The sequence below is a fragment of the Colossoma macropomum genome, unplaced genomic scaffold, assembly GCF_904425465.1.
Source record: "Colossoma macropomum unplaced genomic scaffold, Colossoma_macropomum, whole genome shotgun sequence".
Lineage (NCBI taxonomy): Eukaryota > Metazoa > Chordata > Actinopteri > Characiformes > Serrasalmidae > Colossoma > Colossoma macropomum.
In genome coordinates, this window is record NW_023494788.1 from 5,625,171 (window position 1) to 5,758,547 (window position 133,377).

Here is a 133,377-nt window from a genome sequence, read left to right on the forward strand (position 1 = left end):
TCAGAGCTGATGATCTTGTAAGAGAACTTTCTTTGAGTATTTCTCCACGTCAGTAACATTCTGAGATCAGCGTTATTTTACCTGATCAGATACTTGCCATAGATGATCATGTGTTGAATTGGCTGTTTTTGTTTATTGCACGTGTATTAGAGTCGTCACAAGGAAAGAGGCGGACATGTTTAGATGAAAGATGTTAAGAATGTAGAGTGTGCTATTAAAAATATGTATTAATTTGTGAAAAACAATCAAAGAGTCTATTGTATCAAACCCTGTATGGCTGGGAAGTTGTTTGTCATAGTGACTACTAAGCTTGTTCTCTGTAGACCTCAGCACTGCATAGTTGGTTGTTTTTGCTGTTTCGGCACAGCTTTCTCCGGTTGATGAGGTGCAGCAGGTGTGTTGGAGCAGGGGATGCACTAAGCTGTGCAGTGCTGGAAGTTTAAAGAATTGGCTTTGAAGGACAATGAGCCTCATTCACCAACAATACTTAAGAAGAAATTTCTTCTTAAAACCAACTCAAACAGTTTTCACTGAGATTCTGACTTTGAGCAGTGTTTTCTTATTTGGGGTTTGTTCTTGGGTAAGAACAGAATCTACACACACACTTAAGAGCACAAAGGTGCGAACAATTCTGCAGTTTAAGAAAACGTCATGAATCTGACGGAGACTTTTTCTTAGGGCCTTTCTCAAGAACTAATCTAAGAAAAAGCTGAGGAAGATATTGGTAAATGAGGCCCATTGCTCTTGTGTATTTGCCTGCTGTCGTGTTGGAGGGTGTACGGCTCTGGTGTGACGTTGTGTTTGTGGTGCAGTGCTCAGGAGCTGGAGCTGGAGGACAGGCAGAGCCAGCTACAGCAGGAGCTCAGATGCAGGATGGCCATTGAAGGTGAGAACATAGAAATGATTCATCACTCACTCTCATTTTTACAGTAACTCTCTCTCTTTTCTCTCCATCTCACTTCTTTTTAGATTCACACAATAGCTGTTGTAAGAACCTGTACAATTGCATTTCGTTTTGGCTGTATTATGAATTATTTTCATTTATTTAATCAATATTATGATTGTAATTACTGATTATTCTAATTATGTAGCATTATGCCTGGGATAGCAAAAAAATGATATTTTTACTTTGACAGGCCACAAAAAACAGCATCCCATTCTAACCGTTTTTGACAGTAAAATTAATTATATTTTACCTCATTTAAACCCTTGAAACCCCAGCCTTATTAGATGCTAAGGCTTATTATTCAGTAACTTTGGACCCGTGGGTGGTTCCTGGTCATTTAGGGCATAAAGCATTGAAAGTGATTAGATGGTGTGCCTGAGTTCATACCAAATAAGCTGGATAGTAGGTTCAGGATTTGGCTGACAAAGAGTTTAACAGCTTATTACAACATCATGGAAAGAGGGATTGAGGGATTTTCAGCGTCTAAAATAAATATACAACCTTGAAAATCAGGACTTTATCTTCAATCTACATTATTTTGATAAAACATGATGAAATATTGAATTTGTTTTTCAGTCTCAGCTCCACAAAGGAATCATATCCAAAATGTACAAATGCTTAATGGTAAAGAAAGGAAGCATGACAGAATACATGAAATAAAAATGGAGAAAAAGAGAGTAGTGTTACCATTTCAAGTGGAATATGGCTCGAGATATATTTTTTTTTTATTACTCCAAAGCAGAAAAAACAAGGATGTTGGAGGATGTGTAGGGAGCAGGAGGCTGGCCACTGTCAAATATTTTGGGAAAGCTCAATATTAAGACGTTTTTGGACATTGCAGGAGTTGCATAAATTACTGAAAAATATATTTAGTTTAGAATTTCCCTGTGAATTTGAAATACTTTTACTAGGGGTGCTAAATTTTGATGTAACAAGATCGGACAAATATTTATGGGACATTCTATTAATTGCAAGTAAATAAGTTGTAACAAGGAAGTGGCTGTCCCCTGACCCCCCCCACGGTGGATGACTGGATAAACCTGGTTAATGAAATATATGTAATGGGAGAAAAACTTTCTGTTAGACTGAAATTTGTAAAATTATGGTTAAAATGGATCAACTATATAAAGTCTATAAGGCCAGAGTTCATTGAGACACAAAGTGAGTGAGTACGTCCCTTTTTCCCTGACAAGTTTTATTTATTTATTTATTTATTTATTTATTTATTTATTTATTTTTACCCCCAGGCATCTTCTGAAGTTTTAATGTGTATAGTTTTATATAAACAATCTTGAAAAGAGCACTTTTAAAGTATAAAATAGGGGAGATGTAAGACGTATAAAAGAAAACACATTATAATTGGAAATTAACACATGCATGGAATTGTGTGTTGTCATTACATGCTTTTTAATGTCTCCCCATGAAAAATACAATAAAAAAGGGTTGAATCAGAGGCTCCATTTTGTAGGTAACATATGATGACATGATGACTGGATAAACAGTGTAACTCAGTTCTTCTACACAGCTGCTATCTCAGAGATACAGGGTTTTTCACATGCACGTCCGAATATCAGCCCATCTCACGCTTATTAAAACTAACATACCTAATATAATATGGCACATTAACATAGTGGTAGAAATCTTTTCTCTTTTCTAAGTCTGAAAATCCTCATTTTGTTCAGAAAACATTTTAAAAATGATAAATATCTCAGCTCTCCAAAATGAAGTGTCTAATGAAATGTCTTGGCGGTGCTTTTGCATGTCAACAGCAGCTGAGGAAGGTGATAGAGTCTTCATTTGCAAGTCAATGGTTGGTCCATTGCCTTCAGGAAACAAGTATATTTCTGTTCTAAACATGGGAATTTGATTTGTGTCTATTAGAATAATGTAACCTGTTGAAATGATGCGTCCAACACTGATAGGACTGATGCCGTTTAGTTTTACTCACCCATACAGTGAAGGAATAGTAAGCACCTGTTATCAGATGCATGATCATGATCATGGTTTTCTCTTAGCATAAAATGTGCAGATGGGAACCCTCAGGGCCTTCTGGGCCATCAGAGCAGACATAATGATTTATGGGAAATAAAAATTACATGTCTGGAATTTTTAGTTCATTTTTTTTTGTTATATTTAAGCTCTGCAGTTTAAGCAATAATTGCAATAATCATTTCTTTTTTAGGTTTTGGTTGAAAAAAGTTAAATTCTTGAGAAAAAGAATCCAATCAAGATTTTTTCCTCTGTGGTCTTAGGTAGATACAGCCAAGCTACATCTTCCATTGGTTAGGCTTTCAGTTCAGCTTCTCCTTATACATCTAATTAACCCCTTGCATAATAAGGAAGTTCCAGTGGAATCAAACAGTCGTGTTTTGATTTCCAAGAGTTGGGACCAATTTTGTGAGACCACAAGTCACTGAAAAAGACATAGGTAAAATATATATGTTAAGGCTTCCAATAAAACAAGGATTGTCTTTTAGAAGCTCCAAAGGATTTAATCTAGAACAGCCAAAAATTGCTCACGTGAATTGCCGTTAGCTTAGCGCTAACATACTATTAGAAACCCATAGGGGCACTAGCAGAAATTAGCATCGCCATAGGTGTTTTTTTTTCCCCTTTGTTTTTGGTCGGGTTTTAACATTTATGGCCTGAACTGAAGGCCTAGCACTAATAATTACAGTTTGCCACTGAAAAATTTGCTGCTTTAATCTGCTTTAAGTTTGTAAATAACTGCAGTTTTAAAGCTGTTTTCATTGCCATGGACACGGACTGGAATTTTTCATTGTTTTCCCCCACAGTGAATCGGCTACATAACCACAGTACAACTTTTATGAAAGACAGCAAACACTAAGACCCTCATGGGCACAAAAGCATTTCCTGATATTTCTACTATGCTGGGACTCCTGAATATGCTTGTGGCTTCACATACACCTCATAAACAGCAGAACTGTGAATGCACCTAATGTCCTTTAGATGCACAATACCCACACACTGACAGCTATAATGAGGAATTAACAGGATGCCAATAGAATTCCCCAAGTCTCTGTGAGCCCCCGTTCCAATTAAGGACATGGGAACGGGGGCTCACAAAGTCGTCCAGTATTTTTTATCGTGTATTTCTTATGGATGCAAAACTCAATCTCAGCCTGTTTATATTCTCATCATAACTTAATGAGTTTACTACGCATAGTTAAAAAAAATGTAACTGCCCACCGAAGCAAACTCTAGTCTAGACCCCTTTGGGTAGTCAGTTCCCAGCTGTAATCTCTGTACAAGACATTTGTGAAGGCTGATTTCACACCCTGGTTCAGGATATTATTGATAGAACTCCTCTTCAGTATATACAAAAAACTTAAAATACTCTGATTACATGATGACTGTATATTTAACACATACTTGTGCTTCCATTATTACTGTGAGTTTATAAGTATATAATAATAGTGATTATTAAATGCACACAAAATATAATAGATTGTAATATTTGTACTATATATTTTCTACAGTTACCTTTTTATGTAAGTTAATGTAAAGAGGATTTATTCCAAGTGATTTTGGGGCATTTCTATTTATTCAATCATCATGAAATTTTCACACACCATAAAGGAGAGCTGGTGTCATGAAATTCTGTAGAAAAATAAAAAATCTCCAAAAATGGAGATACACGGTTTTCTTTGGACAACGACAATAAATATATATATATATATATATATATATATATATATATATATATATATATATATATATATATATATATATATATAGGAAAAAACACTCTTAACTTATAATAGAAGTATACGGTATACAATGTGAAGGGTAACTAGTTTACAAGGTATGTAAAAAAAGTAAAAAAATGACAAATATCTAGAGAGTGGTTGTGTACTGTATGCTTTCTTCTTAATAAAAAAATTCAATCACAAAATGCTGCTGTTTTTAAGAATAAGAAAAACCTCTTTTGGTTTGAAAAACGTGTTAGAAATGATAAACATCTCATCTCTTCCAGTTGAAATGTCTAATAAAAAGCTTTTGCATATCAACAGAAGAAATTTGTTGATGATTGCAATAATTAGAAATAGTCACTGCTTATTGTCCTGAGTCTGTCCATGGTCCAGAGCTGTGTCTGTGTCCCTGTTTCTCCTGCAGACTGTGAGAAGAGTGCAGGGGAGCTGGCAGAGGAGCAGGCCCTGCTGGTGGAGGTGATGAAGGTGGTGGAGGAGAGGGATCGACTCGTCAGCCTGCTGGAGGAGCAGCGGCTGCAGGAAAAGGCAGAGGACCGCGACCTTGAGGGCCTCATCCTGTCCAAGGGCTACCAGTTCCACTGGGCATGAGGGAGCTGCAGGACAAACAGCAGCTCCGAGAATCAGTACTGGTCTGGGATCAGCTCTGGACCTATTTGTATGGATTTATTCATGAGGGCGATGGTTTCCAACATTGCCCTGCACATTTTAGTCTCTGACTTGCTGTAAAACACCTGATTCAACTCATCAGCTAACTGACCTGTCCATGCTGTGCTTTCATTTGTGGGCAGAGCGTGGCTGTTGCCAAACTGTTGCCTGGTTGGACAAGCTATGTAGAATGTTGGCAAAACTAACTTTCATCCTAATGAGAAATCGTATCACTCAGTTTTTGCCTGAGTCTATCTGGACAGTGTCTTTCACATGTATACAAAATAAATACCTTTTGAAATTATTAACAATGCATTCTAGAGGCATAGATAAATTTCACAATACAATATTTTTGAGATTTTTCAGTTCGATTTTGGATTTTGAGGTCATGATTCAATTCAGTTTTTCATTTTTATGTGTTAAAAACATTAAAAATGATTTACAGAGTTCCAAGACTAGACTAAATCAATCTGTGGGAAACTCCCTGATAATCACCAAATCACCAAAACAGACTGCACTTCTATCCTAAAGTGCTGTGTGGACAGCATCAGGGTCAGCTTCTAGCTCTATTACATCTACCAGCTGTACAAACCTACAGGAAGTCCTGTCATGCATATTGTGTAAAGCACTGAACCTGACTGAAACTCTTTTTATGCTGACCTGCAAAAGAATGTTATTCGAGTGCTGTCGCTGGACCTGACTGGACAAAATGTACCAAAACCCTAAAGAAACTCACTACTGCCTCACTGCTGCTTCTGCTGTATAGTGAATTAAACCAAAACTAACAAGTGCCTCATTCCAGACCGTACACTATATTCATATGTTATGGATTATATTTATTTAAAAGATGTTCAGACAGAAGGGTTCAGCTGTGGTGAGCGATGTAGAATCACCTTAACACTAAAAAAAAAAACACTTAACACTGTACGAGCACAAAGCATAACACTAAAACTGCCTGAGGGAATAAATGTAGTTGATCTCCACACGGGTGCAATAATAACACTGTATGTAATGTTCATGCTCTGAATGTTCTTGACTGACTGATCTGTATGTGCCGTTTTACTGACTCTTTTGAATGTAAAGCTTTATGATTGTACCTGTTTGTTTGCTCAGTTGTAAAGCTGACATTATCAACCAAAGTTTAATGTGAGTCTTCAGTCTTTCTCTACTTTCTTTTCTTTTTTTAATGATGATGACTGTCTTCTCATCTCATCGCTGTAAAAGAGAATCAGTTCACTCTCTTAAAGCAATGTTCAGACTGTGTTGTCTTTATGTAATTTATGATTTAAATGCAGCCAAATGTTGCATGGTTTAATAAAACATTGCTTTCTAAAGTTTTAACAGAGTTTGTTTCTCTTGTTTACACTTTTTAATTGGATATAAAGTCATTTATGCAATCTGATTACATGTATTTATTAAAAAGATGGGATTCTTAGGAATAATGTAGCTCGGAAGCTAGACTCTAGCTGTACACTACTTAAAGAGGAAATCCACCAATTTGCCGCTTAATCTGCTTAATTTAATGGTTAAGATGTAAACAGAGTCCATCAGAGTGGTCTGGTGTGAAATGCTCTGTTCTAGAAAAACTTAGAGTCAGGATTGTTCTCAGTGGTGGTGATAGAAACCAGACAGCTGAAGAGTTTAATGTGTCTAAAAGCTCCCTCACAAAAACGTTGTTACATGAAATGGTTCCAAATGTTACCTTATGACTGAGATATTGTTTTACAGTAGTTCTAAAACAAGATTTGGGCCTTATTTATTTTTTTATATGTTCATATGTTTATGGTGGAGAGGTGCATGCAGGGTGTTCTAAGGCAAAAATAGTCCCTGAAGACTTTTTTTTTTTAGTTTTACCACAATTTTACCATGATTTTACCATCAGCATCACGTATAAAAACTCAGAACACACGTAGGTTCATTGTTGGTTTATAAAATGTCTATATTTGTGTCATAGACATTACGGCTCCTGGTTCCATTGTAAAGAAAACTGAGTCTAAGTTTCTCTTTAGCGAACCATTTCACTTCAGACCACTCTGAATGACCCAGTTTACATCTCAACAGCTTAATTATACATACCTTTTAAAATTCGGCAGAATTCCCCTTTAAAGGATCAGTTCAGCATTTTTGATTATCTGTTTGTTTTGATAATAATTTTGGAGTTTTTGAAAGAGTTCCCCATAGAACTGCAGTGGAACTTAATACATCCAGCGTCTATCAGCACAGGAAACTGAAATTTGTCAGGCTCTGTTTCCCTTTTTCTTATGGCCTAGATTCCTTTATTCACAAAGGTCCCTGAGAAGAAGTAAAAGCGTTATTTCAAGATACTCTGAAATGCACAAACCCATCAAAATGTTAAGTATGTGTAAGTGAGCACACAGCCATGTAGAGAGATTAGAGATCTACATGGCTTGGAGTTTTTTTGTTTTGCTTTGTTTTGCTTTCTTTTTTATTTTACACAAAGAATTTTACAAATGTACACCCAACGTCAGAGCGATATGTTATCAGATCTCACAAAACCAGCATATTCTCAGCAATGTCATCATACCATTCAAGCACACCATGACATTAAAAGAGTAAAGATATAAACTAACAATTTGCATAAAAAACTTAATACCTACAGGAGGATGTATACATGCACATATATACACACACCTACACATACAAGAGGAAAGGCCAGTTAATCGAGTTTCTCTCCATAGTAACTCAAAAATCTATTACTTTTCTTAGTAAGAATTGGAGAATAATGTGTATAATAATGTGTAAACTAAACTTAGAACCACTTTCCCAGACTCAGACAGGTCTACGCCTGGACTAAAGAACATTTTCAGTGAAGAATCACCGCTGCCGTTGATATTTAGTCCAAGACTAGACTAAATCAATCTGTGGGAAACTGCCTGATAATCACCAAAACAGACTGCACTTCTATCCTAAAGTGCTGTGTGGACAGCATCAGGGTCAGCTTCTAGCTCTATTACATCTACCAGCTGTACAAACCTACAGGAAGTCCTGTCATGCATACTGTGTAAAGCACTGAACCTGACTGAAACAAACTCTTTTCATGCTGACCTGCAAAAGAATGTTATTCGAGCAGATGGAGGAAAAGTTATTGATGTCAACAAACTTGGAAATAACAGGTCTGAGTGAGCGCTGTGATGAGACTACTGTTATGTCTGGTATGGATCCTACCAGCCAATCGCAGCGCAGGGGGCGGAGTTTGTCGGAATACGGGTGGGAGAAAAAAAAAACCCAAACTAACGGCAACTTCACGCGCAGGGCGGGACTAGCAGGAATTCCGTTTCCGTTCCTGGGATTTTTTCTGTCGCTCAGAGAGGAAAAGAGAAGAAATCCTCACTTCCTCCTGTTTTTGTGTTTTTTTTAAAGGTATATCCTTAAAAAATGGCGTCTTCCCCACAGAAGTCTCCTTCCTCCCCCAAGTCTCCGACTCCAATCTCGCCGTCCTTCAGAAAGAAAGATGACTCGTTCCTCGGGAAACTTGGTGGGACTCTGGCCAGAAGGAAAAAAGCAAAAGAAGGTGAGGAAAGTGGGGAAAACTGGCTCTGGGCTCTCGGAGGGGTGTGAGGAGTGAGAGAGTCTCACAGTAGAGAAGGAGAGAAGAAATAAAGAGGCTGAAGTTGGCTTCTTCTTCGACTTTACCGCTCCACCTTAAATGGCGCCGCAGTTCCGCTCTGGTACCTGTGCACAGCGGAGTGACTGCTGCACCATTTAAGGTGGAACGGAAAAGTCTAATGTAAGTTGACGAGTAAGAAGCTCATTTTCGTCAACACGAGTCGAGAGTGAAGTTGGGGAAAGTTTGTGCGGTTGTTGAGGGTTTCAGCACAACTGACACGGAGTTTTCTACAGTTTTTACAGTCTTATTTACAGACTAGACAACAGAAGAGAGTGATGTGGAGGAATGTGTAGAGACGAGCACTGTGTGTTTGTGATTGTTTATAGATATTAGACTCTCTTAAAAATCAATAAACTAAGATTTCTATAGTCATATATATATATATATATATGTATGTATATGTATGTATATAAAATGACAAAACAGTACTATATACATGTAGTACTTCTATAAGACAGCACTATGTACAACCCCATTTCCAAAAAAAGTTGGGACACTGTGCAGAATGTAAATAAAAAGGCAATGCAATGATGTGCAAATCATGTAAACCAAGGAAAATACTTGAAGACAACATATCAAATTTTGAAATGGAGAAATTTTATTGTTATTGAATTTGATGCCAACAACATGTTCCAAAAAAGTTGGGACGGGGGCCTGTTTACCACTGTGTTTCATCACCTCTTATTTTACCAATACTCTGTAAGCGTTTGGGAACTGAGGAGACACTGCTGTAGTTTGGAAAGTGAAATGTTTTCCCGTTCTTACTTACTTAAATACAGGATTTCAGCTGCTCGTCAGTTCGGGATCTCCTTTGTCGTATTTTTCATTTCATAATGCGCCAAATGATTTCAGTAGTGACAGATCTGGACTCCGGGCAGGCAAGTTTAGCACTCAGATTCTTTTAATAAGAAGCAACGCTGTTGTAATACATGCAGAATGTAGTTTTACATTGTTTTGCTGAAATAAGCAAATCCTTCCCTGAAAAAGACGTCGTCTGGATGGCAGCAGATGTTGCCAGAACATATATATCGTTCAGCATTAATGGTGCCTTCACAGATGTGCACGTCACCCATACCATGTGCACTAATGCACCCCCATATCATCAAGGATGCTGGCTTTTGAACTGGGCACTGATAACAAGCTCAGTGGTCTTTAGCCCAGAGGACACAGTGTCCATGATTTCTAAAAAGAATTTCAGATGTTGATTCATCGGACAACAGGACACTTTTCCACTTCGCCTCAGTCCATGTACAGTTTCTTCTTTGCGTTTTAGAGTTTTAACTTGCATTTGTGGATGCAGTGATGAACTGTTTTCATAGACAGTGTTTTTCAGAAGTGTTTCTGAGCCGATGCAGTGATTTCCACTACAGAATCATGTCTGTTTTTAATGCAGTGCTGCCTGAGGGCCCAAAGTTCATGGCCAGCAAATACTATTTTTTGGCCTTGTCCATTGCATACAGAGATTTCTCCAGATTCTCTGAATCTTTTAATGTTATTCTGTACCGTAGGTGATGAAAAGCAAAACGTCTTTGCTATTTTGCGTTCAGAAACGTTATTCTTGAATTGTTGCACTATTTGCTCATGCAGTCTTTCACAGAGTGGTGAACCCCTCCTCATCTTTACTTCTGAAAGACTCTCTGAGATGCCTTTTTATACCTAATTATGTGACTGACCTGTTGCCAATTAACCACCAGGTGTTTTGGCATTGCGCCACTTTACCAGTCCTTTGTTGCCTCCGTCCCAACTTTTTTGGAATGTGTTGTTGGCATCAAATTCAAAATGGGCAGATATTTTTCAAAAAACAATGAAATTTCTCAGTTTAAACATTTGATATGTTGTCTTTGTACTATTTTCAATAAAATATAGGGTTTAAATGATTTGCACATCATTGCATTTTATTTTTATTTACATTTCGCACAGCATCCCAATGTTTTTGGAAATGGGGTTTTGTATATATAGTACTTTTATAAGACAGTACTGTATATATACTGTATATAGTGCTGTCTTATAAAAGTCAATTCTGACTCAGTAAGGAAGGATTTCACATCAAACCACTCTGACTTTGTCATATCTTAATGAATTAATTAAGTAAATTTTGAAAAATTGGTGGATTTCCCCTTAAACCGTTAAAACACTTTGTGGAAGTTTGACATTGCAGGGTGAGGTTGTCTTCAGAACTAGAGGAGATACAAAATGCTGTATGAAGAGTGTAAACTGTTAAGATATATTTGTTTTGCCTTAATTTTTTGGTGTGTCAGTGATCATTGCAGAAAATCCTTTCTGACAGTGTTCATCAGCATTTCGTCACCCCTCTAGTCCTGAAAACACCCTTGAACTGCTTTGTTATACTTTCCTAAAGTTTGTAAACGGCCCATATACTGTATTCTTCTTTCATTTTATTTCTTCTCGTGAGGTACACTTATAACACTTGGGTGTTTTTTTGTTTTTTTGTTTTTTTTTCCCTTTTGCACCAAAAGTGTCACGTCATGTTTCCATGACTGCTTTCCAACCTCTCTTAATCCCTTACAATTAAACAGGCTGTTTTTGTTGCTGTGCCTTTAAGACTGATATATGTAACTGAGCTGTTCTGATTGGCTCCCCTTTACTGGACCTCATTCAAAAAAGCTGAAGCACTTATTGTAACTTCAGTATGAATGGGTGGAGCTAAATTGCTTTATGCTGAATAGGAGGATACATGTACATATGCCGGTTTATGTCACATCACAAAACAGTGAATTTGACACAGGCAGTTTTTTCAGCTTAGTTTCTGTATATGAACTGTCTGGGTCGAGGAGTGAATGCTACACTTGGAAATACAGCAAGTGCACATCAAACTCTTTCAGTTAAAAAAACTAAGAGGAATATTTACTTTCTTGCTTTCCACACATTCTTCTCCGCTGTCCACAGACTATCCAGAGTGGTTGGATTTCCCAGCGTAGCCCCAAGATCTCATTGGATTTTAAATCGTGCCAGAATTTCTCTTTTAAGTGAACAGACAGTATAAACCAGGGGTCGGCAACACGCGGCTCTTTTACTGCCCTGTTGCAGCTCCACAGCAGAGTTAGATTTTTAGGTAAAAATAAAATAATCCTCCTTTACAGTAAAATAAAGCTCTGTTCATCGTTCAACACAGTTGAACAATAAATGGTCTTAAAAGCTGTAGTTATTGTAGCCTGTAACTGCTAATTCACCCTTTAACCCTGAAGATTGGCGTGCTGACTGCTGGTCACCATAGCAATGCAGATAACTGTCTCGCCTAGCTAGTGGCTAACGAAACAGCAAAGAGAAAGATTTAAGACAAACAGCGATAATTTGGAGATGAATGGGCTTATTTGAATTTATAATCACTCCAGCTGGTTTCCTGATACGTTTAATCTGCAACAAGAAACTGTCAAACATTAAAATTAGTCGTGAGGCTGAAGTCGCTTCTCATTCGTCAGCTTCTTATTTGAATTTTCCCGTTCCACCTCAAATGGTGCAGCAATTTCATTCTGGCACCTCAGGCACCATTTAAGGTGGAACAGCAAAATTCGAACAAGAAGTTGGAGAATGAGAAGCGACTTCAGTCTCATAAATAAATCCACCGTTGAGAGACATTTTACAAAAAAAAATCTATTTTTGAGGAAAAATTTCCTGCCAGAGATGCGAGAAAAGCGGCTATAGATGAGCTAAAGCTTAAAACAGAGCAAAGTAAGTCTGTGTTTTCAGTTTATATTATATTTTTAGCCTAAACTGGGACATTAGGACATACTGAGACATATTTATAGCCAAGATGGTAAAATGGAGATACAATATTGTGGCTCCCAAGGTGGTTTGATTTTTGTTAAAGGACCAAGTGGCTCTTCTTAACGTTCGGGTTGCCGTATCAACTCATGTACAACAGCTGCTAAACTTCAGTTTATGACATACAATCAGTTTTAAATTTACTTGTTTTGTTGATTTTCTTAAGACAAGTTAACACGTTCTCTGCAGAGAGCAAACTTAAATGTGGCATTTTTTAGTGTGCGGTGTTTATTTCTTTTTCACATATTGGGAAATATATATATATTTTTTTTTCAGTATGTTAAATTCAGTAAATAAACATTACAATATGCATTAAAATGTATAGAAGTTTGTTCTCTGTAGAGGATGTGTTCACTTATTTTCTACTTAGAAGCTCAATAGAACATGTCATTTGACCTGGCGTGCCCACAGTTTTGCATACGACTGTAGTATCCTGTATTGTTTATAGTAAGTGTCCCACATTACTGTATGATTCTTATAGAGGAAGAAGTTCCTGTAGTATTATTATATCTCTCTTTCATAAGGAGAGTTTTGTGTGGAGAACGTCTTGTTGTTTGTTCGAGTGATGTGAAAAAAATGAAAACGTAGCGAAGAAGTTTTGTTGTTGGCCGTCCAGTTCTGCTCCTGTACTGCGCTCTAAAACGTGTCCTGCAGGCATTATTATTTCAGTGATGTTAGTTATGGTGCCACGCCTGAAATGACTCCGCTGACTCGAAGCGGTTGGCACACTCTGTTTTAAATCTGTTGAGCCAGAACACTGAGCAGGTTTCAACAGCTTTTCTTCTGTAGGGCTGTATTGTTTATAACCCTGTCTGAGAGAAGTCTTCCTTCAGGTCCTGTACAGTGAGCTGCAGGCCCAGGCCGAGTGTGAGACCATGTATCGTAACCATGTAGGGTAGACTGACCGTACGAGTCAGAGATGAATCTGCACTGAGCTCAGCACACCCAGTCAGCTCAACCCATATTAATCACAGCATTTATGAAATATGACTGCTACAATAATTAACGCAAATGTGCTCATAATTTCCACATGAATAAAATACATCGCATCAACACATTTGTTTTTCTTTTGAACTTTTAGCAGTAACTGTGTTGATGTAATATATTTTATAGTACCTTAAATCTACTTATTTCAAATGTGTACATAATTTCCATATAAATAAAATTTACTACATGGACAAAAGTATTGGAAGCTTTTGTAACATCCCATTCCAAATCCATAGGCATTAATATGGAGTTGGTCCGCCTTTGCAGCTCTAACAGCTTCTACTGTTCTGGGAAGCTTTCTACAAGATGTTGGAGAGTGTCTGTGGGAATTTCTGTCCATTCATCCAGAAGAGCATTTGTGAGGTCAGGCACTGATGTTGGACGAGAGGGTCTGGCTCACAATCTCCATTCTAGTTCATCCTAAAGGTGTTGAATGGGGTTCAGGTCAGGGCTCTATGAGGGCCAGTCAAGTTCTTCCATACCAAACTCACCCAGCCAGGCCTTTATGGACCTTGCTCTGTGCACTGGGGCTCAGTCATGCTGGAACAGAAAAGGTTCTTCCCCAAACTGTTCCCACAAAGTTGGAAGCATAAAATTGTCCAAAATGTCTTGGTACTGAAGCATTAAGATTTATCTTCATTGGAACTAAGGGTTCTAGGCCAACCCCTGAAAAACAAACCCATAGCATCATCTCTCCTCCACCAAACTTTACAGTTGGCACAATGCAGTCAGGCAGGTAACGTTCTCCTGGAATTAGTCAAACCCAGACTCGTCTATCAGACTGACAGATAGAGAAGCGTGATTTGTTATTCCACAGAATACGTTTCCACTGCTCCAAAGTCCAGTAGCGCCATGATTTACACCACACCATCCGACGCTTGGGCATTGTGCTTGGTGATGTAAGGCTTGCATGCAGCTGCTCGGCCATGGAAACCCTGCCATGAAGCTCCCACAGTTTTTGTGCTGATGTTGATGCCAGAGGAGGTTTAGCGCTCTGCAGTTATTGAGTCAGTAGAGAGTTGGCGACTTTTTGCACTATGCTCCTCAGCACTTGGCGACCCGCTCTGTAACTTTACATGGTCTTTACATGGCCTGAGTTGCTGTGGTTCCTGAACTGATGTTGGACAGAAGGGCCTGGCTCCCAGTCTCCATTCTAGTTCATTCTCAATGTGTTTGGTGGGGTTTGATGTCAAGGCTCCATGTGGGCCAGTGAAGTTCTTCCACCCCAAACTCACCCAGCCATGCCTTTATGTGCCCCAGTGCTTCCACTTTTCAATAATACCACTCGCAATTGAAGTGGAATATCCTAGGAGGGAAAAAATTGTGTGAACTGGCTTGGTGGCATCCTATTACAGAACCACGCACGAATTCAGTGAGCTCTTTAGAACGGCTCATTCTTTCACAAATGTTTGTAAAGGCTGACTGCATGGCTAAGTACTTGATTTTATACACCTGCAGCAATGGGGCTGAATGAAACACTTGAATTCAATGATTACGATGTGTGTCCCAATACTTTTGTCCATATTGTGTATATCAGATCAGCACAGTTTTGTCTTTCAGTTTCTTTACTCTTGGTAACAATTGCGTTGCTGTAATGTATATTATTCATGTGGATATAAACATATCGTCAATCCTGGGACAAAACATTGGATCTCCATTTTTGTCTTTTTTTTTAGGCAGAATTTGGAAACATCAGTTGCCCTTTACATTATTTGGTCACAGTACAATACAATGTGTTTTCTGAACATGTACAGCACTGACCAGCTGAATCTCTCATTATAAAGAGAGCAAAATTAGTCCAGTTTAACTGGACTTGGTGTAACACAGTATGCTGAATACTGGATAAAAATCGGCGTTCACATTTTTGATAGTATTTTTTTAAAATGTAGCACTACTTGTTCTTTTTTCTCTGTTCCAGCTGATTAGATGTCTGAAAAAATAATTATCGTGACATATCGTGATATATACTCAATGTTTTGGAGAACAGCGACCCGACAACAACGACGTGTATACATTAATGATCATGTATACATTTTAATCAATTACGAGTTCACATTTGCATTGTGGTTTCCTTGGCCTGGACTATTAATATTAGCCCGTTTCACAATGTGCTGCACTACAGTCCCCAACATGCACTGTAATGTAATGTGCTCCGACTCCCCTACCCCAACAACAATCTATGGGACAGTGATTATATCTCAATTCTACACAATTCTATACAATTCCACACCAGTCATATCACCAAATGCACTAGCTGCGCTTTAGCTGCAGTTCCACCAATATAAACACTTAATGTCAGCTCAGCAGCTCAGAAACCGAGCCCAAGTATCAATGAACTTGCAGTAAAGTGAGGATGCCAGGTGACTTGTTCAAGGAAATAGGTAGGTTTAAAAGACTGAGCACCTGGGGACATTTAAACTTTGATTATTTCAAGGTCTGTTACAAGTGTCTGTATTTTACTGTTGAAGTTTCTGCATCTTTTGAATAAACAATGGCCAGTTTGGGTTACAGCACAACGTTAAAACTGAAATAAAAACGTAGTGTTCTCTGGCCCACGGATCTGTTGAGATTTTTTAATATGGCCCTTTTAGTGGTTGAGTTTAACACCCCGATCTAGACTTTTTCAGCCTAAATCTGTTGCATCTGTCGTATACAGTGAGGTGCTATGGACAGGTTTTTTTGGCAGTTTTTGTACTTAGAAAAGAACAGAAAATATGTTGACTCAGAGGCACTTATAATGGAAGCCGATAGGCAGTTGTTGCAGCGTAGTGATCATTTCTGTTTCTCTCATTTCTTTTAGTAAGCACAGGGAAACTGTTGTCTGTTGTGACTGCAGGTTCAGTACAGGTATGTAGCAGTTGGTGGGTTGAAAAATGCTGGAGTATTATTTTAAATTAAAAATCAGCTATTGAGTTTACACAGCACCCAGAGTGCTCTGCTTCCTCAGTCACAAGACTAGAGACCATAGATGAGTACAGCAGAGCCTCTCTCTCTCTTTCTCTTTCTCTCTCTCTCTCTCTCTCTCCCTCCCCCCCCCTCTCTCCCCCCCCCCTCTCTCTCTCTCTCCCTCTTCTACCTCCACATGAGCGTGTGTAAAGAATAGTGATCAGAGGACGTTGGTTGTGCTCCAGTGTTCATTTACGTGTGATTCATTGCGATGGTTCTGTGTCTCCATTAGCCTGTCACAGCTAACTGACACACGGCCGTTTTATTAGAGCCTGACCAGAGAGAGAGAGAGACACAGAGAGAGAGGAGGGTCTGAGACAGAGAGAGAGAGGAGGGAGAAAGACAGGGGAATGAGGGCGAGAGAGACATGATGATAAGAGAGAGAGATATTAGAATGAAAGCAAGAAGGTAGAGAGACATGGGGTGAGAGGGAGAGAGAAAGATGAGGGTGAACTAGAGAAGGGTGAGAGAGAGAAAGATGAGGGTGAGAGAGAGAGAAAGATGAAGATGAGAGAAAGTTAGAGAGAAAGATGAAGGTAAGAACGAAAGTGAGGGAGAGAGAAAGATGAGGATGAGAGAGAAAGTGAAAGAGAGACATGAGGATGAGAGAGACAGAGAGATGCAAGTGAGAGAGAGAAGCAGGAGAGACCTGAGGATGAAAGAGAGAGGTGTCTGGGAGTGAGAGAAAGCGAGAGAGAGAGATGAGCATGAGAGAGTTAATGTAAGGGGATCGAGAGAGAGGAGGATGAGAGGGAGACAAAGGTAAGAGGAGGGTCAGAGAGATGAATGAGAGTGGGAGAAAGAAAGAGAGATGAGAGTGAGACAGTGAAGATAAGACGAGAGAGAGAGAGATGAGGGTGAATGTGGGAGAGAGAGTGAGAGAGAGGAAGAGTGTAAATGTAAGAGATGTAAGAGGGAGAGAGAGAGGCTGTTCTTTGGGGGAGGGTCTGTGTGAAGGACAGTGAGCAGAGGGTGTGTCTGCAGAAAGGGAGGATGCTGAGAGAGGGAGAGGGAGAGGAGGGATGGGGTGTGGTGCTCTCTGTCCAGGTAGGAGCTCTTTTTACCTCATCATTCACTTCAGCTCCATCATCACTCACACACACACAGACAGACCACTGATCAGATTACCGTATTGGGACTGACCTCTTCATGCTCCGCCCACATATACATTCCTTTACAGCCGTTGTTATGAGGTTTCACAACCTCTACAGAATGTAGACAGTTATTCTGATCAGCCTGAGAAACTGGGAGCTGAGCAAATTCAGAGCGTGTTATGGATGCAGGATCATCGCAGAATCTTATCCGTATCAGCAGAGAATTCCTTTAAAAATATTGGACATATAATGATTGGACAGGAGTTTAGATTTGATCGATATTTTGATGTATTTATTGCACTCTGGAAGAGCCGAATGCGATGCTGGGTTTAATGACAGCTTTTTATTCACTTTTACTGCATTTATAATCCTACAGAAGTGAATGTCGTTCCTCTGTAATGCTAATCCAAGCACATTCAGTCATGCATGTTTATGTATATCATAAACGTTGAAGCATCAGCATCAGCAGATATGTACATGAAAAATATCGATCAACATCGGCCCACAATTCCCATATCAGTGCATCTTTGTGTTATCAGTTTCAGATGACATTTTATTTGTGTACGTAAGAAATGTCACTCTGTTAAGCTACATATCGCTGCTGTGGGAAGAAAACCTTGTATCTCCATTTTTGATGGCCTAATTTGAAAACGCCTGCTGCCTTTTACACTGTGTGTAAATTTAATGAAGAATAGACCAAAATTTATTGCATTATTTTTGTTATGTAACTGTCATCTAAATCCACACCACCTGTTGCTTGCTTTATTTCAGTTCCATCAACTGGCACGCATGTAGGCGTCACTCAGTATTGCACGTGCACATCAGAAATTGCTTCGTAGTATCGATATTCTGTTGCCAAAACTGATACTGGTATTGGTATCGTACGTTATCGATATCAGTGCAGCCCTACTTGCCACAAACATTTTCATTGCACAGATAATTAAACTTTTATGTATATCACACCATCATCTAAATGCTGAACTCACTCCATTCCTTCATAATTCAACAGAAAGTGGAATTTTTTTATACGTATGACTGAATAGTTGCAGTAGGTAACGGTGCATCAGTGAGCTGGAGGTGTGCGTTAAGCCTTTGTATGAATTTGCAGCGTCTTTTTAATGAGGCGGCGGGTGAGCAGCTGCGTGTGAGGAGCTGAGAGGGTGTTGATTGCTCGGATGTCGTCCGCAGCAGGAGGGGTTTGAAATCCAGCACAGGAAGTTCCGCTCTCTACAGGCATGGCTGGAGATGTCAGCGCGTGCAGTGGTGCATGCTGGGTAGTGGCGGGGGTGAAAGGCTCTCAGCATTTGCTTATGTTATTGGCTGATGGGGTTTAGGAGTTATGAATAATATGCCTTGGTGATTTTTTTTTTTATTGTGAAAGTTACTGATCTGAAGGTGAGTGAAAAGCGTGTATCATTTTACATTACATCCCTAGCATGAATATATATTAATTTTGTGAATGTATCACCTAATAATCGATTAATCAGCTTAAATGCAGCCTGTAAATGTGAAGAGCTGTAGCAGTAAAATGTTTGGCAGTGATCTGACTTGGGATGCATCGATACACTCTCAGAAAAAAAGGTACTAAACTGTCACTGGGGTGGTTCCCTCTAGGGTACATCTCAATACCTTTAGTCAGGGAACATAACTGTACCATAATCCATTGAAATTGAAATTAGATTTTCTAAGTTGTACTGACTCCACACACCCCGTCTCGTCTCCAGGACTTTTTATTTTATTGATCTGTTTTAAAATATTAGATTGTTAAAAGGTACAAATATGTACTTTTCACCTGGGAAAATGTATTTAGGGTTCACCATTGGACCTTAAAACCACTGTTGTACCTTTGAGGGAACATTTACAGGGTTTGTAACTTGATGAATGAAAAATGTACCTGCATAGTGCCGTTATTTCTAGCAGCATACTGGTATCAGGTATCGACCCAATACCGTGATCATGTACTCGTACTCAACTTCGTAAAAGTGCACCGATACCAACATCCGATACCACATAGTACCGTGTGACGTAAGCCGAGTGTACAACAAGGGTCTGCTTGTTCAGAGAAGTGTTTCTGACGCTGTGGAGGATCTACTGGTACTGATGTACTGTTGTACAGTACTGTGTGTATAACTTTCTTTGCAAACATGCCGTGATTCTCTGCTGAGCACTGCAGCATGTCAAAATAAAGGCCTCTCTTAACAATGCATGACAGCATGCCAGAATAAAGGCCTGTTCATGAGGACTTTTTTAATTCTGTCGTGGTTCACACCAGCTTCATCAACAAAACTACAACCCCATTTCCAAAAAAAGCAACATGTAAATAAAAACAAAATGCAGTGATTTGCAAATCATTGAAACCCTTTATTTAGTTAAATGTTGAAACTGAGAGATTTTATTGTTTTTGAATTTGGTACCAGCAAAATTTCAGAAAAGTTGGAACAGGGCAACAAAAGACTGGTAAAGTTTTGTAGTGTTAAAAAAACACTTGGTGGAAGATCTCTGGCCGTGATCTTTTGGCCCTCAGGTGCCATTGCATTTGTCGCTGCATCCACAAATGCATATTAAAACTCTACCATGCAGTTAAGAAACCATATATAAACAGGATCCAGAAACGCTGCTGCCTTCTCTGGGCCCGAGCTCATTTAAGACTAACTGGGGCAAAGTGGAAAAGTGTTCTGTGGTCCGACTAATCAAAATTTGAAATTCTTTTTGAAAAAACATGGTCGCCATGTTCTCCGGACTTATCATTCAGCTTGTTATCAGCACACAGTATAGGGGTGCATTGGTGCACATGACGTGTGATCTGTGAAGGCACCTTTAATGCTGAATGATATTTACAGGTTTTGGAGCAACATATGCTGCCATCCAGATGACATCTTTTTCAGGGAAGGCATTGCTTATTTAAGCAAGACAGTGTCAAACCACATTCTGCGTGTATTACAGCAGTATGACTCCATTGTCAAAGAGTCTGGGTGCTAAAGTGGCCTTCCCGCAGTCCAGACCTTTCACCCATTGAAAACATCTGGCGCATTATAAAACCGAAAGACCCCGAACTGTTGAGCAGCTGAAATCCTATATCGAGCAAGAATAGGAAAACATTTCACTTTCAAAACTACAGTAATTGGTCTTGTTGGTGTATTGTTAAAAGAAGAAGTGATGCAACACAGTGGTAAACATCCTGCTGTTCCAACTTTTTTGGAACGTGTTGCTGGCATCAAATTCAAAATGGTCATATGTTTTCAATCATCAATCATCAATTCAGTGTAGATTAAAGAATGTAAAAATATATTTTTAGAAAATTAAATGGTTTTTAAGATGTCTGTAGTAACTAGTTAGGCTTTGCAGCTCTAAAATAAAAGAACGCGGTTGAATATGAAATACTAGTCCAGTGTACCTTGTTTTAAGTCCCTTATCACTGGAATTTTTTAACCACTTCTCACGGTAGCATAAAACACCATTTCAGCCTGTTTTGATTGTCCTTTAGTTTAGCCTTGAATCTATTGAATTAGAAAATTTTTAAATGATTTAATTAAATTTTTATTATTTTGAATTAAACAATTTTATTTTATTATATTATTATAAATTTCCAACAAGTTGATTACCCTTTCGCTGGCAGGATGACCAATATGAAGCCAGCAGAAAGAGATCATACAACATTATCACATGATACGGTATGATGTGCTGTACTGTTACACTCCTGATTTTTGACAGTTCAAATAAATAATATTAATTTCTTGGTCATGTTCTGTCTTGTGTGCTGTAGTGTCGGAGCTGCAGGAGGAGGGGATGAATGCCATAAACCTACCACTGAGCCCCACTCAATATGAGCTGCATCCAGAGGACACCATGCTGGGTACTGAACACTCACACTCATACACACTTCTCAGTCTCACATGCGTGTGATTTTCCTTCTCCAACCTTTTCACAAGCCTCTAATTATCAGATTTAAAACCAGCGCATCCACTGATTATAAAGCCAATGCTAAGGTCTGCTGGGTTGGAGAATACTTGAAACTGGGAATAATGGTAAGACTGGGTTTCATTGGAAATTTGATACAGTTACAGTTGGTACAGATGACTTTAATCTGATAATTTCTGACCAGTACTTTTTCGATACATTTTCAAACGCAAGCATGCATATATATATATATATATATATATATATATGTATATATATATATATATATATATAGGTATATAGATATATATATAAGGTATATAGATATTTGTAACTTACTGTTAATAATATGCGTATGACTTTAAATTTGATAGCTGATCAATTTTGGAATAAATGTGCTGATTGGCTCTGATGCTGATGAGACTGAATACTCCGTTATTGAAATTTGGTGCTGAAAGACAGAATTTTTCATTTCTCTATAGTACTGAAGTGCTTTATTCAATCTGATGAAAGTAAAATCTGAATACACAGACATTAAGTTGGATGACTTGGAGGACCTGACAGCCTTTGCTTTATGATATCAGTGTCTTTTAATGACCAGTGTCTTCATCTTTCTCTTCTAACAGAGGAGAACGAAGTTCGCACCATGGTTGACCCAAACTCCAAAAAAGACAGTAAACTGCAGGAACTCATCAAGGTTAGAATAAGGAGCTCCATCATACGGCCTTTTAGCCACAATATGCAGATATCACTGTTTGGTTAATGTTTAATACCTCAATCAGGTGCTGATTGACTGGATCAATGATGTGCTGGTGGGAGAGAGGATCATTGTGAAGGACCTGGCAGAAGACTTGTATGATGGACAGGTTCTGCAGAAGCTCTTTGGTGAGTGTAATCTTCTTGTTCTCTTCAAAAGAAGCTAGTATTCATTTGTGTGCTTAGTACTTGTAAACTTTTTTTATTTGAATTGTTTAAGGCTGGGACTGCAGCTGAAAAGTTCCTGGTTGACTAACATTATATTTTACATATAAATAGTTGATAAATAGTTGATAAATCTACATTTTATACACATGTATGGGCTGTTAATAGTCATACATTATTAACAGCACAATATTTTTTTTGGTGGACATCGATAATTTGGAGACTAATGGACATTTTATAAGATCTCCAGCTGGTTTCCTGATAAGTTTAATCTGCAACAAGAAACTGTCAAACACTAAAAGACGCAAAGCTGTAGTCAGCTTCTCATTCTCCAACTTCTTGTACGAATTTTCAAATGGTGCAGCAGTAACATTCTGGCGCCTCAGGCATCATTTAAGGTGGAACGGGAAAATTTGAACAAGAAGCTGGTGAATGAAAAGCATTGAGACATTTTACAAGACACTATTCCACTTTTGCGGAAAAGTTTCCTGCCGGAGATGCGAGAAAAGCAGCTATAGCTGAGCTAAAGCTTAAAGCAGAGCAAAGTAAGCCTGCGATTTCGTTTATATTATATTTTTTTCATCTTATACTAGTACATTAACACACACTGAGACATATTTACAGCCAATATGGTAAAATGGACACAAAATGTTGTGGCTCCCAAGGTAGTTTGATTTTTGTTGAAAGGACAAAATGGCTCTTTTTGGGTTGCCAAACCCTTGGGTTACACCCTAAAAACGTGATCTTGTAAACCATCTGTAGTAGTGCAGGCTGAAGCCCAGCTGTAGCGTGCTGTATGTTGCTACTATAGAATCTATGATTGTAGCACTCTCATTCAAATACAGCTTTTAAATGGCTTTTAAATCAGTAACTTGGGCAGACTATGCTTGACAGTGCTTAGGGGAGAACTATGGATAAATCAACCAGCAGCAAACTAGCAAAAGCAACAGCAAAGTGGAGCTCCAGTTCCCGTCACGAGATCCACTGTAACAAGAATCCGTGAGCTCTATAAACAAGAGTGTGATGCTACCATCACAGACGAGTTTAACAATTGACTGTGTATATGACCAGTCGTACGCAAAAGTTTGAAGTTATTATCCCAAATTATGTTATATTGATCTGAGTGATTTTGTTTTCTGCACAATTTCTACTGATTTTCTACTTATTTATACTCATTCTACTTATTGAGTTAAAATAAAAACATAAAATGAAACAAAAAATGTGCCATAACTTTTGCACAGGCCACATTTTATTTATTTTTTTCCCAATATGTTAAATTCAGAAGATAAACAGTAACTGTACAGTAAAGTGTGCAGAAGTGTGTTCTCTGTAGAGTGTTATGTGTTCACTTATTTTCACTTAAAAAAACTACAAAACATGTCATTAGACCAGGGGTGCCCACACTTTTGCATATGACTGTATGATATATACAATCTCTGGTTGAAACCTGCAGCCACTGCTGCTCTCACTGGACACTGGTGATGAAAACTAGAGTCTTCACTCGGTGGAAATCATATGATTTTCATGTTTATTTCATGTTTATTTCATGTGAACTCTGCAATCACGCAATAAAAATAATGTTATTAAATGATTGAAGGTAATAAATACATTATGATTGAACTTATTTACGTGCTCCAAACATACTGCCTAAAATGGAAAAAATTGTTTCTTTGTGGTCAAATTTGAGCAAATAAGACAAACATGGTTAATCACGATTAACTACACAAAATAATGCAAATAAATAACTCATGCAGTTCTTTACTACAGTGCAGGAACACTAGGCGCTTATCATCCTATCAGTTTGTAGACTCAAAAAACCTAACTGAGCACAAACGCATAAATGATATGTCTGCATAATCACTCATCTCTTTCATCTCCTGTTTTCTTTTTGTCACCCTCCGTATTCTTCCCCATCTTTATCGGCCCCTTCAGAGAAGCTTGAGGGTGAGAAGCTGAACGTTGCGGAGGTGACACAGTCTGAGATCGCTCAGAAGCAGAAGCTTCAGACGGTTCTGGAGCGCATCAACGATGCTCTGAAAGTCCCCACCAGGAACACCAAGTGGAACGTCGACTGTAAGCCTCTGGAATTCTCTGTAAAAGTGGGGGGAAGTGGTTGGCGATGGAATCTGCCATTAACAACGTGAAGATCTGTGTTTTCTGACCTTGCAGCAACAAACAAAACGGACAAAGGAATGTGTAACAGGTTTAACACTCTGATTGACAAATGCTAGCTTTGCTGTTCAAAGCCTATAACACTTAAAGGCGCTGTCTCAGGCAGGTCTATTGAGTTTGTGTGCTTCCAGTTAGCTGAAGCAGAGAGTGCAAGGCTTTTGTGTTGATCAACTGCCGTTTGAATTTTATGGGTCAGGGCATTTTAACAAGCCTATTGATTTTGCATTACATGGAAGTGATTTGTCGATCCTCTAATACCGAGTTTAAAGCCTTTATTAGAGATCCCAGCAGGTGCCCAGCTGTTTTAAGTTCTGCGAGTGAAGAGGCTTTTGAATAAGTGTCTTCACTACAGCACCTAGCATGAGTTTTTTATGATGATTAAATTAGCTACAGTTTAGGGCCGCAACAAATACAAATTAGATAATAAAAATATTTGAATATGATACAGCCGGTTATGTGGCTAACCGATACTTTTACCTCTGTTATGAAAAACACAGTTTGGTGCACCAGTTTATTTTAGGCAACATTTTAGCATCAAGCTAGCATTTGGCTAGATTTGTTTTTCAAGCTAATTGCTAACTTAGAAACCAGGAGAGTGCGGTAGTACTTTGTCTACAGAAAACAAGAGATCTGCCTGCACCCCACACAAAAATACACTGTTTGTGATTGGGCAGTGGCTGTTGCCAGTGTTGAGGGACGAAAACCCACCAGAATCTCCACTATACTCCGATCAGGCAAAACATTATGACCACCTCCTTGTTTCTAAGCTCATTGTCCATTTTATCAGCTCCACTTACTATATAGGTGCACTTTGTAGTTCTACAGTTACAGACTGTAGTCCATCTGTTTCTCTGCATACTTTGTTAGCCCCCTTTTACCCTGTTCTTCAGTGGTCAGGACCCCCATAGACCCTCACAGAGCAGGTACTATTTGAGTGTTGGATCATTCTCAGCACTGCAGTAACACTGACGTGGTGGTGGGGTGTTAGTGTGTGTTGCGCTGGTCTGAGTGGATCAGACACAGCAGTGCTGCTGGAGTTTTTAAACACCTCAGTGTCACTGCTGGACTGAGAATAGTCCACCAACCAAAAATATCCAGCCAACAGCGTCCTGTGGGCAGCATCCTGTGAGCACTGATGAAGGACTAGAGGATGACCAACACAAACTGTGCAGCAGCAGATGAGCTACCGTCTCTGACTTTACATCTACAAGGTGGACTGACAAGGTAGGATTGTCTAATAGAGTGGACAGTGAGTGTTACTGCGGTGCTGAAAATGATCCACCACCCAAATAGTACCTGCTCTGTGAGGGTCTATGGGGGTCCTGACCACTGAAGAACAGGGTAAAAGGGGGCTAACAAAGTATGCAGAGAAACAAATGGACTACAGTCTGTAACTGTAGAACTACAAAGTGCACCTATATAGTAAGTGGAGCTGATAAAATGGACAATGAGAATAGAAACAAGGACATAATGTTATGCCTGATCGGTGTTGTTGAGATGGCCGTCAAGACTCTATTCCAAATGCTTTTAGAGCTCTAACATGAGTTGATAATGTCTGTTTTAATTGCTCAGCGCAGTCCAAATAAGTTACCTACTGTTCTGGATTGCTAGCGTACTCTCTCCTACATTTATTCCTAAGAGTAAATAAGGGGAAACTGGCTAGCTAGTTATACAGAGCAATCAAAGACTTACAGTGCTGTGCAAAAGTCATCCTTTGTTTAATTCTCATTCAGAAGGCCATTAAGTTTTTTCAAGCAGAAAACGTATTAAACAGTAAATTACACAAATATAATATAATAACATTTTCAGTATTTAAAGTATCCACTCTTTGCCTTTATAACAGCTTCTGTTTTTTTCAGGAGACTCACTTTCAGTTTTTCAGAGAAATCTGCAGGAGTTTTTCACACCTCCAAAGTCTTAGAAGTTGGTTGTTTTTTCGCTTCTCATGATCCAAGCTGTCCTAAACTCTGGGGTGGTCAGTCCATCGTTCTGATCCATCGTTCACATCCTTTCAGACCCATAGTGCTAAGTTGTCTCACAGTGGAAGGATGGACAGAAACACCTGGATGTTTTCAGATCTGAAGCAGCTTGATTTTCTCCTCTCTCTCAAAGATGAAAGCTTTCAGTGCTGTCTTCCAGGTGGTTGTTAGGAGACTCATTTTCTCTGTAGCTTTTCATCATTTTTTGAGCTCCAGTTTTAGAAACTCCTTTTCCTGTTGGTTTTCCTCAGAAATATGTCCTCAAAAATGAATAACTTGTACATTTTTGACTGGAAATGAAACAATGAAGGGTGGTATGTTTTGCACAGGACTGTATACAGACTGCACCGGCATTAAGACGAACCCAGTTTAGGGTGTGTGATGATATACAGTGCTTTTAAGCAGCTTAAATTTTTATTGTATTGTAATTGTGCAAAGAAAATATACTATTATTATTATTATTATTATTATTATTACACAGTATATTATCAAGGATAATTCATTTTAAATTCCCATTTGAGTCTGGGAGGATAATAAACAGCATATTTTATTTCTATCCTTCATATTTTTTACTAAATTGTTAAATACATTTAATAATTTGTTCAGTTAGTTGGTCACTAAACCAGACTGTCTCTCTTTTTCTCTGCTACTTTGTTAGCGGTTCATGCTAAAAGCATCGTGGCCATCCTTCATTTGCTGGTGGCGCTTTCTCAGCACTTCAGAGCTCCAATCCGCCTCCCTGACCATGTGTCCATTCAGGTGGTGGTGGTTCAGGTAAGAGAACTCGAATGGTCATGACTGAAGAGAGGGAGTGTAAACGATGCCTTAGCATTAAACTTGCCAAACGCTTAAATATCTAGGCAAACAGCAGCTATTTGTGCCTCTAAGTCAACTCTTCTCCTTTAATAATGTTATTACTCAGTGCTTCAGTTTCACTTACTTTCTTATGTGAGACACAGATTCATAGCTTTTTATTGTTTGTGTCCCGGGCTACCATTTTGAGCAGTTTTTATTCTGATGAAACAAGTCAGTGATGAGTGTTTCCATAGTGAATCTGTGTGCACACTCGCTCAGAAACTATTACAGTACATTCAAGCATGGAGCTTCTTTTATACAGTGAGTGTGTTTACATGCACTTAATAATCCGATAACTGCAGAAAATCAGACTTTGCCAGTAATCCGATCAACGCATTTACCTGAACTTGAGTAATCAGATAATGGGAAACTCCAGGTCTACATGAGTCAGACAGTAATCATATTTCTGCTTTGCAACCACCCAATAAACTCACAGAAGAAGACGTGATGTAAGGTAAAACTCAAACTTCATGCTACGCTTTTTTTAAACATTGGACCAATTTACTTTTACTTACACTTTAAATACACTGTACTCAAGCGTGTATTTAGTTTCAGCGTCGCTCCAAACTGCTTGCTTATTTCTGGTAAACGATGTGTTTTTGCACATGCGCAGACTCAGAAATCCGAAAGAAATCAGAGTAAGAGTTTACATGCACTGAGAAATCTGATTACTGAGCTAAAATCCAGCTCTCGTTATCAGATTTCTTGATCAGATTTCTAGACCTTACTCTGATCTAAGAAATCTGAGTAGGCTGTTTACATGACCATTTGAATAATAAGATAACTGCAGAAATCTGATTATGATCAGATTATTGAGTGCATGTAAACACACTCACTGATAGAACACATGATAACACACAGAAAACTCCACATTCTGATCTATGTTACTATGAACTCCACATGCTGATCTATGTTACTATGACCAACATGGGCATGCATCCATATTGACTACTCAGATTTAAAACAGTTAAAGGAGATAAAGATTCTGAATCTTTAGCAAGACATTTGGCACAATAGGTTTTAGAGGTAGAGAACAGATGAGTCAGGTGAATTACTTGCAAATTCCTACGGACTGAGACGCCACATCAACCTCAACTGAATATTTTTTGTTTTACACCCGTTATGTGTGTGAAGTGAGTGTCTTTCGGAGCTTGTGAGTTTATCCAGATGTTTCAGTCACATTTCTTTGCTTCATTCAGTCGTGTTCTTCTTTCTGTTTGTCCAGAAACGAGAGGGAATCTTACAGTCTCGTCAGATTCAGGAGGAGATCACTGGCAACACTGAGTAAGTCCATGCTGCTGTAATTTAAAGGGCCCTTATTATACATTTTTATTGTATTTTACTTTTTTGTACTTACTTTTTGTTCAACTTGTGATATTTGTGTGGGTTTATGTAGCAAAACCGATTTTATTCATCCTCTTGTATTCTTTAGAACTACACACGCTGTTTTTGTATCAGTGCCTTTAAGACAGATATATGTTAATAATCTCTGTTCTGATTGGCCGTCTTGTATTCTATCTCATTCAAAAAGCAGTCTAGGCTGAAACACTCATTACAGCTTCACCCTGAGTAGGTGGGGCTACTGTAGGCTGAATATGTAATGTCATGAAAACCATTGCATTTACATACATCCACATAAACAGTTAACTCAGAATGGGCTGTTTTTGTAGCTTAGTTTGCATATATGGACTGTATGGACAGAGGTGAATGGAGTGACATTTTACATGTTACATGGAACTTTTAACACTGTTTACATATAACTACTAACTCTTTTATTTCACAAAACTCAGGGGAAATGGGCCCTGTAAATTTCAGTTAACTTTACAGAAGAGGGAAAAAAACATTCTTAACTTGTAATGAAAATAATTTTCCAGGTATTTTTGGACCTTTTCTGTTGCTCTCCTCAGATGTTCATTTTTAACACGGTGCAGGTAGCTGGAGTTTTCAAATCATACAAGAAGTGAAGAAGTTGATAATCAGAAATTATACAATTTAGTAGCTTCAAAACAAATGTTGCTCGACATTTCCGTTTGTCTCGTGTGTCCTTTTGAGGATTTTGATGAATTATAGTTGTTCTTTTTCCGTTTGTCTCGTGTGTCCTTTTGAGGATTTTGATGAATTATAGTTGTTCTTTTTCCGTTTGTCTCGTGTGTCCTTTTGAGGATTTTGATGAATTATAGTTGTTCTTTTTCCGTTTGTCTCGTGTGTCCTTTTGAGGATTTTGATGAATTATAGTTGTTCTTTTTCCGTTTGTCTCGTGTGTCCTTTTGAGGATTTTGATGAATTATAGTTATTCTTTTGAGTATTCTGTCAGCTGAAATTGGCCCAGTGCTGAATAGTGGGGCATAAGATTCCACTACATTAGCCTTGTAGCTTCAGTTCAGTACAAAAGAAGCTTCATACACCAAAGTTGTCTCGGGTGATTTACTACATTTAAGGTAAAATAAAAAAAAACTGTGAACTTTTGAATAATATAATGAAAATGATCATGAATTTATCTTCATCGCATGTATCCTGTGCTGATGGACTCTAAAGGGCCCACAGCAGCTGGGGGCTTTCTGTGTGTGTGCATGTTTGTGTGAGTGTGTGGGTGTGTGTGGGTGTGTTTGTGTCTGTTATCACTAGTTGTGTGTGCGCTGCTCAGGCAGCTGGTTGGTGGGATGAAATTTTCCAGAATCAGACCAGAATGAAATATACACCGATCAGGCATAACATTATGACCACCTCCTTGTTTCTACGCTCATTGTCCATTTTATCAGCTCCACTTACTATATAGGTGCACTTTGTAGTTCTACAGTTACAGACTGTAGTCCATCTGTTTCTGTTACTGCAGTGCTGAGAATGATCCACCACCCAAATAGTACCTGCTCTGTAAGGGTCCATGGGGGTCCTGACCACTGAAGAACAGGGTAAAAGGGGGCTAACAAAGTATGCAGAGAAACAGATGGACTACAGTCTGTAATTGTAGAACTACAAAGTGCACCTACATAGTAAGTGGAGCTGATAAAATGGACAATGAGCGCAGAAACAAGGAGGTGGTCATAATGTTATGCCTGATCGGTGTATGTGTGCAAGGGTAAAAGGGTAAAATAAAAATCTTTATATTTATGTTTTAATTGTAATAATTCCTTTACATTTAACCCAAATAGTGTCAGAGACTTATTGCTCGATCAAGGTAGAGCTTCATGTTTGTGAAAGCCTTTCTGTTGTTCTTTAACCTCCTCTAACCTGATTTGGATCTCCCGTCTGTTTTTTTTCTATAGGGCTTTATCAGGCAGGCATGGTAAGTGTTAGGAGGATGACCTAATTGCCCAGTATTTACTACTTACCCAGCATTTTAATAATTCATTTGTTTGTTTCATTAGATTTCCAAAACCTTTTGTTTTCTCCCCATAGAGCGTGATGCGTTCGACACCCTGTTTGACCACGCCCCTGACAAGCTCAGTGTGGTGAAGAAGGTAATGAATCCAGACAATTAACATATTAGTCAATGGTTTGAAACCGATACCACTTTATCAGACTGAAACTGCTGAACTCTGTGCAGACTCTCATCACCTTTGTCAACAAACACCTGAATAAACTGAATCTGGAAGTGGCCGAACTGGACACACAGGTACTGACCTGCAGCTAAGATTGGGTGAAACTTTGAACGAAAGGTGTGCGTTAGCTAAATCAGCACTTTGTGTTTATGTGGCTGTTCTGTAACTCATGAGCTTTCAGTTTTGTTCCTGGCTTATAACCTCAGGCCTCAGGGGCTCCTGCCAAAAAGAAATCATGTGAAACGCTGGAACATTTTATATTGAGGTTGATTAATGTGTTTTGTCCCTAAATAAAAAAAATAATCTCTGGCCAAAGCAGGATCAATACAATGCTTTATCCATTCACACAGCAGTAGTATAGTTATCTCCATTACTGATGGTTTGTTTCTGGTTGTTGTATAATGTTGTGGTGTAATTGCTGTGTGTCTTCAGTTTGCAGATGGTGTGTACCTAGTTCTTCTGATGGGACTCCTGGAGGGCTACTTTGTGCCTCTCTACAGTTTCTTCCTCACTCCTGAAAACTTTGAACAAAAGGTGTGAACTTGCTGAATCATCAATAAATGGGTTTACATCCGCTTTATTATCCGATTAACTGCAGAAAATCAGGTTTTGTCAGTAATCCGAGCGACGTGTTTACATGCACTTGAGTAATCAGGTAATGGAAAAACTCCGGGTCTACATGAGTCAGACAGTAATCAGATTTTTGGTTTGAAACCGGCCAATAAACTCACAGAAGAACTCAAACTTAATAGCGCATTTTTTTTTTGGTTAAAAAAAAAAACATTGCGCCCTTTTACCTAAAACTATGAATGTACATCATGTGGAAGATGAAAAATATTTAAATCCTTTATTTCGTCAAGCATGTAGTTTCAGCGTCGCTCCAAAGGTGTTTTGCTGCCGTCTCATGGCAGCGCTGCTTGCTTATTTCCGGTACCGTCGTCTGTTTTCGCACATGTGCAGACGGAGAAATTCGAAAGAAATCAGAGTAAGAGTCTACATGCACTGAGAAATCTGATTACTGAGCTAAAATCCAGCTCTCGTTATTGGATTTCAAGGCCTTACTCTGATATAAGAAATCAGAGTGTGCTGTTTACATGACCCTTTGAATAATCAGATAACTGCAGAAATCCGATTATGATTGGATTATTGAGTGCATGTAAAACACTCAGTGACTTGTGTAGCCTAATACATCTTGAAATCCATGAACTTTCATTTTGATTTTCTGTTTTGGTCAGTCCCTCAGTAGTTTTGCAGTTATTTTTTAAGCTGCATTGACTCGATACACACTGTTTTGACTTTTTTTGTCTTCTATTTTAAAAAGCAAGATTATACAAAATGTACAAATTATGCGCTTTTCCCCTGGGAAAAAGAATATGCACACACACACACACACACACACACACACACACACACACACACACACACACATATATATATATATATATATATATATATATATATATATATATACATACATATATATATATATAGACTTAAAACTCACTGAAGCTTCACAGTTGTTGTACCCTCAGTACATTTACATTGTATGTGCCTTGGGTAATGAAAATGTTCCTGTACTGTACCCTTATTTCTGACAGTGCAGGGCTGGGCAGTATGACAGATTTATCTCAAACATATCTTTGAAGTCGTTTTAACGATGCTCATCCCAATATTTATTTTTCCTAATTTGTGCCATGTTTTAAAAATGCATTCAAAACTGAGTGCCATGATTTTTCATCAACATTTGCACTGCAGTCAGTCAAGCGATTAAGCTGTCTTGGACTCCTGGCTTAATGAGGATTAGGAGTTATGATCTCCCAACAGCTGCTTCATAGGTTGGCTCTTTCTTAAGGGTCATTCAGGCCTAAAACTAGTGTGTCATTTCTTATTTGTTTTGTTAGGAAGTCTGTAGTGCAGCATTGCATTCCTCAACCTCATCAGTTCAACAGAATTCTCAGCATTGCCTAACTGCAATACCCAGCATGCATTATGCCAAATCCTGACTGCTAGCTAATTTACATCTAGAAAGAAAGGTTCTATGCAGGTACATTTTTCATTCCTCAAGCTACAATGTGAATGTTCCCTCAAAGGTACAACAGTTGTTTTTAAGGTGTAGTTTGCACCTTAAGTAAGTTTTTCCAGGTGAAAAGTACGTATTTGTATCTTTTCATAACCTAATATTTTAAAACTGAACAATAAAATTAAAAAGCCTGGAGACGAGACGGGGTGTGTGGAGTCAATACAGCTTAGAGAATATAATTTCTGTGGATTATGGTACAATTATGTTCCCTGACTAAAGGTACTGAGATGAACCCTTGAGAGAACCACCCCAGTCACAAGAGGGGTACTGCCCCAGTGACAGTTCTGAACCTTTTTTTCTGAGAGTGTAGATGCTAATAAGTACATCTGTCTGTAGTGCCAGCAATCATTAGTAATATTGTATTAATTCAAATGGTCTTTTGGACTTTTTTTTTTTTTTGGGAGCAGTTCAGTAAAGCATTAACCAACTAGCGTAAAAAAAATTATACAGCTCACAACTATCCACCCCAAAACACTTACAGTCTTTAAAAATTACTTCCACCTTCAAGGTGCATCATCAGAAGGGGGTTTCCCGGTCTTTAAACCAGGATGTCTCGCTTTATTATGTTCTGTATGTTTACAACAGATGTGGTGATTGTTACTGGCCAGAGTATCCCATTAAGTCTAGGAACTCTAAAGTGGAGATGACCAGACTGAATCTGAGTGAAACAAAGTACAAGCTGGCAGGTTTTCAGGACAGTTGTGCAAGGCTACCATTTGAATCTGCTCAGTCGTACTGATTGTGTATTCTAAAGCATTATAATGTGAAGTGCTGAGGGTCCTGAGGGGGGGATGGTGCTGTCAGCTGGCCGAGCAGAAAGGCAGCCGTCCGCCTGGGTCAGCTCCAGCACGCCCGGCCCGGGCCAACTGGGCATGTAGCAGCAGGGTACAGCTGTAATCTGCCTCCGTGCAGGAAATGGAGAAGTGACACGGAGATTAGCATTCAGCTGGAGAGCGAGAGAGCGAGATGGAGGAAAAGAGACAGAACACTTTACAGAGCCAGAGTGCATGTGTGTAACCATAAATGGAAAGAAAGAATGAAAGAGATGGAGGAAAATGGAGCAAGTGTAGAAGAGAAAGCAGCACTTGGCCTGAAGGAATCCCCCCTCACCAACACATATTTATACTACGGCCACCAAAGCTGCAGATCTCTCACAGATGCTCAGTCACCAGCTAGCAGCTTTGCTGTGCTGTTGTTTGCTGTCCATCTTTTAGGACTGCTGGGTTTGTATTTACAGCAGAAATAAAGAGTGTGGTGTGCATTGATATGAGTTTCTGACACACGGCCCACAGTTGGGTATTCAGTGAGAGTCGGTCATTCCACATAGTAGAGTTCAGCATTCTGCAAAGCTCAGCTATTCACATTCAGTCATGTCTGAAATGCATCTGTTTATCCCTTTTAAAGGGCTCATATTCCATATTTTTAATGGATTTTATTTCTCCCCCACCCTTAAAGTTTGCTTTTGATGTCATCATAATTCATTATTGCATCACCATTTTCAAACTCTCTTTATCCCTAAATCGCTGATGCTGTGTCTACATGTTTATAGCAGAATTGGTGTAATTAGTGATGACACTAATGACTAATTCTGTAATCAGCTCATCTTTTGACTTTTTTTCTAATTAATCAACTAATTTAATAATCATGTTCCTGAGTCAGTGAGAAATCGACTGTACAAAAAATGTATTTCTCTTTTTAGAGATAAGAAGAGCCTTTAAAGTTGTTATTTTAATAAATGTACGAACTTTATTACTTATCACCATTTCTGCTTTCTCAGTTCTAGATTCTAATCATTTATCTGTTTCTCCATTTTTGTCGTTTATATCATTGCAAGTGAGGCATTTTCTATAATCAACTAATCGAATGTAGTCGGCTCTTTTGAGGTCTAATGTAAACGCTGTTGTGGTGATAGCATTGCTGGAATAACAGTGGTGTTAGGTGTTAAATTCAGACTCAAATCCTCAGGGATGCGGGGAAAAAATAAACTTCAGCCTCTCCTTTCAGATGTGTGGCTGCATAGGATGGCTGAAATTATCAGTTTACTTCCTGACAGCCATTTTCCCCACATCTTTCACTCTGCTACACGCTGTAGGAACAACAGTCCAAATCACTTCAGTATGAATGTTCAGGTTAATGAAATCACAACCATGATTAATTCTAAATGGCCTGTTTTTGCAGTCATGGATGGTGGAGTGACCTTTTAACAATGATTATAAAGTACAGCTACCTCTTATTTCACCACTTTACCATTGTATAGCCCCATTAACATACTTTATATTGAAAAGAACTGCCTTTTACATGATGGCTTTTTCTCTGCTGCAGGTGCATAATGTGTCCTTTGCATTCGAGCTGATGCAGGATGGTGGCCTGGAGAGGCCAAAACCAAGACCAGAAGGTAAATATAACCCAGTTATTTTTAATAAGGAAAAATAGGTTATTTCAGAAATATATGTTAGACATTTTAAACTAACCTGCCTGTTTAATTTAACTTTTAACTCAAGTAATTGCTTAAAATGTGCTGTTTGGTAAAAGGCTATTGTACTGAAACGGCCAAATTGGAAAATGGCATCACTTTAAAAAATTGTGTCTGCTGTAGTGGAACTAACTTAATGCTAAAAGCAGCCGTGCCTTGGCTTTGCTGTAATAGCACTCAGTGATTGATTTGATCCTGCGGAGCACTACTGGGACCGACTCTGACAGCGCTGTGCCGCCGCATACATGCTCACATTCAATTAAGCTATAGGGTTACGACACTACAGAAACAATGAAGGGGGAAGAGATGCATTACTATGAATGAGTCCCTTTTTCCTTCTGTTTCCATTCTTCATTGCTCTGTTAGGCCTCTTGCCAGTGAGGGTTAACTAGGTTACCGTGGTAACAGCCCCTGGTGATGGTCAAAACTCATTTATCGCTGTTTTTTTTTAAATGAAGCTCATTTATTCATTTCATGCAGACAATAATAAGACACCAGTAGTCCCACATGTGAGCATAACTAAACTGTTAAACATGCTGGGTGATGAGATAACCTACATTAATAATACATTAATTGCACCTAATATAGATGAAAGTGTTCTAAAACTGCAGCTGTTGAGCTGCACTGGTTGAAAACACTCAGAAGGAGGCTTGGGGATGCACATATCATGCCCATACTAAAAGCTGCCCATGTTACAGTGACGTTTTAGGACATCCTCACAGCTTCAGATTTGAGACATCAAATAAAACAGCTTTGGGTCTCAAGAAAAATCCTATCATGTCTCTGCTCTCGTACAGCTGGACATCAGGCAGAATAGCCTAAAACAAAAAGGTTAAGCTAAGCAGCCACAGACAAACGGCCTTGGATGGTACATGTAACATTTCAAATTTTGTTCTTTATTACTAGATTAATTAAATTTTTCTGTACAAATTAAAGATGGCAAAATACTACAAATCACCTCTTTTACTGAAATGCACAATTATTTTAGTTGACAAAGATTAAGCCTGAGTTCACACACGATCACCGTGATTACTCCTGTGTCCATTTCAGTGTTAAAAGAGCCGTATCCTACATTGTTCTTCTCTTTAAATTTTTTTCTTTAAGATCTACATATAATATTTATGTGGTTTTGTGTACCAGAAACAGTTACAACATTTCTTTTTCCCTAAGCCCTAATTCACTCATACTACCTCTGTGTGGTGTGAGTGACAGGGAACGGCTTGATCTTCATATCGGTGCTGATGTTAACATGCCAGCGCTTTCACACTGGCTGCACATGTGAAGTGTAAGAGCGTCCCAGATGTCACACGGAAGTGGTGCGGTACTTTTAGAGAATTGACCAAGAGTCCACTCGCGGGTCACGCAGCAAAGTACACTAAAATAAGTCTTGAAATACAATGAAAATTAAACCAAAAAATCAGTAAAAACTTTAAAAAGGCTAATTCTTTAATTTAATTTAATTTAATGTATGAACATTATCAAAAAAGTACTAGTTAAACGTTCCATGCTGCAAACGGATCTTCCGTCTGGTCTACCAGGCTTGAAACCATCGCCCAGTCACGAGTCAGAATGCTTTTGTGAGTAAACAAATGTACCATGCACTTTTGTAAATTTTATCTGATATTATATCAGAGAGTTTGACTATTTATTCGTCTAGAAAAAGGAATGTCTGTATAACTTCCTCGCTGCTCCGCTCCGCAGTAAAAATGCTTTATATATGAAAGGCCACACTGTTAGCATGTGTGAATCAGGCGTCAGAGTTAAACGGGTTGTTTTTGTTACTGTGTCTTTAAGACTGATTTATGCAAATGACATCTGTTCTGATTGGCTGTCCTGAATTGTACCACATTTAGAAAGCAGTCCAGGCTGAAACGCTCCTTATGACATCAGTGTGAGTGGGTGGAGCTAAGCTGCTATAGGCTGAATAGGTGGATATGTATGAATGAGTTGGTTTTTGTGAAATTATTGAAACAGAGATTTTAAAACAGGCTGTTTTTGCAATTTTTTGGACTGTCTGGACTGAACAGATTGGGAACTGAGTGGAAGTTGTATACTTTATTAAACCAGTTATGTACAGTATATTTTCAGCAGTGGTTACCCGAGCAAAAATGAAAAGGTATTGAGCTAGTGAGAAGGTGAACAAGCTATCATCAGTCGTTGTCGTTGTTGTTGCTGTTATTGTGATTAGTTTTGCTGTGTGTGTAAATGGTTTGTAAGCAAAAGTAAAGTGCAGAGTTTGTCTGGAATGCTTTTCATCTGTTCTGGTTTGTTATACATACTGTTTAAAGAAGACATGAGATTTTTTGCTATTTGTCTCTCTTAGTGGTTTGTGTACAAAAAAAATCTCTGTTGCTTTTGGTTTGTACATGCAGGTACGTTTTGTCTTTGTGTCTAAGAGTAGTCTTTGTAGCATGTATGAAAGGCCTGTGTGTTCTGTGTTCAGAAATGAATAGGACGTGTGGTATTTAGAGCATTCTGTAGAAGAGGATGATGTTTGTTCTGTAAGATGGATATTTCTTTGTATTTCTTTGTTAGTTTTAAAATGGAACCATACATTCAATCATATTTTGTTGTGTCAGTGAATGCTGCAGTGATACAAAGCACTCTTCTCTACAACATGGAACACAGTGTACTGTGCATTTAAGTACACGTGCTTTTCTGTGGCATGTTGCACTGAATTCTGAATATCTTCAAAATGGTAACTTTACAGGAAAAGGAAAACACCTACTTTACTTTTAATGTAAGTCAATGGAACGAGGTTTTCTTCCGAGAGCAGTGATGTGTGTGTGTGTATATATATATGTGTGTGTGTGTGTGTGTGTGTGTGTGTGTGTAATAGATTATACATACTATACATATTATGTATATATTTAATTCATAGTGTAATGTGTTCATCTTTAATTGAACACCTGTCTTTCTCCTTTCAGATATTGTGAACTGTGACCTGAAATCGACACTTCGCGTTCTCTACAACCTCTTCACCAAATATAGGCATGTGGATTGAAGACATGGCCAACTGACACACTACTGGGACCACTGACCACTTTCTTAAACTCTTGGTTTAAAGAGAATTTTTTTTTTTTACTACTAAATTTCTGCATAATTCTGTGGGATGTAAACATCCCTTAGAGATGGTTCGATGTGCACTGTAGAGAAACTTGCAGACTCAGTCTTCTTTACAGTGGTGGTAGAAACCAAGGGTCCTGATGTCTACAACACAAATAGACCCATTTTATTTACTATCCAAAACCACCAGTGAATCTACACTTGTCTGAGTTTTTAATGTAATGTTGATGTTGGTAATATAGTGAAACATTTTTTGTAGCAAATATTTTGCCTGCATGTACCTCTCCGCCAATGTGTCGGGCATCAGGCAGTGTATTTGTTACCATTTTATGTAATGACTTTCTGTGAGGGAGGTTTTAGAGGCATTAAACTCTTCGTCTGGTTCCTATCGACCACCACTGTGAACAGTACTGACTCTGTAAAGTCTCACTATAGTGGAGCGTGTCACACCAAACCACTCTGAATGACTGACATCTCAATGATTTAATTATGCAGGGATTTTGAATAGGTGGAATTGTCCTTCTAAGGGGTTACTACTACAAACACTTTACTACACTGTGTATGTTTGTGGGCTGCATGATATGGACAAAACACCAGCATGGCGATTATATTGCTACTTGTTGTGATGGTATTATGCCTTATAGTATATTGAAAACGAATGGTTGAATCAACAACGTGACGTGGTTAACGATTGGCCTGCTCTTTTTTGACCAAGGTAATTTACTTGTAACAAGTAATTTACGTGTGTATTATAGGAACACCTTCATTCAAACTCATCTGGAACTGTCTGAATGCTTACAGCACACAGTAAAAACATTGTGAATGGCTCATTTGCATATTGAAGCCTTTTGCAATACCAAAGGCCAATATCACAATAATAATTACTAGTGATATATTATATATGCCTATTTAGAGCTGTCCAATAACTCTGATTAAACTAATGTCAAAGAGTTTTTTATCAGTGTGAGTCCAAAATGTTCATATGGCTGTAGCTTCACGTGTGGAATTGCACGACTGTGGCAGGACCTGTGTTTCTTACTCATTCCAAAGTGCCTGGAAGGTGACTGAATTGGACCAATATGCTGCCCTTGGGGGGCTGGATTCCTGCACAGTTCAGTGTAGTTTGTTTTCCTGCTAAAATACATTTAAAGGCAAATATCACTGTATTTTGAAAATTTCTGCATAATTAAATGGTTTAGATGTAAACATAGTCATTCAGAGTGGTTTGGTGTGAAATGCTCAATTCTAGAGAAACTAGAGAAACTTAAAGGGTAAGAATTGTTCACAGTGGTGGTGATAGGAACCAGACGTCTGAAGCTCTAGTTGGTTTTGGGCTACATTTTTTATATATATATATATATATATATATATATATATATATATATATATATATATATATATATATATATATTTGGTCTTCATGGGCTGGGAGAGGTACATGCAGGGGGTTAATGGAAAAATTATTTTTCCAGATATACTTATATTAACCATTCCATAACATTACATATAAACACTCCTGCAAAGACTCATGTAGTTTCACTTGTCATTTTGGATAGTAAATAAAATGACTATAAATGTGTTGTAGACATTGTGCCTCCTGGTTCCCATCACCACCACTGTAAAGAAATCTTAGTTGGTAAGGTTCTCTATGGTGAACCATTTCCAATCAGACCATTATGAATGACCATTTACATCTCAGTGACTGAATTATGCTGAAATTCTGACAAAATGCTCTGAAAATGACCAAACTGTGCAGGAATCTGGCCCTCAGTTCAGCCTGCTTTACTGCTATATTGTTGCTGTCATATCAAATCCATTTTTAAAATAGTTTTTATACAATTTAAAAATACCAGCTTTCCTTTCATGATGAACAGGCTAAGAGAAAATTACTTGGAATAAAATGTTGTTATATTAACATACATTTAAAGTTAAGAATGTTTTTGCGTTCTCTTATAACATTATCTTTTCAGAGCTTTACAGTTACAGCACTGTCAATACACTAAAGAATAGAGCACTACACACCAGGCTGCACTGTGGGGCAGAATCATTGCATGTGGTTTTAGACACTGCTGCCACAGAAATAAGGTCCTTCATTTTCATTTAAACTTGTTGATGTGCTTTAACTGTATAATACAAAGCAGTGGGAGAGTGAATTGACTAACTTGTCTATGTTCTTAAATGTAAGTGGCTTTCTCAAGGCTTACAAACCTTAATAAGTTAAGAATTGAATTTGTGCGTGTGGAGCAGGGAATGTGCTTAAAAACCTTGAGTCCATTTTATTGCACATAGCTGATAGATTTTAAATAATAGCGATAAACTAAATTTTAACCTTGCTTGAGCTTCTAATATGATTCTATGAGTTATCGTTTAAAAAGTGAGCTACTGGATGATGCCTTTATTAGCGCAGATATTTAGCCATGTAGAGAACTATTCCATCTGTCCTCTTACACACAAGGTCTCAGGCCTCAATAAACTCAAGTGAATCATCTGCCCGTGTTTCTCATTTCTTTTTTTTTTCTTTCTCTTCTCTTCCTCAAGGCAGCCCTGCATTGTTCTTAAGTATTCTGTTTTGAGCAAAGTCTTAATGGCAGGTAGTGTGTCACTGTGGAAAATTACGCCACAGCTGAATGGGCACCATAGCCGAGGGCAGATGGCTACAGTAAGTTTTACAGCAAAAAATGCCAATATTTCTGTTCAAGCATTTAAAACAGTACTGGCCTTAAGCAAATCAGGTTGTGCTAAATGGTCACCAGTAGATTTTGTTCATCGTTGACCATGGAATGCAGGAGGGCAGTAAGAAAATCAGAGAATGTCTTATAATTACTGAAGGTCAGGGTAATTTACCTCTTAGCAGACTAAAAAAACCTAAAAAAAAATAAGATCTGTAGATGCTGTCATTTGCTATCAGGTAACACTGGTAATCTTTCAAGCCCTGATAGCCAAAGACATAGAATTGAATTATATTGTCACATTTCATATATAATAGCAATTCACAAATGAATTAATGAAAAGGAATTCATAAATACATAAATTGTAAACTGTGTAAACAGCATAAGAATGAAATAAAATACATAAATTGGAAAGTGCTTAAGTGTTAAACGCACTGGAAAAAGAGGCATCTTTAGGCTGGATTGAAAGTTGGACAAATTTGTGGTGTTTCTGAGATCTTCCAGCTCTGGCCTCGTAAGAGCTTATGGCTGGGTAACACTTTATTTTCAGGAACATATTGCACATTTATTAAGGTCTTTAATAAAGGACAAATTAACAGTTTATTCACTGTATGTTAAGCATTATTTGTTATGACCTTTATTACTACATACTTGGAGGTCTAATAATTGCATTATTAGCTATGATCATGCACAATAGACACTTTGTTTAGACTTTATTATGCAAACTATTGTGTATAAATTAACCTCATAAAATCACCTGATGCTACCTAGAACCTATAAGAATATAATGGAACCAATTGTACATTAACAAGATGTGAATAGCTGAGTAAGTCATGCTAATAATTTGCACGTTTTAAAAGGCCCCCATCTACATTTGTCTTTGTGTCTTTTTATGTGCCAAGAATTTACATGAACATTTGCCTCTTTATCCTTTAGAATTAAACAGTTTGTGCCTTTAAGACTGATTTATGTAAATGAGCTCTGTTCTGATTGACTGCTCTATATTGCGCCACATTCAAAAAGTACTCAGGGCTGAAACGCTCATTATAACTTCAGTATGAATGAACAGAGCTAAGCTGCTGTTGGCTGGGTGAAAATATGTAAATGAGTTTGTTTTGTGACGTCACATAAAACAAACCAGTCTGTTTTGCAGGATCATTTCCATACATGGACTGTATGGACTGGGGACTGAATGGTACATTTTGAAACTTGTTTACATATTGCTTGTAAATAAAGGAGAGAGAGACGATTTTCCATGATAACAGAGTGCTTATTGTGCATTATTACACCTGCATTATTACAGCTAATAATGCAATATTAGTGATTTTCACATAATAGACCTCAAATTGTGTACTTATGCAGGTCATAATGAATAAAGCTTATGCATAGTGATTTAGGCCTCAGTTGGTGTTCTGTAAAATGAAGTGTTACGCTGCGTCGCCATGCCTGGGTCTGATTCTAGGCACTGCTAGCTGACCTCTGACCCTATTGATCTGAGAAGCCTGTTAGGTCTGTAATCTTCGAGTAGGCCTGAGCCACCCCAGTGATTTATAGACAAGCAGCAGTGTAAACTCTTAAAGGGACAATATAATGGAAAAACACGTTTTCTGTATTTATTTATTTATTTTCAAAATAACAGTTTGATGTAGTATGTAAACAACGTTTCATCACGAACCATTCCTCCCAGTTCCACACCAGGGGTCGACAACATGCGGCTCTTTTACTGCCCTGTTGCGGCTCCACAGTTGAATTAGATTTGTAGGTAAAAATAAAATAATCCTCCTTTACAGTAAAATAAAGCTCTACTGATCGTTCAACACAGTTTTAACAATAAATGGTCTTAAACGCTGGAGTTAAAGTAGATAATAACGGCTAATTCTCCCTTTAACCCTGAAGATTGGCGTGCTGACTGCTGGTCACCATAGCAACGACAACAGTCTCGCCTAGCTAGTGGCTAACGAAACGGCAAAGAGGGAGATTTAAGACAAACAGCGATAATTTGGAGACGAATGGACTTATTTGTATTTTTAATCGCTCCAACTGGTTTCCTGATACGTTTAATCAGAACAAGGAGCTGGAGAATGAGAAGCGACTTCAGCCTCGTCAAAAAACAAACATTGAGAGACATTTTACACGAAACGGTTCTACTTTTGAGGAGAAGTTTCCTGCCGGTGTAACTGAGCTAAAGCTTAAAGCAGAGCAAACTAAGGCCCAATCCAATTTCTTCTTTTTACCCCTACCCCTTGTTTTCGAGTGTCACCCTAACCCATTGGAACTGAGTTACAAGGGGTAGTGGTTAAAAACTTGCCCTACGAAATGGGACAAACCCTCAAATTAAAAACAAAAACATCGCTTCATTGACAACCTACTAACGCTGCTCTGCAGGCGACCCAGCCCGTCTTCAGTGAGAGCAGAGAAAGGAGAAGTTCAGCTCCTCACAGCTGGGCTTTAGTTACATTTAGAGCATCATATGCCTTCAAAGAGGGGGGATACGACAATTATTTATTATCACCCACTCCAATTATTTGGTGATACGAAGCTGAAGGCATCTATTCACTAACTTCTTGTTCGAATTTTCCCGTTCCACCTTAAATGGTGCAGCAGTTAGATTCTGGCGCTCCTGGCGTCAATACAGCCGGACTATTTAAGGTGGAACGGGAGAGTTAGCTAGCTGCTGAGAAATTAGCATGCTATTAGCGATTTTTTCTGCTTGTTATGAAGAAAACGACCATAATACATTGAAACGACATTAAACGAAGACAATACACTAGATATCGTAATTTTTAATGGAGAAAATTCTCACATTTGTGGGTTATTTGGTCTCTTGTTCAGCCATCTTGCCAGTTTTTCTTTTTTTCATAAAACTTCGTTTGGAGTCTCTGAAAAACCTCCGTTTGGAGGGCCATATAGCCCTAACACATCGCCCTACCCCTCTATCTCAACTAAAATTGGGACACCTTACCCCTAGACGTGAACGCGCAAAACAGAGGGCTAAGGGCTAAGTGGCAGGGGCGAGGGGTGAAATGGGATTGGGCCTAAGTCTGCGTTTTTGTTTGTATTTGTTAGCTTATACTAGAACATCAGCACATACTGAGACGTTAACAGCCAAGATGGTACAACGTTACTTTAATAGGATGAACATAAAATGCTGTGCTTCCCAAAGTGGTTTGATTTTTGTTGAAAGGACAAAATGACTCTTCTCAACATTTGGGTTGCCGACCTAAATGGTCTAAACGTAGAAACTAAAGTGTACAAACAACCTGCTGAATAAGAAGGGATAAACAGAGGATGGAGAATGAAAAATGACTGCCGTTTGTACATAAAACCACACAGTAGACCTCGTTCACCAATATCTAAGTTTTTTCTTAAATTTGTTCCTAAGAAATGTCCTAAGAAAAAGTCTACGCCAGATTCATGACGTGATCTCAAACCGCAGATTTGTCCGCACCTTTGTGCTCCTGAATGTGTGCAGATTCTCTTCTTCCCCCAGAACACAGAACAAATCCCAGATAAGAAAACATTGGTGAATGTCAGAATCTTGGTGAAAACTGTGCAAATGGGTTATAAGAAGAAGTTTCTTTTTAAGAACGGTTGGTGAATGAGGCCCAATGTTTTAAGTGGATCTCAGGTAAAGAAACAAAATACCAGAAAAATGTAGGACATTTAAAATGAACACAAACACAAAAGCTGTCTTTATGAAGTGCAGTTAGTGTATGTTTGGTCTTGTATGTCTGTGTGTGGAACTTTCCCTCTGTTGTGTAAGATATTTAACATTTGAATTTTACATCACCGTCATGTGGTCATGCAGGACTGAAGAAAACAATGAATTACTTTGTGATTTAAGCCGTCATTACATTGTGCATTGTGAACGCTGACATTTAGTTTCATGCCGCGCTTTCTACAGTGATTCTGACTGGCAGTCACAATGTGAAATATGAAGTACTAAAAAGACGGCAGACAAATTGAAATGTCTGCATTTGCTTCTTGAAATACACTTTGCTTTCTTTGCTTGACAGGGTGGATCTGCATTTCATTGAAAACTGTCAAAATCCATCTGTCTGATTTCATTTGTTCTTTTCTTCACCGTAGCGGAGATACAATCGAGTACACAATGAAACGCGGCGAGGGAACAGATCAGAATTGACCGTACTGGAGCTGTCTTTCTGCGTGACGTCTGTGGAGAGAAATCTGAAAGGTGTTGTAGTTCATTATAATGTATAACGTTTGTGTTCTGGCCATTATCAGCAGAGCTTTGGGAGTGAAAGCCTTTGAGTCATCCATCCAGGTGCAAAATTAAAGAAAATAACTCACTTGCTCACTCGTTTGTTCCTCTAGTCTCCTGTCACGTCCTGCTGGCCGTTGTATAAGTGATCACACCCCCTCGTAAGCTGAGAGCATAAGGCCTGAAGGACATGGTGAGAGGAGAATAAAAGCTCCTCTGAAGCAGCAGCTCTCTTTCAGGTCCTTTCCCGTTGGTCACATGACCGGCCAGAGCTTCCACCTGCAGTTAGTGGATTTTTAGACTGAACATCAGAAAGATGAGGAGAATACATCTGTAACATCAAACACGGCCTCTGTAGACGGAACTAAATTCATGATTATGGTGAAGATATCTGCTGTCCTTGCTATTCTAGCATTTTTCAACCCAGTCTCTCTATCTGTGTGTAGGCCAGACAATAATTATAATGTAACATTAATGTAATGTAAATTTTCCTGTAATTAGAAAAGAGCTAAAACCTGTTGACTTAAAATGCACGTTTAATAGAAGCCAGTGGTCAGTGGTTGAATTCAGCTGCCCACCGGCTTCTGTTTAGTTTGATTAAAAAAAAATAAAAAATTCATACAGGAGGTCAATTTATCTGTATTTGGTTGTTAAAATGGGTTGGAAATAATTTCTGAGCCACCCAAAAGCCATGAAATGATCTGTCGAACATAGGACACAAAATAACTTCGCGAGGACTTGATTAGCTTCCTTCTATTGTAGTAGGCCTGTGCCAGTAACCGAGTCCTCTTATTCAGGTAATAGGGTAACGATACATCCTCTTTCTTCCAGGACACGTCCTCTTTTTGGGACCTAAAAAATTTATCCGGCAGGGATTTCAAAATTGCCTAAAACGTCTGGGATTTGATTTTGCTTTCAGATTGACATTTGCTTTCTACAGACTGTATTGCCGTCCTGCCCTAGTGCCCTCGTTTTGAAAACCAAAGCATGGCCATCCTATAGGGTAACCTTGTGCAGAAGAACCATAGTAAAGGGTTAAACCCTTCAACACACTAAACATTTGCACTTTTTCTTCTGGTATTTTAGTGATGGTCACTTGAGTGAACGCTGAAGCAAACAACCAGATAGCTTGCGAGTTTTTAGCTTAATCTTTGTTTAAATATAAGAACATTATGACACTGAGTTCCCAGGAAGTCCCAAAACGTACAATCAGGTCCATAAATATAAATGAGAATAAAGTTGTTGATACTGTTTAACTGTCTAACACAGCGTATGGATTAGGAATGTAAAAATAAATGAGCTAAAAAAAAATTTGTGGTATTTAAATCCAGATCGGGTACATCGTCCCGTGGTCAGGTATGTGTTATTCCCTCATTATTTCATTTACAAGTAAGCATGTATGTTGGTACAGTAAATGTGATATTAATGTGCCATTTATGTAGGATATCACATCACCAACATATTTAAAAGTTTAAAAATGTTCACTCACAGTGATGTAAAAGTAAAAGTTTAAAAATTTCTCTGGAAATACTGCTGTCTCGTCATGGTTTGCATGAAATAAATCAATAAATCTTTTTTTATTTTTTAATCTGTAACAATTGAGCTTTTACTGTCACTGAAGGCTGTAACCATGGTAACTCAGTTAATCGTCACCAGGCATAGGCCTAATTGTGTGTGAGCTTCAATACCGGGTTTTTAACAGGTTTTTTATTATTTTCTAAGTAAGCAGAAAAACACATTTGACAAATTTATCTGCTAATCACTATATGCTACAGATGCAGCAGATGGAGATTAGGTTGAATTTTGCTGGTCTGGATTATTTTAACCCAAATTATTCAAATCTGTTGGTTCACATGAATTCAGTGATTCATAGATTCACCCACAGAAGCTCAGCTGGAACATCTGACATTCAGGGTGTTCAGGATGCTGAAAGCACACAATGATAATTTGAGTTACTTATTGAAAAGCTAATATGCGTATTGCATCCTTTTCTGATATCAGGCCAATTTTGCCAAAACAATCAACAAACCAGCACTACTACTATACGACACAGTTAAAGCACTCCAACCTTGAGCAGTGCAGATTCTCTATTAATGTTCCTCTTCTTCTTGCTTGCTAATGGTTTCCATATGAGTCCTACATGAGCTTCTTTCTGCTTGTTTCTGAGCATAATTATATTTTACACGCATATTTTTTTACTAAAACATCCTCATAAAAGGGTTTTTCTCAGTTTGCTTCGAGTCTGCCGTTGCGTTCCTCCTCTCTAGACGTGTGAACAGCATCACACAAATGGCCTTCACACCTACATGTGCCGTGTAACGTTTTTTTCTGAGGAAATTTCAGTTAACAAGTTAACAAGTTGTTTTGTTGTTCATTCTTCAGTGCCAATTAGACGAGCATTTAATTACACACCTCCATCCCCGCCTCACTGTGGCGCTGAAAGCAGCACTATTGATTTTTTTTCTGGGCTTTTCACAGCACTGTGCACTCCCACAGTTCATACTGCTGTTAACAACACACATCAGGGTCTGTGGGGGGTGTGAGTCTGTCTATGCGACTGCAGAGAATGATGGGATTTATTAGCAAACACAGAGAATTAGTAATAATAACACTGATGACTTCTATAATTGTATTAATAGATGTCATTGTAAGGAGGTTATTCAGTAGAGAAATATGAGTGTTCTGGCCTCAAACGCTAGTAAGCTTTCGATTACGATAGGAATGATAAAAGAAACAAATCTATTGTGCCAGTGTATTTAGTGGGTTTGACCTTGTGTCTCTGCCAATCACTCTTTCCACTGCTGTTTAATGATTATAATACTCTATTGAAAGATTGTTACAAAACAGTGTATTGAAATATAAAATAATCACAAAAGAGCAGATCTAGGCACCTGGGTGCATCCTAGCAGTCTAATGCTATACATGCAGTAACGGTACATGACTGTTAGAGCTAGACTGGGCCATAAATGTCAAAACTTGGCCAAAAACATGGAAAAACACCTCTATGATAATGCTAATTTCTGCTAGCACCCCTATGGGATTCTAGTAGCCTGTTAGTGCTAAGTTATGGCTGATGTACATGAGAAAACTTTTGGCCGTTCTGGAATAAACACAGACATTTGAAGCTTGTAACAGACACTAACATGTGTATGTAGCAGTTTCAAAGTGACTTTGTCAGTAAAGAGTCCTGGTGTGGAGCTGCAGCCACTCTTTTCCATTTCTAGTACAGAACCTGGTTAGACCACGGCTCATATTCATAGTGACATATCTAGAACTTCCTGGAGGCCTAGAGTAATGTTTTTTTTCACCTATTGGTCTCAAACTATTGTGAATCAAAACGTGATCTCCTGTGATTAAATTGATGTCTTAGGCTTTCAGTTCAGCTTGGTGGGCTGTATCTATGTATCTATCGATGACTGTGTTTCCAACCACAACTTAAAAATGAAATGAGAAGTGCTGAAATACAGAGTTTAAATACGACAAGCATGATGATTCTATTAAATAATTAAAAAATAACTACAAAAATACACATTTCACAAAAGTCATTAGGCGTTCTGAAGGCCTAGAGGTACTGAGGGTTCCTCTCCGCTGTACACCCAAGCTGAAATGTGTGGCCTGTTTTCTAAATTTGCTCATAAATTCAGTGATTTTTGCAGGTTTTTTAGAGGACTGCAAGAAGTTCAAAACTTTTGTTTATCAGAGCTAAACAAATGTACACACTTAAAAGAGATTTATAGGTTCTTTAATAAAGAAAATGGTTCTATATAGAACCATGAACACTTGAACCCAATATTAAATGGTTCTTTGCGTCGTGAAAGGGTTCTTCACATTGATGGAGAATGTGCTGCATATGGTTCTGTTCAGAAACTTTTCAAAAAGGGTTCTTCTATGGTTACAAGCTTAATGTCGTAACAATAGTAGAATGTTTCCGGTGCTATACAGGACCCTTTTCAAAAAAGGTATACGGCACAATCTCCATTAATCTGAAGAACCATTTCACTTCAAAATCAATTTCATCTACCCAGAACTATTTTCTTTACTAAAGAACTCTTAAGAACCAAATTTTTTTAAGTGTAGCATATTATTAAAGCGCTGTAGAAGCAAGATATTTTTAGCACATAAAATGTTAAAAATTTAATCAAATGACGACGTCAGGATTGAAAAGCAAATAAAACTTGTAAATATGTGTGTTGTTGCACCCTTATGTGAGACATATTTGAGATTTGTGTCTTTTTATATGCACTACAGTCTTAGCAAATAGGGCTATATATACTACCAACAAAAGGTTCTATTACTTATAACAACAGCGGAGCCCTTTTTGGTCCTATTCATAGTATTCAATTATGTCACTAAATGATCATGTCGCCATGTTGGTAGGCAAGCTGCAAGTCTGACTGTGCTCTGATAGAGCTCGTCTCGTCACTGTAACTACAGCTACAACCCTGCAGGTGGATTAAAACCTAGCAAAATAGACTAGAATGCCCAGAAAAAAGATGAAATAACCTGCATTTCTCCAGAGATCACTGATCTAACACTGCGTCCCAAACCACACACTACAAGACTTTACCTACTGCACTAATGAGTGCACTTCTAATGTAAGTCAGTGGAACCAGACTTTTTTTCAAGTAATTTTGGGCTGTTTCTTTTGGTTCATTCATCATGAAATTTACACACAATGTAAAGGGCAACAGGCATTTTCAAATTATGTCAAAAGCTGAAAAACGAATGCAAAGTTTTGTTCTGACAGCAGCAATATTTAACATCATTTTCCATCACTAAAAAGGTTTTTACAGTTGACTCGGTTTTATATATAACCACTGACTGAACTAAAGGACCCTCATGGAACCACCTTTTTTTAAGAGTGTACAGTCAGCCGAGCCAGAACGTCTCGGTTTTTGTATTGTTTCGTCAAAGGGTTCAACATGAAATGTAAGTGAATTCACATGCTGGGAAATAAAAGCTTCCACAGAACCCTTATTAGTCACTGTTGGACTAAAACGGATTTCTGAATCCCAGCGGCTCCATTGACAGTTACTTGAAAGCATTTTAATGCTGTGCATTGCTGTATCATCCTCTGTCATCCTGTTTACTGCTCTCAGCCGTGGTCCCCTCTGACCACAGGGGGGCAATCATTCACGAAAGATTCCATTTGCCCTTTCTGAAAGACACCAAAATCCCCCATTAAGCGTAAATTCCCTGTTGTTTGAGGAGAATTAATTGCATCACATGGGAAAGTGAAGGATTATTGCCAACTTATACTGAAAGCAAAGGAGTGTGCATGTGTGCAAGTGCCTGAGTGAGACAGAGATTACTTCACTAGAATGCTTGGCATGTATGGCATGTGGGCCTATGTCCACCTGAGCAAGTTATGAACCACTCAGGGGTTGCACAATGGCATCAGTTCCTCAGTTCAGCACTTTTAAACTGAACTCAAGTAATTACCAAGACCTGTGAGAGATGAATGAGGTGCAGGAGCTCAGATACAATTCATGCAAGAATGTACCCACTGCTTCGTCTGCTGTAAACAGGCCTAGTCACCTGCGGTGGTAGTTTCTGGGGCGAGATTTTCCTGTTTAAACACTAGAAAACAATCATTGTGATGATGTATCATGAAGGTGGGAGAAAGTTTTGAAAAACTACGTGCACTTTGGTGCAGATACTTGGGCATGAGCTGTTTAAAATGCTTATTTTGCTGCTGGCTGGTTAAAGCAGAAGAAGCCAGATAGTTATCTGTATTTATTAGCCTCTTCATCAGTGGCTACTCTAGCGGTCAGGACTGCCTTATTGCAGTGGGGGAGGAGTAACCAATGGTGGTATGATGTATTAACCTTACAATGCATGCTGTAGGTTGTAGTAAAAGAACATAGATGGATGAAAAGGGTACAAAATCATAAAATCTGTCAAGCTCCAGAATGCTGCATGATATGACCAATAACATATTGCTAGTAATAGGCTGAAGTGGTCCTTTAACATTAGCTTTATAACTGAGCGGATATGATTGATTATCTTAGGATTGTGTTAAATACAGACACGTTCTTCACAGCCTGAACTTCACAATCTCCAGATCTGGAACCTATTAGTGCGGTTTAATTAGACACTTCCGTGTTGTTGTCTATGGTTAGAGCAAACACAAACACCTGCTGATCTCTGTTATGGTTGTGGTTACTATGGTTTCCTTCTGCGTATCCTCAACAAATCTTCGGTATGCACCACAAAGTCACCCAAAACAAATGCTTTTTTATGTTTTTCCTGTAATGTTCATAAACAATAAACCCAGTCATTTCAGAGCAAAGTTGTTCAACTCAAATCGCCACTCTAATGCACCTGATTCAGCCTGGTAATTAACTGCTGAGTTGAATCAGGTTGGAGCTCGCTAAACCCTACAGGACTACAGACTGAGAGTGCTGATTTAAGCTTAAAGGTCTGATCAGCATTTCCTGGCCTGCTGCATTTAGTGTGTCTTTGATTTTTGTTTGAAGGTAAACAAGTTCCCTGCCCTTTTTTAGCAGTGTGTTTTTGGTGCTTATACCATTTGTGTGGTTTTATGTACCAAAAACATTCATGGTGAAATTAAACAGGTTGTTTGTACCTTTATGGCTGAAATAAGCTCTGTTCTGATTGCCAACAGCTCTGTACTGTGACTGATTCTAAAAGACTACCGGCTGAAATACTTCATTAACATTATTGAGGGCGAGGCTAAACTGCTTTAAACTGAATAGGTGGATATGTGTAAATGGTTTGGGTGACATCAGAGGAGCAATGGTTTCAAAATGGGCTCCCGTAATTCCTGTATATGAACTGGGGAGTGAATGCTATTTTTGAAACTTTAACATGATCGTATGCTACATTAAATTCTTCTATTTCCAAAAATTGAGGGACAATTTAGTTTTTAATGATACGGCCCCTTTAAGCTGTATGAATTTTGTGTTGAGAAACCATTTTTTGGGTCTAGAAACCATTATCTCATGATCTGTGTAGTGCACTAGAGCTGAGCAGTTTTCTGAAGGCCTGTGATTTTAGTATTAGTAAAATGTGATAAATAAAATGTGAGGGGTTATGAAAGGTAAAAGTGTAAAAAGGTATTTTTGTTTACATGCTTTATTGAATAGTGTATAATATACACACAAAGGGTTCGAAAATTTGATAACAAATGCAGGCAAAATAGTTAAACAGGGTTGCTTTTGTGTACAACGTACGGGAGTATCAATTGCTTGATGGTTCTTTGACAGCACACTCTCCGTCTGTCTGAAGAACCCTTTTATGATGCAAAGAACCCTATAATCATGCAAAGAGTTCTTTGAGTGTTCACGATTTTATATGCAACCATTTTCTTTACTAAAGAACCCTTGAAGCACCACCTTTTTAAGAATGTATGTATAACAAACAACAATAAATGCACATTGCAATTCACGTGTTCTCTACTTGGTGCACTAAAAAAGCACTTTTGAGTCAGTTTGCAGTTACGAAATATTTTTCTTGTAAGAAAATTAGGAAAAATCATTCCAGAAAACTTTGCAGTAGATTTAGTTGCAAAAGAGACGATAAATGGATTAAATGATAAAGGCGGTGGATCTGGATTTAAACTCCTTCGTGATGTCATCCTTGACTGACGCTCAGCCAATCAGCGCGGGGTTTGGCGATGACGCGGCGCCGAAGCCCCGCCCCCCAGCGCAAACTCAATCTCCACGTTCATTTCATTCCTGCTCTCATTCCGCACATACTTCACATCGCTGTAGATACTCCGAATATTTGCATTCACAAACCAGTCTTGGGAGGCGGTGGTGGTGGGGGGAGAGAGGGAAAACTAGTCCGCTGGCTTTGGCTCTGTTTCTTCTCTATTAATCCTTCACAGGTCAAAAAGCACAGACATTAAATTTATGGTGTTTGAGGTAAGTGGAGCAGAGCGGCTAACGTTACCACAAAGTTGTCACTATGCAGAACTTAGTTCAGCTGCGCTGTTGTGATGTTCAGTGAAAATGTGAACGTTTTCGTGAAATTTTGCCTTCGTTTTCCAATACTACCAAGTTTGTGTCTCTACTGGAGATATGTAATTGAGAAAAAACAATGGCAAACGAGGTATTTTGATATTTCCCCCTCGGTTTTCTCGCTCTCGAAGCGCGTCTTGCACTTTTTGTCGTCGCCAACAAATACGTTAAATACGTTAAACTTAGCAGGCTAACGTTTTTCGCGTCTTCGTAGCGTTGAGCATAACATCGACAAAATGGTCGAAACCTGCAAAACCCAGTTCTAATCGACTTTTTTTAATCGATAAGTGACTAAACGGCTTCTGTTTTGCCCTGTCTCTAGCTGCCTACATCACTTTTGGAGGTCATCAAAACATTTTTCCTGAAGCCGGGGACGTGCCAGCTGGATTGCTAACCGAGCTAACTCTCATCCTCCTCCTCCTCGACGAAATCGACGAACTGATTTATTTCCTGTAAGTTTATTTCTCTTTATCTCTTTTGGTTTGCTGTAATAACCGCCAGTGATTGACGAGGCTGAAGTCAGCTGCTTATTCGCCAGCTTCTTGTTCGAATTTTCCCGTTCCACCTTAAATGGTGCAGCAGTTACACTCTGGCGCCTCAGGCTTCGTGTTCGAATTTTCCCAATTAAGGTGGAACGGGAAAATTCGAACAAGGAGCCGAGTGATTGTGAATCTTGCTGATGCCAGTAATAACTCCGTGGCAGCTCCCAGTCTCTCCTGTGTGTTTCTGTCCATCCTGCTGAGTTTTTTTCGCTGATATAACGTTGGTTAACTCGTTGAGCTTCATTCATGCCTGTCGCTGATCTGACGTCTTGAACTCGATCGTGTGTAGCTTTATTTTGTTGTTTTTTTGTGTGTCTGGTTTTTATTTTTAACCTTACTTTTGTGAAAGAGTTGAACGCGTTTAGTGGGAAGAAGGAGAAAGTCCAGGGTTTGGTCAGCAGCAGCCCTTGTTAATGATTAATTTCGTGGTTTTTATGAAAGCTCCCTCAGACTTGTCCTTCTTTCTCTGAGATGGCTTTATGGAAACTTAACATCTTCAGGCTTTAGGGTTTTAAACGAGAGTGCTGAGCCATAAATGAAAAGTTGTAGTTCATACTTTAAACAGTTTACAATATTTTTGGGTGGCTACTAGCAGATTTTTTAGAACTGGCTTTCCAAATATGACTAACAGTGTAATAGTGAAGGTAGTCATTGTGTATTACTGCCCCTTTGCAGGGGTAAAAAGGTGACCATTTAGTAGGGTTGTATAGTGACCAATTGTTTTTTTTTTTCAATTACTAGTTGGCTCCGACTTGTCCTTGTTGTTGCTTTGATTTCTGCTGTTGTTCATCCGGTGTAGAGAAAGCCAAAGAAAGATCTTTAAAAAATTCTGTATTTAAATCACGTTTCAGATGATCACAGGGGCGAGAAATGCCCAGATTTTAAATTAGAAGAACTATAAACCTGTCTTTTATTGTAACACTCCACATGGACTCAGTAGTATATACTGTTCCTCAGGTAACTAGTATTTTAATATTAAAGGTGACAAAGACCATAATATTTAGAGTATTAACATAATTAAAGTTTTTGTTTTTTAAAAAAAAAGTAATTATTTGCAGTTGTTAGAAGTAAAACTGCTGCTCTGATGGTGAGATCACCTAGTGTTAGTGAGATATTAAATCATATGTTTTTGAGTTTTTTTTTAATTCAAAGGTCAGAAAATACAAACTTTGAGTGAACAATAGGGGAAAAGGTATCAAACTCACTGCACGGGACTCCCTCTGGGAGCAGAGGATTGTGGGAAACTGGGGGGAAGGGGGACTTCATTGTTCCGGCTGTCGTTGAGCCGGGAAGCTGGTGGAGGGCCTGAATCACTCCACAAACAGCCCTATTCTCATGTTGACATCTGGTTTAGTGCTTAACGCACCTGTAGGCTAAAAGATGCTAAACTGCGTGTTTGCTCTGCGCCTATGATAATTCAGAGTAACAGTCGTTTGTTTGACTGTCTCTGTCACTCACTGTCTAGCCAGGCCCATTGTTACAGCAGCAACAGGCGTTAGTAGTGGAGGCACCAGATGGTGTGCCTTGATGCTATCTGGTAATTTAGCTTATCAGTGCCATTATGGTGCATTTTGCTGAGTCCCTCTTTCAAGTCTTTGTATGCAGTTAGGGAGAGCTGGGTGGTATGAAAAAAAACAGTGATACATATTTTAGCCAAATGTTACTGTAATGAAAATGTGGCAGTAATTAATAGGAAAAAAGGAAATATTAATTACTGTAATGGTACTGTGTCGGGATTCATATAGGTAACAAATGGTCATAACACAGTAGATAAGTTAAATAGATAAATAAATGAATGGTGGAAGTTGGAAAAATGGAGAAAATGGAAAAATAGTGATATATTCTAGCAAAACACCTCAATAACAAAAAATGTGACCATAAGCAAGAGGGGAAAAAAGTAATCATGAATTACTGTAATTATTTCAGCATTCATACTTGCAGTAAATAGTCTCGGAAGATCTGGACATTAAGGGAAAAAAAGATTGCAATAATTATCTTAGCAAAGTACCTCTAATGATAGACGTGGCAGTAAATAAGAGAAAAAAAAAACACAATAAACCGCCATTTTAGTGTTTGTGCGTGCAACAAGTGATCATAATACAGTAAATAAGTGAATAAGAGAATATTTAAATGAGTGGTCTGAGTTAAGGGCATAAAGTGTTGAATTTATAATAAGAAATTAGATTGATCAGCTCTCCAGTAAAGCTGAACGACTGAATTTCAGCAGTTTGGCATATATGAGCAAGGTTCCAATTACTGTAGCTGCCAGTATAGACAGTGTTAATTGTCATTTACATGTTTTCTCTTATATGAGATCCCAAAAGACTCGTATAATGACAAAAGTGTGCAGTGTGTTTCCTTTAGTAGTCTGTCTGCATAGGGAAACAATACTCAGCTGACTGTTCTTAAAAATGACAAAAGTTTCCATCTGACATCTCAAAAGTTCCTGATGAGTATGTGTAATGTGTGTTTTGATGAGCTGCAAGCGTTGACATGGTCTCACAAGTGTTTCAGTCCTGCCTTGGAAGTATTGGAAGTATTAAGAGGTCACTGATGCGCTTATATATTTCACAAGTCGTAATTTGCTCGGATGAATTCACAGTAGGGTATTCTGTCCACGTTGAGAAGCTTTTGTGAAACTACAAGTGGATGAGTTCTGTTCTTACAGTACATCTCTTTCTCCAGCGAGTTTATAGAAGGTGTAAATGGAGATCGATTGTAATCTTGTACTCATTTCTCTTTCTTTCAACCTGCCTTCAAAATCCTCAGCTTATTCTGACTGATGTTTTCAAGTGAGCGCGCGTAGCCTTCTAGACGGCGGCAGAGCAGGCTGTGCATTTGAACAAACAGACCTGATTTGCCCTCATCACATTACCTGTACAAACATGAGACCTTTACTCTATTGTGGCTTTGGCTGCAGCTGTTTCAACCACATTATTTAAATTATTTTATGTAGTCTTGGAGTTTCACTCGACAAATGATCTAATTGTCAGCGATACAGTGCAGATGAAGTTATGTAGGTGAATGTGAAATGCTAACGATACTCATATAGACTAATGTAATGTAAAATGTTACAAAGAATTCTGCTAATTATTCTTTAGACGTCTAGAGGTGTTGTTATTTTGCTATGCTATTGCAGTGTAATTACATAACTAATTATATAGACAACGTTACATTTGCAGTAACATTTAGGTGGTGTTGACCACTTTCAGCATTAGTTTCAGTGTCAAAAAAAATCACCAAAACATGGCAAAACTGCAAGAAATATTTTTTCTCTTTCTGCAAAACAACACAAACAATAATATCTTTTCATCAAATTCAAATCATCATAAATTATCCCCATTTAAAATAGTCATTACACTATTATACTACTATAATACATTTTTATTGCTGGCAATAACTGCATCTTCTGAACAGCCAAGATGTTTCTGATAATAAGTTTCTATTATCAGTTTTAGCTAAACTCAGAATAGATTAGATTCACCTTTGTCATTACAGTACAGGTACAGAGCCAGTGAAATGCAGTTGGCATCTAACCAGAAAAGCAAAATACAGTGTTATTGACATTTACAAATAACATAATAAAACAGCAATCCTGTATAGCATTGAAATGAATATGCACATTACACAGGATACACTGTAGTGACAAATGATACCATTATGTAACATTGTAGGACAAAATAGCAGTGAAATTCTGGGTTCACACTAAGCCTCGTAGTGAAAACACAAATACGCAGATTGGACTGACACCAAATTGCACAGCTGGTTCGACTTTTATTTTTCAGAATTCAATTAACTGTTAATAAAACTTCCAAAGACAAAACAATCTGTGCTTGTTTTCAAAGTTACAGTTACTTTCACTTTTCCTGTGAGCTTCGAGTGCTGACTTACATCTTTGAGGCCTCAAAAATAAGTCAAGACGTCTCTTGTGTGATGTTAACGTTGAAAAGATGAGTCAAATCAATGAATTCTCACACCCTTCAGGCATGAAATGAAGATCTGTTTTAGATCTACCAAAAAAGAATCATCTAGCAACTAATGTTTGAAGTATTATATTGCATGTAACCTTCTGTTATGTAATTATATGACCATGATTGTAATTATAGTCATTTAGTTAAATCATGTTTTTTTTTTCTTGATGATTCAGTGAAGAACATCAAACAAGATTAGAACCAAAAGCTTTGTCAGCCTTTAATACTTGCAGTGCCTTTAAAGCAACAGGTGTTTCTCTCATGTGTCTGCAGTGCAGCTATAAGACCAGGATTAGTGTTTTATTTGAGGAAAAAAAACAGTAGAGACTTAAATTATTGTTTAAAGGACGAGGAGCGTTGTCCATTGTTGCTCATTAAAATGGAGATGTGATGGTTTGTGGCATTTGAAGCAACCGGATTGTTTTTAAGTGTTAAATATGCCCATGTAGGTGACATTCATTGTTTTATACAGATGTAGCTTTTTCATATCATGTTCTGGCATTTGTAATAATGTTCTGACATTGTTAGTACAGTAATAAAGGGAGAACCAAACCCCAGCATACCTAGTGCCAAAAAGGGTTGTTTGGCACGATGCCATAGAAGCACCACTGTTTGGTGGATTTCTCTTTAAAAAAACATTTGCACATCTTATTACAAAAATGTATAACATGTAAAAAATCTGAAGAACTTCTGGATTATACGGCAGAAGATTTTCCCCAGAGCTGCATGGCCAGACCATTTTATTTTTATGTGTATTTGTGTTTTCCTGCTTGTGTTTCTAGAGACAGCTAAACAAATGGAACACACTGACAGAAGACGAGGAGGGGGGGTGTAGAGGGGGAGAAAATTCATATGTAATGAAATTTGGGTTGGGCGTTTGTCAGGGTGACAATAGCTCAGTAGGAGTGTGTGTGGCAGGGGCACGGGTGGCTGTCTTTGTTCCGGCGGCCTGCGAACAATAGGGTGTCCTCAGTGGCCCCGGGCAACAGGAGGCCCACGCCATGCCTGCAGTTACAAAGGGGCTTCATCCTGCCCCCTGCCTGGCTCTTACAACCCACTGATCCACACAGCGCACAAAAAGTGTGTGCGCATGTTTGTATTTAGCCCTTTATGAGGACCAAATGCCCTCATTTCTTCTGCAAAATTATGTTTTCCTGTCAGGCTCCAGCTCCCCCCGCGACCCAGAGGGATAAGTGGCTTAGAAAGTGTGTGTGTGTGTGTGTGTGTGTGTGTGTGTGCGCGTGTGTGTGCGTGCGCGCGTGTCATCATGAGCATGGGCTCCAGCTCCCCCATGACCCAGAAGGATAAGCGGCTTAGAAAATCTGTGTGTGTCATTGTGAGCACATTTTGTCTTCAGAGGGCTACAAAATGCACACACGTGTTGATATTAGTGTAGTTGCGAATAATTCCATTGATGTCTTTAGCATTGACTTCTTTGTATTGACGTCTGTACCAGAGAATGCTGTATGTGAACCTAATCTTAGCCTTAATCTTAACCTCACTAACACTGAAAACCAGGAATGTGCCAGTGTGTGAATTGTGGCCTGATGCAGATATTTTTCATGATCATATCTGCTAAACATGTAAATACATTCTTAGTTTGAAAAATGTAGAAATTTGAACTATATCTACCTGGAGTAGTGCTACTGAGAAGAATATAATTCATTACTGTTGGGTTACAAATGCAGTAAAGTGAATGAAAAGCAGGCAGTGTGGTACAGTAGCCCAGCATTCCCTAAACGGCCTGCACTTCTATAGTTCAAGCTCTGATATGACTCTGTCATTGTGCATCCCTACTTGCAACCATTTGTGAAGAACAGTGGTCCTCATGATGATAGGAAAACCTGATAGTTTTGTAGAAGTTAGGGTATTTCGCTGATACATGTTGGGCAGTTTGGTGGTACTCGCCGTAAAATATGCAATTTTTACTACAAACTTAGTTTTTTTGTGAGGGAGAAAAGAAAACAAAATGTTGCTTTATCCTGACTGAGATTAAGTGTAGGCATTGCATTACTCTACTACAGTAACACAGAGGTTAAAGGAGGTGCACACAAATATAGTAATACCAGAATTTGTGTGTATGCACATGTGTTAGTTTGTGAAAATCCCACCTTGGCATGCATCATCCATGTTGGTTTGCCCCAGGAAGACGTCTGGGTAGAAATGGGGTGAGTTTTAACTCTTGCTGGTCATGACTACATAAACAGTGGTTAAGAAAGGGAATGTTTAATTGAATTAACATATTAAAGGTTATTGGTAGTCAGTACGGTGTTTGTTACGGTGGTGTTTGTTAGAGTCTCTTGACTCTTAAAAGTTGTTTTTGCATCTTCTCTCTGCTCTTTTTGAGGTTATTCTAGCTAAAAGGAAACAGCAGCTCAAGAGAGTCAGTATGAAATTCTTCAGTCTCTAGATGAGTCAGTTCCCGAGACGAAGACAAACCTCAGATGCAGTGTTACAGTTAACCGAGAGAGTAATCACAGCTCAACAATTTCCTCTCGCCAAGCCGAGTACAGCCATGACGCGGCCTTTCTCTTTTCAGACACCAGAACCAAACACGCAGCATTTCTGCTTTCAGAGATCATAACTGAAGAGGTGAACACACACATTGTTGTTTGAAGAATAAGTTCAGTTATGATTTTGAAGGCTAGATATTGTTTATTGAAGTGTCTTTTAGGTTTCTTGAGGGTTTTTTTTTAATCTCAGAAGTGAACAGGAACACAGGCAGATGGTGTTATTCAGAAAATGGAGTTGTCCTGAACTGACCTTTAGCAATATTCCTTCACTTTTTAAACTGTGCCTTGTCCAGGCCTGCCATGATCATGGCATTTTAGATGCATACTGTTTGCAATTTAAATAGTTGCTGTTCACAGTTTAATTGCCTTTTTATCCATTGTATGCAGCTACAGTCTTAAAGCAGCCAAATTACCTAAATAGCAGTCTGTTGGTACTTAATAGATCCCAACTGACAACAGAAGAAGCTCATGCTCACATAAATATTAAATGCCACTGCACCACTATAGGTGCTATTAACAAACATCAGATAAACAAACAGTACTCACCACTGCCCTCTATAGGTGTTATTAACAAACACCAAATAAACAAACAGTACTCACCACTGCCCTCTATAGGTGTTATTAACAAACACCAAATAAACAAACAGTACTCTTGTTTACTCTTGTTTACTTTTGTTGTTTTTGTAAACATGCCATATCTCAATAAATTAAAGGTATTTGCCTCAGCAGGTATGAAGGAGGGTAGGAAGGTATGAAAACAGACCCAGTTTACTTTGGCCCTTATTCATCAAAGTTGCATAAAAAAGAGTGCAGGCTTGACCACTTTTAATGATGAACAAACCACTCTGCGTCTAAAATCTTCGTAAGACATGATTTGAGCGCAAATTATGACTCAGTTTCAGTGCGTAAAATCAAGCGCCAGCCTACAAGGACTTTGTTTGCATATCATTTACATGAAACACACCGTAGTTCATGCAGATATTTCGGCAGGGAGCCAAGTAAAAAGTCAGAATTCAGCGTCTCGCAAGCCGGTGCTTGTTCTTGTAGGCCGAGTTTGAGGTTAAGCAGTGAAAACGATGCTCCCCCTACTGACCAAACTTTATAGTGTTAAAATTACGACTGGAATAAAATGTTATTATGTACGAAAGAATAAAATGTTAGATAAACAAAACGTCTCAATTTATTTTAAGAGGGTAGAATAATGTGACTGTGTGATTAAACAAAAGCACAATGTAATCAAATAAAACATGGAATGTATGAAGCATTTATTCTCACCAATGTACATGTAAAATAAGTGCATCCACTTTTGTACTGGATTACCATGTGTGTAAATGATCGGTATCATTGTTATATTTTTATTCTTGTTAATATTATAGATACTGTTAATAGCTTTGGTTAGTTAACCACAAATCAAGCATTTCTTTCAGGTCTTTAAACGTTTTACCCTCAAATTTACACACACTCATAGAAGACATGAGTTCGATTATACAGAAATGCCAAAGATGAAATTGATGAATCATTACTGTCCGTAAAATTAGTGTACGCTGATGTTACGATGAGATTTGACTGTGCAACTTTGAAAGGGCCTTTCTGTTTGTTGCAATGTAAAAATGAATATGATGGTGAAAGCTAACAACTGTGGAAAATAATCGCTTAAGCTCAAATAATCACGATTAGGCATTTATGCAATAATTCTGACCTAAGAGTAAAATGAAGTAGTATTGCAACAGTGCGACACTGAAAATGGATATCATCATAGAGTGCTGGCATTTGTATGTGGACTGATAGTCGGATTGCCTCCTGAATATTTTGAGCTTGCTGTGTTTAATCAATCACTTGATTTTATTTTGTTTTTAAAAGATTGTAAAAAACAATAACAGCCAAGAATCTCAACATTAATTGTGAAGATAAATGTTTCCTGATGGAACTTATCCACAAAGCCCCTTTCTCAGAAAATGTCAAGGAGAAAGGAAACCGTTCCCGTTTCACTTTGCTCCAGTATTGTGCGAGTAGTGAGAATGACTCCACGTATACTCTTTTGGAGCGTGTCTATTATCTGAAAGAAGCTGCACCTGTGGTTAAAGAAAAAGAAGGCAGCCAGAGTTGGCGGCACCCTTTTGTGAACTTGTATTTTTGCTCTGCTGGATGGTCAGAGAAGGTTATGAGCAAATATCGGCCATGCTGCTCTGGAGCTCCCACTTATTTGAACATGTCGTCCCCTCCATTTCCTGGAGGAGGTATTGTGAGACTGCGTGGGGAGAGCGGCACCCCAGGAAGACTCGGGATAATAGCGGGGTCTGACTCAGCAAAAAACAGCCATCTTGAGAAGAATGAAGGTTGTGGAGTGCTCATGGAATATATCAGCTGCACAATACCTAGGGGAAGTCGGCCGGCTCCTGGATTGTTTCTGTACAATACCTCAAGGAAGTGGACTTTGTGTATGGCCTCTGGCGCCGTATCAGACCACGCTAAATGAAATGAAAGTGGCTGAGCTGGGTCTGCAGTCATTCTGAGCTTGCTTTGCTTTGGAAAGAATGACACTTTTTTTTTTTAAAGGAGAATCACTGCAGTAACTGGGAGATTTGGGAGGAACTAGGTGTATCCGATGTTGGCACGTGGAACAAGAGCGGGTGCCTAGTAACAATATATTATCACTATTGTGATAATTGTATCCCAGATATGCTTTTCTGGATATTGTTGGTACTTCTAGAATGCTGAACAAATACATACAATATAAAAAGAGCAATTATAGAGAGTCTGTAAACAACAACCACTTGTATGTATAAGGACTACAACAAGCAGCTGATTGGATGTCCATTACGACATCATCTTATTTTATTCATTTATTGTTACCAGTTATTTACAACCCAGTTTCCAAAAAAGTTGGGACGCTGTGCAAAATGTACATAAAAACAGAATGCAATGATGTACAAATCATTTAAATCCTATATTTAGTTGAAAATAGTACAAATACAGCATATGAAATGTTGAAACTCAGATATTTTTTGTTTTTAATTATTTTATATATATATATATTTTTTTTTGGAAAATATATCCCAATTTTTATTTTGATGCCAGCAGCATGTTTCAAAAAATAGGTTGGGTTGACAACAAACAGGTTGACAACAAAAGACTGGTAAAGTTGTGTAATGTTAAAACAACACCTGGTTCACTTGGCTCAGTGTGTGAAATGCTAAATAAAATCCTTGTTTTTGTCATTTTTAATAGTATATTTTAAATGTGGCACTGCAGTTTCTTTTTTTTTTCTCTGGTCCAACATATCGAACCTCAGGAAAACTAAATATCATGAAATGTATTGTGTTTCGTGAAAATGTCATCAGGTATCATATTTTTTGCTATATCGCCCACCCTGAATTGGATGTGTTATTCAGTTTAACAGTTATGGAGGACCTCAAGTTAATGGATGCATTTAAATTTGGATTGTGTTAAATATATATATATATATATGTGTGTGTGTGTGTGTGTGTGTGTGTGTTTTCTTGCGCCAGCATTTGTATCATGCCACAGAAAAATGCTATTACCAGTTTTTTTTTAGCTGGACAAGTTCCACGGCTCGTGCGTTTGTATAATTAAACACGTGTTCTTTGAGTTGATTTACAGATACGTGTGGAATTGTGGTGCGGTAATTTCACCGTTCCACTGAAGAAGGCTAAAGCATCCACATCTACACAACTATGCTGATGTGGCACTGAACGTTTCTAAAACACAGCGCTAAGTAAAAGTTTCAGTGGTGCAGTCCTTAAGGACCCTCTTCTGAATCCATGTGGTTTATTCCAGCTCCCACCATACCTGAGCCAGATAATTAAGAGTCCATTCCAGCTGCAAGTGGAGTGGAACAGAAAAATGCAGAATGCTGGACTGGTCTGAAAACACTGTCCATTATATGAAAACCAACATGCTGCTCATTACATAAAAGATTTGAAGCCTGTGAACCATATATTTTGACTGAATTGATATTACATGTAGCCTAAACTGCAGCACATAGTTTAATGATGTTAATGCCACAGCCTCTTCATTTACAGTGTGTCTTTTGATTGGGTAAGCTGTTCTTAACTAAGTGATCCCTGCATTACTCAACCATGTAGGACGTAGAACCACAGAAGCTTCCAAGGTCAGCAAGATGTTTAAATCCACCTGATATTTTTTTCTGACTTGTGTAAAGAGATGGCTGATGATGTTTGGCAGATACGGAGTGCTGGATATCTGGCTGAAGAGAGAAACTTTCGAATGGCGGTTTGGCTCAGTTTAGTGAATAATTGCTATGTTTAATCTGATGGTGTAATTTGTTTGGCTTCAAAGCTTTGTTTAAAGATTTATCTGAACATGTAACACAGAGAGGTAGTTTCTTGTTTTCAATTCCCGCACACATTAAACCTAGTGCTAGCTATCACTGCTGTATTTTCTTTGTTTTGGTTTATGCTCAGTTTTAATCGGTTTTCTCAGTTTGAAATGTAGTGGATGCTTCACTTATCAATGGCCAAGCCTTCTGAAGACCCTTTGAAAGACGCTGATTTTCGTAAATTATTCATGATGGATGAATTCCATGCAACAGAAAAGTGAAATGTTTTACGTTTTACTTGTACTGAAAGTATAAACTAGCTAGTATTTTGCCAGAACCAACAAGCTTGACTTAAGTATGATGTATTTGACATATTTAAAATTACATATGGTTAAATGTCTGTATTGTAACAACCCCAGGTTTGAGATTATACTCACTAGGCATGCACGATTGGATCTATCTGTATTTTAACTGGTCTGCGTTACAGTTTTGTGATGTAAATCATTTGAGCTCACCAAGTAAATGTGAACTATATTGAATGCTATCTGTGCATATGTGTGGCCTACCCAGCAGCCTTTGTGTTTTATATCACGTGTTCTTGTCTTGCTTGCCCCTAATATTCACAATTTCCTGCCTTTTAATATCAGGCTAGTCAACTTATTTATTCAGCGTATTTTTTCTTTTTGTAATATCAGTCTAGTTACATTTACAGCATTTAGCAGACGCTCTTATCCAGAGCGACTTACAAAAACTTAGTTAACTCGTTCTGACATTAAAATCATTTTATAGTCTTCTAGCAACTCTGGGAAGTCTTTTATGATTCCTCTACCTTAAAGATACGTTAAAGAGAGAGTTTCTTCGCGTAACCCGTTCCTTAAAAGAATGTTTCTCCTAACACGGATCCTCTTGACAAATACAAGAAAATTGTCTCATCTATGAAAACGCTACCATGATGCACAGCACAAAATGCGCGACCTGTCTCATGAGCCACGCCATTGAAAAGCAGAAGCCTTTCTCTTACAGCAAAGCTTGAAAGGAAGGATTTTAGGTCATCCTTAATTGAATTTCCTGCCTGATGATAGCCTAATAGTGAGACTAATAGCATTGTGTGAGCATGTCATATCAGTGGTACAAACGCAGTAAATAATAGGCAGTGCCTTTCCGCAATCACTTACAGGCAGAGGATATATGAAAACCTCTCATTTATTATCCCTTCACATAATAAGCCCTTCATCATATCTACACATTTCAGGCTATTAACGTGGAATGAGATTGTGATGGTTAATGCGACTCCCCCTCCCTGTACAGAGGCTGATTTATTTTTTTTTTCTGCCTGAGAGAAAGACTATGGCAAAAAATGGAGCCTTACTGATGCGCTGCATGTCGTTGAGTTTTATTTTTGCACAAAAGGTTTGTTAAAAGGATTTGGGTTCAGAATGGGTTTGTGCCTTAGTATGTGTGCCTGTAAAGTTTAATTAGAAGAGTCTGTTACGATTAATGCTGAAATATGAAATGTATTTTTAGATGGATGGATTACCAGTACTTTTCAGAAGTACTCACATGGTAAACTAGTTACCTGGCTGCAGTAGCGGCCTTCTGTCATCAGCATAATACTGTGCTGTTTAGTTTTGGTGCAGTTAGTTCATCTTGACAATGAAATTTGGATTTTCATTGAGAAAATGACCGCTGTTGGTTTGGATTCATATTCTAGCAACAGAATCATAGCAGCAGAAATATATCTGAACGTATCTGTCTGCTGGGGTTTGTACTGTTGCTGTAATTGGGAGCACATGGTTTCATATGGAAAAAAATGAGAGCTGTGTAGTGGGTCTTCATTCTTTAGTAGGTTCTTTAAACATTGTGTTATTCTGTTGCCTCTCGGAACAAAGTAAATGTACTCAACACATCCTTCCTTGGTGTACTCGTTCTTTTGCTTTTAATAATATTGTCCTCTTTTGTTCTAGCCCTTTAATGTCCTGCTCAACCATTTGGTAGAGCACATTTTGAGTCACTACATATGCCACAAAGTGCCATCTCGACCGCTTGGTAGACACCAGTTGTTTTTATTATTGCCACAAACAAATAAAAAATACAAAAAGATTACATTGCTTTTTTCTTGGTGAGGACTTTAAAGGGCTAGTCTGTGTTCGTGTCTTGTCCTCAGAACATTGAAGTCATATTGCACTACCTTTTATATAGACTAATATAAGATGACATGGGTATTGATGGATATCAGCATCGAGCTAAAATGAGCAATAAAACCCTTTATTAGAGTCATTCTGCTTTTTTTTTCAATATCCAATTCAATCAGACTCAATTAAAATAGCTTATTTGGAAGCTTAATAGGTTTTAAGTAAAACTATTGGTCGAATTTTGGCTGAAACACGAGGCTTCAGTATTGGTATTGGAAAAGAAAAAGTGGTATCGTGCCATTTCTAACTGCTAGCTGTTTATAATGGGAAATTTCAAACCTAATTGCATTGTGCTTGTATAATGACAGTAAAGCTATTCTATTCTATTCTATTCTATTCTGTTCTATTGAAATACACCAGTAGCCTGAGATCAGTAGATCAGTAGCCTGTAGTTCTTATGCTTGATTAAAGAAACAGCAGAATGAGGTCAGTCTGAAAGCTGCGCTGTTTGTTTTCGTCTGCCAGGGAATTGCGTGAATAGAAAATTGCAGCTAATGCTCGGCTGTTCGATTACTACTTAGTTTCATAATGAAGTGAGATTGAGAGACTTCCTAGTCTTCCACTTTGTAAAGCGCAGTGAGGGGCTAATTCAGCAGGCGCTGGATGCTCTCCAGCTAATGGGGTGCAGTGGCCTTTAATCTAATATCTGTGATTAGGGACGAATTATTAAGGGACACTGCGGATTTTTTTTAAAGTGTTGCTCTAAAAATACGGGTAACACTGTGAACATGTTTATTTGAAAAGCAGAGGTAAGGCATGCTTTGCAAAACTGTTAATGGAAGAAATCTTGCTTAAGGGTCAGATTTGAGCAAAAAATACAAATGTGAATAACTGAGCAAAATGTGATTAATTATTTTATTCATATCAGAGCCTTGATAAAAGTACAATACGGCCAAAAATCACATGTAAATGGGTCTGTCAGGTTGTTTTTTACTGTAAGAGAGAGAAGCATGAGAATTTGAATAATGCATTATCCTCATGGAAATTGCCAACAGATCACTGAGCATTCATCAAGATAAATTTTAGTCACTGTTTTGTTTTTTTTTTGTTTTTTAAATGGAGGACTACTTTAAATAAAATGGACAAAATACAATCTAAGAATCTCTTTTTTTTTTTTTTTAATAAATATACCTACAACTACTTACAAAGTTAACCCCTTAAAACACACATTAACAAACATTAGTGCTCTGGATTTAATGCTTAACTACAGTACTTAACTACAGACAAAGAAAAATAATGTTCTTACATTGCCTTCCTTTGCGTCATTGAATGCATGCCATATGCAGGATCTCTCACACACATGCTGCATATATACATATCATTACATTTAATTACAACTGGCTGACACTGTTTGGCAGTGTCCTAGCCTAAAGACACTCTCACACACACAGATGTGTTTGTTTTACTTATCTTTGTGAGAACTTTCATTGACTTGCATAATACTGTAGCTGTACAGTTGTGTGGCAACATTTAAGCCAAATCTTAATCTCAGAAATGAGTTTTTCCAAATATGGCTGGAGTGAAGAGTACCAGCCAAATGTTCTTACATCTACAAAACCTTAATGTTTTCCTGTCACCTTGAGAGCTTAAGTCCTCACAAAGGACCAAAAACCAAAAGAGTAAAAAACCAAAAGAGTATCACAAAGATAGGTACGAAGGTCTTCGTATCTTTGTGAGGATGTCCACTTACTTCTGTTGTACTATAGCTGAATAATTTTTTTCTTGCAGTTGAACCTCAATCTTTAACCTTGATCCTCAGTAATGGGGAAAAAAAACTACATTTTTAACCCACCAGTCTTCACTATTGGTGGGCGATGTGATGATATTTATTGTTATTGTGATAAATTACATCACATTATGCTTTTCTGAGCATATTGTGATCTTACATTTTTGTCACATCGCCCATCCCTGGTCCTCTTGCCTGCAAAATTTGTATTTCTATCATCATTAGAATAGAATCGGTCCTCAGAACGGGCTAAATACAAACACAAACATGCTTCGCACTCACATTGTGGCCTCCCCCAGCCGCTGGCAGCCGGTAAGGACCGGAGGGAGTGAAGCAGCTGCCCAGGGTGGATGTGTGCCTCCCTGTTTGTGGAGAATTGCACCCATGCCATGGCCCGAGTTTGGCCGAGGCTGCCTGGAGGCTGAAGTGAAGAGTAAGTGTGACCGCAGTATATTGCTGCATGACTAATCTCCCTCTTCCATCTGCCACTGCGGCCTCGCGGAAGCGCACCCCTCTCCAGCATCAACGCCGCTGCCATATTGCGCCAGTCACAACATCTCCGGCTCTCTTCGCCAATGCAGGAGACCGGCGAAGCTCAGAGACCGCTTGAGCCGGGAATTATGGACTGTTACATGTTTGTACACATAACGAAACAGCGAGATTTGCTCCAGCGTCCAAAAGCTGTTGGATGGCTCCTCCAGATTTCTGCGGGTTTAGCGCAGCAATGTGATTTGTTTGCAAGCAAACGTTTGGCTGTTTGTTCCAGTCCATCTGGTTGATGTTGTATGCGTGACTTCAGTTAAGCATATTGCTCGCTAATATGAGCACAGGGATTCTGTTTATGTACAGCGCTTATATAAAACTCTGAGAAAAGTTACTTTTCTTTCTTTGATTTTTTTTTTTTAGTATTGTTTGTCTTGCTTACTTCTCTCCTTTGCTTTTTTTCCTTTTTGAAGTGTGAACTTTGTTAATTACAGGGAAGCGAGGTGTATTTACAGCTGCTTCTTTCAGATTAAGCCATCACCATAGAGTCCTCTTTAATCATCGCAAATCCAGGCTAGTTTAAAATCCACCCCTTCTTACTGCAGTCCAAATCCAAATCATTCACAACCATATTCATTTCCATCAAAAGCCTATTTATTATATTAAGAGCTACAGAGACCGATAGTACACTTGCCTTGCCAGCTGGACAATTTCGTTTTCATTTCCTGAGGTACAGTGAGGTCAAGGATGGGTCACTGTGTTTAAAAAGGAGGACGGTGTCAGGCGTTTTGAGATTGGAGGGGCTTTCCCAAACTTGAAAGGCCAGTTTTCCAGACACAGATTAAGCCTAGTCAAGGACTAAATTACGCTTTGAAGGGAGAGACTTCAGTTGAAATCCTTTTTAGTCTAGGTCTAAGTATAATCTGTATGTAAGGATGGGTAACAAAAAATATAACGTGCTGCTTAAAGTCATTTTCACAATGCACATCGGTGAATCATTTTCAGTTTGGTTCACCAAGAGTGCCACATAAAAACAATGCTGCACAGTTCAGTGGTTGAGATGTAAACAAAGTGAAATGTTATATTGTGGAGAAATTTACTGACTCAGATTTCTTTACAGTGGTGGCGATGGGAACCAGCACTCGTGATGGCTTCAGGCTAAATGCAGCTCTTTTATTTAATATCATCAGTGAACCTACTCGTGCCTTCTGAGTTTTTATGTTGATAATAGCAAAATAGTGGTTAATTTGGGAAAAAAGGTTTTCTTTGGGGACTGTTTGCCTTAAATGCCCTTTATGTTCCTCTTAATTTTTAAAAATATGTTTTAGGTCGTAACCATTTCATGTAATAGTTTCAACAGAACAAATCTGACTCAGTATGTTTCTAAATAATGCATTTAACATCAAATCCCTCTTAATAACCTTGTTTACACCTTGAGACTTTCATCATGCAGACATTTTGAAACATCAGTGAAATTCCACTTTAACTCTTTTGGATGTCTTGACAGTCTCCTCAAAACTTTTAATACTTTTTGATGATAACTATGAAATAATCAGAAAAGTGTATTTTATTCATGATAATAATATATCGTGACATTGCCCACCACTAGTAGAAACCAAGCCCAGAGTGCCCCGTTTCTCTCTTGAAAGGGCTGTTGGCTCCTATTCTTCTGCTTTGTGCTGTCAGTTTAAACCCAGTTCACCCCTTTAGGGCAGTCGAGTCAGTTGCAGTCCAGAGTGACTATTTGTTGTTGATTTTATGCAAACTGTTTGAGTAACGTGTTTGTGTTTTAATAAATCACAGTAACGGTCCGTTATTTCTGCGTTAGCATCGATCAGATGCACATGCGGTTCTGACATAGCAGTAAACAAGATAATCAGAATGGAATTTTCTGGAATCGCACAGAATACGACCATCTGTCATGACTGATCTACGTGATCATCTCAGCGAAATGGTGCAAGTCTTTCTGTCCTTTTTGTTCTATATGTTTTCATTGTTTTTTCTTTTTTCTTTCATTCTTTCATTCATACTTTCCGTGAAGGCATAAACGCATGCTTTGTGTACCTTCACTACAGTAGCAAGATGTCTGAAACAGTAACTTTACAGAAAAAGGAAAATTACACGTTTAATACACGTTCAGTGTAATGAGATGGTACTCCAAGTAACTTTGGGCCGTTTCTGTTGGTCAGCTGTTCATGTTCAGCCAATCTAAAGACCAGCTGTTCAAATAGTTCAAAACATGAATCCCAAGAAGTTTACAAGGTTTGATACAACAGCACCAATACAAACATGCTGTCACAATACATTACAGTTTCAAAGAGGCACTTCTGGAAAGTTCTGTCATCAGAACAGCGTTTCTTGTTTGACATCTGGGCAATGTTCTATATCAGTTGGGAAACTTAACACGGCACATAGCAGTTCTGGACAAAAGCCACAGCAGTATGCTGGAAGTGATTATTGCCTGAGTTCATCTCTTAGTCAGGAAGATGATAAGCGTTTCAGCGGTTTGGAGTGCGTTCATTTTTTACAGCCTGCTCACAGAGCCAGAAAGTTCTTTCTTCCCTGTCAACAATCAGCGCACCAAAGAAAGATAGTTCAGTCATAGTTATGGAGGCTTGTTGAGAGACCCTTCCAAACACATTTTTATACACACACACACTTAGACCCATACACACACACACACAGATGCCATGTCTCAATCTCTCTCTCTCACACACACACACACGGTGTGAGTCGTCCTCAAATTCAACAGGAAACACATGGAGCGAGCTCCACAAAGGCTGCACTGTTTCCACTGGGCATTTCCTTGGAAAGCTGCAAGCTAGTAGTTGGATCTCATCACAGCATTTGTAGTTTAACTTTCCTTTATATTACCCCAACATCAGATTATCCGGTTGTATGTGCTGAGGGTGTAACGATACACAAATTTCATGATGTGTTTTTTGTGCCACAGTACAGCATGTTTTTGTTATAGAAGCAAAAAGAAATGCCAATATTTTGCTTTATTTTGGTAGAAGTACTAGGCTGCAGTGTCCATTGAAAGCGTAATTAACGCAGATGAATTACTTTCTTAGAAGACAAATAAATATAAGTTCATGAAAAGTGTAACAAACAAGTCAGTCATTATTGAGTCAGTATTAGGACTCAACTCACAAGAAATTTGTATCTGATACAGATTTTAGGGGGTTAAAAATTCTAATAACCCATAATATCAGCCGATATAACTGTCTATATTGTAGATTTTTGATTTTGTACTCCAGTAGTTTTAGTTAAACAGCACTTTACTGACAGATCTGATTGTAATTTCTCAGTTGTCACATTTCTTAAGCTCAAATAAACAGCAGAACCACATAGTCTTAAATAAAAAGCTCCCTGGACAAAGAATTTGTCGCATACATCGTTGCATCCAGTACTTGGTTAAGCATCCAATTGCCTTAATGGCAGCACCAATCCTGGCAAGTCCATTTTAGCCCTGTCCTCCTCTAACTTTGTGCTTCATGTCCAAACTAAATTTAATGTTGATGTTCCCACATTCCAGGAAAGTAACTGTAGGGTGTTTGTATGTGACTGGTTCAACAGACGTGATGGTACACTGGGACAGTCTGACTGACCAGAAAAATCGTCAAACCTCAATCTCAGTTCTCATTGTGGAAAAGATGCTGAAGTGCTGAAATAGACGCACACAAACTCTGACTGAAATTATAGTGGAGAGGATTACTGAGCCAATTAGCCATCAGATTCATAAAACTATCTGTTTTATAGTTGATAATTTGATTTGATCTTATGCTTATCAGTCAGAAGTATTTGCCAAAGTATAATTTGCATCCCTAATAGAGACTGTACATGTTTATCGTTAATGTATGAATTAATGTGTGCTTTCTGTAAAAGACTCTGTAACAGACATGGCTCAGAGCTGAACACACAATGTATGTTCAAAACAGTTTTGCTCACTGATTGCCCTCTGGATAAACCCCCCGTTCATGCCGTGATTTAGTAAAAAGGACTTTTTGTTGAGCAGTCTCCCATCATGATTTTAAAAGGCTTGATTGACAACATTGACAGCTTGTAACTGTTCTCCAGTGAGATGCCAGCTGTTTCGGATTAACCGCCACTCCTGAAAGAGCTTTTAGCTTATGTTTTTTCATTTTCTTTCATGGCCAAAGACGGCCCACCCTCTTTGGCTTTCAGCATGATGACATGACTTGATTTTTAGTAAGATCTTGTCAAATGTGAAGTCTGTCATGAGGATGTGTGCACAATCCATGGTCCAGTTAGTTAGGTTATTATTTTTAAGACTTCATTTTTCCTTTTTCGTTTTTCATGCTCATTATTTTCCCTTTTTTCTCCCAGTTTGATGGGGTGTTTTCCTTCCAGTCGTAGGTCCTCTGGGACGGCACAAGCTGCACACACTTCCTCTGGTGTGAATAAAATTTGCCGTCTCACGTTTTCAGTCTTCCAGCCACACAGCATTGGTAGATCCACAGTGCATTATGTTTTGGCTTTAGTGTGTTGCCTTCACTTGATCTGAAGAGGGGAATTCCCCATGTTAAAAGGTCATGAACTTATAGGCTGATCTCAGTTGGATGTAAGCAGCCTTTTGTATTTCCTTTAACAAAGTCAATACAAAACTCTTTTACAGCTACAAGTACCCAAAACCTTTTCTTACAGTGTCACAAGACATGTAAATGAGATGGTTTGACATTAAATGCTTTTGATGAACCTTCTTTGTAGATGCATATTAGAATGTAGCAGATGAGTGTTTCATTTATTAGGGAAAGATCCACAGATACTTTTATAGCAAAATGATAAAAGAAACGTAATAACACTACTTTAGAAAAAAAGAAAAAATAGTTCTTGATCAGTATAACCATATAAATGCTTGTGTGTTCACTGTTATTCTGAAAAGGACAGAGGTATTTAAAATATAAATAATAATAATCATATATACACACATATATATGTGTGTGTGTATGTATGTATGTATGTATGTGTGTGTGTGTGTGTGTGTGTGTGTTTATATATGTGTGTGTGTATATATATATATATATATATATATATATGCAACACCAAAGGGGATCACGTCAGTAACTATTTAATAATATATATATCATATGTATGTATGTATGTATGTATGTATGTATGTATGTATTTTAATAAATAGTTACGACAGCCCTGACGTGATCCCCTTTGGCCTTGCATGTCAAGAGCTCACACATCTAGATAAGTAATGACTTAACTGTAAATCTCCCTGAAGTAAAAAGCACAATTGAAGGGTATATTCTTAAGTCCAAATGAGAGGCAGCACAGTTTTTAGAGGCTGACGCTTCAGAGACAAAAAAAAACTTCTGAACTCTCCATGTCTGGGACTCTCCACATCCTACCACATCCCCTTGTGGCTGAACACTGGTGTCACATTCACTTACTTTTGTCTTTCTTTAAGTTAGATGTCCTTCCTGTTTCTTGTGGCACTGTTTGCATTCTGATCTGGGGTCTGTTGCCTGAGCAGCTCCTGGAAGTTTGAATGTTTATAGAATTCTTTATGAAATTAATCTCTTCACTGTTTTTTTCCATATCGCCCTTTCCTAATTTACATAATAAAAAGGGTGTTAAGCTGGCAGTAAAAAAAATTCAAAACTGAAAAAAGGGGTATATAAACGTTTTTCGTAACCATTCTAATGGAATTGGAACTATCCTGATAGAGTCCATGGACCCTCATGTTCATTTGTCTTTAACAACCCATCAGTTCCTCTAACTTTGGCTTATCCTTGGGTGCGTCTTGCAGGTTCTTGTCTCCAGTCTTCACCAGTCCTGGGCTTGGAGGTCCCAGCCGTTGCCATGGATCCGGGCAGCTGGAGCGGCAGCGAGAGTGGCGGTGAGGATATCGAGCGAATGAGCGACTCAGCAGATAAGCCCATGGACAATGATGCCGAGGGCGTGTGGAGCCCTGACATCGAGCAGAGCTTCCAGGAAGCCCTGGCCATCTACCCTCCCTGCGGCCGCCGGAAAATCATCCTGTCTGACGAAGGGAAGATGTACGGTGAGTCAGATGATGAGAAGTAGACCTTTTGAAGGATTAAGTGAAAACAGATGAATGAATGGAATGAATGGTTTATTTTATAGCTGACGTCAGTAGGTTGTGGGTTGTGTGCAGTCCCGAGTTGTTTAATGGAATAGTTCTGATGCAAGTTGCTTATGAGATTCTGGGGAAAGTGGACTGTTCTCAAGAAGCTTAATCACTTCTAGTAGTGAGAGAGAGCCAGAGATGGTTTGCAAGCCTTAATGGAATCTCCCTGGACCACATGCATCAGACGTCTCTTGATCCATTCAGAGGTTCAGGATTCAGAGTAAGTTCTGTCCTCTGTCCACACAGCTACGTTCTTTAGAATATGAAAGGTAAAAACTGATCTCAGATCAGCACTCTGAGCTTTATACATGCTCGTGGTCCCCAGTGGCGGTGGCTCTGTCAGGCTGCTGTGTGGCGAGAGGCAGCTCTGATGGGTTCTGTTGTAAAGCCAGCGTGAACCATTAGAGAGGAGGAGCAGATGGTGTTTCGTCTGATACCAGCTGCGTTCTGCCCCCCTCCTCAACTCGCACGGGGTGATGTCATGGAAAGAGGGAATACTACGATCCCCCCCCACTCCCATTCTTTTTTTTCTTTTCCTTTTCTGTCTTTTTTCTCTGTCTGTTTTTTAAAACTTTAAAACAGTCTCTCCATATCTCTCGCTCTCCCTCTGTATCTAATTTGTCCTTGAGAAACTTGAAACACGTAGGATCGGTTTCCCAGACCCGGATTAAGTCTAAACCTAGATTAAATTTTTTCCTCAAAATTTCTTTATAATGGAATTGTTAAAATATAAATAGAGTAATTCTGAGTGGTTTGATGTGCCATTCTAGAGAAACTTGACGAGTCAGATTGGTTTACAGTGGTGGTGATGGGAAGGTCTGAAGAGGTTAATGTCCCTAAAAGCTGTCTCATGTAAAGTTATTACATACAATGATTATGATGTCTGAGACATCATTTTACAGTAGTTTTGCATTAAGGTTTTGGCCCAACTCGCATTTTTGAAAATCCTTTCATGATGGAGAGCTGTAAGGTAAAATAGGACCCAAAGAAAACTTATTGTTGGGTTTTACCAGGATTTTACCATTAGCTTTACTGATATTTCTTTAAATTTATTTATTTATTTTATTTTACCTTTATTTAACCAGGGTAATCACATCGAGATTAAAAATCTCTTTTACAATTGAGCCCTGGCCAAGAAGGCAGCACAAAAAAACAGTCAACAAAGAAACACCACCAAACCACCAAAATCAAATCAGGGTCAAAACCAAATTAAAAACAAGAACAAACAGAATGATACAATTCCTTAACAATTATCTTAAAATCACTCAAGGAAATAAATTGCTCTAATTTCAAATGTTTTTGCAGATCATTCAATGCAGATGGAGCACTGTATTCAGACTGTACTATCGGAACGTCCAGCTGAATTTAACTATCAGAACGTAAATTGTACCAAGACTTGTTTGTTGATACGAAACATGATACAATCTCAAAAGACGTGTAATTTCTGGATAGTAGATAAGCTTATTTGTGTTCCTGTCACCACCACAGCAAAGAAATCTGAGTTGGCTACTTTCTCTCTAATGAACCGTTTCACATCAGACCACTCTGAATGATTCTGTTTGCATCTCAGTGATTGACTGATGCAGAAATTTCAAAAAAATCTGTGGAATTCTCCTTTAAGCAGCCACTTATGTGTTGTTCCTGTACACTTGCTTTCATTTTTCAAAGCTAATTAGTTACCATACTACTTTCAAGCTACATGCTCACTGAAAAAATGATATTGATCTGATAATGAATTTGCCTCGTTGAATTAAAGGGATGAATTTTCTTTGCATTGAACTGTCCTTTGAAAGCTTAGCCTTTCATCTTAACCGGAGGATATCAAAGTTCTCTTTAGCCCATTGTCTTGGTAGAAGGCCAAGGGCTGTGTTTGTATTCCGCCACAGCAGATTTGAACGTGGGTCCTGAGTGCCCTCACTCACACTCTTCTTCCTGCTCTATGCAGATAATTAGCAGCCATCTCTATAGCAACTGGCTTTCACTTCAAAACAATGTGTCATCCCCCCTCATACTGGGGCTTATCTAGCTGTTTACCTGAGGGGCCGAGCTTATCTCTCCGTGTACCTGAGGGGCACTCCTCTGTGCCCGAGTGGCATCAGCCTAGTGGTTTCGTGCCAACTCCGGAGTTTAGTGCTGAGGAGGCTGGAAACCACGGCAACAGCTGCGGAGTGGACGCTCCGTCCAGCAGCTGGGCGAGCGGGTGACCTCAGCTGACCACACACCCTTCACACAAAGCCATACAGCAAGTGCCAAAGAAAAGATTTTTGCTTTTTAATTTCATTTTTCCCTTCATGCAGTAGTGTGCCTGCTGTTTCTTTTCCCGCTTTCAAGCTGCAGCATAACCATAACCTGCGAAAGCCTTTTGTCTTTGTGGAACAAATGTCACAAGATTTTTTTTTCCCCCCTCTCTTTTGAGATAATTAGCGCATTTCTTTTGTCAGCTCTCCTATCGGAAGCTACTGTTGTACTGTTTTTGAGAGTGATTAACCCGGGCGGAGAGAGAGCATGCCTTAATTAGATTTGACAGTCTCCTACCGAGGCTGATGAAGGACTGATTTAATCTTGGTGCTTCCACTCGAGAAATGAACCGCCCTCAGAGGAGTTTCAGCTGTGCCCGAGTCTAGCCTGGGCTCCTATGGATTAAGTCTTATTTCGCTGCCCATAGGATCAGAGCCACTCTCTGTATAATTTTATTAGACCTATGGGTGGTACTGGCATACTGGTGCGTTTGAAATGGCTCTCGTAATAGAGAGTTTTGTTCGTGATGTAGTAATACCGTCTAGTTGATCAGCCCAAAATCACTTGTAGTTCTAGAAACACATGTTCCAGAAGTATCTAAATATGTAATAAACGTGTTATCACTGTCATAAGAAAAGCTCATAGTGTAGAAATCATAACTATAAGAAAAGGTAAATACTTTGTTCACACAATGTAAACGGCAGTTAGAAAATACATATAAATACGGATGCACATGTATATGAATTGTGGACTGATGCTGGTTTCCATGTACGTATCTGCTGTTGCCATTACAGAGAAATTCTTTCTGTAGCATAACTAATGCAGTAAAATGAATAAAATGCAGTCATTTTAGCTCAGTAGCCCAGCATCAATATGTATATCGCTGTTGTCAGAAGAAAACCTAGTGTCTCCAAAATGATAACTTTACAGAAGAAGGAAAAAACCTACTTTACTTTTGATGCAAGTCAATGGAACCAGACTTTTTTCCAAGTAATTGTGGGCCATTTATCATTAAATTTAGAAACAATGTAAAGGACAACAGGCATTTTCAAATTATGACAAAAACATGACAAAATATTATGACATAATAACAACACTAATACCATCTTTTTGATACCAGCCTTTTTTTTGAGCAGTTATGTGCCGATACTGACATGATTCTGGTATCACTGTACATCCCCAAACAAATAAACAAACAAACAAAAAAAACAGACAATATTACAACTTAGTGTTTTGATATGATAGCAAAAATATGAACAAGAACTGAATCTTATTGTGAGAATTTAATCTGAATATCATAACACAGCAGCGTATGAGAGTATATAATGGAGCTGTTATTGGCTTTGATTCTTCTTTTTGTTAGTTTCCAGCAGAGATGGTCGTGTTTTGAAGTGTTTGCTTTTATGTACCACACCTGCATTAGAACTACATTGACCAACGCAGAGCTAGAGGAAAAAAGTACTGGTGAGGTGTTTGGTCTTACAGTCAGCTCTGTTGATGGAATTATGAGTACAAGCTGTGACTGTGGAGAGAAGACAGCAAGCGTTAATGCAGTTTTTGTTTCCAAGTTTCCAGGTTACCGGGGGAAACTAGAGGATTATGGGAATTGGAGTCACTCTAGGGTCATCTTCCAGCTAAGCAGTATTATTGCCAACATGGCATTTACATGGACATCAAATAACACAAGATGTGCTCACGATGTGCTTAAAGTATTCTCATGTTAGGGAAATAGACATGCAGTAATCATATCCATTGTAATGATATGCGTTTTCCAGCCTTAGTAGAGACATGTAGGGAATAAAATGTTCTCATTTATTGCCCAAGGGATTGTAAATAGTGTGCATAAGGAGCATTTGATAATTACAGTTTTATAATTACAGGTTTATAATATCTATTATGTTTATATTTTTGAATATTCCCTGAGAAAGGTGAAAAAAGGACAGTCTGTTTTTATTTATTTCCTTATAAAGGTAAGTATAAAATAGGATGTTTAAGATTTTTTTTTTAAATGTATTTTCCCTTGGCTGAGAGATGTGGGAGCTTTTCTACTCGTTTTTTCCTTTTTGAATTGCTGAATTAAAGAGGCAGACTCACTGTGTATGAAAGAACTGGAGAAAGTGCTTGTGAAAATGCATGTGGAATTGCTTTTTGATGAGCGCTGTATTGTGCCCTGGAGAAGGAGCTTTGACTTGAGTTGAAGAAGTCTTCACTTTTCATAATAGGCCTCAGGGCCACCCCAACAAAACCTATATATATTGTGTATGTGTGTTCCTGTATATGTTTAGAATAAAAAGCATTTGGCCTCTTTTGTGTTGCAGAAAATGGGGTCAGGTGATTTTTTTAAGCAGTATTTCAGAAATTAGATGCATTTTCTACCTACAAGGGGTCTTGGTGAACCTGGAAGGCCTCCTATAAAAAATATGGATACACTGTGAAGGCAGGTGTGTCTTCTTAGTGCCTTTATAGAATCTCAAAGCAAGAATTTTATACATGCTTCACAGTGGCCAACATGATAAGGACAAAAAACTGGAGCTATAACTATCTGTCTCATTAGTTCATATCATTTTCCATCACTGAATACCTGAGTACTAACACTGGTAACTGCATTGAGTTAAGTGTCTTTTCAGTTTGAAGATACCTGTGGGTTTTCTTTCTGAACCAACACAACTGTTGCATCGGAGCAAAACAGGCTTGGTGTGGGCAGACATCAATAGACAGCATATTTGCATGGGTGCCTGATTTAATGTAGGAGAGAAAAGGTTTGTTTGAGTGGGCAGTTTCTGTTGTGCTAAGATTGTCATTCTCTGCTGCATTGTCCACTAAGTTCAGCGGTTCATTAGCGACAGTTGCTAATTTTATGATGACTTAGACTTGAGGTTCATATCAGCAGGAAATACTGTATCAAATATCGAAGGGACAAAAAGAATGAATGCAGTGTGAGCATGGTGGGTTACTTTTAGACATTCATCTTATGTGAAATGCTTTAATTACAATTGGCCCATTTTAAAGCTTAAAGAAGCACATCAGTGTCGATCAGTATTCAAGGATTTCACACCAGTATCGGTATCGGAAAAGAAAAGGTGGTACTGTGTCAGCTATTTTTCACGGATCTTGCAGTTACTGAAATGGTTTACTGCCCGAACAGTCTCTGCTGGTTATATAACTGTTTGCCTAGATAAAGAATATATACTCAGTTTCACCCACCTTTATTCTAGCTTTATCTGTGCTGAACCATCATCTACTCTTCTACATTTTGAACCTCAGAGACATGCTGTGCCTTCACTACTCCTCACGGCTCTCGTTTTCAAGTGAGTTTTGTTAAAATTACATGAAAACTGTAATTTTGTTAAACTCAAGCTCACAATTACTTACACAGCAAGTATTTTTTTAGAATAGAGCAAAAAGTGAAGGGAGAGGCAAAAGCATTTTTCCCCCTTCTCATAAAAGCAGGGGTGTAAGACTCGCTCCTTTGTTCAGGCGTCTGCACATACTTGTGCTAACTGCCTTACATTTACTTTTCCGGGTCAGCTGAAAACAGCTTTACCTTTATCTGTGATCAGGAGCAATGTAGTAATAACAGGAGGTTAGACTGATCTGAAGCGATACAGCTTCTCACCCACAAATAGTTAGAAGTGGATAGCTGCCTACAGCTTGATGATTGAAATAGAAACTAATATCTTGTTATAAACAGCCCTGATTCCTGTATTACGTGTCATTGTATTCCAGCAGCCAGCCATTAATTAGGTCTCGCATTTTTCAGCAGAAGACTTTTCAGACTGTTTTTCCTCTCCCATGGGGGTGATACAGTAGCCTTAATGGCCACGCACTAATCACTGTGAATATTGTTCACTGTTCACATTAATCAGTAATGCATTTTTATTAAAACTGCAGCCAGAGTTCCCCTGTACTATTTATGTGTCCAGTCTGTTACAGGAAGGTTTGTCATAATGAAAGACGTAGGCGGTACACCAGCAACTTGGCTCAATCAGTGTAGGTACAGCATAGTCACATGAAGAGTCGTCTGCTTAGTTGTATGCAATTGAATCGTCTGAATTAAAGGATTTTGCAGTTAAAAACAATATAAAATAACCCACAACTTTGTGCGGACATTGTCAGAAATAATTAGGGCAAAGATGCCTGCGTGTAGATAATTTTGCCCCTTAAAACAGCAAAGTAAGGCAGACATTTCACCAAATTATGCAGTCTGAATGTTATAGATAAGTGGTTCTGATTTCTGGTCATGGATTATCTCTGCCCTGCGTTTTCCCCCACACACCTAATGCAACAAATGAACTAATTAGCAAGCCCTTGCTGAGGTGAACTGGACATGTTAGAGCATGTGAACACTAGAGCATGCAGGGCAGCTCTCCAGGACCAAGATTAAGAACTACTCTAACAGATTGGTAACACTTTTATTTGAAGGTCATCTTCATAAGACTTAATAACATAGACATAACACAAATTAACATTTATAAAGCCGTACTTGACCATTTATAAACAGCTTATGCTGGTAATTGTAGGATGACATAAGATGTTCCATTAAGTAAGTGACATTGTATTGACATTAGAGGCCTTAAAGTGACGAACATTTGTTCTATTTCTAACACTTTTCTTAACTTTTCTTCCTAAGTAGGAGGTCTGGTTAAGTATGCCGTATACCAGTTCTTGGTGTTTTTTTTACTCATATAAAGTACAAAATAATAAGAGAACTCTGTGGCTTTGTGAGACCTTTTCAGGTTGGTAGGAACAGCGCTCTTCTTAAATTGTTTATCATAATGATACAATACTTCACAGTACTTTGGATACTAAATACATATAAAGGCAAGTAATTTTGTAGTTTCATATAACTTTTTATATGGTGTTCTTAAATAGGCATCTGCCTTGAAAGTGCTAATACTTTAGAATGATGCTTTATAACAGTTGTATAAATGGAACAGATGTCATTTACTTTATAAAACATCTTGCAGTTGCTGGCATAAGCTGTTCATAAATTAAGTATTGCTTTATAAATGAATTAGCCTTTAAAGAAAAGGGTTACAAATAGATCAGTATGAATGAACAGATAAATAAGTTTTAATTTGTACATTTTTCTACTGTTGCGATTCAGTCACTTGTATTTCACAGAGTGACCCCATTTGTGTGTAAAATGCCACCTCAGTCAATCAGGGCAAACATCCATTAAAATGTTTTTATTATTTCCTACCCTAGTGGACATCTGAAAAGTGTACATATGATAGCATTCACTTTGTTAAACATATTTTCTGTGAACAGTGCTGACCTTTCATGAAAACTAGTTTAGTTAAGCAAAAAGTCTACACACTCTTAACATCGTCAAACATAATAGAGAGAGAGAGAGAGAGAGAGAGCGGTCATTCAGGGCTGCTTGGATTTTCCACGTGTGATTTCCAGCAGGGTGGTGTGATGTTTCCAGTCAGCATGCCATGTTACACACGCGCGCACACACACACACACACACACACTCACATTTGCACAGGAAGCATGCTTAATTGCTCTTATTAAAGAAAATGACTCTAAACTAACCATTCAGTCTTGGTCTGTAGATTTTGTGCTGGCTGTGGGGAACAGGAATGCCCCTCCAATACAGCAGCTCCGGAGGAAGGAAATCTCGTGTGTGACCGTACACTAGCAGTGTAAACGTCTGACATCGTGACAGGTCTTGCCTTGTGTACGAATTCAGTGTGTGTACCTAAGGCAACAAAGCCACATATTAATATTCCACAACTTCTGACAGCTGATGTATTGATATCCGACAACATAATGACCTCCCTGTAGAGGAGCTTTTTATCATAAGCTGAAAACATGCAGTGTGTACTTCAGAGGTCAACATTGAGCATTAAATAGTAATGTTATAGAACCATTAGAGGCTACAAAGTGTTGTTGCATGATGAAGACAGATGATTATATTACAAATCTGTTACTAAGTATTGCACTATGCTCTGTGATATATTAAACCACATTGTTAAACCCTTGTTATATGTTATGTAGTTTATTGGTCCGATAAGGGAGATTCATCATTTTGCTGCTATGGCCAGTCTGGGAGCAGCACAGCATTGACAGCAGAGCTGTGCTGCCTGGGGCAGTGGAGGGTTAAGTGCCTGGTGTACCTGGACAGTTGTGAGATTTGAACTTGTAACCTTTCAGTTGCGGTGCTCACCTCTCCTACCACCAAACTGTTGGTGTTTTGACAGATTTGTCAAAACACTAGCAGAAACTGATGAAGCTTGGTCAGCATATTCATAACGTGCAAACTGTTTTGGGTTTGGTTAAAGGCCTGCTTTTTGCAGCTGTAGATAACAGCATTGCAAAAGCCAGTATTGCATTAACCATTAACAAAATAAAAAAATAGCTGGGGTTAACTTCCAAAAAGTGTCTTGTTATTCAGAGATGACTGTAAGATAACTTTGTATTAGAAAAAACCCAGAGATATATCAGTGAATCATGTTAAAGAGTTTATTTGTAGTCTAATCTTGGAATTGTATTTGTTGACCCTTCATTAGTTAGCTAACGTTAGGAATGGTGCATATTTTCAAAAACTTTTTAGTAGGGATGTGCAGGGACTGTTTTTGATATTTGAGTATCCATGTGAGTTCATGAATGGATATCCAGTAAACCGCAGGAAAAGAAATACAAAACAAAACAAAAAAAAAGGACTTTGGCCAAAAATCATGTAGTGCTGTAGGCTTATGTAGGTGCACACAGTAACATTTTATTATTCAAAAAACAGCCGAGGGACATTGTAGCTTTTTGTGTTGGAAGGGTAACAGAGGCTGCTTCTTCGGATGAGCTTAATGAGCTAGCAGGGCTAACCAGTGTCTTGTTTGATGATGATGAGGACTCGACATCTTCTACATGAGATTTTCTCTTCAGTGAATGATGTGCCAACGTGATTTGTCAGAGAAATATATTTTCATTGTTTCTGGACCGAGCTAACGTCAGCTAGATTAGCTGGCCTAGTTAGTGACAAAGCTGTGACACATCTGCCTTCTTGGCCACATTCTTGACAGTACTTTCCCTGGCTACACGCTCATATTCAGGCACTTGTGTTTCGGAGGAGCAAAGTGTAACACTATACTTACTCCGAAACACGAGTGCCTCAATGTGAGTGTGTTGCCAAGGAAAGTATTGTGGCCAAGAAAGCAGATGTAGCACAGATGAAGACTGTGTTCCACTGAATTGTTAGAATGGTGATTTCAGTATTTGAATACTGGTACCTGAAACGTTTAACAGAGTACTCAAATACCTGTGCATATCCCTGCTTCTTGGTACTGCACTAGTTCCCTGGCCTCCTGCAAGGAAGACTCCTGGTGAAAGTTTGTCTGATGATGCGAAGTGTGTCTCGAATGTGTTCAGGTTCTTCAGTCATATCAAAGCTGCTATATGGAGTTAGCTGGAACACTGAGGACTTTCCCGACACAGTTTTGCGCCATCTGGCCCTGTGAATACGGGCTGCGAACGGAGGGGTGTCATCATGTTACGGGCTCTGTCCCTCACAAAGGACAGCTGGTTAGCTCTAATCAGATGGTAGCAGGCATGTTTGTGTGCATTTGTATGTGTGTGGAGTGCGCATGAAAGGCTTTATCTGGCCAGAGGAAATCTAACCGCACCCCTTCGGCCCAGCTTTGAGGGAAACACCTGCAGTGGGACTGTAGATCATCAACCTAAGCTGCTGGACTCCCAGTGAAGGGATTGTCTGGACCACCATCTGGCTTTGGAGGCTGACTTTTACTTTAAGCCATATGGCATTTCTAGCTTTTACTCTCTGTGACTGGTTGCATGCTGAATCAACAGGTAGATGCTATCAGGTGTCATAGGGCACTTTTGACTGCTGCGACCTGCGGTAGCCAAATTAGAAAGTCAGCAGAGTGTTGAATTTTACGCCTAGCTTTAGTTGTTATCTGCCCTACTAAAGTACTGTGCATTTAACTTGACGTTAGCGTTGGTGAGTGTTTCGAACATGTTCGGCCATTTCTCTCTGTCAAATCAAGTTATCACAGAGACATGGCCTGGTGGCATTTCCAGCTGTTATCTCTCATATGTCTATCAGCCAAATTTGGTCCACTCTTTTCAACCGTGTAATTATATCAGATGTAGATGTGATTGTGGAGATCATGGCTGAACGGTTTATCCTTTAAATCACAAGAGCTGCAAGTTTAATTAGTGTCTTCATTATCAACAACATTGTCTTACGTTTTAGGTGGGAAAATTTAACTTAATTACATGGAACATGTGAACTTCCTGTAGATGGATCAGACCAATCAGAAGCAACCAAACACCATGACAGTGACAACCACAATTAACTGGCAGCCTGGCACACTAAGTCCAGTGTTCTTGGCCAAAATAACAGGGGCTTTATTTTATGGAAACGTAAATTTTAGTCATACTTTTTGTCAGAAAAATTGCAAATGGATATTTTCCTCAAATTGTTCAGCAAATTCATTCATAAAGAAAAATGTACCCCTTAATGTCATTGTAGGTCAGTGCTTATGAATTTATATATTCTATTCTCTGATCTGATTGGTTAAAAAAAGAAGGGGGGAGAAATCGGGACTTTTGTGATGTTTGTTTTTAGGTGGGAAATCTCAGCTGAGCAGCTTGATAAAATGCAGATTAATGAGTTTGAGAATTTTGTTACCTTGGGTTCTGAGTTATATCTTAAAATTATGGGATGTCTTGTACATGAGGTGGTGGAATAGGATCAGAAATGATAATGTTTCATGTGTTAACCACAGGTTTTTTAACCTGTTCATATCAAGTCACAACAGGTATTTAACTTCTTTCCACATTTGAAAAAAAATGATTGCAACATAAAATTTGTACAAGCTCAGTATTATTATCTTAGTACATTATTATGCTAATAGACCCTGAGACCTTTCAGCCTTCGATCAGGGCTAGCAGGAAGACCACACCATTGTCCATAGGATTTGGACTTGTCCTAGATGCTAAGCTCTGATACTTGGTCCTTTTAACATGGTGTATCAAGTCTGAGTGGAGAATGGAACATCAGCATGGACAGTAAATATGGAGATTGAATTTGATGGACTTTCCTTATTTAAATGTATCATCAGGATTTTAGCTGACCTGGCACAAGGAACTAAGTATTTATTGAAGCAAGACTTCATAAAGTTTTGACTGTTTCAGATTAAAAGAGTTGATGTCAGCCTCTGTTTATGCATCTGTCCCTGTGGAATGATCTAGACTGGGATCCAAGTAGTGTAAAGGTTCAAATCTAGCTGGCTTTCTGCCTTCCTTTTTTTGGATCTAATTGAAGTATGTCTTGAACAAGTACGGTTCCACCCAGGCAGGGTTGTAGTTGCTGTCCTGTCAGCTCTTGACAAAAGGAAATATCCATCTGAAGAGCCTGAAACAAAAAGCTATTTTTATTGGTTCTTACAGGATCAGCAGCTGTTCCCTTTACTGAAGCTTTGCGGAGGGAGACATTATATGCAGAAGCCACATTAAGAGTATGTTTTTGCGTGTGTGTGTGGCCAAACTGGGCTCTCTCTCAGCAACTGACATCACCCTTCTGCTGTTATGCTTCATGGGATTGTGGTTGAATCTTTTAAAACAAGCAGTTACTGGAAATGAGTCTGCATGAAAATCCAGACTTTCATTTGTGTTAACCTACATCAAACAAGCAAGCGAGCAGGGTCAGGAAAAGCCATTACTGGGGGGAAAAGGTCTTCTGCCAAAAGTTTTTTTTTATTATTTTTTTTTTATTCCTGTTAGCATTATTCACTTTTATGATGTGAGTTAGATGATACTTAGTGCTCAAAAGCTGTTGGTTGCAGAATCTGTTGAATCAGGATGTAACAATACAACGTGTTGTTTTGAATTGTCTCACAGCACATTGTATTTATTGTGGTATCTTGACTAAAATATTAACTTGTGGCTCAAGTGGGCTAACATGTTAGCTTGTGGCTAAAACATTAGATTAGGACACTATAAGGCATAGATTTTGTTTAAAATAATTGTACTTTTGTAATGTTGGATGCTCAAACTGAAAAATTAAAATGTAAAAAAAAAATATCATTAACAACATGATATATTTGACTATATGGAATAATATTTTGAATCAAGGTGCCGCTGTATCGAATCAAATAGTGAATTCTGTGTCAGTGATGGGCTCAATTAAAAGTTGCTGTTTGAGTTTAAAGGCTTAAATTTAGAAACTACTGGGAGCATTAATGGTTCCCAAAGTTTAAAAATAACATGACTATTTTTGATGAATCAGTCAAAAGAGGTACCAAGGCTCAGTATCATTATGAAGTAGAACAAGCATCACTTTAGACATTATTAGCCATTAATAAGCTTTAGGAAATAAAGCCAGGTCAGCTTTTTCAACTAGCATTCATATTTTTTGGAAAGGGAGTTTTGTGTAGTAAGGGCGATCAAAGTAGTGTCTGGTACATAAATAAAACACACTCTCAGAATTTCATTTGTCCAGCTTACACAGCATTTATAGAGGTTCTGAGATTATCACAGCAAGGTTATGCAGACTCCATCTCCATGGGATGTTTTTGCCTCTGTAGGCGCCCTGAGATACTTTAAGGTCACACCAGGTCATTCCGGGTCAGCCTGAGTTCCATCCATCAGCTTTAGTTTTGACTGTGAACAGTGGGAGGTGGGAGTTCCCCAGGGCTCCATACTAGATCCCTTACACATTGCTGAACAGGCACATCTCAGAGCAGTTCTCTGCTGTTTTGATGTGATGATCTTTGACTCCTGACATATTAAATGGCTCTTTGTTGTCTGGCCTCCACCTGCACGGTCTCGACCCACAACTTTCACCCTTTAGCAGGCTTTTAAAACCGATCCTAAGGAATGCGAACCATCTCACAAGCCTCTCCACTTCACTATGGCCACTTCAGCTGGTCAGTTTCACTGCATTCTTCTCCAGCCTTCAACCTTTGGTACTTAGTAGCCCTGTGTTTTGCAGGGCGCTTTTTGTGCCTCTCGTTTACAAGGCCTGGTGAGTTAAGTGCTCTGTGAGTCCAGCATTGCATCAGCTTTCTGAGTCATCTAGAACCTCTGCAGGTTCCAGTAACTCCTTGAGTTCCAGTGGCCAGTCTTTGGCTGGATGTGACGTTAATGCGCAGCGTTTGTCTACAGTCGCTATAACCGCGGTTATTTAAGAAGCGTACTTCTAACCATGTCATGTTGAACTCTTTTAGTCACAATTTCTTCTCATAATATTTGTCTCATGAAAAACTATACAGTCAGCTCTTCTACTATTTCAGTGTGTGTGAGGTGTTTTTCTTCAGAAAGAAGCAAATGATCTTTTATTTATCCACATGGATAAATTTGAGTCTGTTGGGTCAGTCCACACAAGTCACAGTGCTGAGTAACATACAAAACGTGTTTAGTCACAGTTTACACACCATTAGCTTGAAAGAGTCGATTATTGCTGAGCATTGCTAAACACTGTAGATGTTGGTAATTGTCACAGTACAAGTCTGCATGGTTAAGGATGAAGTTCAATTTATTTTGAGTAAGATCTCTATAAAAGACAAGAATTTGATTAGTAGTTTTAACTTTGAAGGGGAATTCCACAGATTTTTCTGGTCAATTAAATCGGTCACTGTTTTTCACAGTGGTGGTGATAGTTACCAGATGTCCAAATAGTTTTTTATTAACTCTAAAATACCTCACAGAAAGCTATTACATGAAATAGTTAGAAATATGCTGCCTGATGCCTGAGGACAGTGTTTCTTGTTTTGCAAAAACTTTGAGACTTAAACAAGTTTTTAAAATATATGCAGGTCGAAGAGATACATGTAGAGCAAAATAATACCCAAAGAAAAGTATTTATTTTTTATTAAGCACTATTTTACCATTTGCAACATTACATATAAAAACTCAGAAGACATGTTTAGGTTCACTGATCATTATAGATGATCAAAATGGATAGCGAATAAAATATCATAGTTTTATTCGCGCTGTAGACAGACCCTTGGTTCAAATCATCTGAGTCTGTACGTTTCTCTACAGTAGACAACTTTACATTAAACCTCTCTGAATGACTTCGTTTACATCTCAACAACTGAATTAAGCTGCAAGCTCACCAGATTGTCGCCTCACTGTTTTCTTTACTGAAGTGGAAAACAAAAATCAGGCGAGTTTGGACGGTTCTGATGTGGTTTTGGAGGGAATGTATAGTTATCTCACATCACTCAGTTTCTTATTTGTTGAAATTTACAGAAAATTCCCCTTTAGTTCCCCTTTTCCACTGTATCTAGCCTAGCTGTTTCTATGTAGATTTGTGCAGATGTTTTCAAACCTTCTTTTCCTAGTTAGTCCGACTCTCATATTAAATTAGTCAGAATGTGACTGTGGGTTTGGTTTGTTTGTGTGTTGGTGGCTCGGACCCAGATTTGTCTGTAAAGCTGCTTTGCGACAGCACCTTTTGTAAAAAGCGCTATATAAATTAACCTTGACTTGTTTTTTTATTAGTGCCGCAAATGCCCTGGCCGCACACAGGAGGGTGATCAAGCAGGAGCAGAATTTTTTTTTCTCGTGAGATGTATGCCTTCTTAATAATTTCGACATACAGAGCAGAATGCATGTTAACCCTTACATTCCCTAATTAGGCATTAATTACTTTCAGCATTGTAACAAATAGCTAATCATGAAAGTCTGCAGTTACTGTTCATTTAACAGTGCACAGAGCTAATAAAATCTAATGAATCAGTTATTTTCACGGTATGTTCTATAAGCCGTCGGACTGAGTGTGTTAGGGATGCATATTGAAATATACAGTGTCTGTTAATTGAACTTTTAATGTTATTTAAATGAGTTGCAGTAACGGCTCCACTGATTAGTTGACTTGGCTTGGCTTGTGCTCTACACCACTCATGGTATAAAGCACTTCTCTACATGGACACTTTTTCTTTCTGTCTAATCTTCTGCACTTCTTCTACCCTCTCTCTTTCTCTCTTACTCTTTTTTCCTACTTCTTCTAGCCTACCTTCTCTCTCCTTCTCCCTTTCTCGCCCTCTTTTTCTCTCTCTCTCTCTCTCTCTCTCGGTTGTTTTGCACCTTTGCCAAGTCCAGCTGAGCGTGTTTTCAAGCGGCTGAAAAGAATGAATTATGCAGCAGTAAGCATGCTTACAGCCGGCCATTTGGTGGCCCTTTGATCTGAGTGCAGGGCGTGCATGAATGCCCGTATTGTGGCGTTATGTGTACACAGTGTGTGTATGTGTGTGAGGAAGAATAGGGAGGCCCAGGTCTGGGCTGTAGGAGATTACAGTACAGGCACGTTGGGTAAAAGCTAGCTGGAGAAAAATCCCCAGACGCTGTTTGTTGGCTCGGTGTCACATGATGTCTTTACAGTCCAACAAAGTGCTCCCTCAGAGAGCTGAAGAACAGGAGTCCCTCCACACACCTGTTACAACCTTGTGTTTGTTTTTGTACATTTTCAGGACCCAGATGTGCTGACTCTATAGGAGAACAGGGCTAGAACAGGACACTAGCTTCTACAGGATCGACAAAATAATCTGAACTTTGCAAAGCACTTTTTACAAAAACAACATGTTGTATGTGTTTAAAACTGGAGGTGCTAAACCATTTCTTTTTGGTTCCTGAGATTAGACTTCGAAATATTTTAATACATATAGGTGCTTACATGTAAATAATACGAAAGGGACGTTCATATTACACACAGGACTTGAATATTGTCGCTGCTGCAACAAAACCTTGCATATCCATTTTTGTTATTTATTTATTTTTTTTGTTGTTGAAAAATGCCTGCTAACATTTGTACTGTGTCATAATTTCATGCTGAATAGGCATGAATAGTGGTCCAGTATGACTTGTTCCTTTAACTTCCATTACAAATTAATATTTTTTCTTTGTCCTGTTTTTTTCTGATTTTGGTTTTATTTGATATTATTTGCAATAAAATTATTTGTAACCATAATTAATCTTTATCAGTATTTGTTTTTGAGTATGCATAGTCACATAACTCTTGCATGCCGTGCAGTGTTTTTCCACACACTCAACAATTATTTTTCTCTGTAGGTCGTAATGAACTGATAGCCAGATACATCAAACTGAGGACTGGAAAGACAAGAACGAGGAAACAGGTTGGTTCTCTTAGTCCTGTGTGTGTTTACTGAGCTGACTTCTAGTGTTCTGATATTCATGTCTGACCTGCAGGCCCTGCGCCTCTGTTTAATCTGTGTGTAAACCCAGTTCTAACAGTGTAAATGATGCATGTGAAACTTCAAAAGTCTGTTCAAGTCTGTGTGTATGAATGATGTGCCTCGTGTGCCTTTAATGTTGTGGAGTACATTTGTTTCTTAGTGCAGATGCTCCATGCAATGTTTTGTGTTTTGTGAAAGACACTAGTTGCAGTAATAAGCAATGGTTTTGTTTTCAGTCTCACTGAGGACTGCTTAGTCATTTTGTCTCCTATTATTGTGTACATTGTAAAGTCAGTTCGGGAGGTTATCGCTCACAGATACAATCCAGCTAAAACTGCCTGTAATAGTAGTAGTCTGACACAAAGCCTTTCACCTGGCTCTTCCCTTTCTGTCCCTTAACTAAAAAGAAAATTACAGATTGTGTGAATCAATAAAATTTAACATATTACATTAAATGTGGCCTGTGCAAAAATTGTGGCACATTTTTTATGTATTTTATGTATTTTCTTCCCAACATGCTAAACTCAGCAACATTCTGGCATTGTACAAAAACAAACCGGTGTTTGTCTGTGTTGACAGGTTTCGAGTCACATTCAGGTTCTTGCACGACGAAAGTCCAGAGAACTTCAGGCTAAACTAAAGGTATGTACGAGTCTTCCTTCTCACATCGTCTAATGTTTGTATGTCATGTACAGTGGGGTCCAGACCTCTGAGACCACATTAAAAATCCTGGAAACCTGGAAATGAACAACAGAACAAAAGAAAAGCAAAGAAAAGTTGTAACAAGTGGGGATGCACAGAGATATGTCACATTGGTATTGGCAGATATTTGCTTAAAAATATCAGCATCAGACAGATGTTTGGGTTTTATTGAATATTTGATGACGTTACTTATTGCACTCTGGAGGAGCAGAATGTTTTGGCGATGTTTGTCTACTGTGCTAAAACATGCGTGTTTTGTTTGTTTTTCTCCCTTCCCATTTATGACCCTTCAGAAATAAAGATTATATTTCTCTGTAATGCTTATCCGGGCGGATTTAGTATCAACTGCCACATTTTAGAAACGTTTAGATATCTGCATCGCTTTTGGTCTTGGCAGATCTGTACATGAAAAATATATATCGGCATCAGCTACAGTTTGCATATCAGTGCATCCCTAATAAGTTAAATGAAGGAGAAATATTCAAGAGTCTGTATTATTTCTAAGTCACTATTTAAATTGAAGCCAATTTCTTTGTACAAAAAGGTTTCATTATTATTCTTTCCATTGAAGCCTGTGTTCAGACAACTCTCAATTCTTATGCTGATAATATAACGTAATTAAAAATTCTGTATTAAATTAGAAAAGAATGCAAAACAGAACCTTTTGTTAACTAGTGTTCTCAGACTTTTGGATCCCACTGTACAAATACAGTGCTGTGAAAGAGTATTCGCCCAGTCCTGATTTCCTCTATTTTTTGCTATTTTTCAAACTAGATTTAGATCCTCAAACAAAATGTAATATGATGGTTTTTAACTGATCATTACATTTACTGAGGGAATAACTGGTTGATTGAGTAAGTAAGGTGGCATTTACTTCTTCACGCTGCACCAATTGGTGTTGGAACGTTTTTATTTCAATAAATGTAAGGATCCTTTAAAAACTGTATTATGTGTTTTATCAAGGCTGTCTTTGTTTTATATTCAGTTTTGTTAAAAGATCTGAAACAATTGTGTGACGTACGCTAAAATAGAAGAATCATTACTTTTTCACAGCACTGTGTGGTGTTTTTGTGTACACACTTCCTGTATCCATATCCATAGTGACGTGTGTGTGTGTGTGTGTGTGTTTGTGTACACACACTTCCTGTATCCATATCCATAGTGACGTGTGTGTGTGTGTGTGTGTGGATGCCCTGCTGCTTGCCTGTGCGTAACCCAGATTCCCTGTGTTGGCGTCCTGCTCAGTATGCACTCGACTGGCTCTAACTTCTTTTCTCCTGCATGATTGTCTGTCCCTTGCTTCCTTCCTGTTCTCTACAAAAGTGTATTTGTTTTGGAGGGAGCTGCACTCTGCCGGGCATTGTAAGGACACTCTCTAAATGAATCATTTCATGTGGTCTCTGCTTATAGCGTTGTAGTTGCTGCGTTTTTTTTTTTCTCTCCTGTAAAACGCATTCAAGGACGGCGGCTGTCCAGATAGAGCCTTGTCCTCAAGTGCTTATAAAATATAACAAGTTTCTTTGAAAAGGTCTAATTGAGCATTTTTTTGGGGGGGTGCACGGCGGTGACAAAATTGTGCACGAAATTATTTTGAATTTGAAAACTAAGTGAAATTTCAGATTGTCCTACAACCCTCCGGATCATTGTTCAGCAATGATTGCAAGTCTATCCTTACTCTTTGATAGTGGCAGGAGGGGGGCCATGCCGTTTTAGGCATATACATGGTACATAGGTTATTCATACTGAGCTTTTAGCCTGAATTAAATCTTGTAAATTAAAAGTTTGCTGATATTACAGATGATATGAATATGAATATTCTGGGCCACTGCCTTTAATACCGTATTTCCATCTGTATTCATCCCAGTGGCAGCATATGGATGTTCTGGATTTGTTACCTTGAAAAGTGATGATATGAGAGTAAATGGCTTTAAGCCTCTGTTTGCACCACTTTAATGTAGATATTAAAAAGTGTGACCAGAGACATGAGCCTATTCATCCCTTTAGGTCATTTTTTTAGCGCATTCCATACATCATCATATATGTATTTAAGAGCAGTTGAAATTCTGAATAGGAACTGGCACGTCTATTGCTGCAGTTTCTTACTGGGACCTGTAAGGTGTTTTGAGATGCCCTTTAAATTGAGTTGCTATTGTGACTGGCTTGTTTTCATATATAAGAGTGAGGTTATTAATGACTGCATGACTGGATCAGACTGTCTGCTTACTTACTAATACAACTCTTTATAACTTTGCATCTGACTGCTTTTTACTATCTATCTATCTATATATCTATATATCTATCTATATATCTATCTATATATCTATCTATCTATCTATCTATCTATATATATATATATATATATATGAAACTGGCCTTTAAATCAGCTTTTCAATGACGTGTTAAGACATCGTAAGCCAAAAATCCACTAACCCTGCATGAAAGCGCTGCATTCACTGGTCAATTCCATTTCAATTCATTCAAATCAATGTTAATTCAGTCACTTCAGCTTATGAGCTGGACTTCAACTCACCAATGCATTCTAAGCAGTCTGTGCGTGTGTGTAATTTAATGAGTCTCCGGAATTGATAATGAATGGAAGGATTTGACCTTAAAACCTGAGGAACAATGCTTTCAGCACAGACTGAGCGCTGTAACATGGCAGTGTGCTGCATTAAGAGCTGCAGATGAGGCATGTTTGTCAGACCTTTCTGTCTTTCCTGATTCTTTTTTCTGATTGAGCTTTTGCTATAGGCGAAAACTACAGTGTCTGGCTCTGGCTTTTATTGTGAATGAGGATGATGAGATTGAGGGAGGCACTTCGTTATTTCTCTGGGATTTTTATTGTCGTTGCTGTTTTGCTCAGTCTTTTTTCCCTCATTTTTTATTGCTCTTCAAGGGGAATTCCATCAAGTTTGCAACATTTTCAGCATAATTAAATTGTGTTGGTTTGGTGTGAAATGCACCATTCCAAAGAAACTTTTTGAGTCAGAATTGTTCACAGCCGTGGTGATCGGAACCAGAACCATTTAATTAAAAGAGTAAGAGTTTAAGCTAAAAGCTTCCTCACAGAGAGTTATTAGATGAAATGGTTATGAATATGCTGCCTGATGTCTGAGATGTTGTTTTGTTGTAGTTTTGGGATGAGATTTTGGCCCTAAACATAGTTTTAAAATCGTTCACAACGAGGAGGTACATGCTGCACATTGTAAGACAAAATAATGCCCAACGAAAGCCTGTTTATTTGGTTTTAGCACTACTTTACCATCGATAACACATAAAAACTCAACATAAAAAACTCAGCAAATAAAAACATTTAGATAGTAAATAAAATGGCTATATTTGCATTGTAGACATTGTAGACGGTGTTCTTATCACCACCACTATGTTTACACTGAATTAGATTTAATTAGTTAATTAGTTTAATTAGTTTACATTTAGTATTCAATTCAAAATATATATATATATATTTTTTTTTGCTACTGTGGGTGATAAGCGATATTACGTTCACTGAGGAGCAGATCCTCTGTTTAGTTTTTGTCAAAAAGTATATTCCAAATCTCAGCCTCAGGTTTTCTATTGGCTCACACTTCTGACATTTGCAAATTTGTGGGTTTAAAGTTCACCTAGATGAAAATAACTAGTACAGGAGGACAGTTGCTTTCTCACAATCTTGTGTCCGTTCCAGTTCAAGTAAACTGGCTTTTTCACCAGGCAGATTTTCCTCCTGCTCGATGTGTCTACAGCATCATGCAGCTTTTAAGAGAAATGGGAAGTGGAATTCCCATTAATGCCTTATAAAGAAATAGAGAAATTCTCTCTGACTGTTAAATGACCTTAATACTGATCAACATGGAAAATTGGAAAACATGGCTTGGGTTGCGTTACAAAGGCAGTCTGATTAAAATGAGTCTAATCTGTTTGTGTACAGGTCACTAATTTGGTGAGTACTCATCCTGACCTACACTGCTGCTTTGCTGTTTAGCCCCTGGATGACTGTGCAAAGCTCTGTAGCCTTTTACTGTTTTGCTGGGCTGGACACTACTGAAAACCAGCTTCGGTCTCGCTGTATACCGCCCGCATTATGACAGCATGCTCAAACCACAGCCGTATCCAAAACCCTGACCAGCTTTTTGTTGCTGCTTTGTCATGAGAAAACCTCAGGAAAGAAGAGAAAACGTGATTTTAATTATCTGTGTTGAGGAGGTTAACAGTGACGATTCTGCATTGAATTTAGGTGTAAATGAAAAAATAAAGCGTGAATAGTTATCAGCTTTCCAATTCACTTCAGTTCATTTCAGTTCAGATTGGTATAGTACAAAGCAGCGTTGCTGAAATTCCTCTGCTTTAGCCCAATTCTCTCAGAACATCAAGGTGTTTATAGTTGGGCTTTTTTAATTAACAGGGCATTTTTTCTTTTTAATTAACAGAATGCCTTTGAGGACTTACAATGACGGCTTACTGTCTCCTTTATGTATAACACCCAAAAAATAGCAGAAGCAACACAAGGCAAGAGGTTTTCTCATGAGAGCTGCAGCGTGCTCGAGCCGACTCTTTGCTCTGCAGTAGTGCCTGTATTATACAACAAGCCTGCGCTCATATCTCACTGGCTTTAACATAAGCTTCCTCCACTTCCTATACACTAGAAGAGAAGGGATGAATAGGGTGCATGTTTTGTGGACCACCACTGTATTCTTCCCCCCTTTTTCTTTTCTGTTCTTTGTTGTTTTTAAATCATTTAGCAGCAAAGATCTGCTCTTTAGGCAAGTATTATAGCAGTTATAGGACTTGAATTTCTTAGAATTTACATTTTCTTAAATTACTGAGATCAGTTTAGTCTTCCAGTTTACTTAGAACTGGTGAAGGGAGTCTTGTTTTTATTCTTTTTCTCTGTTCCTTTTTTGTGTGCTTATCTCAATATATTGTCACAATCATAACTAGCGATGCACCGATCATGCATTTTTGTGACTGGTTCCATTTCCAATTTGTTTATAGCCAGATAGGCAGCATGTCTGGCCCCCAGCAAAATATCCCAGCAGCGAGAAAATATATGCTAGAAAAACCAGCATAACGCTGAAGTCAGAACAAAATCTCTATTTCCATTTTTAGCGAGTTCAGTTTTTGACGTAATTTGAAATTGTTTGTAAATTCCTTGAATTGAATTGATGAAAATTCAAAAAAAAAAATGAATTGACCAAAACTGGCCCATAATGACTTGGAAAAAAGTGGCTACATTGACTTACATTAAAAGTAAACTGTTTTTCCTTCTCCTGTAAAGTTATCATTTTGGATATACAAGGTTTTGTTTCGACAGCAGCCATATGTTGTGTTTTGGATGCTGATATGCTGGTCAATCATCATGACCATTTTGGGTAACAGGCTAAACCAGCACCAGACCATCATAAACCAGTATAAACCAGCTTAGAGCAGCATGGAATGCATACTGGTCTGTGTTGCAATATAAATAACATTTATTTGGTTTTAATGGGCCAGACTGGTGTTATATTGGTAATAATTTTATGTGTAAATAAAGTATTTCCTATGTTAATAACGTACTTTTGATGTAGTACTACATCAAAGAGCCCACTGGCACAATGAGTCATGCATAATTGTGCTCCGATATTTTGGTACAGGTGTAGCAGCAGCATTCAAATACTGCTAAAGTGCTCTTACTTGACTCACAATAAAATCGGAACAGAGATCAGCCAAAATAAAAACTGGCAGAGCAAGTGTTCGAGCGAAAACCATCTGATTCCAATCTTGGCTGATTCCAGTCGTGCATCCCTAGTCCTAATCTTGTACCTTGTAATTTTGAACCATTTCATCTTGAAACATTTATCCAGTATAAAAAATAGTGTCAAATGATGTAATATTTTTTGAATGATGTGGGTTATCTGTTACTTTTGTACACTAAGTAGAATTCTTACTGTTAAAATGTGAATTTGTGCTGAGTTAGGCCCCCCAGTGAATTGAGTGTGTGCCCGCTCCCTTTCCTGTCACTGCATGCAGCGTGTGTATTCTGTTGATAGCTGTTTCTGCTGCATCCCTCACGGCGTGACACACACACATTTACACACACACACACACACACACACACACACACACACACATACTCTGGTTAAAACCTTTTTCCTGTGTTGTTGAAGGATCAAAGCGTGAAGGACAAAGCGCTCCAGAGCATGGCGGCCATGTCTTCTGCTCAGATCGTCTCAGCCACGGCCATCCACAACAAGCTGGGGCTGGCCGGCCTTCCTCAGCCCAGCTTCCCCGGAGCACCAGGGGTAAGTGAGGCCCTAAAGACGCCCTAAAGACACCCTATACCCGTCAGGCTCCTTTTCCATCCTGACACCATGGACAGGGATTTGCAGCAGAAACATTCCAGATTGCTGTAGCTACAGTTTAACCCTGGAGAGTAAATGCCCAGAAACAAAGCAGCACTTGCACGGCAGCTTTGTACTTACACTGGGAATCCAGATGACGAATGGAGGCATTTCTGCTTTGAGAACGTAGCCAGGTTTTGTTCTGCTGGTATATGTGGTGTGACTGTTTTCTGTTTGTTTGTTTCGTTCCGGATGTAGTTTTGGCAGCTTTCAACGGGGCATCCGGGATCTTCACAAGAGTGAGTAAAGCTGCCCTCATCTAAAACCAATTTGTTGAGGATACACATATTAAACGATTTCCTTACAGAGCTACAACTCCACATCTAATTGTAGTAGGATGTAAAAATGAAGGTTAGATGTGTCCAGAATGAAGAACAGTCGTAGATGATTCTGTAATGATGTAGAAAGTGAGAATGAAGTTCCAGACTGGGAATAAAGATTAATAATCCATTGTATTTAAAGTGATCAAGGCAGATAACTATAAATAGACAAACAGACAATTACAATATATTATTCATCATTTCATCATTTAATAACTCCTTGATGTTCCATAAAACGTACTGAATAAAAACGTTTAGCCTCTGTTTACCGATTATTTTGACAATGAATCAATTAATTAGCTAATTTATAAAAACTAACTTAACTAGCAATTAAAAATCATGTTTAGCCTTTTATTTTTAAAAACAACATAAAACAAAAAACAAGGTCCATCAGACTCTGTTTACTGCAAATAAGGAGTTGGAGATTTTAAAATATGCATTATCAATGTGTAATTGCTAATCATTATTGATTTGTAAGTTTTAATCAGTATTTTTGTTTTAAATAGGTAATTAGGTACAATTGAATAACCATGATGGCCCTAATCCTGTACTTTCAATTATTCATGCTATTTATAGATCATGTATGCTTAAAACCACAGTTATGACCCTTTGGGCCAGTTTTCCACACACAGTTTTCCCACTATTGCCACCTGTGTACTTCTGTTTAGATTTATATTTTTTATGTAGATGCATACTGCTATAGTGTTGTTTTTTGAACACCCTGTATTTGGAATACATATAACAACAAAATAGTTTTGAATCTTGACACAGTCCTGCACAAAGATGGGGTAAAAATGAAGAATCCCAATATAGAGTATAATTTAGTCTAAATCCTGACATGTTTCTGAAAAATCTACTTTGTATGTGAACACAGGACTGTGGACTAGTGGAAAAAAGTGGCTGTTGTTTTGTAACATGCACTGCAATTGTCTGTTTACTCAGCGTTAAGCCATTCGCACAGCAAGCCTACCCCATTCAGACAGCCACCGCTATATCAGGTACATTAAAACTTTAATGTAAATTGATTTATACTGTTTCACGTAGTTCAGTATGTTCAGAAATATGATATGTGGTCAAATTGTCATTGGGAGCAACTTTTTTTGTGTGTTAGGTTTCGAGCCCCCCACAGCGCCTACAGCCAGTCCACCAGCATGGCAGGGTCGCTCCATTGGCACAACAAAACTGCGGCTGGTAGAGTTCTCTTCATTCCTGGAGCAGCAAAGAGACCCAGATTCTGTGAGTACATACATACATACATACATACATACATACATACTCACTCATTCCTGCCATCAAAGAGATCTTTAATTTTCTTAGGGGTGTAATAATGCACTGATGCATCTTGAGGCACTGATCCAAAGGTCACCATCAAATTTGTAATGTTAGAATCAATAATAATATTATTGTGATGTTCATTATATACTACACAGTACTGTGCAGAGGTCCTAGGCACCTAAGCAGTTATTTTTAAAACCATTTATCTGGGGATGTATTACTTTTTGTCTCAAGTTAAGATCTGACAGGTCAAAATAAGATTTTTCACAAATTCATATTACAGAAGCAAATCTTAATTTAAGAATCTTATCTTACAGCATCTTTTCTTATCTCAAGTTAGGAAATCTTAACTTACTCCCAAACGCTTTAGCCGAGCGCGCTAACGCTATTCCTCCTAATAAACAGACACACGTTCAGCTCCGTCTCCTCATTATTCACCACCATCACTGTAATATTTTATCATCAACATTAACACACGAAGGTAATCAGAGGGGACAGTGGAGATCGTGTCTGCAGCGTCTGGGACTTTTAAACGCTGTTAGAAAAAAAACCTCACAAGTCAAAGCACCGTTTTCAATGTAGAAAAATGTAACGTCATTATGCTGCTTACAGTGAACTGTGCTGCCTATGACTGCATAAAACAGTAGAAACAGACAGTTAAAACAGAAGTTAAGATGCTCTGGAGTTTCTCTTAAAGTTAAGAAAATATTTAGGATATTTTGGCAACTTAAGATGTTTCTGTAATACCGTTTTCTTATCTTATTTTCAGATAAGATTATAGACTTCAGTCTTAACTGAAGTTGCCATGACAACAAAACAGATATGATCTCAGACTTAAGAATTTCCTGTAATACGGCCCCAGGACAATAAGTGCATTTTTTGCTTGTTAAAACACTATATAACGTTAGAATAAATGCAAACAAACATTAAGGCAGTGAAACAACAATCCTGTTTTCAAAATGTTGTCGACATCTTTCGAGTTAGTTTGAAAACAGGTTTGTGCCCAGATTTCTTCTCAGTGCCCTCAGCCATGACATAGATTTGTTAAATTCCATCACCAGCCCACCTGATTTTATTTAATGAAGGACTGATGAGCCAAGGGGATAACTACATATAATACTGAACGTCCTCAAGGAGAGGATTGGAAATGGTTCAGTGAAAACTTTCTGTAATAATGTTGTATTGATATTTAATTATTACTGCCCAGATAAACAGCTTTTTAAATATAATTCTCTCGGGTTCCTAGGCTTTCTGCACAGTCGTTGACTATAAAAGGTGTGTTAGAGCAACAACAAAGAAATTTCCTCTCCTGTTTAAAAAGATCCTGTCTGCTGCATGTTGTACAGTTCTCTGCAGTGCCACAAATCAAAAATGACTTTTTTTCCAAATTGTTCACAAAAAAAAAGAACATGCCCTCTAAACTTGCACTAAAGGTAAAAGTGTGCAGGCCTATGGCTTCTGCGCTGCAAGTTTGCTCTCCTTCTTTTCTAAAAGCAGACCTCAGCTATCTATCACTTTGGCAGCATGCCTGTGAAACATTTTTCCCAATCATCTTGTGTGACAGCAGCTATTAATCTAGTGTATACAACAGAAAGATGAAATGATTTGTATTCTCGCTTCAGTTGTCATTTAATAAAGTTTCAAACTAGGCGGAGGGAACTGGAAGCTTAGGAGTTCAAGTTGTGTTATTAATGAAATATGAAACGTGTAATTTCTCAAACTCAGTAACCTTTGCTGCATTCAAAAGCAAACTTGATTTCTAAGCCTGAACAACAATTCATTAATTTATCTATATCCTAGTCTAGTTCGGACAGCAGTTGTTGTCAATAGAGTGTACTACTAATATAAATCTGATTAGTTAAAGGAGATAAGCATTTCATCCTGCATTCTTAGGCCCAATCCCATTTCACCCCTTGCCCTATAATCTTGCTTTAATGTCGTTTCAGTGTATTATGGTCCTTTTCTTCAGAACAAGCATAGAAAATCAATAGTAGTACAGCAATGTCTCGGTAGCTTGCTAGCTAAATTTCCCGTTCCACCTTAAGTAGTATAGCAGTTATATTCTGGCACCTCAGGGGTCAGAACTGCTGCACCATTTAAGATGGAACGGATAATTTGAACAAGAAGCTGGCGAATAACTGACTTCAGCTTCATATCACCGAAGAATTAAGGGTGGGCGATACTAAATAATTGTTGTAGCCTCCCTTGTTGAAGGCATGATTCCCCAACTTCAACTAAAGCCCAGCAGTGAGGAGCTGAACTTTACCCTCCTCTGCTATCAGTGCAGACTGGCAGGGTCACCTACAGAGCAGCACTAGTAGCTGTTAATGAAGCAATGCTCTTTTTTATTTGAGGGTCCCATTTTATAGGGAAGATTTCAACCACTACCTGCTGTAACTCAGTTCCAAGGGGCAAGGTGACACTCGAAAACAAGGGCTAGGGATAAAAATAAGAAATGGGATTGGGCCTAAATGTAGTCTCAGTATAAACAGTTTCTAAAAGGGGTAATAAACAAAATTCATTCTGACCTTACAGTAACAAAAAGAAACATGAATATTTTATGTCAGTCTGATAACAGTTTGTTTCTGCAGTACAACAAGCACCTGTTCGTACACATTGGTCAGACAGACCACTTGCACAGTGATCCCCTGCTGGAGTCGGTGGACATCCGTCAGATCTATGATAAATTCCCTGAGAAGAAAGGAGGCCTGAAGGATCTATTTGCGAAGGGCCCCCAGAATGCCTTCTTCTTGGTCAAGTTTTGGGTGAGTCTTCAGCCTGTACAGTGTTTACACGTTACATTAGGGGTGGGAATCATTAGAGACACCACAGTACTATTCTGTTGGTAGTTTAACAGTTTGTTATTGCAAAATAACATACTGTAATATAATATGATGTATTACTTTAAACTGCAAGTTATGCCTCCAAAAGACAACTTTGTTCTAGTGTAGTTTTAGTCTGTTTTTATCAAAGCAAAACAGAACTGAAGACAGCAAAAACCGGCTCCTACATTGACTCATTTAGCTGATGTCCTTATCCAGAGCAACAGCAATGGATTTTGGTATCCTACTAGTCTGCCAGTGGCTTTTATACAAAGAAAAAACATATTGCTAACTGCATAGTAGAAGACTAATACTTGGGCTTCCATGTGTCTGTATACAGGTTTGTTTGTCACAGCTGGGATGTGCATTGTAATGAATTTTGATATTTGAGTATCCGCAAGAATTTATGAACAGATATCTGGTTAACTGCAAAGAGGGAAAAAAGCAAAGCATTTTGTCTGAAATTAAAGTGAAGAGGTGGCTTACTTTAAGAGGAAAACACTGGACACAAATTTTGTGTTCAAAATTGCCAAAATAGTAGGTTTTTGTGTCTGATGAATAACATAACAGAGGTTGCCTCAGATCGGCCAACTCACATTTTGGAATAGTAAAGTATATCATGCAAATATGAGCAAAACTACTACATTTTACAGTAAAACAGTGTTTTCACTGAATTTTTTTAACTGTATATTTTCCGTTTCCCCTGTGATTAAATGCAACGAATACCTGAAAAAATTTTGCTATTTGAATACTGGCATCACTGCTTCAGTGGAAAAATGTTTTGTCATAGCGTTATTAAATTCATAGGTACCACTGATGTGGCAGTAAGACGCAGTTAGATCGAAGCTGTGTGTTCCAGGTGCTGCATCTGTCAGTGCTGGACAGTGCTGTGGCTGTTGATGTGGTGTGAGCAGTAGAGTTGTGCACTGTGCTGCTGTAACTGCTCCGAGGCTGCAGGCAGTACAGAGGCTTTGTTTAAACACCTGCCTCTCTGGGCCACAGGTGCTGCAGATCAGAGACCCCTGAGAGCAGCACACATGATCTCTGTCTTCCCTTTTCTTTCTGTTTCAGTCGCTCCTCTCTATATTTCTCTGCTTTCTCCTTCCCCCCGTCCTTATCTTTATCTTTCCCTGATATGCTTTCCCTTTTCTCTCTTCCTTTATTTCGTTCAATTCTCTTCCTTTATTCCTCATTCTCACTCTTTCTGTTTCCTTCATTCCCCCTACCCCACTGCACATCTCTCTCTCCTTTTCCATCATGCAGTGGCCCTCTGGCACCTCTCTCTGGAGATTCACACTCATTACATCTTCAGAGTGGACGGTGGCCACTGTCTCTAGATTTACACAAGCTATCAGGGGTTTTCTGGGAGGGATTAAATGTTAGAATGGACAAGATTTCTGACATCTCAGTTCATGAGAGAGCCAATGTGCGCAGGCATGAGAATTTCAGGTGTCCCTGCTGAAGGTGGTTATGGTCCAGGTTGGGTGGCAGCGAAGTAAGAATGGTTATTGAGGGGTGGAGGAATAATACGTGCTGGTGATGATGATAACCAGGGAATAGACTTTTTTACACTTGTTTCCAATGACTTTTTCCAATTAGTTTTTGATTTCTAAATAACTTACTTTTTTAGTAACCATTGTTATGATGGCAATTACGTTGTTATTAGCTTTCAGTCATAAACACACCACAGCAAACAGAACTTGAATTGGCTGCATTTTCATCAGTTGGGTACAAATAAAAGAAAGCAGAAAACACATTTACTGTCGCATATTACCAGTCACAACTCAGAATTTCTGTTTTAATAATGCCTCTGGAGGGCAGCGCTGAGTGATGTTTGTGAAAAACAACAATTCAGTTGTTAATTGAAATTATTTATGTGGCCATTTATTAACAGCTAAAACTGACTGTGATAGATTTTTTTTTTGTAATTCAGCTGTTAAACAGCTGAAAATTTTGTAATATTCATGAAATATTGTTGATCTGTATCCTGAATTCTGTATCCTCAGGCGGACCTTAATTGCAACCTCCAAGAAGATTCTGGTGCGTTCTACGGAGTGACCAGTCAGTATGAGAGTCCAGACAACATGACCATTACCTGCTCCACCAAAGTGTGCTCCTTTGGCAAGCAGGTGGTGGAGAAAGTGGAGGTGAGAAACTGAAGTTTGTCCAGCACTGCCATAACATCGTAGTGCAGCAGACTAAAATGGGGCAAAGAAAATGCCAAGTCATTAAAAAAAAAAGGCCAGTAATTAAGCTACTATATGGTAGCTTTCATTCATTTTTTTTAGCCATGTTGGTTCTTTTGGGTAAAGTGTTTTTGACATTTTTTCAGCAGAACTGGGAGTGTTGTAAAGACAGTAAATGATGTGTGAAGGCATTTTTCTCTCTCTCTCTGTTAATCTAAACTTCTTTACTTCATTATTTTCTGCCCCACAGACGGAGTATGCCCGCTTTGAGAACGGCCGATTTGTGTACAAAATAAACCGCTCTCCCATGTGCGAATACATGATCAACTTTATCCACAAGCTCAAGCACCTGCCTGAGAAGTATATGATGAACAGTGTGTTGGAGAACTTCACCATCCTGCTGGTAAGCCCAAATCTCAGCTGAGATGATTTAAAAGGCCATTTAAATTTAACTTAAATAATAAGTAATAGTTTGATGCAAATCATTTTTTAAAAAGTAACATTTAATCTCCAGTCAATATTTATACTTATTTGTACTTACTCTAATGTTGTATAGTGTTTATACTGACAATTTATTTATGCCAAGACTGTACAAAAGCTTGGAATTACTTGCCATATTAACTGTTTCATTCCATATACAATAATAACTTGTACAGTGTGAACTGAAAGCACTGTTGTCGGAACAAAATCTTGTATCTCCATTTTTTGTTTTTCAGTTTTTGACAATTTGAAAATACCTTTTGCCCTTTACATTGTATGTAGATTTCATGATGAATGAACTGAAAGAAACAGCCCAGAATGACTTGGAAAAAATTCTGGTTGCCTTGACTTACATTAAAAGTAAAGTATGTTTTTTCCTTCTCCTGTAAAGTTTTGGAGATACAAGGTTTTCTTCTGACAACAGCGAAATATTAACGTGGATCAATGTGGATTTAAATTGTTCGCCAAAAGGTATTTTTAGATGTTTTAATATTTCACCAGTTCTGTGCTCAAGAAGTTATTAAATGATAAAATATACTGTACATTCATTTTTATAATCTGCCTTGATCTCCACTTTGACATATTCTGGATATTCATTTTATTATAACTTTAGTCATAATAGAACCATCTACTCTGTTCATAATTCAGGACACATCTGATTTTCATTTACAATTTCCTATTATCCTAATATTTATCTGAAACGTGAAGCTGCATAGTACTCTGTGAGAAAGGGGACACAGTGAAATTATTAATGGACTGTTCCTCTGTCTCCTGCAGGTGGTCACAAACAGAGAAACCCAGGAGACGCTGCTGTGTATGGCCTGCGTGTTTGAGGTATCGAACAGTGAGCACGGTGCGCAGCATCACATCTACAGACTGGTCAAAGAATGAGACGCCTCCTCTCTCAGCCTCTCTCACATACACAAAGACACAAAGAAACCCTAAGGACACTTGGTCAGCGAGCTGCTGCCTAGCTCTGTCAGAGAGAGCCGGAGCCCAGCACTAACTCTGTCCACAGAGACGCGACGTGTCGTGGTTTCAGACAGGCTCAGAGACTCTCTGGACCATCTGAGTGACAAAACAAACTAATCTGAAGTGGCTGTGCCTCTGGACTTGAAAACACACAAAACATCCAGTATGCTGTTGTCGTATCTGGATGGGACTGTTATTAATGACATCTGTTATTATTATTTTTTGTGTTCTGTGTTTTCTGAATCTACACGGGTGTGATTGACTGTAAAATGGAGGTACGGTTTTGTTACTTTTTTCATTTAACACTGACTATTTTTTATCTCACTGAAGAATATTGTTTTTACAAACATTGTATAAGAAATTTCTCCCCAACAGACACTCAAAAAAACAACACATATAAACACAACAGTCCCACATTTTTCCCTTAAATACTTCTAGCCATGTTTAGTGACTTAACCATGCAATTAAGCATAACCTAAAACATTTATATAATATTTTGTACCATACAAAACACAGTCGGCCCATTTTAAAGTGAAATAAGTACCAGAACGCTACTGCATTTGGACACAGAGCAACTGAAATGAACCTGAGGGTTTTTAAAATGGATTTATAAAAATACCATTAGATTTCTCTTCTGTTGAACAATTAACTGCCAGAGATGTCCATGTAGAAACTTGTGGTTATGTGGGCATGGTTTCACTTTAAATGCATCATTGTAGTGTAGCAACATTAATCATCAAGCTATTTTGGATGCCAGTTTAGATCAGTGCTCTCAGTCCAGCATTTCTCCTGTACTATAGAGTTTATCAGCTACTTATGAGCTGAATGAGCTTGTTAACCCTTAGAAGTCACAGTTAACTGAGACAACAGAAGCATGTTGTAATTTTATATTAATCATTTCTTACTTTCAGTCCAAACCAAATTGGCCTGTGTAAGTAAAAGATGAGATATTTAATCATGATTCAAATTAGGTGAAGTTACTGTTCTGCAGACAGATTTGTTTTGCAGAAAGAAAAAAAATGATTGTAAGCCATTTAGCTACTTCTATTTCAGTAGTGTAGCAAAATAACTCTTAACCTCTAAGGGTTAATTAAAGCAGAGAGAACACTGACCTGTGCAGTGCAGGGGGTCTGTAGGTGGGTGAGGTGTAGCACTGATTCTGTTCCTGATGGGCCCTCTGACATTTTCCATTGCCTTTACCTTGTTGTTGAGCCTTCAGTTTATCGCTCTTTTTCTCCAGATAAAGCTGTGAATGTGAATCCTAATGTTGAAAAAAAGCACATAACTGGATAGAAGTAAACACAGCAACATAGCCAAAGTTAGTCTATGGTGCCTTAGACTTTTTAATGCAAAATCTGTTTGTCCAGTTCTATTCTGGGGAAAAGTATATAAATATCTATAGCTGTAAATCCATCCTGTACAAAATAGTGAGATGCATAATGTCTTTGTGTCAGGCTAAGTTGCGCACAGTGTCGGCCTGTCCCAGAATTCACACTTGCGGCGTTGTGTGCTTTGTGCATGTTACATTCTTAACAAGAAGGGGTTTATATAGTACTTAAAAGGACTTCATGACTTGTAACAATAACAGAATACAAATAATATTTTTTAAAAGGTTTGTAAAGTACCATTAACAACAAGTTGTACATTTAACCAGCCATGCAAAGAATGATTTATGCATTCAAGTGGTTATGGCAGCGTTCATGGTTCAACATGTAACCACTGCCTTTACAAAAGAGCCCCTTTTTAAGGTTGTAAGTGTCCGATTTCTAAAACATACAGAAGTGCAGTCTGCAAGTCCACACACTCTCTCTCACATACCACATCAAAGGGGTATTGAGCTAAATATGTAGTTTAAAAAATCCCCAGTCAAATTATGTTTTGTTGATATTTACAGTGCATGGAAGTACACGTCCTCCACACAGAACAAATTTAAATGTGGCAAATTTTAGTGCAAAATTAATATTTTTTTTGCTGAGTTTAGCATAAATATAATTGTGCCATAACTTTTACAAAGGCTGAATTTTGTTTAATCTTTTTCAAGTATGTTAAATTCAGCAAATAGACAGTAATTGTGTATTAAATGTGCAGAAGTGTGTTCTCTGAAGAGGATGTGTTCACTTATTTACACATAAAATTCACTTCAAATTTCACAGAAATTCAACAAAACAAACTTGCATACAACTGCATCCCACAATGCATCATTCTGACACTGTCTTTAGAAGATAACAAGGAATAATGTTAACATCACCAGAAAACTGAAGTGTGGGCTTTGGGACAGGCCGACAGACTAATATTGCCTTTCAGTAGTACACCAAAAATATTGCAACGTGTCAATTCAGTGCAGCTCATGTGCTGCACCATAAAAGTGCCTTTGGTGTGGACTTTTCCAGCTCAAACGAGGAGGAAATTGAAAATCACAAAGTCCAGGCAAAGGGAACACCACAACACCTAATCCTATAAAACAGCAACGTCATCTGTAAGAAATAAGGCAGATGTATGGAGTTATGTTGTCATGTCATCATATATATTTCTTTTTTTTACGATGCGCCTGTTAAAGGTTGTGCTTTTGTTTGTTGATGCTTTAGTGGTTGTAGGATTCAACAGTGTGACTCATCACAATGTTAAAGACAAACATACATTAATACAACACATCTTGCGTTGTTTCTATAGTGACTGCTGTCCAATGACTTCAGCCCGTCAAGACAGTAGTTCTGAGGTTTGATACTTCTGTATTCCAGTTACAGTAATGCTTTTATGTCAGATTAATCAGTTTGTCTCTTTTGATGCTCCATAACGCATTAGTTAATACAGACACTGATCACAGCAGTCACTCTGACCATCTGAGTCTGATTAAGCAGCAGTGTTAAAGGAATACGCCAGCGTTTCTCTAATCTGTGCCTGACGCTACTACAGCATGTGGTTGATTACCACAACACACATACTTTTGTTAAAATTCCCTACATTTAGAAAAGAACAGAGAACCTGTCCAATGTAAACACATATAATAGAAGCCTTTAGGCAGTTTATGACTCCCATGAATAAATATTTGACTCAAAATCTGACTTTTACACTCCAATAATACAGTCAGACATGAGAGAACATCTTATCAAATCTGTTCTCAAGTTTTATCCCAATTTTGAACACTGGAGCAACACAGTTAAAGAGAGACATTCTGGTTTGACTTTCCGGAAATTCTTTTCTCCAGAAAACGAATCTCCAATAGAACGACCTACAGAGATTTATAGCTGGAGTCAGTAATACTTCTGACTGAAGAAGTTCTGCAAAAACATGAGTTTACTACTGGGAACTGCCCACTGGCTTAATGTTTAAGTGCTGGTCAAATGACGTTTTGCTGATTTTCGAAGTGAAAGGTTAACACATCCTCTACACAACTACTGTTTATATGCTGAATCTACCATATTGTGGGGAAAAACATGAAATGAAAAGTTACGGCAAATGTATGTTGTATTTTTCCCCCCGGTATGTTAAAACTGCACACTATAATTTGCAGAAAAATGCCATATTAAAGTTCCATGTATGCGGATGTGTTAAATTATTTTCACTTAGAAAATGTAATGTGACCTGGTTTTCAGTTATTTTTTTGCAAGTGAATATTTTGCTGTATGTCTATGGAAACTGTCTATTGCAGTGGTTCTCAAACCAGTCATCATGGACCCCCAGACAGTTTGCAGTTTGCTCTATTCCTATATGTTGCATTTTAGGTAAGGGCAAATATGTGGACCATTTGCGGGGCTTAGAACTGGTTTGAGAACCACTGGTCTATGGTAATCAATCGTACACTACAGATGCATCAGACAGAGATTTGGTTCAAAAACACTGGGGCATCCCTTTAAAGCTTGGATGTTTACTGTTTGTAACCCAGCAGATATGAAAAAAAAAAACAAACAAACTGGGGAAGAGTGACCAACACTGAGGCCATTTGATATCACAGCTGCAGCGTTTTTCCAGGGACGAATAACACCAGCACTACTGAACTACACACAGCTGTATATAATACTGTAATGAGATATACAGCACTGACCGGCCCTGTTTATCATGTGTAAGTGCTGCAGGTAGAAGATGTCGGCCCAACGCCGGAATTTGAGTATGGACAGCTTGTCGGTGTCAAGCTCCAGTTTTTGGTTTTTGTCTAAGTCACCATGTAGGTACTGGTACCTTTTAGTGTGTGATCATATGATGTGTTTGCTTTTAAGTGAAAGCTTGTTCAGAAAGAACTGAAATGAGCTTAAGTTCATTTTTTTTATTAAGATGGGAAATGTATGTAAAATAAAATTGTGTATCTCAAAATTCTTCTGTACAGGTGTTGCTTATGTCTTTTTTTCTCTTTCAGATGAAGGGATGGCACAAAATAATGAAAGTAAACTTTGTGTTTGTGTTCGTTTGGTACCGCAAATAGCTATTTTGGCTTTTTTCAATATTTTCTCTTGAATAAAAAAATGAAAATTTTTTGTTTGCTGAAACGTTTTTATTTTTGGAGGCAGGGGGTGTGTGTGTGTGTGTGGGGGGGGGGCTAAGGGCCTACTGCTAAGACCATGCATAAAATATCACAATCAGCCCTGGGCAAATATTGGCTCCCTAAGGAATACAATCATTTTGCATCAGCTTTATAACTGAAAAAAGAATCATGTTATTCAGGAGTCGACAGACATAATTTGCATGGACAACTTGAACCACCGAGACAGTTTATACTGTGGCCAAAAACAAGAATTTGTGGGCAGAATTATAAAAACGTGTACTGGATATACGGCGATCAGGCATAACATGACCACCTCATTGTTTCTTCGCTCATTGTCCATTTTATCAGCTCCACTTACTACATAGGTGCACTTTGTAGTCTGTAGTCCATCTGTTTTTTTGCATACTTTGTTAGCCCCCTTTTACCCTGTTCTTCAGTGGTCAGGACCCCCATGGACCCTCACAGAGCAGGTACTATTTGGGTGGTGGATCATTCTCAGCACTGCAGTAACACTGACGTGGTGGTGGTGTGTTAGTGTGTGTTGTGCTGGTCTGAGTGGATCAGACACAGCAGTGCTGCTGGAGTTTTTAAACACTGTGTCCACTCACTGTCCACTCTATTAGACACTCCTACCTTGTCAGTCCACCTTGTAGATGTACAGTCAGAGACGATAGCTCATCTGCTGCTGCACAGTTTGTGTTGGTCATCCTCAAGTCCTTCATCAGTGCTCACAGGACGCTGTTGGCTGGCTATTTTTGGTTGGTGGACTATTCTCAGTCCAGCAGTGACACTGAGGTGTTTAAAAACTCCAGCAGAACTGCTGTGTCTGATCCACTCAGACCAGCACAACACACACTAACACACCACCACCACGTCAGTGTTACTGCAGTGCTGAGAATGATCCATAAGTCATAATGTTATGCCTGATCGGTGTATATTTATTTTATTATCGAATTTGATTTCGTTGAAGATTATCAAATTTGTTAATGCTTAAAAACAAGTGAGCCACAGACAGCATAGAAAGAAGGTCTAAGCTGCAGCAGACAGTGTGTGTTTAACAAGAAAATTAGCCAGTCTGTCCACCATGAGCATCTCTATACGTTAGTTTACCCCCTAAAACTGATGCCTGCAGCACAATAACAATATATACATAAAACAAAATATGTAGTCCAGTTATGTCCAGCCATTTTCGTCAACGTGCCCACCATCTGTACAATTTGGAGAATCTAATTTGCATGTACAGTGCAGTGTATTTGCCCCTTGCCAATTTCTTCTTCTTTTTTGCATATTTGCCACACTTGAATGAATAATAATATTAGAATAATATTAGACAAAGACTCATCCAGGAGGTCACAAAAGAACCCAGATGCACATCTAAAGAACTGCAGGCCTCACTTGCCTCAGTTAAGGTGAACATACACGATTCCACAACAAGAAAGACACTGGACAAAAATGGCATCCACAAGAGTTGTAAGGTGCAAACCACTGCTGACCAAAAACCCTCCAGTGTAGCCTAATTAAAACAATGCTGTAAAGAAGAGTGGACCAAAATTCCTCCACAGCGATGTGAAAAATCACCACAAGTTACCGAAGATGTCTGATTACAGTTGTTATTGCCAAAGGTGGCTCAACCAGTTATTAGGCTTCGGGGGCAATTATTTATTCACATGGGTTAGATAGCTTTTTAAATAAATATTTATCTTTGATAAATTAAATGATCACTTAAAAGCTGCATTTTGTGTTTACTATTGTTGTCTTTGTCTTATATTAAAATTAGTTGGAGGATCTGAAACATTAAATTGTAACAAATCAGCAAAAACTGAAGAAATCAGGTGAGGGGCAAATACTTTTTCACAGCACTGTAGACTTTACTGGGAGAGTAGATGAGCATATGAGTCATGAATCAGGTGAATTTGGTGAGAAAGGCTGTTTAGAAGTTGAGCTGTTAATACAAAAGTTTATAATACAAAACTTTCAACTGTATTTTTCATTCAAACGTGTTACTGAACACAACCACAAGATGGCGCTATACTTTAAAAAATGACACCAGCACATTTTTATGCTGGATTATCCCACACAAATCTGCCTCTTTAACAAATCTACCTCAGACCTATAAAAATTAGCTCTTTCATCTCCGCTGAAGGGAAATGAGGGAGGGAGATACTCTATGGGGCGTTTTGTCCTGGTTGTTGTGAGAAAAAGTATTTTGGCTATTAATTTATTCATTATTTTATTTGGTCTGTTTGTGTTTTGAATCTGAAACAAATCACACAACAATCAAGACAAATGACTGTGTCACATCTAAACGATCGGTCTCAGCTCTGAGGGCTTTGTTTCTCAGAGCTCTGCAGATGATGGAGAAAAACACTCATATCGCTGGCTGAGCTTCGTGGCCCCATTTCAGCAGCGAAACTGGCTTCTGCTTTGCAGATGGCTAAATCCTGCCTGACCGCAGCATCTTCTGCTCACGGTCAACACATTATCTCATGCACGACTGGATAACAGTGCTGGAAACGGCAGATAAATCCGTCTACAAGTGCTGCTAAAACACACAGGGAGGAGGATTCTGAAGAGCCTGAGCTCACAGAGAGCGCAGAGTGGAGGATCTAACAGATAAATCTTTATTACAGATGTAACTATGAGCTCCAAATTTACCAGAGGCAGTTTCGCTGTCATGGTTTTGGCTGTTGGGGGTCATTTCTGCTTACTTCAGTCATCACCAGTATCATTTACGTGAAAACAGATTTGACTGATCCACCAATTTTTCAGAATGTCTGCATTACTCAATCATTGAGGTGTAAATAAAGTCACTCAGTCACTTTAAAGAGTGGTTTGATGTGAAATGGTGCTTTGTAGATAAACTGTTAAAAATGTTCAGTTTTAATATGTAATGTTGATAATGGTAAAATAGTGCTAAATCTGATGTTTTTTGGGGACCACATTTTACATTTTAAGCCAAAACCTTTTCAAAAACATTGTAAAACATTATCTTAGACATCAGGCAGCTCATTCATAACTATTTAATGTAGTAACTTTCTGTGAGGGAGCTTTTAGAGGAGGACGTCTGGTTCCTATCACCACCACTGTGAACAATTCTGACTCTGTAAGTTTCTCTGGAACAGAGCATTTCATACCAAACCACTCTGAATGACTGTTTACATCTAAACCATTTAAATGTGTAGAAATTTCGAAATTCAGTGGAGTTCCCCTTTAATCCTGAAACGTTTTGCTTTAATCAGGGCATATTTTTTCCATACCCGTATTCCAACATATCCCGCCTCTACCGGCGAACATGATTTTAGCAGCACGGCTTGTCGGAATACGGGTGTGAAGGGTCACGTGACGCAGATGTGGACGGGGCGTGGCTTGCGCTCAGTTGAAAGTCGGAGGTGCAGGAGCCGCGAGCTGAGAAGAGAGACGGAGCTGCAGCTGCTTCAGCTCGAGACCTTCACCGGGGAATAAACGAGGATCTGAACTTTATGGAACTTCATTTTTTTATTATTGTTTTTGGCCAGATCTGTAAATTAATGTAAACTAAGCGCGTGAGGAACGGATTCAGGATGTGAGTGGGGTCGTCGCGTGCTCGGTGCGCTCAGTGCTGATGGAGCACGAGGACAGTCAGATGGAGCAGGAGGAGTGTAAGGTGTCTGTGTGGGTTTGCCGCGAGGAGAAGCTCGTGTCCGGGCTGTCGAGACGCACGACTTGCGCCGATGTGGTGCGCGCGCTGCTGGAGGACCAGCGCTCCGCCGTCTCCCCGCGCTCCTACTGCATCGTGGAGAAGTGGCGCGGCTACGAGCGCGCGCTGCCCGCGCGCACCCGCCTGCTGCGCTTGTGGAGCGCATGGGGCCGCGAGCGCGAGAACGTACGCTTTGTGCTGGTCAGGAGCGACGCGTCCGTTCCGAGCGGCGGCGCGCGCAGCGCCGAGGCGCGCGTCGTGTCCAGCGCGGAGAGCCGGGAACGTGCGCCGGAACGCGAGAGCGCGCCCGCGGCGACATGCTCGCGGGAGAGGCAGCGGCGCGTGGTGCGCAAAGCCTTCAGGAAGCTGGAGAGGATGAAGCAGGCCAGAGGGGAAGGTGAGGAGGAGGAGGAGGAGAAGGAGGAGGAGGAGGGGAAGAGACACGCGTCACGGGACAGAACCTCAATGTCAGTGTCCGCGGAGAGGATGGAGACCCTCGTGCATCTGGTGGTGTCCCAGGACCACACCATCCGGCAGCAGCTGGAGCGCATCCATGAGCTGGACGGCGAGATCGAGAGATACGAGGCCAAGGTGCACCTGGACCGCATCCGGATACACGGGGTCAACTACGTGCAGGACACGTACTTGGCTGAAAGCAGCCCGGAGCAGGACGAGGCGGCGGCGGAAGAGGAGCGGGTGGAGCAGTTTGAGGAGTACGCAGCGAGATGGGACGAGGTCATCAGGCTCCATGAGGAGCTGGCCGAGCGTGAAGCCCTGCTGGAGCAGCTGACCGGCGAAATCGAGGAAGAGCTCAACCACAGGTGGATGCGGAGGCGGCGAGAGGAGCTGAAGGAGCTGAAGGACAAAGACGCAGGGAGTGTAACCGAGGAGACACCGGCGTACCCGGCAAACGTTCCTCAGGTGGAGACTCTCTCAGACAACGATCTGCAGCTGGAAGAAGAAAGGATCAAAACCCAGTTGGACACAAGCCTGTACATTGGGCTCCGCTTGAACACGGATTTAGAGGCGGTCAAGAGCGACCTGGACATGAGCCGGGAACTGTGGGAGGCCAAAGACCAAGAGCTGAGGGACCTGCTGGAGAAAGTGCACTCTCTGACTGAGGGTGCAGAGGAAGAGGTGGAAGGAGATGCTCCTGTGGTCCAGTCTGCTGCTGAGAAGAGTGCCGGCTGGGTCGAGGAAGCGAGGGGACTTTCGAAAAGCTGCGGCGGCGGAAATGACGACGACTCGGACACGGGACTGAGCTCCATGCACAGCCAAGATTCGGATAACCCGCCTGTGTGCGAGTCACTAGTGTGACCCGTGGATAAAGGGAGCAGCAGCTCAGACTAGGGCTCAACGATATGGACACAAATATTGTATTGCGATTATACTGCTACATATCATCATCAGCGATACGCCTTTAAAACTAGTGCTGAACCCTTGATGGGACATGGTTAAAGATCAGCCTGCATTACTGTGACCACAGATACAATAACATCATCTGTGATTGGTCAGGATAGTACACAGCAAATTCTGAGATTGGGTAGATCATTCATCTGCATATTGCAGCTATCAGTATCAGTAGAGTAAAAGCTAATATTAAACGATATATTGTGCAGCCCTAGTAGGAACTCAGGGAATATTATGCCTCAAATGACTCCATGCACTGCGCATCACCACCTTAAGAGAGAATCATATGTGAAATGTATGTATAGTTAAATCGAACTTGCCTCTCACAAAAGCCACTGGAATCTGCTTGTAACGTGCTACTCACCAAATAGTTACTGATTAACCAACCGAGTGTGTGCTGCATTCCTAGACTTAGAGGGAAATGCAGATTTTTCTATATTTCTGCATAAATAGAAAGTTAAGATGTAAACAAAGTCATTCAGAGTGGTTTGGTGTGAAATGCTCTGTTCTAGAGAAACTTACAAAGTCAGAATTGTTCAGTGTTGGTGATAGGAACCAGACGTCCACCTCTAAAAGCTCCCTCACAGAAAGTTATAACATACACTCACATACATATACACTTGTACGAGTTTGTAGAAGTTTAAACATACTTTGTAAAATGTGTTCATGGTGGAGAGGTACGTGCAGGGCATTGTAAGGCAAAATAGTCCCAAAAGAAAACATTTTTGCAGATTTACCACTATTTTACCACCAAAAACTCAGGAGACAACTGCTGGTTTTGGATAGTAAACAAAATGGCAATATCTGTGTTGTAGACATGGCGACCCCTGGTTCCCATCCCCACCACTGTAAACAAATCTGAGTCTGTAAGTTTCTCTACAATGAACCAATTCACATCAAACCACTCTGAATGACTTTGTTTACATCTCAATTATGTAATTAAGCAGAAATTGAAAAGAAATCTGAGGAATTCCCCTTTAAAAGGCCTATAACTATGTTTTTATGTATATAGCCTATTTAAAGAGACTACACTGCAAAAACGATATCTTGGCAAGTAAAACATCTTAAATCTAGTCAATATATCTTACCTTTCTCATTATAAGATTGTTGTGTGAATATTATAAGATCAGTCAACTTATTTTTTTTTTACTTGTTTTGTACTTGTTTTGAGTCATTTTAGTCAGGAAACAGTGCTTAAAACAAGCATGATCATCTGTTAGTGGAATTACACAATAACACACCTAAAGTGAGTAAAAAGAAGTTGAAATATCTTATAATACTTTTATCACGCTCTCAAAATGAGAAATATTAGATGCATCAAGTAGATTTAAGATGATTTCACTTGCCAAGACATAACTGTTTGCAGTGTATCAAGACTGTTGGTCTGTGAATCATGTCTCATGTCGCTGTACCACTGAATTAGGCTTATTTATTGTAGAAAAAAAACTTCTACAAACAGAAAAAACGACTGCACTGTTCATCAGAAATTCAACAATCGCAACAACTTGTATGTTAGATGTATCATCTTGCCATGTTGTTGAAATAAATGACATTCATTTAACTGTATTCCTGTGTGGCAAAACAAAGTGTTTGGAGTTTGTTTGAGGGTGTTTGGGTTCAGTGCTCTTGGCAGCTGTAGAAGAACACAGAACATTTACATCCAAACTGCTTAGAGTTTAAAAGCAGCTCCAGACAGTGTCGTGTTCAGCCATAACTCTGAGGCAGTGATGCGTGAAGCGATGCAGAATGAAGAATTGGGGTAAAAGCACACCTTTAGAGGACGTTTCGGCGCAGTTTTAAAGAAAGACTAGTCTGGTGAACCGCAGACGCGCAGGAATGTGCCACTGAGTGATTTCTTTTATCCTCGTAATGCCCTCTCATTTTCTTGTCATGGGCTTTGACAAACCACTCAGAGATCAACACTGTTTGTCATTCATTGGAAAAACAGAGCTTGAAGGTTTTTCAAGCCACAGGTAATCCCACAATGAGGTTTATAAGGTGCATATTAGTTATGAACTCTACCAGAGCGCACAGGTACTGCTCTGCATGCCAGAATAGAATGGTGAATAGAATGAATGCAGAAAGTTAATGTTGCTAATAATATATGAAACCAAGCACATTAAGCATTAAAAAAGGAGGTCATGTTTGTTGCTCCCTACAAGGTTGTGAGAAGATCTAAGAAGGTTGGGTTCTGTAGCTGAACTGACATCCATCATACTGCATTGTGAGAACTGCTGCCCATCCACTGACACTGAGAATAGCTGTAAACCGCTGACCGAGTGTCCAGGAATTTTACAGGGCTAACCTGGCAACCGTATCTATTTTATGTCTCAAAAATGGAAAGTCCTCCATGCTCTGTGTTGGACGGCACTGCCAAAAGGGCTGGGCGGTACGAGAACATATATCACTATTGTGATAAATTATGTCACGATACAATACAGTGTGCTTTTCTGAGCAAATCGTGGCAAAACTAGTCTCGTTTAACTGAATTTAGTGCAACACAGTATATGCCAAATATTGAATAAAAATCTGAGTGTTCAATAATCTGATAACTGCAGAAAATCAGATTTTGTCAGGAATCTGATCAATGTGTTTATATGCACTTGAGTAATCAGATAATGGGAAACTCTGGGTCTACATGAGTCAGGCAGTAATCAGATTTCTGTTTTGCAACTGGTCAATTAACTCACAGAAGACGATGTGATGTAAACGTAATTCAAAACTCCAACTTCATGCCGTGGCTTTCTTCCCCCAAAAAACATCACACAACTTTACCTGAAATATGAAAATGCATCGTCTAGAAGATGAAGAACATTTAAATCCTTCATTTCGTCAAACATGTATTTGGTTTCACTGCATTTCACGGCGACGCTGCTTACTTCCGGTACCAACGTCTATTTTCACAAACGCGCAGACTGAGAAATCCGAAAGAAATCAGTGTAAGAGTTCACATGCACTGAGAAATCTGATTACTGAGCTAAAATTTCTCTTTTTTGGACTTCTTAATCAGATTTCTACTAGCTCTTTTTTCACACTTACAACTGATCAAATGTCTGAAAAAATAAATATTGTGTATCGTGTATTTATTTCTTGAAATACTGCATTATTTTTGCCAAATCACCCAACTCTAATTGCCAAGCTCACCAGGGAAAATGTTAACAAACGTAAACCTGCGACACAACAGGAACATTTCTGAGTAGAAGAAACATTCTGTCAAAGTGAGGACTCCCTAGTGTGCGTCAAATGGCTGTGATGGCAGAAATTTTCCCTGAGGTAACATTACTAACGTCACAAAGTGGAGTAAATGAGTGCAGCAATGCAAAACAGTCTGCTGGTTCCACACACACACACACACACACACACGCATACTGTGCTGAACTGTGTATGTACAATAGGGATAAAGCTGGACCTTTGCCAGGGTTGCCAATGATTTCTGCATAATTAAATTGTTAAGATGTAAACAAACTCATTCAGAGTGGTTTGGTGTGAAACGCTCCGTTTTAATGATTCTTACTGAGTCAGAATTGTTCACAGCGGTGATAATAAGAACTAGGCATCTGAAGAGTTTAATGCCTCTAAAAGTTACATCACAGAATGTTTATTACATGAAATGCGCTAATATTGTGGATTTGCTGACATGACCGAGCAAAGATAACACTTCTTTTGTTAGCTTCAACTCAAATTGTGTATAATAATAATAATAATAATTTTGTGGTTACATACAGTCACATTTACAGGTAGCCAGACACTTTAATTCACCTTGTATCTACAGACCAGGTTAAGTTTAGATATTTTCACAGACTGTAACTGTACGCATGGCCGGCGACCCTGGCCTATATTCATAAAGCTCTGCAGCTCTGAGGGAGATTATGAAGACAGCACCAGCTGGCAGCAGTGGGTGATAATCCAGCATTAAAATAAATAATATGCAAACCACACCTAACGTGCTGCTACAGTGCTAAGTACAGTAAGACAGGCCGGCTATCACGGCTGCTAATGTGACCAAAAAAAAAGGATTTAGCAGTTGGTAAAAGTGCTGTAAGTGTGGTGAGGGTCTAAAAGCGAGTGAGAGGGGGCACACCACCAGATTACTGACACTCAGACTGAGAGTCTGCAGTGAAGGTCAGACAGCAGGGTGAAGCAGTAGGGGAAAACAGTGATTTGTGTTTAATGGAAAGAGCATTAAGCAGGCACACTACTGTTTATATACGCACTGACCACTTCATTAGGTACGCCTACCTTGTATCTAAACTTAGTGTGCATTTAATCACATCCAATTACCATGTAGGTGCACTTTGTAGCTCTTACAGACTGCGGCCCATCTGTTTCTCTGTATGATTTGTTAAGCGTTCTTTACCCTGTTCAACAACAGTCAGGACACCCACAGGACCACCACAGAGCAGGGATTATTTGGGTGGCGGGCGTGGTACTGAGTGTCTGCTGCACAGAGTGGATTGCAGTGTTTCTGTAGTTTTTAAAAAGCTCAGTGTCACTGCTGGACTGTGAACAGTCCACCAGCCAGAAACATCCACCTAAAAGTATCCTGTGGCCAGAAATTGACCGGTGATGAAGAAATCGAGGATGACTAACACAAACTGTCTATCAACAGATGAGCTGCTGTCTCCAACTTTACATCTACAAGGTGGAGCAACAGAGTAAAGCACTGCGCAAAAGTCAGAGACCACCTTTCATTTACGTCATTTCACATTATATTAATATATATTAATCAAAATATTGATTTTTCTGCTTCAGGAAAAAAGCAGAAAACATATTTACCAGAAAATCACACACAAGCCTCAACAACTAAATATACCTTTTCTAGATATTAGTGTGTCCACTCTTCGCCTTTATTACAGCTTCCATTCTTTTCAGAAGACTTCTTCAAACAAATTTGCAGGAATATTTCTCCACACCTCCAAAGTTCAGTCTTAGAAGTTGGTTGCATTTTCTATTTCTCACCATCACAGATTTAGACTCACCAGTCCATAAAACCTTACTTCACATCTCAGGTCCAGTTTTGATGTTTTAGTGCATATGTTCATCTTTTCTCAGTAAAAGCTTCTTGACAGCTATACATCCTTTCAGTTCCCCCTCTCTCACGTCGAGGTGGGCAATATGACGATATTTTATTGTTACTATGATAGATTTTATTATCATGATGCGCATGGTTTTCTGTACATATAATGGATACTAACTGTCTGTTTGATCAAAAAGACAAAATACTTAATCTGGTTTCACTGGCTTTAGTACAGAACAATATAATGCTGTTGTCTGAGCAAAACCTTGCTTCTCCAAAATGAGAACTTTACAGGAAAAGGGAAAAAACCTACTTTACTTTTAATGTAAGTCAATGGAACCAGACTTTTTTCCAAGTCATTTTGGGCCGTTTCTTTTAGTCCACTCATACGGAAATTTACATACAATGTAAAGGGCAAAAAGTATTTTCAAATTATGTCAAAAACTGAAAAACGGCAAAAATGGAGATACGAGGTTTTGTTCCGACAACAGCGATAAGAAATGTTCTGTGCAGAATTTTTGATGGCTGGTTTTAAACATGGCACTACTAGTGCACTGTGTCTGTGTCAAAATATTGTGATACATACTGTTTACTATGAAAATGTCTCAAACAGTAAAGTTTTAAGTACTGTTTATCTAACTGTGATAAACAGATAAACTCTGCTTACATAAAAAAAAAAATCCAGTTTTGGAAACCCAGCTTTTTCAACTTGTTTTGCTTTGATTTTCTCCTTCCTTATGCAATGTATCATACATCTAATGTCCTCAGAAATATATGAATAAATACGAAAGGTGGTCTATGACTTTTGCACAGTACTGTAGCTGTGTCTAACAGAGTGGACAGTTAAGTGTTTAAAAACTCCAGGAACACATCAGCGTCACTGCAGTGCTGAGAACGATCCACCACCTAAATAATGCCTTCTCAGTTGTGGTCCTTTGGGGGTCCTGACCACTGATGAGCAGATAAAAAGAGGCTAACATTATGATAAACAGCTGGACTACAGTCTGTAACTGTAGAACTACAAAGTGCTCCTCAATGGTAAATGGAGCTGATAAAATGAACAATGTGTAGATACAACTGAGGTGTACCTAATAATGTGGACAGTTTATTGGCTGCAATAGGTGCATTTTGTAAGTACAGACTTTCCATCAATGGAAAGGGGCCACCATAGGACCACCACACACTTAACATTAACAAAAGTTTCTATGAAAATGTACAGTAAAGAGTAAACATGCTGCTCATTTAGCAACAAGACTGTGCGTATGTGGTTGTTAAACAGGTGGCTCTTCTATAAACTGTGAGTCAAGTCTTCAGAGAAAACTGGGTAATTCCTTTTACCATCTTCAATCAGCACAGCTTCATTATACAAGAATAACGGAGTCTTACTATACATTTCTGGCAGCTACGATCAAAGACACATCACTCAAAAAGCCTTTTTAAGTGCTTAAATGATGCTGCATAACGAGACGGCGCTAATGGCAGATGAGGAGCTCATTTTGAAGGAGCTCGCTGAATTACACACAGTGATTCATTACAGTAAGTGATGCATGTACAAGTGACTCCCACATGAAAAACGAGCCATGGGAAACTCAGGCTAAAACAACAGCAGAGCTTTCAATGAACCAGCGCTACTCTTAACTGGCTCCTTTTGAAAACTTAAGTCAGCACTTGATGCAATAGTGGAGCTCGTTCAAGGTGAGGGGAGATTAGATATGAGAAACGCAAAGAAAAAGGCTGGTTTATGGTGTAGTAGATACATGAATAGCCAGTGTTCAAAATTGCATTTACAGCACGACCTGATAAGTTTATCACCAAACACCAAAATCAGTGCAGTTACAGCGTAGATAAACCCACCATACAAGACTCTATGACTGTTTTTGATACAGCTCAGCCAGCTCCATTTACTCTACACTGGAAATATCACTTTCCTACAAAGATTTCATGGATTCTGTTTTGGGACGTTTGGGTCGCCATTCAGCACTGACTTATTTTGAATAGGTTTTAATTAAGACTATCAATCATCCAGGAGCTAATTTTTATCTCCATCTGTTTCTGCTTTATTCATATTTTGATTGAAGTGTCTAAATCTATAACCCACACACACCCACCCCTTACCACAAACCTAGTGCATCAGCCAAGACATGTTTGGTGTCTGAAGTTTGCTTCTCTAGTTTCACACTGGAGCTACAACGCTAACAAAGTTAACGGACGACAATTAGCACTGTGATGAGTTGATAAGTAAATAGACTTACTTATGTGGTTTCTGACACTGTAAAGCAAAGGATGCCTAACCTGGTCCTGGTGGTCTACTGCACCGGGGACTAATATTCAAAGGCCTTGATTACCTGGATCAGCTGCATTAGATTAGGGTTGGACCTAGGGTGCCAAGGCCCAGGCTACAGACTTCTGAAGCTGTGTCATCAACATTCTGTAGTCAGTGTTTTGCCCATATTAGGATCTCCGAGTCTAAGCAGATTTTTCTAGGAGAAAAATGACTGGTGTTTTAAAACACTGCAGCCGTTGTGCTTTGAAGGGAACAAAAAATGTTTCAAAGCCAAAATGTCTTGCTGTACGTGCATTTTCCCTCTGAATGTCACCGGATCCTTCAAGTTGAGAGGTCATTAAGGAAATGCGTCTATTGCTACGTGCAAGCTAAGACTGCTGCACATTGAACTGACGTCATAACACTGGCAATCTCACTTAAAAAACCCCAGACAGAAGCAAGCCTTTTTAAATGTGGTAGTTAAGAGGCTTTTTTAGTTTTAGTAGCTGGCAATGGTGTATAACAGTGTTTTAGTTCAACTAGTTTGATGTAAAGTCAGTTCAGTGCGCAGAAGTGTTGCATATGCAGAAATATATGTATTTTGACATATTTGTAAACTGACTAAAATTCAAAGAATCCGGTGACACTCGGGGTAAAAATGCACACATCGGCTTCTGTTTACCACAAGACAGTGACGGTGGCCATTTCTGACGTTAATTTTTTCCATAGAGAAAACCAGCTTAGACCCGGAGTTCCTAATGGGTGCGGTTACAGAATGATGCAGTGCTAACCCTGTGCTGCAAAAAATCAACATCATGAGGTCAATTTTGAGATAAAACATTTTAAAATATTACCATGATTTCTCTCACCAGGACTCGACTGTGAAAGCTGTGACCGGTGTGCGTAGCAGGACCGAGAAACAATCTGTCACACCCTCCATTACTTCTCACTCAGAATTCCAAAAATGAAGAGGCGAATGGGTAAAGGGGTAACTACGCACATAGTTAGAGAGTAAAAATAGCAAAGGTGACAAACTTGACATTGTCTTCTTGCCATGAACAGATGAAACTTTCTCCTAAGGCTGCTAGCTGGGCAGTACCACCACACCACCAATACACAGACCTTTCAGCCTTCAAGCACTTTACTTGTTTGTTTGCATTCCTTACTAAGATTGTGTTGCACTGAGATTTAAAGTGTTATCTTTTTAAGGAACATTGAAAAATAAAGTTTAGAAATTATAATCTAGTGTTAGCTGTTTGCTATCAAATAGCACATAGCGTTAGGCTAAAAACTATATTATAACAAAGCTAAACTAGCCATCATTTCCAGCCAGCCTGATGATTATTAAAACAGTGGTAATAACAATTCATGCATAAAACAATGATGATCTGTGTAACAGAGGTCACAGCTTTATTATTAGAAGAGCCAGGACTTTGCGAACTGTAATTAAATCAAAGCACTTATTTAACAGGGAAAATATTAACATTATCTTAGAAACAACAAATAGACTAAGGGAATATCTTACAAAATTTAAAGAAGCAAGTCTATCTAAAATGCAACAACATGCAGTTTGATGAGGAATAAGCTTCACATGTTAGCTAAACTGGCCTTGTAGTTCCAGTGCAAAATTAAAGGAACAAACTTCAGGCACCAGAGAGGAGTTGGCTGAATGGTTATGTTTGGGTGATTTTAGGCCAAACCATTGCTTTAAATAAGAAAATGTAAACTGACATATAGCTTTAAAAACGTCTATCACACTGTCAATGTAAAGCAACTGATTCTGTAAGCAAGCCTACATGATGGATATCCAAGGTATGTTCACATGTGCATTCCATTGCATCTGAAGCAGATCAAGCTAATATTCTTACAGCTGTCTACTTTGATGGTTTTACATTTTTGGTGTGAAACTGAATTAGAGATGTAGATGAGAGGCATTTCCTCTATCACTCCTGTTCATCAGGTGTTTAAACGATGAAGCAGTCACTCAGATTCAAAATGAAATCTTAAGTGACGTATATCCTGACAAGAAGAAAGCTAGGAGCATGAAAACATCTAAATATCCACCAAATGTTAGACTCCCTAACAAGCACAGTCCTATTGACACTAAGCGACCATAAACCATCTAGACCATCCAGTTGTATTGCTGCATTCGACTTTCTGACTCTCTGACTTGGAAAAACCAAAGAAAATGTCCCCTCCACTACAAATTTCTACTTGGAAAGTCGAGGAGGTGTGCTCAACAGTCACCCTGAGGCAGATCAGTGCTGCACATCTAGTTAGTTAAAAACAGAAGTTTGCTGATTGTGGGTGAAGCAGCTTGAACAATGACTATTCCCTGTATTTGGATTTGAGTATCTAGTTTTCCCTAATGTACAGTATAACGTCATAGTAAGTTTTTTTTTTTTTCAGGGACCCCCCCAGAATTTTTATTTTGAGACATTCAGGCAGTCCAAGAGATTAAATAGGGAGTCCTGGACCACCCAGGACCCCCTGTATTTCATACTTTGGTGTATCCTCCCTAGGTATATGCTCTGCCCACAAATGTGTTCTTTCATATCTACCGGCTTAGATAGTCATCCAAATGAGAAATTGTAGCACATAACTCAGTTTGTCAAAACAGCTAAAGCTACACTACTTAAGTTTTTGGGATTTGGAGGAATGGTGGAAATGTGTAATTGGAAATGTGTAATTGCATGCAACACACAGCAGAACATTTTGCAAAACGGGCTGGATGAATCTGAAGATTGCGAGCTTATTGAAAGAGTATCCAAAGAGAACTCAGTCAAAACTTGGTGAAGGATGTGTCTTAAGAGGATGTGAGTGAATTATCTGCTACTGTCATCATACCTTCATCAGTATAATGTCGATTTTGCATTTGAGACCTAAACATTGAGCTGAACCTTCTTCTTCAGTCTGTGCATGTGACATTAATATGTAAAGACGTATGACGTGGTCCGAAAAACTCCTGCGAAATTCAACACAACACTTCTGACTTTTAAAATATTATTTCAGGCTTTCACGTGACTCAACTCAGCACACACACTATATTTTAGCACATTTTTATTCTTCCTGACTAGTAATGCTGCTTTGTTAAATTTTAATGAAGTCTTACTGAATGAGATTTTTGACAACATTCGTGGCAACAGTAGCTACAAAAGAATGCATTTGTGGTCGGACTATGAACAGGTTAATTCCATCCATAATCTAACAAACCAAACCTAGACAATCAAGGCCGTCAGGAATTCTTGAACACTAGAGGAAGGTGCGTTAGATAAGGGCTGGAATGAAACTGCAGTAGTGGAGATACTTGTTCTAACGTCTCTTTTAGGACACATGCCTGTCACAGCTTCCATCTTCCTCTCCCAGAGTCTTACAACTACTAACAAAAGGGCTGAGCCTCATTCATACTCTTCCCTCAAAGCTCCCTTTAAAAGTGAACTAATATAGCTTTCCACATAAAAGTGAAAAATAATGTCTAAATGTCCTTAAAACTTTAAACTCTAAGGGCCAGTTTCATGGACATGCATTAAGACTAGTCTTGGTGTTTCACTATTAAAAATCTCATTTAGTCAACCCATTTAGATCGTGGTTGTTAGAGACTGGCCCCTAAGGGTCCCCACTCTTAGAACCACATAACTTACATATTAGTCAACGAATAATTAAATGGTAGATACTGAATAGTAAGTCTTGAGATTAAAGGGGAATTCCACAGAGTTTTCAAAATCTGTATGTAATTAAATGATTAAGATTAAAAAATAAACTCATTCTTAGTGGTTTGATGTAAAATACTCCATTCTAGAGAAACTTGCCAGTTCAGAATGGTGATAGGAACCAGACATCTGAAGTGTTTAATGACTCAAAAAGTTCCCTCGCAGAAAATTATTAAACAACAAGGTTCTGAATATGTGGCCTGATGCCTGAGACACTGTTTTACAGTAGTTTTAAGAGAAAGTTTTAGCCTAAAATATTTTTTTAATCCATTCATGGTGAAGATGTATATGAAGGGCACTGTAAGGCAAAATAGTCCCCAAAGAAAGCTTATTTTAATAAGGTTTTAGCCTAAAATGTAATTTAAAAAGCCAAAACAGAACCCTCAGATTTACCACTTACTATTTAACCATTATTAACATTATATTCAAAAGGAAGACACATGTAGGTTAGTTGGTTGTTTTGGATTTTGAACAAAAGGGCTATATTTGTGTTGTAGACATCATGACCCCTGGTTCCTATCACCACCACTGTAAACAAATCTGAGCAGGTTCTCTACAAGGAATCATTTCACATCAGGCCACTCTGAATGATTTTGTTTACATCTCAATGACTGAAATATGCAGAATTTGTTTTTAAAAAAGTTGGTGAAAATTCCATTTTATAGCTAGTGGTCAAGCGCTTAAGGGATGTGTTGTGTTATTAGTGTCTTATATAACTGAGTCATATTATGCAGTCATACGCAGGGCCACCCAGGACAACATCCTCAGTTCAGTGTTCATTACTCTCATATCACACCTCGTGTGTGAAAGCTGATATCACACTCACAGTGCAGTTAAAGGGTCTGGAAGGATTCACACGCTGACCCGCTAATTCAAGAGTGACCCATCTGTGGCTTTCTGCCTATATATATATCCTATTATAACAAGCCTCTGGTAGGGATACATTACTGAGTATCAAAAGTCATGTGACAGCTACTGCCTAAGGCACACACATCACATTAACGCATGGACTCTCCCTCACACACCCTCTTAGCAAAGCATTAACACATGCACTCACACAAACACGCATATATAGACACACACTTAACAACAGGCTCAAACACATGCTTAATGGATCATGACTGTTGTGAAGGGCCGGAAACAAATGAATACAGACAAGGAGCTCAAACAACAGGCAGAGGTTACATAACAAGTGTTAAATACCAGGCTGTTTATATGTTTTATAATCCTATCGTTAAAGCAACAGTTCAGCAAAAAAATTAAATGTATAATATAAAACAACATAAAATATAAAGTATGCTTTCTGCACAGGTCACATTTTTAGTCCCCCACTGCAGTATGTTAAATTCAGCAAATAACCAGTTACTGTAAATTAAATGTGCAGATGTGATCTCTGTAGAGGGTGTATTAGCACATTTTGCAATAAAACATTCATTTATGTCTGCACGACTGTATTTATGTCTTACATACATTACATGGCATAAAGTATGCAGACACCCTGTCTAATTAGTGGGTTTAGACTATTTTAGCCACACCCATCATTACAGGTGCATAAAAAACAAGCATACAGCCAAACAATCTACAGACAATGGCAGTGGAATGTAGAGCAGTACTTCATCATCTGACTGCCTGACAGATGAATCTGTGTTTGCCAGGAGAACGTTACTTGCCCAAATGTGTATAGTGCCTATTGTAAAGTTTGGTGGAGGAGGACTAATGGTCTAATGGTCATGATTTGGACAAGGAACACAAATTTCTGCAAATTTCAATAACCCATCTTTATTAGTCGGAGATGACAAACCAAAATTAAAGCGACAATCCATGAAAACATCAAACACTGCAGGAGATTTATGTATAAAAAGCCTTTAGAGTCTATCAAATGAAAAAAAGCACAGCCTAACGTGACTCCAGCAGCAGAAGTTTAGAGTCAGAGTTGACACTGACTCCAGAAAACTCAGGGCTGTGCATCATGAAGTAAGGCTACTGGAATAAGCTGCGTTCTTGTGCCCTCACGGATACAATTTATAAAACAGTCCTCAAGGTAAATGAAAAGTCAGCCTATTCAAATATCAACTGTTTATCAGGAATTAAGAAACTTTTTAATCGAAAGCATTGGTGACACATTTAGGCGACACTTTATTTTGAGTGGTTCTTGAAACAAACACTCAATGGATTCTCAGTAACATGTCAAAAACATATGAGGGTTAGGGTTAATGTGTTGGGTAAGGTTGGGTAAGGTTAGGTTTTGCATAGTGGAAGTAACACATTAACAATACATCTACTTAATGTAAGTAACGTATCAACAGAACATCTTCAAGATGTTAACTTCAATGTATTCAGAAGCTCTGCTACTGCTACTGATATGTTATTGATGTGTTACTGATACTCTGTTAAGTGTTAATTAATCATCTACAAAGGACCACTCCAAATAAAGTGTTACCAACATTTAAGTATTTGTTGGTTAACAGTTAATTGGTTAATCATCAACTCTAGTTTGGACACCTTAGTTTGAGTGAAGGGAAATTAATGCTACAGCATACAGTGACAACAATGACATTTGAGAGATTTGTGTAAGAACTTTGTGGCACCAGACTGGGGAAAGGCCCTATCCTGTTTCAGTATGACAATACTGCCGTGAACAAAGCAAGGTCAAAAAGAGATGGTTTGTCAAGTTTGGTGTGACTGGCCTGCACAGAGCCCTGACTTTAACCTCCTAAGCTTGTGGGTATATTTTGGTTTTTCCATCTGAATTTACCAAATCGTAAGGCAAATTATTCAGTAACTGCATGAAATAAATTCAATTTTTTTTTTTGTAAAAGTTCCTTTCAAATTAACAGGAAAAAGTGTTTGATGATCATAAACATATTGCTATATGCTTACAATTAACTGCTGAAAGCCAAAAATCTTAGACCCTCTTTGTATTTTGTAATAAAAAAAAATTTTACAGAGCAGATAACGACGCCATCTGAGATCCAGTTTATAGCGCAGATTTCAGTAGAAAAAACAAATTGTGAGTTCAGCTTCTTTTATTATAAAGTTTTAAAATGACTGAATCTGTTTGACTGGAAAGAAGACAGTTACAGCTCTTATATGACACACCTTTTGAATGAAGCTTATGAAATATGAAAGTTATAAGGTAAAGAATATGACGAAGTGCGTTTTGGAACCACCGGTGGTTCCAAGGAGTTAAAAGGTTAAGGAACACCTTAAGGACGAACTAGAACGTCGACTGGGAGCCAGGCAATCATCACTTAACATCTGTGCCGACCTCACTAATGCTCTTGTGGCTGAATGGAAGGGAATCCCTGCAGCCAAGTTCCAAAGCCTAGTGGAAAGCTTGCTAAGAACAGCCGTAGGCTGCTACTTCAGCAAATAGGGGACCAGCTTCGCATTAAAGCCTGTGGTTTGGAAGGAGATTTATAATTGTAACGTTTGGGTGTCCATATACTTTTGTAGTGCACATGTCCTGGACTGTAAAACAGACAGAGAGACAAACTTAGTAACAGAGATAAAGTGCAGATCCAGGAAGTGAATCTAATCTCTGCAGAATGAGCGTAAACAGCCTTCATGTGTATTTTTGAGAATGAGAGGATTACAGAGTTTACATTTCCGATTATGAGCTCTATCTTATCCACTAACACTTAGATAAATGCAACATGACGAGCCAATAAAGTGTAAAGAACTGGCAGAGAAGGAAATCAAGTTACAACAGAGTCCTTTTCTTATCCCAAATGTCCTTTATGCCAACACATCAGTGCTTCATCAGTGTGCTGAGTGTTTTATTTCAGTGTGGGAGTGGACTTGTGTGTGATAGGCGCCGGATCCACTGCTCCAGTGTTTCAGGCTGGCGTTTCTCAGTGCAGTGATTTGTAAGGAGCAGTCAGAGTCTAAAACAGCGCAGGTTACACATTCACCAGAGCAAATACATCCGGCCCGCTGCCTTGACCTTTCCTGCTCAGCCAAAGACAAAGAGGCGCAGTGAGGCGGTGTGTTTTCAGCTGGCCTGGGCCCAGCGTTCCTCTACAGCGTTCCCTGCTGATGGTCTTTACTGATACAGGACCTCCACTCCCTCACAAGACTAGCGCAAACAACAAAACTAAAATCAGAGCAGCTCAAACTCTGTTCCAGGTTGTGTTCATTTGCCAATCCACCCCCAACTACAGTCTAACCTTACAGTATACATTGCACTGCTGGTATATTAGGTACTAGCTTAAGTACTATACAGGTGTAAGAGACCATCACAGCACCACCACTGATCAGATATTATTTGGGTGGTGGATCATTCTCAGCACAGCAGTGACACTGACCTGGTAGTGTGCATGGTGCTGGTACAAGCGTACAATGGAATACTGGTCTACACTCTAAAAGACTAAACTACTGGTGCTCTCAGTGTGCAGGTGTTTATTCCAGCACTCCTGCACACTCCAACCTGATTTCATTAATGAGTTTTCATCAATAAGGAATATCCAAACTGAAATCAGCTGTTCAGGTAATGACACACTGACCAAACATCCATCAGCCAACACCAAAATTCTAAAGCTGACAGCCGAAACACTGATGTGCACAGCGTACATTACACTACGTTACACTACATTACTCGCATTACATTGTGTGCATATTAGCGCACTGTGAAATGGGCTAATATTACTAATATTACTAATTAACAGAAAATCAAAATAATTCACAGGCCAGAAGGATTCTGCAGCAGGCCTGATCTGGCCCTCGGGCCTTGTGTTTAACATGTAGGTTCTAGAACAGTGTGAAGGGAAAATATTTAATAATGGTGTTAACTGGGATGAACATTCAAAAACAGTGTAAATGGAGAGAACACACTAGAACAATGTGAATGGCTGAAAACAGTTCATAACAGTAAGAATGGAGAGAACATGCCAGAACAGTGTAAATGGCTGAAAACAGTTCATAACAGTAAGAATGGGGAGAACATGCCAGACAGTGTGAATGGCTGAAAACTGTTTATAACAATAAGAATGGATAGAACATGCCAGAACAGTGTGAATCGGAAAATGTAGGACAGTGCAAATGGGGGAGAACACTTTAGAACAGTGTGAATAGGAAAATGTACGACAGTGAAAAACATTGCAGTTTATTATTGCATTACAGTGAAAGGTGAGATAGTGTGAAAAAGAATTTCCAGAATGCTGAGAATGGAGGAGAACACTCAAGTGTAAATGAGGGGGAACACTGCAGAAAACATTTTAGAACTGTGTGAAAGGAGATGAACATTATAGAACAGTGTAAAGGGGGGGGCACTGTAAAACAGACAATAACATCACAGAGTCTCCCAGCAATAACAAGGTTTCGGCACACCTGCCAAATGACTGTTTGTTGGGTCAGTGTGCTCTGGCCTTTATGACGCAGAATTAGAACCAACTCCTGTAGTTCTGCACAGAGATCTGGAACCGAGGGACCCCAGCTCAAAGCTGAGGGGTTTGGAATTAGATTATCAAATAAAAGAAGGAAATGGTTTCCTGTCATTTCTTCCTCTATCCAGAACTGAACTCCTTACATAATAACAGCACATGTTAAACACACAGAATGGTTGGAACAAGTCTGTGTGTGTGTGTGTGTGTGTGTTTGCATGTAATAAACAGGTGAAGCAGCCAGCCATCCAGCAGGTTCTTGTGGAACGCCAGCCAGGACACACTCACACAGAGCAGTGTGTTCAACCGCATACATTAAACATGCATGCCTCCAGCACACGACTACAAACAACCCAGCCACTCCACACCTACTTTAACCACGTACGTTAGTAATGTATTTCACACTGTTACTTTAATCTCAACTAGTCTAAGGGCAG

The 133,377-nt window shown here is 38.8% G+C and overlaps 4 protein-coding genes across 6 annotated transcripts in view; all 4 read left to right on the forward strand.

Annotated features, from left to right (window-relative positions):
* The window catches only part of mical2b (microtubule associated monooxygenase, calponin and LIM domain containing 2b), an 82,411-nt gene extending 75,748 nt beyond the window's left edge, over positions 1 to 6,663 (forward strand). For both annotated transcript variants that reach the window (XM_036568128.1, XM_036568129.1), the window contains 3 exons: positions 1 to 17; positions 813 to 886; positions 5,084 to 6,663. The exon at positions 1 to 17 is cut by the window's left edge and continues 83 nt beyond it. In XM_036568128.1, coding sequence (XP_036424021.1) covers positions 1 to 17; positions 813 to 886; positions 5,084 to 5,268 — 276 coding nt within the window. In that variant the 3' untranslated portion in view covers positions 5,269 to 6,663. The remainder of the gene's footprint in view (positions 18 to 812; positions 887 to 5,083) is intronic.
* Positions 6,664 to 8,588: 1,925 nt separating this feature from the next.
* On the forward strand, positions 8,589 to 39,963 carry parvaa (parvin, alpha a). The gene is made up of 13 exons (XM_036568132.1): positions 8,589 to 8,857; positions 21,527 to 21,616; positions 22,287 to 22,357; positions 22,443 to 22,545; positions 24,514 to 24,654; positions 27,391 to 27,506; positions 28,813 to 28,871; positions 30,851 to 30,870; positions 30,984 to 31,045; positions 31,132 to 31,200; positions 31,559 to 31,660; positions 35,529 to 35,601; positions 38,607 to 39,963. The coding sequence occupies exons 1-13, from the start codon at positions 8,722 to 8,724 to the stop codon at positions 38,681 to 38,683; spliced, it is 1,119 nt and encodes a 372-aa protein (XP_036424025.1). The 5' UTR covers positions 8,589 to 8,721; the 3' UTR covers positions 38,684 to 39,963.
* A 13,389-nt stretch (positions 39,964 to 53,352) lies between these two features.
* Positions 53,353 to 108,858, forward strand: tead1a (TEA domain family member 1a). 2 transcript variants are annotated; one of them, XM_036568133.1, is made up of 14 exons: positions 53,353 to 53,525; positions 53,944 to 54,073; positions 75,131 to 75,385; positions 91,748 to 91,812; positions 92,452 to 92,514; positions 96,503 to 96,514; positions 98,718 to 98,852; positions 99,150 to 99,190; positions 100,214 to 100,269; positions 100,383 to 100,507; positions 103,138 to 103,311; positions 105,375 to 105,515; positions 105,805 to 105,957; positions 106,812 to 108,858. In XM_036568133.1, the coding sequence occupies exons 3-14, from the start codon at positions 75,184 to 75,186 to the stop codon at positions 106,923 to 106,925; spliced, it is 1,281 nt and encodes a 426-aa protein (XP_036424026.1). In that variant the 5' UTR covers positions 53,353 to 53,525; positions 53,944 to 54,073; positions 75,131 to 75,183; the 3' UTR covers positions 106,926 to 108,858. The 2 variants fall into 2 exon arrangements, with proteins under 2 accessions (XP_036424026.1, XP_036424027.1); XM_036568134.1 differs by lacking the exon at positions 96,503 to 96,514 and having other exon boundaries at positions 106,812 to 106,954.
* Positions 108,859 to 114,849: 5,991 nt separating this feature from the next.
* Positions 114,850 to 117,241, forward strand: rassf10a (Ras association domain family member 10a). Its single transcript, XM_036568135.1, has one exon. The coding sequence runs from the start codon at positions 115,085 to 115,087 to the stop codon at positions 116,474 to 116,476; it is 1,392 nt and encodes a 463-aa protein (XP_036424028.1). The 5' UTR covers positions 114,850 to 115,084; the 3' UTR covers positions 116,477 to 117,241.
* Positions 117,242 to 133,377: the final 16,136 nt, after the last annotated feature.

What these genes read in the sequence shown, in the direction of transcription:
- tead1a (XM_036568133.1), top strand. Translation starts at nt 75,184, where the DNA reads ATGGATCCGGGCAGCTGGAGCGGCAGCGAGAGTGGCGGTGAGGATATC. An exon ending in GCTTCCCCGGAGCACCAGGG is followed by an intron (nt 98,853 to 99,149) that starts GTAAGTGAGGCC and finishes TTCCGGATGTAG; the next exon opens with TTTTGGCAGCTTTCAACGGG. An exon ending in AGCAAAGAGACCCAGATTCT is followed by an intron (nt 100,508 to 103,137) that starts GTGAGTACATAC and finishes TTGTTTCTGCAG; the next exon opens with TACAACAAGCACCTGTTCGT.
- parvaa (XM_036568132.1), top strand. Translation starts at nt 8,722, where the DNA reads ATGGCGTCTTCCCCACAGAAGTCTCCTTCCTCCCCCAAGTCTCCGACT. An exon ending in CACCAAGTGGAACGTCGACT is followed by an intron (nt 24,655 to 27,390) that starts GTAAGCCTCTGG and finishes CTACTTTGTTAG; the next exon opens with CGGTTCATGCTAAAAGCATC. An exon ending in AGCTCAGTGTGGTGAAGAAG is followed by an intron (nt 31,046 to 31,131) that starts GTAATGAATCCA and finishes AACTCTGTGCAG; the next exon opens with ACTCTCATCACCTTTGTCAA.
- rassf10a (XM_036568135.1), top strand. Translation starts at nt 115,085, where the DNA reads ATGGAGCACGAGGACAGTCAGATGGAGCAGGAGGAGTGTAAGGTGTCT.